General features: G+C 32.2%; 4 protein-coding genes and 1 pseudogene across 4 annotated transcripts; all 5 read left to right on the top strand.

Annotated features, from left to right (window-relative positions):
* Window positions 1-14,615: 14,615 nt before the first annotated feature.
* LOC141700688 (putative Histone-lysine N-methyltransferase ATXR5) lies at window positions 14,616-16,967 on the top strand. Its single transcript, XM_074504395.1, has 6 exons — window positions 14,616-15,057; window positions 15,346-15,420; window positions 15,951-16,165; window positions 16,295-16,395; window positions 16,484-16,705; window positions 16,808-16,967. The coding sequence occupies exons 1-6, from the start codon at window positions 14,616-14,618 to the stop codon at window positions 16,965-16,967; spliced, it is 1,215 nt and encodes a 404-aa protein (XP_074360496.1).
* Window positions 16,968-35,238: 18,271 nt separating this feature from the next.
* LOC141700687 (putative Histone-lysine N-methyltransferase ATXR5) lies at window positions 35,239-37,424 on the top strand. Its single transcript, XM_074504394.1, has 7 exons — window positions 35,239-35,680; window positions 35,969-36,019; window positions 36,312-36,325; window positions 36,422-36,622; window positions 36,752-36,852; window positions 36,941-37,162; window positions 37,265-37,424. Exons 1-7 carry the CDS (start codon window positions 35,239-35,241, stop codon window positions 37,422-37,424), a joined length of 1,191 nt encoding a protein of 396 aa, XP_074360495.1.
* Window positions 37,425-53,950: 16,526 nt separating this feature from the next.
* On the top strand, window positions 53,951-56,136 carry LOC141700686 (putative Histone-lysine N-methyltransferase ATXR5). Its single transcript, XM_074504393.1, has 7 exons — window positions 53,951-54,392; window positions 54,681-54,731; window positions 55,024-55,037; window positions 55,134-55,334; window positions 55,464-55,564; window positions 55,653-55,874; window positions 55,977-56,136. The coding sequence occupies exons 1-7, from the start codon at window positions 53,951-53,953 to the stop codon at window positions 56,134-56,136; spliced, it is 1,191 nt and encodes a 396-aa protein (XP_074360494.1).
* Window positions 56,137-66,293: 10,157 nt separating this feature from the next.
* On the top strand, window positions 66,294-74,752 carry LOC141700685 (putative Histone-lysine N-methyltransferase ATXR5). Its single transcript, XM_074504392.1, has 6 exons — window positions 66,294-66,429; window positions 73,129-73,203; window positions 73,736-73,950; window positions 74,080-74,180; window positions 74,269-74,490; window positions 74,593-74,752. The coding sequence occupies exons 1-6, from the start codon at window positions 66,294-66,296 to the stop codon at window positions 74,750-74,752; spliced, it is 909 nt and encodes a 302-aa protein (XP_074360493.1).
* Window positions 74,753-91,771: 17,019 nt separating this feature from the next.
* Window positions 91,772-94,116, top strand: LOC141700684 (putative Histone-lysine N-methyltransferase ATXR5; annotated as a pseudogene).
* Window positions 94,117-116,151: the final 22,035 nt, after the last annotated feature.

The raw sequence follows: 116,151 nt of genomic DNA, 5'->3' as shown, positions 1-116,151 counted from the left end.
CAGTAGAGCACGTTCAATCTCTTATTTGAATGCGGAGCTTGAATGCGGAGGTACCTCCACGGTTGACGAAATCGTTTGGGTTGTCCCCGTGGGTGTTCCTCCTTCAAGGACGCTGCTTGTTATCCGTGTTCTCGCAATGGTTGTTGTTGTGCTGTCCCACAGACGGCGCCAAATATTATGGATCAAAAACTAAAGTATAATAATTGCTGTATTTATTACTAAGGAACGTGAGCTTCGAGGCTCGATTTGACTGCTCTTGTGTTTCGTGACTCAATCTGCCTTAGTACCTTACTGATTGCCAAAGATCAAATCAAAAAAACGTAGTTCTGATTTTTGGGGTGAGGCCCCTTATATAGATGTTGGGAGTCCTTGAATTAGACTTGGGTTAGGAGACTTGGTGGGCAAGTCTCAGAATTAGAATGGACTTTGGAGTTTTAGAAAGTAGGAAACTGATTCCATATCCTATCAGGTCCCTTGGGGGCTAATTTTCAAGGATTTATATCCTCATTGGGACTCATCTTGACAGCTGATTTATCCCTTATTAATTAATTTCATAATTAATTAATATTCAGGGTTTTGGGCCCTTTCTAATTGGGCTTCGTTATTGGACCGTATCTGGTCTAATTAATTTTAACACCAATTATATTCCTAGGCTATTTTTGGCCCCTATCAAGGGTCTTGGGCCTCCTCTATGTGCTTAACTGTCAAGCCAATGTTAATACAATTAGTGTGATATTAATTACGTAATAGAGTTTATTTTATTCCCTATCAATATACATATTATTTCAGAGACAAAACTGTTACATCGTTGAGTTAGTCTTTACCTTTTGAGATAGATAGCGCATGCTATAAATTTTAAAATTTCATTTTTCTGGTCATAAAATTAAGTGATCAGTTTGAAACCGCTTGGAGTTCGGTGACCAACATGATAAATGATATACTAGCCCTACTTAGTGACTCACTAGATTATTAACCCGATTTGAGAGTGATCTCTAGTATCACGATATTTACGGTTGAATTCTCAATTCTGTATACAAAATTCGGTATTATATATTAACTTTTTTAATTGATGTTCGTGTAAATTTTGATTATAATTCTTAAAAGTTACAATGTCATCAAAGTTGTTCGAATATAATTGAAAGAAAAAACCGAAAGGTTTTCTAAAAAATACAACTTTTAGACAATAGTTTTTTCCAAAAATATGAATAAAATAATTTTCAAAAACATAATTTTTAAAAATTTCATTTTCAAAAATATGATTTATAAGTTTTGCAATGTAAATTTGCAACTTCAATTTTATTTTCTTCAAAGTTATATTTAGATTTGAATTGGATTTCATATATAAAATCAACTTATACAACATAAATCAAATTTATTTAACAAAAAAATATAAAATAAAATGTCGATAAAACTGGATGTTAAAGGCTGAAAATTATATTTTAAAAATAATTATACTTAAAATAAGGTATTTTGGAAAATGTTTAAAAATGACTCCATTTTCTAATTAAATTTTAAAATATTGTTATTGTGGTTACTCCCCTAAAATATTTATAGGCCAAGTAGATTACTAGATTAAGTTGAAAAATCTGACGACGCGTTTGCGTTTATGCCTCGTTTAGATATGCTGGATTTCCGCGTTAAAAACATGTTAGGATAATAAAAAGTGAAAAGTACGAGTGTGCATGTCGGTTTGTGCTCATTTTTTCCGAAATAATGTTTTTGGTTCGGTTAACCGTTTATTGGTTCATGTTTTTTTTAAAAAATTTTCTACCTAATTTTAATATGTTTACAAATTTAATAGTTATTAGCTTGAAAATATTATAGCATAAAAGAAAATATAATTTAAAATTCATTATAATAACACAATTTATATTTACAAAATGAGCTTATAATCAAATTTAAATTTTTAAAAAAACTATAGAAGACTGGTGGTGTTAATGTAAAAGAGGGTAGGGATTAACACTAAAGTGATAAAGTATTAAGAATTCTACACACGAGCTTCTATTTAAAGATCAATTTGTGTTCATCTATTATTTATATTAAATAATAATATTGGAGTTCAACGAACAAATTTAATTATGAATACTCTAATATATATTTATAAAATATTTATTTCAATTATTAATAATCATTTATTACTTCATAATTAATAATTATATTTATATCTACCTCATTATTATATAACATAATTTACTCTTTTATAATTTTATTAATATTTATTAATACTTACATTATTATCTATGTCATATTTATTTCATCTGATCACTAATTTATAACATATTATTATATAATATAATTAAATCATTGTTAATTTCATTAATATTTATTAATACTTACATTATTATCTATGTCATATTTATTTCATCTTATAACTCATTTATAAGAATTTATTATTTGGTATGTATTTAACATGCATATTTATCTATAGCTCATTATCATTATCATATAGTGATTGTGTATATATGCATGTGTACATACATTAATACATACATATTAACATATATACTAATACTATATTATTGAATAGTTTCATTATTATAATAGCTTTTACAAGTATGTTCGTACTCAATTTGCTGCTGCTATTAACTCTATTCGTTCAGATAATGCACCTGAATTTGCAGATGTTACTTGCACTCAATTTTACAAAACTTATCGAATTATTCATCAAAATCTTGTGTAAATCGACCCTAGCAAAATGCCAAGGTTGAGAGAAAGCACATGCAAATTCTAGAGATTGCAAGATGTTTGAAATTTCAATGTGGACTTTCTTTGTCCTACTGGGGAGAGTTTGTGATGACAGCCACTTACCTAATAAACAGACTACCCACACAAGCCTTAAATAACAAAATCCCATATGAAATACTTCACAAAGAGCCTACGTCATTTAACAATTTGAGAGCCTTTGGTTGTTTGATACTTGCGTCTAACCCAAGCCAAACTCATGATAAATTTGAACCGAGATCAGTACCTTGTGTGATAATTGGATACCCTCCTAACCCGAAAGGCTACAAATTACTGAACTTGACAAATATGCAGATGTTTGTTACTCGAGATGCCATATTTCATGAGACTGTGTTTCCCTTAAATCCTACCTCACCCCAAACATATGTTCACCCTGTTCCTTGTATAATGCCACAACTGCCTAAATTGAAAGATACTAGTGATGATGACATATTTATCATTGAGACAGATGAAGCACCAGATATGTCTGACAATGAGGAAACATCTCAGGACTCCCCAGTGTTAAGAAGATCTACGAGAGTCACAAAAACACCTGCTTGGTTGGAAAACTTTGTTCATACAGCACTACCAAATGCCAACATGTCGTATGTTGCTGATCAAGTTGTCAATCCTCAATTCAATTATTTCTTGGCATCTCTATCCAACAACAATGATCCTGTAACATTCAATTAAGCAGTGCAAGAAGCACATTAGGTAGACGCTATGAACAGAGAGTTGTCAGCTCAGGAGGATAATGGAACGTGGGAAGTCACTACACTACCACCAAACAAGAAAGCCATTGGGTGCAAATGGTTGTTCAAAACTAAATTTAATCCAGACGGGACAGTTGAGAGGCATAGAGCTCGATGAACATTCAATTAAGCTTACTACAGTTAGAACATTACTAGATATGGCTGCAATGAACGACTGGATTGCTATTCAGATGGACGTCATAAATGCTTTTCTACACAGTGACCTTCTTGAGACTGTGTATATGAAATGTCCTATACATCAAGCTTCTACACCATAAAAACTGGTGTGCAAGCTTGTAAAATCTTTGTACGGTTTGAAGCAAAGTCCCCTACTCTGGTTCAATAAACTCTCACAAAATCTGATCACGCTAGGTTACTTGCAATCAAAGACTCATTACAGTCTCTTCACAAACAGGAAGGAATTAAAAATCACCCTTGTGCTAGTATATGTAGACAATCTACTCATTTCTGGAAATTCCAATGAGGAAATCAACTCTCTCAAAGCTCTGTTATCAAAGTCATTTCACATGAAGGATCTGGGAAAAAGCTTCATCTTTTGTTGACAAAAAGAAAACCCACATCATACGACTGAAATCATCGACGAAAAGTAAGAAGTACCTCTTTCCAGATGGGGTCGGTGGAGAGATTGGTCCGCATAAGTCACCGTGGACCAGCTCTAACCCTTTGCTAGATGCATAGCTTGACTGAGAGGGAAACGGAGTCCGTGTTTGCTTCGCCATGAGACATCCCTTGCATACTTCAGTAGGTTGAAGCAATCTGGGTAAACCTACAACCATATCATTTTCCTTCATGATGGACATTGCGTTAAAATTGACGTGGCCTAGGCGACAGTGCCATAGCCATGACTCTTCTTCCATCTTTGTATTCTGTGTAAATAAGCAGGCACCTGGTGACTCTTCCAGCATAATTTTATACAGCCGATTCACAGACCTCTTAACTTTCATCAACGCCCTCCCATCTTTCTCATAAACCCACAATAGATCACCATGCATTACCACCTTGTTACCTTCTTCCGACATCTGTCCAAGACTTATAATATTGTTGCACAGGCATGGAATATAGAATACATTAGCAAATATTCTTTCTTCTCCATTTTTACACTTAAAAGTGATTGACCCTTTCCCTTTTATATTCACGGTTGACCCGTCTCCAAACTTTACCTCACCAGTTATTCCTTCATCCAGCGTCGAGAATTTTGTTTTTATCTCCGGTCATATGATTACTAGCTCCATTGTCCAAGTACCATACTTATGACGTTCTCTTCGCTATTGGGTTTGTCTCCAATCTCGGGATTACTTTCTCCTCGTTCAGCAACACCATTTGTGTCTTACTTTCATCTAGCTCAGACAACAATAATGCAGGCTCGTCATCTTTGATTTCCACCAGATTTGCTTCAGACTTTTGATTTCTTTCTCGACGAGGCCTCCTGCAATCTGCAGCATAATGCCCCAGCATATTACAATTGAAACACCTCACAGTGCTTTTGTCTCGACTCATGCCTTTGAAACCACGACCACCTCGCCAATTGTTAGTCCCATCAGTGTTGCCTGTACGTTTTAGCCAGTCCTCCCATGTGAGTAAAAGTTTAGTGTCATTTTTCTCACGCCTGGACCACTCCTCCTCTGTCAACAACAACTTACTCCCTGCTGTCTCATTCTGCCCTTTCAATCTTTCCTCATGAGCTTGAAGCGAACCAACGGTCTCTTCAACTGTCATTTTCTCTAAATCTCCAAACTGCTCGATTGTTGAAGCTATTTGGAGAAATCTGGACGGAACCGCTCGAAGCAATTTCTTAACAATATATGATTCGTGCATTTCCTCTCCTAAAGCTCGAATGGTAGACACCAGACCATTGAGCTTCATATAAAAGTCATCAAGTTGCTCACCATCATTCATCCGTAAAGTCTCGAACTCCGCCTTAAGTGTCTGCACTCTGGCCTTCTTTACACGATCAGCTCCCTGGCACATGACTTTAATGGCTTCCCACCCCTCTTTGGCTGTTTTCTTTTCAGCGATGGATAATAACATGTCTTCAGGTATGCCCTGATAAATCATGGCCAAGGCAATCTTGTCACTCTTCTCATCTTTGGGGTCAGGCGCTTCTATCGCATTCCATACTCCCTGGGCCTGCATAAACACTCTCATTTTTAAAGCCCACGCCGTGTAATTTCCCTTGGCCAACATTGGGTAAGTTAGCCCAAACGATCCACCTTTGTTTTTCCCGTTATCCATCTTACAGTGCTGTCTCGAGAGTACTCTGAATATATGAGCTCTGATACCAAATGTAAAAACAGAACTATATATTTGAACTCTTTAACACAAGTAGATAAATCTGAAGAGCTTAATACGATACTTAGCTTCTTATTCAGCCAAAGAGATTACAAGAAGTACTTAAATAGAAACAAGAGTTGCTGGTTCCTAGAAAATAGCGACTACATTCCTACTCCTCATCTACTACTCCACGATCCTATAAAACATGAAACAAACACCTAACTAAGCCTTAGCTGCAGTCCTGACTTAACAGCTGATTTATTTAAATACAAACTTCAAAATACGAAAACCAAATTTAAATTAAAACCAACAAATAGTTATTGTTATGTTTAATACAAAGTTTTATTGTTATTATTTTGTTTATGCCGGCATACCAGGTGTAACGACTGACAAACTATATATATTGATAAGAAGATACAAATTGATTTACAGATAGACTGGAAAATTGGAAAGAGGATGCATTCTGCTGAATAAGAGCTTTAATCACCTCTGCGATAAATTGAAAAATCACAAATTAAATCGGCAGGACAAGTTGAGTATGTGAGGATGATCCAATACATATATGAATATGATATACAAAAACGAAAAAGTAAGTTTCAAAGAAAAATTAAAAGAATGATCAGAAAGGTAGAACTGTAGGTTTCGAAAGAGGTAAGCGTGATCGCAGTCTCCTAGAGATGAACCTTTCTAGAGAATAACATTCAAATAATGAAACACTAGACTTAGTTTTAGGCATTTGTACGCAGAGTTAGTCAACTAATAAATTTGGTTGACAAGACTATTATGTTCTTGATTTTCTACTACTAACTACTAATAATCCTCTTACTTCTCAGTATAGTACATTTTGTTTAATTATTAATGTGAATCTTAAGTACATGAACTTGAAGATCATAATTCTTTAATAATATTTACCAGCACTATAACAGCAAGCTCAACTATTGTTTCTTCTTAATAATTTCCTGCTGTATTTGTGTTGTTTTTACAAACATTCTCATGATCACCTATATTGCCGATGCTGATTTTCAAGCTTCTGATTTAAACTCTGATTCATAGTTCTTCTTCAGCTGATTCATCTTTAATAAAAAATATTGTGCGTGTCACTTCCTCAGATATCTGCTATCTCTAGACTTCTTTTTATGCTAGGTTTCCAACTGACTCGAAGCTTAGATTATTAGGGAAAATTATACGCAGTAAGGGGGTAGAGGTCATGGATAGGCAACAAGATGCTTTAAAATCTAATGGAGCTTCCACACAATAAGGCAGTTAATGGCAAAAATGGATATATAAGATCATTATCAAATGCACTACCTAATAAGGATAGGTGTTCATCATGATTAAGGAAAGATCTTCTATAGCTACACCTAAAGTGTGTTCAACAAATGCATTTCTTGATGGTGATTTACTTGATGAGGTTTACATGTTTTTTCCTCTAGGTCACGTTAAACCCTTTAATGAATAATTACGCTGATCTTTTACCCAAACTACAGAAACCTTATAAGAATATAAGTAAGAGCTCGGCAATGGTTTTCTGAATAACAAGTAGTAGTTTTATTATCTAGAATTTTACAATCTCTAGCCAGTATTCTGCTTCTAATATTCAGCAAGGGATCTTGTTTTGCTGCTATTGTGATAAAAACAGATGAGGTTAGCCTTGCAAGAACTGATTTGCAGACATTAGTTTGGTATAGAAATACTAGATACAGAGTTCTGCATCAAAATTGGTATGTACCTGTTCCTTTAACAGTCTGCTTGAGATATGTCAATTTAAAATCTTATCAATACCCTAAGCAGGGGGGGCAAGAAAATATTTTCTATTAGTCGTAGCAGATTAAATTGCATGCGCCTTAGATAGTAACACAAGTTCTTTCGAATATATAGATAGATGCAACTAACCATAAGTCATTAGAAACATTTTCTATTCATATATTCTATTTTTTCTAATAGTATCAATTTTCCATGAATATGTTATATGCATCCTCATTGACAATACGCAAGTAACCCGAGGATCAAAAAATTAAAAGTTACAAAGAGCATGTGCACCTTGTAATACGTAGTTAAGACCGTTAAGGAGGATGTATCTGCAACTTCAGCTATATGGTTAAGCTTCCTTTGCAATACTCTTCTTTGTCTGAAACTCCAACCTGATCAGCAAAGCACATAGAAAAACAAGCATACATATCATTATCAAATATTTTACAAGCTATCCCTCTCCAGGATTAAAAGCAATCATAATTATTATTTTATCAGCAAAGCACATAGAAAAGCAAGCATACATAATTATTAAATATTTTACAAACTATCTTTCTCCAAGATTAGTCAAGGTGCGCGTAAACTAGAACTAGTGTCCCTGGGACACCCACCTGCTTACTAAAAAAAATGTTCAAACTAGATTTGCATTTGACCTGGAAACAACAGAACAAAGTTCCTATAGTGTGGACAGGTGGCGCATCATCGTCCCAGGCATCAACAACCATTGCTACCATTGCACCAACAGCATAAATGTACACTATCCACGGATTATAATTCTTTCTAATACAGTGAAAATGGCAAGACTAGTGGCAATTGCAAGTACAAGTGTTGTCTTTGGCTTCTTCTTCGTTGTCTTTTTCCTTCATGTTGGCTTCATCTTCTTTTTCGTACTTAATGTTGCAATTGCATTGTGTGCAATTAGAATCACAAGTACATTTAAATATTATGTGCCTTGATTCGGGATAACAGATGTTAATTTTTTCTTAAGTCGGCCTTGATTAAAATAAATAATATATTAGGTTCTATGGAGTCCAGTGTTTCATTGGAGTCCTTGGAGTCCTTGTGCAACTAAAATGTAGCTTAAATTGTTGCAAAACATATCATTTTTCCAATGATATTTTACAAATATCACAATTTTATTGAAAATCTTGCAGATTGCACATATTTTACAAGTCTAACGTAGCAAAATATATTATTATACAAAACAAGTTTACTTTGCACAAAATAAATGTTCATGTTCCAGAATGTTTTGCAAGATAACAGGTTTTAGATAATATTTTATTTGCACAACATGGACTTTATAAGGTGAACTCCATGCAACTTTACTCTATAAGTGACTCATAATTTAACAATATTCCGTCACTAGTCAACTGTTTTTATATTTTAAAGCATTTTTAATCACATATTAAAAGATAGATGCACTCGTTATATAACTAGTACAATTCTTGTTTGTTAAAATGATTATTATTTTATTATTTTTATTTTAAATATCATATATATTGTAGACATAGATGAAATATAATTATATGAATCCATTATATTAACGAAATTCAAGTAATTATATTTAATTTATTTTATTAAATAAAAAAAAATCATAAAGAAGCTCTCTTTTCTTCTTTTTTTTAAAAAAAAATATTTTAAATATTCCCAATCTCATTGATTAATTTATAAAATTCATACAAGATTGTGTAGTTAAATCGATTAAATTTTGATCACTGGGAGGATAGTAGTTTTAAAATTATCAAAGATTAATTTTTTAATTTCCAATCAAAAATCAACCAGAAATAGATTTATTTTATTTTTATTATATATAATTACAAATTTTAATTTCCAAAATTAAATCAAAGTTGCACAATTTTTTAATTTAAAAAATCATTGAACTTTAATTAAAGAGTTTAGAGTAATTTTACAGTAGGAATCATAATAAAATCACACTTATCAAAAATTATTTTAAAGTAAAATTAAATTTAAAATTATTTTTTTTCCAAATTTTAATTGTTAAACTTTTTAGAATCCCATACAGTCTATCCAAGGTGAATTCCTTGTAATCTTGAGAGTTTCTTAGTAAGATTGACATACATTTCCATTTCTTTGGTACAGATCTGAGGAATTTGAGTTTGAGTCCTTTGTTTAATGGACTCTTCCATGCAACTTTAGAGCATTCAGCAGTTTTTGAAATCTACTGAAAATGTTAGTGAGTGACTCACTTTCTTCACTATGAAAATGCTCATATTGCTGAATTAACAGTTGCATTTTATTTTTCCTTACTTGCTCAGTTCTATCACATATGACCTGAATAGTATCCGAGACCTCTGTAGCAGTTTTGCAGTTTATGATGTTGTCAAACATGTCACCATCAACACCATTAAATAAAATATTCATGACCTTCTTATCCTTATGAACTTGTTTAATATCTGGATCAGACCATTCTGCTCTAGGCTTTGGGATGGATGGCTTATTTACTATAGTAGCTATCATAGGGACATGTGGGCCTTTCTCAATGCAGTCCACATATTCTTAATCTTGAGAGAGTAGATGCAGATGCATCTTCACCTTCTAATGGTGATAGGTGTCTTTATCCAGAAATGGAATTTTTACTCCAACATCCTTTCTGCTCATCTTGTTAGTTGTTGTGATCTTTAAACTCTTTGTTCTTCAAGAGCTTACTCTGATACCAATTGTTATTCCCTAACAATCTAGCAAAGAATTAGAGAAAGGGGGGTTGAATGTAATTCTGGCTACTTTTTCAATTTTAAGAACAGTTTTACTGTGAATATATAAATGTGTTTGATTTGGCTATGGTGCGGAATGAAAGTATGGATGAAATCAAAACACAAAGTAATTAAATACAAGTCTTTCAAAACTTTCTGGTGGATTGAAATTTTCCACCAGAGATATATATTAATATGAGAACTATGTGATGCAATGTTTACACACAGCTGCTTACAAGTTGAACTTACAAAGAACAGAGAAATTCTTTACAGATGTAGCTTTATCTATTTCTCTGGTAATTGCTTAATAACTTGGATACAATTTAACTTGCTACACTTGGTTTATATATCACTAAGATATATGACAAAAAGATAAAAAAATAAGACAAAATGTCCCTAGTCTAATTTCATGCTACTTTATTTCTCCATCCAACATCTTTGAATAACTTCAGTTTAGCATGAAAATAGAAATGCTTCTTTATTCTCTAAAACCTGTAAATAGGCTGCAGAAATGTGCTACTAATCTTATTGTAACATAAGTTACCCTTTCAACGGATGTTAAAGTGATCATCCGATGAAGGTTACAAATTCACTGAATTAAATCTACTAAGTGTTTTGTTCAACATATCATCAAGTGCACTACATATTTCTAACAATCTCCCCCAATTTATGTCTACTGGAATTGTAGCCATAAATTAAGAGAAACTTGATAATAACAAAACACCCTATGAATACAGACAGATTTCTAGTAGATAAAATTAACAAGTGCTGCAATTTTTTGATAAACACAGAGAAGAAGGTTTGTAGAAAATCTCACAGGTCATTTTCAAGGTGCTCCTCTAGATTTAGCAAATTTAGCTTATTTCCTTGATTGTCTGAACTTCTTTCTCAATTTCACATTATTTTCTTCAATCTGGTGTTGGAGTTGCCTGTAGAATTCAAATTCATCCTCATTTGACTGATCCAACTTTTCTTGTATCTCCTTGAGAGTTTCATTGCTAGAATGTTTTAGTTGATCTTCAAATTTGAAGAATCTTCTGATGTATTTTTCATCCTTGAACTCCATTATCCAATATGGCCTCAAATGCACCCTATCTCCAGTAAAAGGAATGGTTAATACTCTTTGTAGTGCATTTGGATTTCTTCTGTTGTTCATTATCTCCTCAATTTTGTTCAGTACCATTTTCTTGGCAACAATGTTAAATCCAAAATTCTTCTTTACTGAGGAGAAAATCTTCACCAAAACAGAATAACCTTCATTGAGAATTCTGTGAAGTGGCCAAGTCATCTCTCTTCCACCCTTGTACCTAAAGACTAATCTTTCTGGAAGATGTTTGTAAGCATCAATAACTCTAACTTTTTCTAGCTCATCCAGATAAAGATTTATGTCTGAGAATTCTTTAATGTCACAAATGAAGAGTTGATCTCCCTTGTTGACAATGGGTTTGGGTTTGGTCACTGACTTGAATTGAAGTTTGACAGACTTGACCATCTTGACTGCTCTTTTCTTTGTCTTTCTTGGTTTGACATAGATTGGAATGTTTAAATCAGGAAGAGGCAGGCTGTCCCAATTATAAGGAAATCTGAGGAGAAAGGAAACACACAAAGTCTATTAACAAAGTTGCATTATAGTGATGTACAGATGCTAGATGAAGCAATTATTTTATTACAGTCCGTAATTCAAGATAAAAAGAATATTCCAGTACGCTTTGTGGTATATATTCAATATGCATATTCATTCTTATATTGGTTAATTGGTTATTTTTTATTTTTAATATCATGGTCGTATCTATATAATCTGGCTTTTTACTTTTCATGTCATTTATACTAGTTGATTTTTACCTACTACTATTGAAGGAAATAATGGAAACTAAACATAGTCTCTAGTCGTTAGTCCACCTTTTGAAGAAATCTATCTATTAATAAAATTAGATGTTGAAGAAATCTATCAAATTGTTGAATTGGGGTTGCCGGAAAGTGCCCGGAATCCGGCTAGATTTTTTTAAACCTGGAAATACAAACTTACGACGGTTGTTCATCACATATTTCGTCGTAAATAGGCCCTAATTCCTAAAATATGACGTTTTTTCTGTCAGAAATTTGTAACTTACGACGCATTTTTCTGTCATAATATTATGTTTTATCTTATTAAAAGTGGGTTCAATAAAGTAATATCCGACATTTTTTCCGTCGTAAGTACATAACTTACGACGTTATTTTTCGTCGTATTGATTATGTGGGCCCCTACTTCCTAACTTGCGACGCGATTTTATCTTGTGACAAAAAAACGAACTTACTACTCGACCAAAAATGACGATTTTTCCTTTATAAATGGCTCAATTATGACGATTTCAGTTCAAAAAAACCGTCGTAAATGGCCAGATTTGTTATAGTGTATCAGGTACAAGCTTTTAGATATTCTTTAAAACTTGGATATTGTGTCATTCTATTGTGTAAAATATGTACATCTTAAATGCCTTTGATGTGGTGTTACATAGTACCAAGTTTTGTGGTTTTCATTTATAGACGCTGGCCACGGTTTAGGTTGGGATACACCAAATATAGAGATGCTGGTTGATTTTTTGAATTATTATCAGAACTGGGATCCTTCCTACACAAGGCAGAGGATATTGCATAGCTGCTACACATGTTTCGTCCCAAACGATGTACCAACTTAAAAATTTGGATTCTTAGTTTTCTTACAACTTGTATTATATGTCCTACGCTAGAGTGTACTGATGATGATAGATGTATTGGTTGAATGATAATTAGTTGAATGTATTTTCTAAATTGTGCAATGGACATATATTTTATGACTCCAAGGTTTTTAATTTTGTTAATGCATCAATTTTCTTGTAACAAAATGGATGTCTAATAATTCAATATACATCATTTTTACTGTGAAAAAGCTTATATAAAAGAATAAAATATACATCACTTTTGTTGTGTTAAAAATGATGTCAAAAAGTACAATATACATTAGTTTCTCTGTGTTGAAATCGAAGTCTAAAAATTGATAGACATCACTGTTTTGAAGGAAATATATGTCTAATGGGCTGAAAGACATCGGTGTATGGCCGATGTCTACAATAGACATCACCGACATCAATATCTGTTGCAAAACAACATAGACATCGCCGAAAATCGATGTCTATGGACATTTTTCTTGTAGTATATTGATTCATAGCAATTTTTATTGATCTTGTACATTATATCATAAAGGGGAGATGATGGGATGAGATTATCATTAAAGATACATCTTATAAAGCACATTCCTATGATGGGGGTAAGTGGTGTAGGAAATGTAACACGTACACTGGAATAGTGGACAATGTGCCACGGAGAAATTCATGTTTAATTGCTACTTGCAATATTATGATCAAACAACATTTCTTTCATGCTACTTTTATTGGCCAATTTTTTTGCTTTTCTTTAACTCACTTACTAGCTCGATTTTACTTTTTTTTAGCGGAATTTGATTTTAGTTTAATGTTTTCTCAATGGATCAATGAAGTATTTCTAAAAAAATTGCATGCAAGTTGTCAATGAAATGAAGGAATTAAGAATTCTAAGACTTTTGAATAAAGAACTTACATATCTTAAAACAATCCAAAAAAATTCAAAAAATACAGTGACCACTTTTTATTTGGGGGATTGAAGTTGGTAAATAAGCTCACTTTCATAATTTTATTCTTTTGATAACTTAATTAAATATTTACCTTTGATTTTTCAATAATAAAATTGTTGACTTTGTTTTATTATTGGTAATCTTGTAATTTAAATGTGAATTGGAGTTTAAATTTTACATCATTTCTCTCTTGAAAAAAAAGACTTTTTGAGAAAAAAACTCGTACCTTCACCTACTAAATTAAATATTATTTACTTGAAAATAGTTAATTTTTTGAAACACGTAAATTTATGATGATATATAGAGGGTGTGCATATTGTGTATTGAGATTGCTAAATTTGATCTTTAAGGAAGAAATAAAAATGATAGAATAAATGATAAATTTGCTTCACACATATCATTTTTTGGAATAACAATTCAATTAAAATAATAATTGACAAAATATATTTAATATTATCAAGTATTACAAAATATTGTAGAACTATTATTAAAACTACAATGATATATGTTGAAAAAAAAAATAATGTATATATTACTGAAATATATATTGATAACGGCTATATTGGTAACGGCTATATTGATAACCGCTAAACCCTAGAAAACTCGCTCCTAGAAAACTCAGCCCCTAGAGCCCCTAGAAAACTCTGCCCTGTATTGTATTTATAAATCCCTTTTCACAAGCCCTCTCCCCATCAACATCTTCAATTACAAAAATCCCCAATTACAAAACACAAGCTCAGACATTTTACAACAGATCTGAAGATGTCTTCATTCAACACACCTATAGCTTCCCAACCCAACTACCCCCCACATTCTCAACCCAACCACCTCCCACAGTTTCCACCTAAGAAGGTCCCGCGTGTGCACAAGTTTAGGTCACTGGCCGATTTATATCAGGCCACAAAACAAGTTAATATACCAGTCCATTCTCGGCCCCATCTTCCCAACATCTCCGGCCCCCCAGTCCACCCAAAAGAGAAATATATAGAAGATCTCCTGAAGGCAACCATAGTTGTTGTGGCTCCACATATTTATTATAATGAGCTCACATGTAAGATATGTGGATTTGGGGACAAAGAGGACCAAATATTGATATGTGATGATTGTGATAATGGGTTTCATATGAAGTGTCTGAGACCGGCTGTTCTTGAAATTCCCCCTGAAAACTGGTATTGTGATGGTTGCCGCAGTAAGCACCCAGAAGGTATCTGTCACTCTACTTCATTACATTGTATGTTTGTGCGCGTCCTAATAAAATTAATATCTAAGTTTTAGTGGCACGGATCTGAAATACAAGTTAGTAATAATTGTTGTGACCTAAGTGTTGATTTGAGATTACAATTGTTACAATTGTTAATAATCCACTGGTTGTAGAACTTGTGTAACTTTAAAAATCAAAGTAAGGTAAATAGGAAAAATGTGGTCCTGAAATTTTTTTTATTTAATTTTACAATTTGGATTTCTTTTTAAATTTGATTTGATTATATTGCAGAATCAACTAGAGATGGATCTAGTAAATCAAGGAAGAGGTATTTTGGGATTATAGCTAACTACATTTCACCTGAAGGTAAGATTTTATTATTTTTAAATCAAGTTATTGATCATTTTTGGAATTGTGTACATATATATATGTTGTTAATCTATTTTTATTGTTATTTAGTAGATGAAGTGTTTTAATTTTAATTTTAATTTTGCTAATTTCCATATTATGTGACATAATTTTGCATTTTATCAATAGCATATTGTTTTATTAGTACTAATATTGTCAAAAGCAAAAACAGACCATAAATCCCCCTAACTTCTTTGTAGCAGGTAGGGGCCTATTTCTCAAAGTTGTGTACATCATTTAAACTAACTAGGTACAACTAAAGATGTGCTAATTTTTCACATATACATTAAAAAAAATTGTTTTTTTACAAATGTAAATAATTGACATATATCTTACTTGAGCTTTATTTAAAATGTATTTAAAAATATAAACATGATTCATAATATTTTTTCTACTTATAGTTGTATTATAAATTACTTAGTTGTATTATGAATTATTGTCATGACCTCATATTTTGATAGCTATCTTATATATTGTTGATATTTTAGTTCCTCAAAAAAGGCGTAAACGTTTGCCAAAAAAATCTACAAAATTTCTTCCGTACGTTCCAGCAAATGATGTTGAGAGTAGGAACAGACAAATGGATTCTCTACGTTTTGCTCTGCAGAGTAAGAACGTAGCATTTAGTGATAAACTGACATACTCACATGACATGGCTCCTAAATCTGCTAATCAATCCAAGTATGAGGGAGATGACATCCAGGTATATACATTTTAAATTTTAATTATAGGAGCACAACTCGTTTCCTTTGTTAAGTAATGTTCTTTTCTTTTCGAATTTATCTTAATTGAATGCACATTGTATTTAATGTTATATTTCTTATTTGGTTAGGAACTATCTACCGAAGATTACATAACAATAAAGAAATGTAAAGCAATGATGAAAGGAGGAAAATGTCCTCCTCTTAAAGTTGTTTTTGATGAAGTGGAAGGGTATAAAACATATTTGATAGATTAATTGGGTTTTGTTATTAATTATACAGATAGAATGTATATTAATTATGCATTTTTGCATTTCCAGGTACAAAGTTGAAGCAGATGGTCCAATCAAAGCCATGACTTTTCTTGCTGAGTATACAGGAGATGTAGATTTTGTCAGGAATCGGAGAGATGATGAGAATTTTGATAGCTTTATGACCCTCCTTACTTACAGAGACTCAGAAGAAGAAGATGGTCTCTTTATTTGCCCGGACAAGCGGGGAAATATAGCTCGCTTCATTAGTGGCATTAACAACCATTCTGCGTAAGTATTTATGTGGTTCATACCCTTTAATTCTATATTTTTCGTTGTCTAAAAAATATGGATACCCATACCAAAATATTGACTAGTGCTGTAAAAATACAGGGAGGGAAGAAAGAAGAAAAACCTCAAATCTGTGAGGTACAATGTTCGTGGTAAATGTCATGTTTATCTTGTCGCTCTTCGTAATATAAAAAAGGGAGAACGACTTTGTTTCGATTATAATGGACAAGATAGTGGATATGATACACAACATTTTATTTAGGAGGCATCCTAGGAATGAACATTTTTTTACCAATGTACTCATTCTTCATATTTGTTATTTTGTTATATATTTTAGTAAGGCTAAATGACTTATAATACATGTAGTTGTTGATATGTAGTTTCAGATTAATGACTTATAATAGCTACAAATTTTAGTTTCCGCAATGAATAGAATAAATTTGTAACAACTAAATTAAGAGATTACATAATATATTTTGAAACCACGGTATTGTATAAGTCACATATAAAGCATTAAGAAAGTGCCACAACCTCTCCAGCATTACACACATGTAACCTACATCCGGGAGCTAATCCACAGTTTCCTTTTTCACAACCATGAAGAAACAACAAGAAATTATTTTTTAGAAAAATTCTAATTTTATTCTCTAACCCCTAAATCTCACATTCTAATCAACTTCTATAAATTTGTTTTCTCCAAACATAGAATTATGTTCCTTCCTCTTGCAAGTTTATATATTTATATATATATATATTGTATTAAATAAGTGATAAATTTGACACTGAATCAAACTTTGTGAGCTCCTTTATAAGTTTGATACCATATTAAGTAAAGAACTCATTTTAAAACTATAAAGTGTTAAAATTAGAAGGCCTAATAAAAATGAATTTATATTACAGTCTAACAATGGTAAGTGTTCATGTAGTTTTCATAGTCCATTGGTGTAGCACCTGCCTATAACTTCCAAGAAAATTACTAATCAAATTTTATTATAATAAAGAGCAACTTCAACAAATTTCTAAAACTTTATATAAAATATATATATATATATATAGTCCTCTAAGATACAAAACTTGTCTCATTCCAAGCAATATCTCGTTTCCTACGTCCTAACTTATTTTTTAATAATCAAATTTACTTATGAATTGGGAGAGAGAGAAATGAAGCTATCAAAAAGTAAAAAGTAAGTGATATGTACTAGTTAGGGAAGATATCACACTACAAGAAACACACAATACAAGAAATATGGCTTTTTTTGACCAGCTTATTTCGACCAACTCAAAATAATGACAAGAAATGACCGTGCAGAAATATCAGCGATCAGTATATATGTATTACCGACCGCTTATTCTGACCACGGTCAAAGATTGTCAAATATTTTTTACTCTTGCTCGTGTGGTGTCTAGATCAAACAAAATTCTGATCAAGTAAATTGAATGTTGTTCGGTCGATAAATGTAAAAGTCAAACCTTGTTGAATAACCGTTAAATTGTTCTACACATCAGCTAACTTCGACCAGTATACCAATCGGGTGTTGGTCGGTTTTTCTCCGGTGAAAAAGATGATCTCTAATTTTCTCTGCAGTTATGAGAAAATGAAATATTTATGTTTTTTGACCGATTATGGTTATATATACATGCATATGATCTATTTACTTATAGTTTATATCATCTTTTGATTTTTTTTTCAAAATTTATAAGTTAATCTTGAGGTATATTACATACACACACATATATATATTGATGATGGTTATAAGTGTGTGTGTTTATGCGCGCATGTCTTTATGTATGAATATGGAGTATATATATGATCTAACATATTTTGTTTGTATTTTTTATAAATGTAGGCATGGATGCGAAAGATCGTTTCTACAGGGAAGTCGTCTGGTAACTCACCGAAGCGAAGGAAAACTTATCGAAGCTTGAACAAAAGATGTAGGAGAAGAAGATCGAAAATCAACTAATTTATGAGATGGACAAGTGTGGGATCACGATGGAGGAATTTGAAGAGCAATTGATGGTGATCGAGTATTTAAAGATGACTTACAACCATATTAGAGAATGTTGAATGTTGTTAGTTTTTTATTTTAATTATGTTAATTTATTCGGTGTAGGTATGAACTGCGATTTAATTTTTTTTGGATTGAAAATGATGAACAGTGGATTTAATTATTGATTTTTTATTTGAAATTAAAAAAATTTCCTGATAGCTTTAAAACTATCGGGCAAATTTTTAAGACATGATATAACCAATACCGACCAACTATTACGACTGATCTACTTAATCATGACCGATTGTGGCTTTTCTTGGGATTTATGCGAACAATGACCATATTCATCATATATCGATCGAACTCATACAATACGGCCGATATCAGCCAATCATTTCTATTTTTTAATCTAACTTATCATCTGACTCTATACCAACCACATTCGTCGGTAATTACACAGACAAATTTACCGACTAAGGCAACAGTCTGTAATATTTATCTATTGCGACCAACTTTAGGACCAAACATGATTGCAATTAGACATATTAAATTTTTCAACCAACCTATTTGATTGATTGGTGTGAGATATAATATTTTAATCACATGAAAGTTCGGAAAGTGACCAATGGGGTTGCTTTGGAGGTTTTTCAGTTATTTTTGCTCATAGTACTTCTTGACGTCATTTTTTGTATAATTTTAAGCTATTTACACACAGACAGACATATATATATTTGTTATATATATATATTTGTGTGTATGTAGATCTTGTATTTTATGAATTATCAAATTTGTTGACGAACCTGAAGATTTGGAATTGTAAGTTTATTTTGTCCATGTAATTGTAAATTTCTTTGTATTTATGTGTAATATATTTATGTGTAGGTGTAATAAATTTGTGTGTGTAATAAACTTATGTATGTTTGTGTAATAAATGTTTACGTGTAATTAGTTGATGAGTATATTTGTATTTGTGTGTATTATAATTGTGTGTGTAATGAATGTGTCTGTGAAATTGGTTGACGATGAGTATATTTGTATGTATAATAAGTTTTTTACGTGTACTAAAATTTTGTACGAGTAATAATCTTATGTTTGTGAATTGATTAGACCAAAAATTATGTATATGTAGATGTCGTCCATGCTTAATTGGGATTGGATTTCTCGATGTTCAGAAAATCGATTTATATCATCAAATGATGAATATAGGAAATGTGTCGATGCATTTATTGAATTTGCTAGTGTACATTGAATTAAGGGAGAAAAAATAAGGCGCCCATGTAATACAGGTGAAAATGGTAATTTTTTCAAGTTTGATGGAGTGAGAAATCATTTCCTTATGGATGGTTTTTTGGAAACTTATAAAGTGTGGGAGGTACATGATGAAAAAAATTAGGAAGTCAAAGGAGGAAGTGTCATTGGACTATGAAAACTGAAAAAACTTTTGATATACATACATTATTATGAGATATTAGTGGGCCAAATAATAAGGATGGAAAAATAAAAGGTAGTAGTATGTTGATGAAGAAACGCTAAACTCAAGTTCTTCTCAAGTCTACAAGGATTTTATTGATGTTGGAGCTCCTATTTATCCCGGTAATATAAAAAAGTATGTGAAGATGACACTTATTAGTAAATTATTACATTTCAAAAATATGGCAAAATGCTGTGAATATGGCAAAATGCTGTGAATTATTGCATTGCTTTTCGATGTTCTTTCTAAGCATAATACATTGCCTCTTACATACTATAGTACAAGGACATTGATGAAGAAGCTAAGTTTGGGGTATGAAAAAATTGATACATTTAAAAATGATTTTATGTTATACTACGGGAATAATGTATCAACACTCGTTGTCGTTTGTGATATTTGTGGCGAAGATTGTTACAAAATTCAAAAGAAGAAAAATAGGTTTAATAAAATGATCTTCTTTACAGGCTCACACTCAGCTTAATAAAAATTATTTTCACAATTGATTTACAAGGTAACTCATATTTGTCAAGTCAATTGAATCTATGAGATAGCATTATATACATTTAACTTCCTAGTTCAAACTCAACCAGTAGAGCACGTTCAATCTCTTATTTGAATGCGGAGCTTGAATGCGGAGGTACCTCCACGGTTGACGAAATCGTTTGGGTTGTCCCCGTGGGTGTTCCTCCTTCAAGGATGCTGCTTGTTATCCGTGTTCTCGCAATGGTTGTTGTTGTGCTGTCCCACAGACGGCGCCAAATATTATGGATCAAAAACTAAAGTATAATAATTGCTGTATTTATTACTAAGAAACGTGAGCTTCGAGGCTCGATTTGACTGCTCTTGTGTTTCGTGACTCAATCTGCCTTAGTACCTTACTGATTGCCAAAGATCAAATCAAAAAAACGTAGTTCTGATTTTTGGGGTGAGGCCCCTTATATAGATGTTGGGAGTCCTTGAATTAGACTTGGGTTAGGAGACTTGGTGGGCAAGTCTCAGAATTAGAATGGACTTTGGAGTTTTAGAAAGTAGGAAACTGATTCCATATCCTATCAGGTCCCTTGGGGGCTAATTTTCAAGGATTTATATCCTCATTGGGACTCATCTTGACAGCTGATTTATCCCTTATTAATTAATTTCATAATTAATTAATATTCAGGGTTTTGGGCCCTTTCTAATTGGGCTTCGTTATTGGACTGTATCTGGTCTAATTAATTTTAACACCAATTATATTCCTAGGCTATTTTTGGCCCCTATCAAGGGTCTTGGGCCTCCTCTAATGTGCTTAACTGTCAAGCCAATGTTAATACAATTAATGTGATATTAATTACGTAATAAGAGTTTATTTTATTCCCTATCAATATACATATTATTTAGACAAAACTGTTACATTGTTGAGTTAGTCTTTACCTTTTGAGATAGATAGCGCATGCGATAAATTTTAAAATTTCATTTTTCTGGTCATAAAATTAAGTGATCAGTTTGAAACCGCTTGGAGTTCGGTGACCAACATGATAAATGATATACTAGCCCTACTTAGTGACTCACTAGATTATTAACCCGATTTGAGAGTGATCTCTAGTATCACGATATTTACGGTTGAATTCTCAATTCTGTATACAAAATTCGGTATTATATATTAACTTTTTTTAATTGATGTTCGTGTAAATTTTGATTATAATTCTTAAAAGTTACAATGTCATTTAAAGTTGTTCGAATATAATTGAAAGAAAAAACCGAAAGGTTTTCTAAAAAATACAACTTTTAGACAATAGTTTTTCCAAAAATATGAATAAAATAATTTTCAAAAACATAATTTTTAAAAATTTCATTTTCAAAAATATGATTTATAAGTTTTGCAATGTAAATTTGCAACTTCAATTTTATTTTCTTCAAAGTTAATTTTAGATTTGAATTGGATTTCAAATATAAAATCAACCTATACAACATAAATCAAATTTATTTAACAAAAAAATATAAAATAAAATGTCGATAAAACTGGATGTTAAAGGCTGAAAATTATATTTTAAAAATAATTATACTTAAAATAAGGTATTTTTGGAAAATGTTTAAAAATGACTCCATTTTCTAATTAAATTTTAAAATATTGTTATTGTGGTTACTCCCCTAAAATATTTATAGGCCAAGTAGATTACTAGATTAAGTTGAAAAATCTGACGACGCGTTTGCGTTTATGCCTGGTTTAGATATGCTGGATTTCCGGGTTAAAAACATGTTAGGATAATAAAAAGTGAAAAGTACGAGTGTGCATGTCGGTTTGTGCTCATTTTTCTGAAATAATATTTTTGGTTCGGTTAACCGTTTATTGGTTCATGTTTTTTTTAAAAAAATTTTCTACCTAATTTTAATATGTTTACAAATTTAATAGTTATTAGCTTGAAAATATTATAGCATAAAAGAAAATATAATTTAAAATTCATTATAATAACACAATTTATATTTACAAAATGAGCTTATAATCAAATTTAAATTTTTAAAAAAACTATAGAAGACTGGTGGTGTTACTGTAAAAGAGGGTAGGGATTGACACTAAAGTGATAAAGTATTAAGAATTCTACACACGAGCTTCTATTTAAAGATCAATTTGTGTTCATCTATTATTTATATTATATAATAATATTGGAGTTCAACGAACAAATTTAATTATGAATACTCTAATATATATTTATAAAATATTTATTTCAATTATTAATAATCATTTATTACTTCATAATTAATAATTATATTTATATCTACCTCATTATTATATAACATAATTTACTCATTTATAATTTTATTAATATTTATTAATACTTACATTATTATCTATGTCATATTTATTTCATCTGATCACTAATTTATAACATATTATTATATAATATAATTAAATCATTGTTAATTTCATTAATATTAATTAATACTTACATTATTATCTATGTCATATTTATTTCATCTTATAACTCATTTATAAGAATTTATTATTTGGTATGTATTTAACATGCATATTTATCTATAGCTCATTATCATTATCATATAGTGATTGTGTATATATGCATGTGTACATACATTAATACATACATATTAACATATATACTAATACTATATTATTGAATAGTTTCATTATTATAATAGCTTTTACAAGTATGTTCGTACTCAATTTGCTGCTCGTTAGATAATGCACCTGAATTTGCAGATGTTACTTGCACTCAATTTTACAAAACTTATGGAATTATTCATCAAAAATCTTGTGTAAATCGACCCTAGCAAAATGCCAAGGTTGAGAGAAAGCACATGCAAATTCTAGAGATTGCAAGATGTTTGAAATTTCAATGTGGACTTTCTTTGTCCTACCGGGGAGAGTTTGTGATGACTGTCACTTACCTAATAAACAGACTACCCACACAAGCCTTAAATAACAAAATCCCATATGAAATACTTCACAAAGAGCCTACGTCATTTAACAATTTGAGAGCCTTTGGTTGTTTGATACTTGCGTCTAACCCAAGCCAAACTCATGATAAATTTGAACCGAGATCAGTAGCTTGTGTGATAATTGGATACCCTCCTAACCCGAAAGGCTACAAATTACTGAACATGACAAATATGCAGATGTTTGTTACTCGAGATGCCATATTTCGCGAGATTGTGTTTCCCTTAAATCCTACCTCACCCCAAACATATGTTCACCATGTTCCTTGTATAATGCCACAACTGCCAAAATTGAAAGATACTAGTGATGATGACATATTTGTCACTGAGACAGATGAAGCACCAGATATGTCTGACAATGAGGAAACATCTCAGGACTCCCCAGTGTTAAGAAGATCTACGAGAGTCACAAAAACACCTGCTTGGTTGGAAAACTTTGTTCATACAGCACTACCAAATGCCAACATATCGTATGTTGCTGATCAAGTTGTCAATCCTCAATTCAATTATTTCTTGGCATCTCTATCCAACAACAATGATCCTGTAACATTCAATTAAGCAGTGCAAGAAGCACATTAGGTAGACGCTATGAACAGAGAGTTGTCAGCTCAGGAGGACAATGGAACGTGGGAAGTCACTACACTACCACCAAACAAGAAAGCCATTGGGTGCAAATGGTTGTTCAAAACTAAATTTAATCCAGACGGGACAGTTGAGAGGCATAGAGCTCGATGAACATTCAATTAAGCTTACTACAGTTAGAACATTACTAGATATGGCTGCAATGAACGACTGGATTGCTATTCAGATGGACGTCACAAATGCTTTTCTACACAGTGACCTTCTTGAGACTGTGTATATGAAATGTCCTATACATCAAGCTTCTACACCATAAAAACTGGTGTGCAAGCTTGTAAAATCTTTGTACGGTTTGAAGCAAAGTCCCCTACTCTGGTTCAATAAACTCTCACAAAATCTGATCACGCTAGGTTACTTGCAATCAAAGACTGATTACAGTCTCTTCACAAATAGGAAGAAATTAAAAATCACCCTTGTGCTAGTATATGTAGATAATCTACTCATTTCTGGAAATTCCAATGAGGAAATCAACTCTCTCAAAGCTCTGTTGTCAAAGTCATTTCACATGAAGGATCTGGGAAAAAGCTTCATCTTTTATTGAAAAAAAGAAAACCCACATCATACGACTGAAATCATCGACTAAAAGTAAGAAGTACATCTTTCCAGATGGGGTCGGTGGAGAGATTGGTCCGCATAAGTCACCGTGGACCAGCTCTAACCCTTTGCTAGATGCATAGCTTGACTGAAAGGGAAACGGAGTCCGTGTTTGCTTCGCCATGAGACATCCCTTGCATACTTCAATAGGTTGAAGCAATCTGGGTAAACCTACAACCATATCATTTTCCTTCATGATGGACATTGCGTTAAAATTGACGTGGCCTAGGCGACAGTGCCATAGCCATGACTCTTCTTCCATCTTTATATTCTGTGTAAATAATTAGGCACCTGGTGACTCTTCCAGCATAATTTTATACAGCCGATTCACAGACCTCTTAACTTTCATCAACGCCCTCCCATCTTTCTCATAAACCCACAATAGATCACCATGCATTACCACCTTGTTACCTTCTTCCGACATCTGTCCAAGACTTATAATATTGTTGCACATGCATGGAATATAGAATACATTAGCAAATATTCTTTCTTCTCCATTTTTACACTTAAAAGTGATTGACCCTTTCCCTTTTATATTCACGGTTGACCCGTCTCCAAACTTTACCTCACCTGTTATTCCTTCATCCAGCGTCGAGAATTTTGTTTTATCTCCGGTCATATGATTACTAGCTCCATTGTCCAAGTACGATATTTGTGACGTTCTCTTCGCTATTGGGTTTGTCTCCAATCTCGGGATTACTTTCTCCGCGTTCAGCAACACCATTTGTGTCTTACTTTCATCTAGCTCAGACAGTAATAATGCAGGCTTGTCATCTTTGATTTCCACCAGATTTGCTTCAGACTTTTGATTTCTTTCTCGACGAGGCCTCCTGCAATCTGCAGCATAATGCCCCAGCATATTACAATTGAAACACCTCACAGTGCTTTTGTCTCGACTCATGCCTTTGAAACCACGACCACCTCGCCAATTGCTAGTCCCATCAGTGTTGCCTGTACGTTTTAGCCAGTCCTCCCGTGTGAGTAAAAGTTTAGTGTCATTTTTCTCACGCCTGGACCACTCCTCCTCTGTCAACAACAACTTACTCCCTGCTGTCTCATTCTGCCCTTTCAATCTTTCCTCATGAGCTTGAAGCGAACCAACGGTCTCTTCAACTGTCATTTTCTCTAAATCTCCAAACTGCTCGATTGTTGAAGCTATTTGGAGAAATCTGGACGGAACCGCTCGAAGCAATTTCTTAACAACATATGATTCGTGCATTTCCTCTCCTAAAGCTCGAATGGTAGACACCAGACCATTGAGCTTCATATAAAAGTCATCAAGTTGCTCACCATCATTCATCCGTAAAGTCTCGAACTCCGCCTTAAGTGTCTGCACTCTGGCCTTCTTTACACGATCAGCTCCCTGGCACATGACTTTAATGGCTTCCCACCCCTCTTTGGCTGTTTTCTTTTCAGCGATGGATAATAACATGTCTTCAGGTATGCCCTGATAAATCATGGCCAAGGCAATCTTGTCACTCTTCTCATCTTTGGGGTCAGGCGCTTCTATCGCATTCCATACTCCCTGGGCCTGCATAAACACTCTCATTTTTAAAGCCCACGCCGTGTAATTTCCCTTGGCCAGCATTGGGTAAGTTAGCCCAAACGATCCACCTTTGTTTTTCCCGTTATCCATCTTACAGTGCTGTCTCGAGAGTACTCTGAATATATGAGCTCTGATACCAAATGTAAAAACAGAACTATATATTTGAACTCTTTAACACAAGTAGATAAATCTGAAGAGCTTAATACGATACTTAGCTTCTTATTCAGCCAAAGAGATTACAAGAAGTACTTAAATAGAAACAAGAGTTGCTGGTTCCTAGAAAATAGCGACTACATTCCTACTCCTCATCTACTACTCCACGATCCTATAAAACAGGAAACAAACACCTAACTAAGCCTTAGCTGCAGTCCTGACTTAACAGCTGATTTATTTAAATACAAACTTCAAAATACGAAAACCAAATTTAAATTAAAACCAACAAATAGTTATTGTTATGTTTAATACAAAGTTTTATTGTTATTATTTTGTTTATGCGGGCATACCTGGTGTAACGACTGACAAACTATATATATTGATAAGAAGATACAAATTGACTTACAGATAGACTGGAAAATTGGAAAGAGGATGCATTCTGCTGAATAAGAGCTTTAATCACCTCTGCGATAAATTGAAAAATCACAAATTAAATCGGCAGGACAAGTTGAGTATGTGAGGATGATCCAATACATATATGAATATGATATACAAAAACGAAAAAGTAAGTTTCAAAGAAAAATTAAAAGAATGATCAGAAAGGTAGAACTGTAGGTTTCGAAAGAGGTAAGCGTGATCGCAGTCTCCTCGAGATGAACCTTTCTAGAGAATAACATTCAAATAATGAAACATTAGACTTAGTTTTAGGCATTTGTACGCAGAGTTAGTCAACTAATAAATTTGGTTGACAAGACTATTATGTTCTTGATTTTCTACTACTAAGTACTAATAATCCTCTTACTTCTCAGTATAGTACATTTTGTTTAATTATTAATGTGAATCTTAAGTACATGAACTTGAAGATATCTGCTATTTCTAGACTTCTTTTTATGCTAGGTTTCCAACTGACTCGAAGCTTAGATTATTAGGGAAAATTATACGCAGTAAGGGGGTAGAGGTCATGGATAGGCAACAAGATGCTTTAAAATCTAATGGAGCTTCCACACAATAAGGCAGTTAATGGCAAAAATGGATATATAAGATCATTATCAAATGCACTACCTAATAAGGATAGGTGTTCATCATGATTAAGGAAAGATCTTCTATAGCTACACCTAAAGTGTGTTCAACAAATGCATTTCTTGATGGTGATTTACTTGATGAGGTTTACATGTTTTTTCCTCTAGGTCACGTTAAACCCTTTAATGAATAATTACGCTGATCTTTTACCCAAACTACAGAAACCTTATAAGAATATAAGTAAGAGCTCGGCAATGGTTTTCTGAATAACAAGTAGTAGTTTTATTATCTAGAATTTTACAATCTCTAGCCAGTATTCTGCTTCTAATATTCAGCAAGGGATCTTGTTTTGCTGCTATTGTGATAAAAACAGATGAGGTTAGCCTTGCAAGAACTGATTTGCAGACATTAGTTTGGTATAGAAATACTAGATACAGAGTTCTGCATCAAAATTGGTATGTACCTGTTCCTTTAACAGTCTGCTTGAGATATGTCAATTTAAAATCTTATCAATACCCTAAGCAGGGGGGGCAAGAAAATATTTTCTATTAGTCGTAACAGATTAAATTGCAAGCGCCTTAGATAGTAACACAAGTTCTTTCTAATATATAGATAGATGCAACTAACCATAAGTCATTAGAAACATTTTCTATTCATATATTCTATTTTTTTCTAATAGTATCAATTTTCCATGAATATGTTATATGCATCCTCATTGACAATACGCAAGTAACCCGAGGATCAAAAAATTAAAAGTTACAAAGAGCATGTGCACCTTGTAATACGTAGTTAAGACCGTTTAAGGAGGATGTATCTGCAACTTCAGCTATATGGTTAAGCTTCCTTTGCAATACTCGTTCTTTGTCTGAAACTCCAACCTGATCAGCAAAGCACATAGAAAAACAAGCATACATATCATTATCAAATATTTTACAAGCTATCCCTCTCGAGGATTAAAAGCAATCATAATTATTATTTTATGAGCAAAGCACATAGAAAAGCAAGCATACATAATTATTAAATATTTTACAAACTATCTCTCTCCAAGATTAGTCAAGGTGCGCGTAAACTAGAACTAGTGTCCCTGGGACACCCACCTGCTTACTAAAAAAATTGTTCAAACTAGATTTGCATTTGACCTGGAAACAACAGAACAAAGTTCCTATAGTGTGGACTGGTGGCGCATCATCGTCCCAGGCATCAACAACCATTGCTACCATTGCACCAACAGCATAAATGTACACTATCCACGGATTATAATTCTTTCTAATACAGTGAAAATGGCAAGACTAGTGGCAATTGCAAGTACAAGTGTTGTCTTTGGCTTCTTCTTCGTTGTCTTTTTCCTTCATGTTGGCTTCATCTTCTTTTTCGTACTTAATGTTGCAATTGCATTGTGTGCAATTAGAATCACAAGTACATTTAAATATTATGTGCCTTGATTCGCGATAACAGATGTTAATTTTTTCTTAAGTCGGCCTTGATTAAAATAAATAATATATTAGGTTCTATGGAGTCCAGTGTTTCATTGGAGTCCGTGGAGTCCTTGTGCAACTAAAATGTAGCTTAAATTGTTGCAAAACATATCATTTTTCCAATGATATTCTACAAATATCACAATTTTATTGAAAATCTTGCAGATTGCACATATTTTACAAGTCTAACGTAGCAAAATATATTATTCTACAAAACATGTTTACTTTGCACAAAATAAATGTTCATGTTCCAGAATATACATATTGTACTTGTAAATATATGAGATTTGCATGATTTTATTGAAGTAATGATATTTGTGAAACATGTTTTGCAAGATAACAGGTTTTAGATAATATTTTATTTGCAGAACATAGATGGACTTTATAAGGTGAACTCCATGCAACTTTACTCTATAAGTGACTCATAATTTAACAATATCCGGTCACTAGTCAACTGTTTTTATATTTTAAAGCATTTTTAATCACATATTAAAAGATAGATGCACTCGTTATACTTTACTACCCTGTAACTAGTACAATTCTTGTTTGTTAAAATGATTATTATTTTATTATTTTTATTTTAAATATCATATATATTGTAGACATAGATGAAATATAATTATATGAATCCATTATATTAACGAAATTCAAGTAATTATATTTAATTTATTTTATTAAATAAAAAAAAATCATAAAGAAGCTCTCTTTTCTTCTTTTTTTTTTTAAAAAAAATATTTTAAATATTCCCAATCTCATTGATTAATTTATAAAATTCATACAAGATTGTGTAGTTAAATCGATTAAATTTTGATCACTGGGAGGATAGTAGTTTTAAAATTATCAAAGATTAATTTTTTAATTTCCAATCAAAAATCAACCAGAAATAGATTTATTTTATTTTTATTATATATAATTACAAATTTTAATTACCAAAATTAAATCAAAGTTGCACAATTTTTTAATTTAAAAAATCATTGAACTTTAATTAAAGAGTTTAGAGTAATTTTACAGTAGGATTCATAATAAAATCACACTTATCAAAAATTATTTTAAAGTAAAATTAAATTTAAAATTATTTTTTTTCCAAATTTTAATTGTTAAACTTTTTAGAATCCCATACAGTCTATCCAAGGTGAATTCCTTGTAATCTTGAGAGTTTCTTACTAAGATTGACATACATTTCCATTTCTTTGGTACAGATCTGAGGAATTTGAGTTTGAGTCCTTTGTTTAATGGACTCTTCCATACAACTTTAGAGCATTCAGCAGTTTTTGAAATCTACTGAAAATGTTAGTGAGTGACTCACTTTCTTCACTATGAAAATGCTCATATTGCTGAATTAACAGTTGCATTTTATTTTTCCTTACTTGCTCAGTTCTATCACATATGACCTGAATAGTATCCGAGACCTCTGTAGCAGTTTTGCAGTTTATGATGTTGTCAAACATGTCACCATCAACACCATTAAACAAAATATTCATGACCTTCTTATCCTTATGAACTTGTTTAATATCTGGATCAGACCATTCTGCTCTAGGCTTTGGGATGGATGGCTTATTTACTATCGTAGCTATCATAGGGACATGTGGGTCTTTCTCAATGCAGTCCACATATTCTTAATCTTGAGAGAGTAGATGCAGATGCATCTTCACCTTCTAATGGTGATGGGTGTCTTTATCCAGAAATGGAATTTTTACTCCAACATCCTTTCTGCTCATCTTGTTAGTTGTTGTGATCTTTAAACTCTTTGTTCTTCAAGAGCTTACTCTGATACCAATTGTTATTCCCTAACAATCTAGCAAAGAATTAGAGAAAGGGGGGTTGAATGTAATTCTGGCTACTTTTTCAATTTTAAGAACAGTTTTACTGTGAATATATAAATGTGTTTGATTTGGCTATGGTGCGGACTGAAAGTATGGATGAAATCAAAACACAAAGTAATTAAATACAAGTCTTTCAAAACTTTCTGGTGGATTGAACTTTTCCACCAGAGATATATATTAATATGAGAACTCTGTGATGCAATGTTTACACACAGCTGCTTACAAGTTGAACTTACAAAGAACAGAGAAATTCTTTACAGATGTAGCTTTATCTATTTCTCTGGTAATTGCTTAATAACTTGGATACAATTCAACTTGCTACACTTGGTTTATATATCACTAGGATATATGACAAAAAGATAAAAAAATAAGACAAAATGTCCCTAGTCTAATTTCATGCTACTTTATTTCTCCATCCAACATCTTTGAATAACTTCAGTTTAACATGATGAAAATGCTTCTTTATTCTCTAAAACCTGTAAATAGGCTGCAGAAATATGCTTCTAATCTTATTGTAACATAAGTTACCCTTTTAACGGATGTTAAAGTGATCATCCGATGAAGGCTACAAATTCACTGAATTAAATCTACTAAGTGTTTTGTTCAACATATCATCAAGTGCACTACATATTTCTAACAATCTCCCCCAATTTATGTCTACTGGAATTGTAGCCATAAATTAAGAGAAACTTGATAATAACAAAACACCCTATGAATACAGACAGATTTCTAGTAGATAAAATTAACAAGTGCTGCAATTTTTTGATAAACACAGAGAGGAAGGTTTGTAGAAAATTTCACAGGTCATTTTCAAGGTGCTCCTCTAGATTTAGCAAATTTAGCTTATTTCCTTGATTGTCTGAACTTCTTTCTCAATTTCACATTATTTTCTTCAATCTGGTGTTGGAGTTGCCTGTAGAATTCAAATTCATCCTCATTTGACTGATCCAACTTTTCTTGTATCTCCTTGAGAGTTTCATTGCTAGAATGTTTTATTTGATCTTCAAATTTGAAGAATCTTCTGATGTATTTTTCATCCTTGAACTCCATTATCCAATATGGCCTCAAATGTACCCTATCTCCAGTAAAAGGAATGGTTAATACTCTTTGTAGTGCATTTGGATTTCTTCTGTTGTTCATTATCTCCTCAATTTTGTTCAGTACCATTTTCTTGGCAACAATGTTAAATCCAAAATTCTTCTTTACTGAGGAGAAAATCTTCACCAAAACAGAATAACCTTCATTGAGAATTCTGTGAAGTGGCCAAGTCATCTCTCTTCCACCCTTGTACCTAAAGACTAATCTTTCTGGAAGATGTTTGTAAGCATCAATAACTCTAACTTTTTCTAGCTCATCCAGATAAAGATTTATGTCTGAGAATTCTTTAATGTCACAAATGAAGAGTTGATCTCCCTTGTTGACAATGGGTTTGGGTTTGGTCACTGACTTGAATTGAAGTTTGACAGACTTGACCATCTTGACTGCTCTTTTCTTTGTCTTTCTTGGTTTGACATAGATTGGAATGTTTAAATCAGGAAGAGGCAGGTTGTCCCAATTATAAGGAAATCTGAGGAGAAAGGAAACACACAAAGTCTATTAACAAAGTTGCATTATGGTGATGTACAGATGCTAGATGAAGCAATTATTTTATTACAGTCCATAATTCAAGATAAAAAGAATATTCCAGTACGCTTTGTGGTATATATTCAATATGCATATTCATTCTTATATTGGTTAATTGGTTATTTTTTATTTTTAATATCATGGTCGTATCTATATAATCTGGCTTGTTACTTTTCATGTCATTTATACTAGTTGATTTTTACCTACTACTATTGAAGGAAATAATGGAAACTAAACATAGTCTCTAGTCGTTAGTCCACCTTTTGAAGAAATCTATCTATTAATAAAATTAGATGTTGAAGAAATCTATCAAATTGTTGAATTGGGGTTGCCGGAAAGTGCCTGGAATCCGGCTAGGTTTTTTTAAACCTGGAAATACAAACTTACGACGGTTGTTCATCACATATTTCGTCGTAAATAGTCCCTAATTCCTAAAATATGACGTTTTTTCTGTCAGAAATTTCTAACTTACGACGCATTTTTCTGTCATAAAATTATGTTTTATCTTATTAAAAGTGGGTTCCATAAAGTAATATCCGACGTTTTTTCCGTCGGAAGTACATAACTTACGACGTTATTTTTCGTCGTATTGATTATGTGGTCCCCTACTTCCTAACTTGCGACGCGATTTTATCTTGTGACGAAAAAACGAACTTACTACTCGACCAAAAATGACGATTTTTTCCTTTATAAATGGCTCAATTATGACGATTTCAGTTCAAAAAAACCGTCGTAAATGGCCAGATTTGTTGTAGTGTATCAGGTACAAGCTTTTAGATATTCTTTAAAACTTTGATACTGTGTCATTCTATTGTGTAAAATATGTACATCTTAAATGCCTTTGATGTGGTGTTACATAGTACCAAGTTTTGTGGTTTTCATTTATAGACGCTGGCCACGGTTTAAGTTGGGATACACCAAATATAGAGATGCTGGTTGATTTTTTGAATTATTATCAGAACTGGGATCCTTCCTACACAAGGCAGAGGATATTGCATAGCTGCTACACATGTTTCGTCCCAAACGACGTACCAGCTTAAAAATTTGGATTCTTAGTTTTCTTACAACTTGTATTATATGTCCTACGCTAGAGTGTACTGATGATGATAGATGTATTGGTTGAATGATAATTAGTTGAATGTATTTTCTAAATTGTGCAATGGACATATATTTTATGACTCCAAGGTTTTTAATTTTGTAAATGCATCAATTTTCTTGTAACAAAATGGTTGTCTAATAATTCAATATACATCATTTTTACTGTGAAAAAGCTTATATAAAAGAATAAAATATACATCACTTTTGTTGTGTTAAAAATGATGTCAAAAAGTACAATATACATTAGTTTCTCTGTGTTGAAATCGAAGTCTAAAAATTGATAGACATCACTGTTTTGAAGGAAATATATGTCTAATGGGCTGAAAGACATCGGTGTATGGCCGATGTCTACAATAGACATCACCGACATCAATATCTGTTGCAAAACAACATAGACATCGCCGAAAATCGACGTCTATGGACATTTTTCTTGTAGTATATTGATTCATAGCAATTTTTATGGATCTTGTACATTATATCATAAAGGGGAGATGATGGGATGAGATTATCATTAAAGATACATCTTATAAAGCACATTCCTATGATGGGGGTAAGTGGTGTAGGAAATGTAACAGGTACATTGGAATAGTGGACAATGTGCCACGGAGAAATTCATGTTAAATTGCTACTTGCAATATTATGATCAAACAACATTTCTTTCATGCTACTTTTATAGGCCAATTTTTTTGCTTTTCTTTAACTCACCTACTAGCTCGATTTTACTTTTTTTTAGCCGAATTTGATTTTAGTTTAATGTTTTCTCAATGGATCAATGAAGTATTTCTAAAAAAATTGCATGCAAGTTGTCAATGAAATGAAGGAATTAAGAATTCTAAGACTTTTGAATAAAGAACTTACATATCTTAAAATAATCCAAAAAAATTCAAAAAACACAGTGACCACTTTTTATTTGGGGGATTGAAGTTGGTAAATAAGCTCACTTTCATAATTTTATTCTTTTGATAACTTAATTAAATATTTACCTTTGATTTTTCAATAATGAAATTGTTGACTTTGTTTTATTATTGGTAATATTGTAATTTAAATGTGAATTGGAGTTTAAATTTTACATCATTTCTCTCTTGGAAAAAAAGACTTTTTGAGAAAAAAAACTCGTACCTTCACCTACTAAATTAAATATTATTTACTTGAAAATAGTTAATTTTTTGAAACAGGTAAATTTATGATGATATATAGAGGGTGTGCATATTGTGTATTGAGATTGCTAAATTTGATCTTTAAGGAAGAAATAAAAATGATAGAATAAATGATAAATTTGCTTCACACATATCATTTTTTGGAATAACAATTCAATTAAAATAATAATTGACAAAATATATTTAATATTATCAAGTATTACAAAATATTGTAGAATTATTATTAAAACTACAATGATATATGTTGAAAAAAAAATAATGTATATATTACTGAAATATATATTGATAACAGCTATATTGGTAACGGCTATATTGATAACCTCTAAACCCTAGAAAACTCCCCTCCTAGAAAACTCCGCTCCTAGAAAACTCAGCCCCTAGAGCCCCTAGAAAACTCTGCCCTGTATTGTATCTATAAATCCCTTTTCACAAGCCCTCTCCCGATCAACATCTTCAATTACAAAAATCCCCAATTACAAAACACAAGCTCAGACATTTTACAACAGATCTGAAGATGTCTTCATTCAACACACCTATAGCTTCCCAACCCAACTACCCCCCACATTCTCAACCCAACCACCTCCCACAGTTTCCACCTAAGAAGGTCCCGCGTGTGCACAAGTTTAGGTCACTGGCCGATTTATATCAGGCCACAAAACAAGTTAATATACCAGTCGATTCTCGGCCCCATCTTCCCAACATCTCCCGCCCCCCAGTCCACCCAAAAGAGAAATATATAGAAGATCTCCTGAAGGCAACCATAGTTGTTGTGGCTCCACATATTTATTACAATGAGCTCACATGTAAGATATGTGGATTTGGGGACAAAGAGGACCAAATATTGATATGTGATGATTGTGATAATGGGTTTCATATGAAGTGTCTGAGACCGGCTGTTCTTGAAATTCCCCCTGAAAACTGGTATTGTGATGGTTGCCGCAGTAAGCACCCAGAAGGTATCTGTCACTCTACTTCATTACATTGTATGTTTGTGCGCGTCCTAATAAAATTAATATCTAAGTTTTAGTGGCACGGATCTGAAATACAAGTTAGTAATAATTGTTGTGACCTAAGTGTTGATTTGAGATTACAATTGTTACAATTGTTAATAATCCACTGGTTGTAGAACTTGTGTAACTTTAAAAATCAAAGTAAGGTAAATAGGAAAAATGTGGTCCTGAAATTTTTTTTATTTAATTTTACAATTTGGATTTCTTTTTAAATTTGATTTGATTATATTGCAGAATCAAGGAAGAGGTATTTTGGGATTATAGCAAAATACATTTCACCCGAAGGTAAGATTTTATTATTTTTAAATCAAGTTATTGATCATTTTTGGAATTGTGTACATATATATATGTTGTTAATCTATTTTTATTGTTATTTAGTACATGAAGTGTTTTAATTTTAATTTTAATTTTGCTAATTTCCATATTATGTGACATAATTTTGTATTTTATCAATAGCATATTGTTTTATTAGTACTAATATTGTCAAAAGCAAAAACAGACCATAAATCCCCCTAACTTCTTTGCAGCAGGTAGGGGCCTATCTCTCAAAGTTGTGTACATCATTTAAACTAACTAGGTACAACTAAAGATGTGCTAATTTACTTAGTTGTATTATGCATTATTGTCATGACCTCATATTTTGATAGCTATCTTATATATTGTTGATATTTTACTTCCTCAAAAAAGGCTAAACGTTTGCCAAAAAAATCTACAAAATTTCTTCCGTACGTTCCAGCAAATGATGTTGAGAGTAGGAACAGACAAATGGATTCTCTACGTTTTGCTCTGCAGAGTAAGAACGTAGCATTTAGTGATAAACTGACATACTCACATGACATGGCTCCTAAATCTGCTAATCAATCCAAGTATGAGGCAGATGACATCCAGGTATATACATTTTAAATTTTAATTATAGGAGCACAACTCGTTTCCTTTGTTAAGTAATGTTCTTTTCTTTTCGAATTTATCTTAATTGAATGCACATTGTATTTAATGTTATATTTCTTATTTGGTTAGGAACTATCTACCGAAGATTACATAACAATAAAGAAATGTAAAGCAATGATGAAAGGAGGAAAATGTCCTCCTCTTAAAGTTGTTTTTGATGAAGTGGAAGGGTATAAAACATATTTGATAGATTAATTGGGTTTTGTTATTAATTATACAGATAGAATGTATATTAATTATGCATTTTTGCATTTCCAGGTACAAAGTTGAAGCAGATGGTCCAATCAAAGCCATGACTTTTCTTGCTGAGTATACAGGAGATGTAGATTTTGTCAGGAATCGGAGAGATGATGAGAATTTTGATAGCTTTATGACCCTCCTTACTTACAGAGACTCAGAAGAAGAAGATGGTCTCTTTATTTGCCCGGACAAGCGGGGAAATATAGCTGGCTTCATCAGTGGCATTAACAACCATTCTGCGTAAGTATTTATGTGGTTCATACCCTTTAATTCTATATTTTTCGTTGTCTAAAAAATATGGATACCCATACCAAAATATTGACTAGTGCTGTAAAAATACAGGGAGGGAAGAAAGAAGAAAAACCTCAAATCTGTGAGGTACAATGTTCGTGGTAAATGTCATGTTTATCTTATCGCTCTTCGTAATATAAAAAAGGGAGAACGACTTTGTTTCGATTATAATGGACAAGATAATGGATATGATACACAACATTTTATTTAGGAGGCATCCTAGGAATGAACATTTTTTTACCAATGTACTCATTCTTCATATTTGTTATTTTGTTATATATTTTAGTAAGGCTAAATGACTTATAATACATGTAGTTGTTGATATGTAGTTTCAGATTAATGACTTATAATAGCTACAAATTTTAGTTTCCGCAATAAATAGAATAAATTTATAACAACTAAATTAAGAGATTACATAATATATTTTGAAACCACGGTATTGTATAAGTCACATATAAAGCATTAAGAAAGTGCCACAACCTCTCCAGCATTACACACATGTAACCTACATCCGGGAGCTAATCCACAGTTTCCTTTTTCACAACCATGAAGAAAGAACAAGAAATTATTTTTTAGAAAAATTCTAATTTTATTCTTTAACCCCTAAATCTCACATTCTAATCAACTTCTATAAATTTGTTTTCTCCAAACATAGAATTATGTTCCTTCCTCTTGCAAGTTTATATATTTATATATATATTCTTGTTACAAATTTTTGAAGATCAGTTTTATGCACAGGGGCAAGTTTACTCACAAAAGTACTTAACATATTTCATATTGTATTAAATAAGTGATAAATTTGACACTGAATCAAACTTTGTGAGCTCCTTTATAAGTTTGATACCATATTAAGTAAAGAACTCATTTTAAAACTATAAAGTGTTAAAATTAGAAGGCCTAATAAAAATGAATTTATATTACAGTCTAACAATGATAAGTTTTCATGTAGTTTTCATAGTCCATTGGTGTAGCACCTGCCTATAACTTCCAAGAAAATTACTAATCAAATTTTATTATAATAAAGAGCAACTTCAACAAATTTCTAAAACTTTATATAGAATATATATATATATATATATAGTCCTCTAAGATACAAAACTTGTCTCATTCCAAGCAATATCTCGTTTCCTACGTCCTAACTTATTTTTTAATAATCAAATTTACTTATGAATTGGGAGAGAGAGAAATGAAGCTATCAAAAAGTAAAAAGTAAGTGATATGTACTAGTTAGGGAAGATATCACACTACAAGAAACACACAATACAAGAAATATGGCTTTTTTTGACCAGCTTATTTCGACCAACTCAAAATAATGACAAGAAATGATCGTGCAGAAATATCGGCGATCAGTATATGTGTATTACCGACCGCTTATTCTGACCACGGTCAAAGATTGTCAAATATTTTTTACTCTTGCTCGTGTGGTGTCTAGATCAAACAAAATTCTGATCAAGTAAATTGAATGTTGTTCGGTCGATAAATGTAAAAGTCAAACCTTGTTGAATAACCGTTAAATTGATCTACACATCAGCTAACTTCGACCAGTATACCAATCGGGTGTTGGTCGGTTTTTCTCGGGTGAAAAAGATGATCTCTAATTTTCTCTGCATTTATGAGAAAATGAAATATTTATGTTTTTTGACCGATTATGGTTATATATTCATGCATATGATCTATTTACTTATAGTTTATATCATCTTTTGATTTTTTTTTCAAAATTGATAAGTTAATCTTGAGGTATATTACATACACACACATATATATATATTGATGATGGTTATAAGCGTGTGTGTTCATGCGCGCATGTCTTTATGTATGAATATGGAGTATATATATGATCTAACATATTTTGTTTGTATTTTTTATAAATGTAGGCATGGATGCGAAAGATCGTTTCTACAGGAAAGTCGTCTGGTAACTCACTGAAGCGAAGGAAAACTTATCGAAGCTTGAACAAAAGATGTAGGAGAAGAAGATCGAAAATTAACTAATTTATGAGATGGAGAAGTGTGGGATCACGATGGAGGAATTTGAAGAGCAATTGAAGGTGATCGAGTATTTTAAGATGACTTACAGCCATATTAGAGAATGTTGAATGTTGTTTGTTTTTTGTTTTAATTATGGTAATTTATTCGGTGTAGGTATGAACTGCGATTTAAATTTTTTTGGATTGTAAATGATGAACAGTGGATTTAATTATTGATTTTTTATTTGAAATTAAAAAAATTTCCTGATAGCTTTAAAACTATCGGGCAAATTTTTAAGACATGATATAACCAATACCGACCAACTATTACGACTGATCTACTTAATCATGACCGATTGTGGCTTTTCTTGGGATTTATGCGAACAATGACCATATTCATTATATATCGATCGAACTCATACAATACGGCCGATATCAGCCAGTCATTTCTATTTTTTAATCTAACTTATCATCTGACTCTATACCAACCACATTCGTCGGTAATTACACAGACAAATTTACCGAATGAGGCAACAGTCGGTAATATTTATCTATTGCGACCAACTTTAGGACCAAACATGATTGCAATTAGACATATTAAATTTTTCAACCAACCTATTTGATTGATTGGTGTGAGATATAATATTTTAATCACATGAAAGTTCGGAAAGTGACCAATGGGGTTGCTTTGGAGGTTTTTCAGTTATTTTTGCTCATAGTACTTCTTGACGTCATTTTTTGTATAATTTTAAGCTATTTACACACACACAGACATATATATATATATGTTATATATATATATATATTTGTGTGTATGTAGATCTTGTATTTTATGAATTATCAAATTTGTTGACGAACCTGAAGATTTGGAATTGTAAGTTTATTTTGTCCATGTAATTGTAAATTTCTTTGTATTTATGTGTAATATATTTATGTGTAGGTGTAATAAATTTGTGTGTGTAATAAACTTATGTATGTTTGTGTAATAAATGTTTACGTGTAATTAGTTGATGAGTATATTTGTATTTGTGTGTATTATAATTATGTGTGTAATGAATGTGTCTGTGAAATTGGTAGACGATGAGTATATTTGTATGTATAATAAATTTTTTACGTGTACTAAAATTTTGTACGAGTAATAATCTTATGTTTGTGAATTGATTAGACCAAAAAATATGTATATGTAGATGTCGTCCATGCTTAATTGGGATTGGATTTCTCGATGTTCAGAAAATCGATTTATATCATCAAATGATGAATATAGGAAATGTGTCGATGCATTTATTGAATTTGTTAGTGTACATTGAATTAAGGGAGAAAAAATAAGGCGCCCATGTAATACATGTGAAAATGGTAATTTTTTCAAGTTTGATGGAGTGAGAAATCATTTCCTTATGGATGGTTTTTTGGAAACTTATAAAGTGTGGGAGGTACATGATGAAAAAAATTAGGACCGAATACGAGCTTGTTCGCGAACATAAATGGGTCGAGTCGAACAGAAAAAATTCAGACCAACCGCTATTTGACTGTAAAAATAACTTATCAAATAATTTTTTTCGAAACTTTGGTTATATAACTAAAATATATATATCTTGACATCCATATGGTTGGATAGATTAAAGATATTTTTAAAAAAATTAAAACACCAATTCATGACTAAAAACTAGTTAGCGGTGGTAGTCAAACTAATGCTTGATTGTTAAAATAACAAACCGAATAAAGTTATCTTGATCTGAAACTTTGGTTATATTACTAAAATATATTTATTTTGACATCCATATGGTTGGATCGATGATAAATTTTTTAAAATAAGTTGAGACACCAATATAGTAGTGAATACTAGTTAGTAGTACTAGTCAAACTAATACTTGACACGGAGAATATATCATGCTGTCTAAAGAATTACCTCGTTTAGATATGCTGGATTTCCGGGTTAAAAACATGTTAGGATAATAAAAAGTGAAAAGTACGAGTGTGCATGTCGGTTTGTGCTCATTTTTCCGAAATAATGTTTTTGGTTCGGTTAACCGTTTATTGGTTCATGTTTTTTTAAAAAAAATTTTCTACCTAATTTTAATATGTTTACAAATTTAATAGTTATTAGCTTGAAAATATTATAGCATAAAAGAAAATATAATTTAAAATTCATTATAATAACACAATTTATATTTACAAAATGAGCTTATAATCAAATTTAAATTTTTAAAAAAACTATAGAAGACTGGTGGTGTTACTGTAAAAGAGGGTAGGGATTGACACTAAAGTGATAAAGTATTAAGAATTCTACACACGAGCTTCTATTTAAAGATCAATTTGTGTTCATCTATTATTTATATTAAATAATAATATTGGAGTTCAACGAACAAATTTAATTATGAATACTCTAATATATATTTATAAAATATTTATTTCAATTATTAATAATCATTTATTACTTCATAATTAATAATTATATTTATATCTACCTCATTATTATATAACATAATTTACTCATTTATAATTTTATTAATATTTATTAATACTTACATTATTATCTATGTCATATTTATTTCATCTGATCACTAATTTATAACATATTATTATATAATATAATTAAATCATTGTTAATTTCATTAATATTTATTAATACTTACATTATTATCTATGTCATATTTATTTCATCTTATAACTCATTTATAAGAATTTATTATTTGGTATGTATTTAACATGCATATTTATCTATAGCTCATTATCATTATCATATAGTGATTGTGTATATATGCATGTGTACATACATTAATACATACATATTAACATATATACTAATACTATATTATTGAATAGTTTTATTATTATAATAGCTTTTACAAGTATGTTCGTACTCAATTTGCTGCTGCTATTAACTCTATTCGTTCAGATAATGCACCTGAATTTGCAGATGTTACTTGCACTCAATTTTACAAAATTTATGGAATTATTCATCAAAAATCTTGTGTAAATCGACCCTAGCAAAATGCCAAGGTTGAGAGAAAGCACATGCAAATTCTAGAGATTGCAAGATGTTTGAAATTTCAATGTGGACTTTCTTTGTCCTACTGGGGAGAGTTTGTGATGACTGCCACTTACCTAATAAACAGACTACCCACACAAGCCTTAAATAACAAAATCCCATATGAAATACTTCACAAAGAGCCTACGTCATTTAACAATTTGAGAGCCTTTGGTTGTTTGATACTTGCGTCTAACCCAAGCCAAACTCATGATAAATTTGAACCGAGATCAGTACCTTGTGTGATAATTGGATACCCTCCTAACCCGAAAGGCTACAAATTACTGAACTTGACAAATATGCAGATGTTTGTTACTCGAGATGCCATATTTCACGAGACTGTGTTTCCCTTAAATCCTACCTCACCCCAAACATATGTTCACCCTGTTCCTTGTATAATGCCACAACTGCCTAAATTGAAAGATACTAGTGATGATGACATATTTGTCACTGAGACAGATGAAGCACCAGATATGTGACAATGAGGAAACATCTCAGGACTCCCCAGTGTTAAGAAGATCTACGAGAGTCACAAAAACACCTGCTTGGTTGGAAAACTTTGTTCATACAGCACTACCAAATGCCAACATATCGTATGTTGCTGATCAAGTTGTCAATCCTCAATTTAATTATTTCTTGGCATCTCTATCCAACAACAATGATCCTGTAACATTCAATTAAGCAGTGCAAGAAGCACATTAGGTAGACGCTATGAACAGAGAGTTGTCAGCTCAGGAGGACAATGGAATGTGGGAAGTCACTACACTACCACCAAACAAGAAAGCCATTGGGTGCAAATGGTTGTTCAAAACTAAATTTAATCCAGACGGGACAGTTGAGAGGCATAGAGCTCGATGAACATTCAATTAAGCTTACTATAGTTAGAACATTACTAGATATGGCTGCAATGAACGACTGGATTGCTATTCAGATGGACGTCACAAATGCTTTTCTACACGGTGACCTTCTTGAGACTGTGTATATGAAATGTCCTATACATCAAGCTTCTACACCATAAAAACTGGTGTGCAAGCTTGTAAAATCTTTGTACGGTTTGAAGCAAAGTCCCCTACTCTGGTTCAATAAACTCTCACAAAATCTGATCACGCTAGGTTACTTGCAATCAAAGACTGATTACAGTCTCTTCACAAACAGGAAGGAATTAAAAATCACCCTTGTGCTAGTATATGTAGACAATCTACTCATTTCTGGAAATTCCAATGAGGAAATCAACTCTCTCAAAGATCTGTTGTCAAAGTCATTTCACATGAAGGATCTGGGAAAAAGCTTCATCTTTTGTTGACAAAAAGAAAACCCACATCATACGACTGAAATCATTGACTAAAAGTAAGAAGTACCTCTTTCCAGATGGGGTCGGTGGAGAGATTGGTCCGCATAAGTCACCGTGGACCAGCTCTAACCATTTGCTAGATGCATAGCTTGACTGAGAGGGAAACGGAGTCCGTGTTTGCTTCGCCATGAGACATCCCTTGCATACTTCAGTAGGTTGAAGCAATCTGGGTAAACCTACAACCATATCATTTTCCTTCATGATGGACATTGCGTTAAAATTGACGTGGCCTAGGCGACAGTGCCATAGCCATGACTCTTCTTCCATCTTTGTATTCTGTATAAATAAGCAGGCACCTGGTGACTCTTCCAGCATAATTTTATACAGCCGATTCACAGACCTCTTAACTTTCATCAACGCCCTCCCATCTTTCTCATAAACCCACAATAGATCACCATGCATTACCACCTTGTTACCTTCTTCCGACATCTGTCCAAGACTTATAATATTGTTGCACAGGCATGGAATATAGAATACATTAGCAAATATTCTTTCTTCTCCATTTTTACACTTAAAAGTGATTGACCCTTTCCCTTTTATATTCACGGTTGACCCGTCTCCAAACTTTACCTCACCTGTTATTCCTTCATCCAGCGTCGAGAATTTTGTTTTATCTCCGGTCATATGATTACTAGCTCCATTGTCCAAGTACCATACTTGTGACGTTCTCTTCGCTATTGGGTTTGTCTCCAATCTCGGGATTACTTTCTCTTCGTTCAGCAACACCATTTGTGTCTTACTTTCATCTAGCTCAGACGGCAATAATGCAGGCTCGTCATCTTTGATTTCCACCAGATTTGCTTCAGACTTTTGATTTCTTTCTCGACGAGGCCTCCTGCAATCTGCAGCATAATGCCCCAGCATATTACAATTGAAACACCTCACAGTGCTTTTGTCTCGACTGATGCCTTTGAAACCACGACCACCTCGCCAATTGTTAGTCCCATCAGTGTTGCCTGTACGTTTTAGCCAGTCCTCCCATGTGAGTAAAAGTTTAGTGTCATTTTTCTCACGCCTGGACCACTCCTCCTCTGTCAACAACAACTTACTCCCTGCTGTCTCATTCTGCCCTTTCAATCTTTCCTCATGAGCTTGAAGCGAACCAACGGTCTCTTCAACTGTCATTTTCTCTAAATCTCCAAACTGCTCGATTGTTGAAGCTATTTGGAGAAATCTGGACGGAACCGCTCGAAGCAATTTCTTAACAACATATGATTCGTGCATTTCCTCTCCTAAAGCTCGAATGGTAGACACCAGACCATTGAGCTTCATATAAAAGTCATCAAGTTGCTCACCATCATTCATCCGTAAAGTCTCGAACTCCGCCTTAAGTGTCTGCACTCTGGCCTTCTTTACACGATCAGCTCCCTGGCACATGACTTTAATGGCTTCCCACCCCTCTTTGGCTATTTTCTTTTCAGCGATGGATAATAACATGTCTTCAGGTATGCCCTGATAAATCATGGCCAAGACAATCTTGTCACTCTTCTCATCTTTGGGGTCAGGCGCTTCTATCGCATTCCATACTCCCTGGGCCTGCATAAACACTCTCATTTTTAAAGCCCACGCCGTGTAATTTCCCTTGGCCAACATTGGGTAAGTTAGCCCAAACGATCCACCTTTGTTTTTCCCGTTATCCATCTTACAGTGCTGTCTCGAGAGTACTCTGAATATATGAGCTCTGATACCAAATGTAAAAATAGAACTATATATTTGAACTCTTTAACACAAGTAGATAAATCTGAAGAGCTTAATACGATACTTAGCTTCTTATTCAGCCAAAGAGATTACAAGAAGTACTTAAATAGAAACAAGAGTTGCTGGTTCCTAGAAAATAGCGACTACATTCCTACTCCTCATCTACTACTCCACGATCCTATAAAACAGGAAACAAACACCTAACTAAGCCTTAGACTGGAAAATTGGAAAGAGGATGCATTCTGCTGAATAAGAGCTTTAATCACCTCTGCGATAAATTGAAAAATCACAAATTAAATCGGCAGGACAAGTTGAGTATGTGAGGATGATCCAATACATATATGAATATGATATACAAAAACGAAAAAGTAAGTTTCAAAGAAAAATTAAAAGAATGATCAGAAAGGTAGAACTGAAGGTTTCGAAAGAGGTAAGCGTGATCGCAGTCTCCTGGAGATGAACCTTTCTAGAGAATAACATTCAAATAATGAAACATTAGACTTAGTTTTAGGCATTTGTACGCAGAGTTAGTCAACTAATAAATTTGGTTGACAAGACTATTATGTTCTTGATTTTCTACTACTAACTACTAATAATCCTCTTACTTCTCAGTATAGTACATTTTGTTTAATTATTAATGTGAATCTTAAGTACATGAACTTGAAGATCATAATTCTTTAATAATATTTACCAGCACTATAACAGCAAGCTCAACTATTGTTTCTTCTTAATAATTTCCTGCTGTATTTGTGTTGTTTTTACAAACATTCTCATGATCACCTATATTGCCGATGCTGATTTTCAAGCTTCTGATTAAACTCTGATTCATAGTTCTTCTTCAGCTGATTCATCTTTAATAAAAAATATTGTGCGTGTCACTTCCTCAGATATCTGCTATCTCTAGACTTCTTTTTATGCTAGGTTTCCAACTGACTCGAAGCTTAGATTATAAGGGAAAATTATACGCAGTAAGGGGGTAGAGGTCATGGATAGGCAACAAGATGCTTTAAAATCTAATGGAGCTTCCACACAATAAGGCAGTTAATGGCAAAAATGGATATATAAGATCATTATCAAATGCACTACCTAATAAGGATAGGTGTTCATCATGATTAAGGAAAGATCTTCTATAGCTACACCTAAAGTGTGTTCAACAAATGCATTTCTTGATGGTGATTTACTTGATGAGGTTTACATGTTTTTTCCTCTAGGTCACGTTAAACCCTTTAATGAATAATTAAGCTGATCTTTACCCAAACTACAGAAACCTTATAAGAATATAAGTAAGAGCTCGGCAATGGTTTTCTGAATAACAAGTAGTAGTTTTATTATCTAGAATTTTACAATCTCTAGCTAGTATTCTGCTTCTAATATTCAGCAAGGGATCTTGTTTTGCTGCTATTGTGATAAAAACAGATGAGGTTAGCCTTGCAAGAACTGATTTGCAGACATTAGTTTGGTATAGAAATACTAGATACAGAGTTCTGCATCAAAATTGGTATGTACCTGTTCCTTTAACAGTCTGCTTGAGATATGTCAATTTAAAATCTTATCAATACCCTAAGCAGGGGGGGCAAGAAAATATTTTCTATTAGTAGTAACAGATTAAATTGCAAGCGCCTTAGATAGTAACACAAGTTCTTTCTAATATATAGATAGATGCAACTAACCATAAGTCATTAGAAACATTTTCTATTCATATATTCTATTTTTTCTAATAGTATCAATTTTCCATGAATATGTTATATGCATCCTCATTGACATACGCAAGTAACCCGAGGATCAAAAAATTAAAAGTTACAAAGAGCATGTGCACCTTCTAATAGGTAGTTAAGACCGTTTAAGGAGGATGTATCTGCAACTTCACCTATATGGTTAAGCTTCCTTTGCAATACTCGTTCTTTGTCTGAAACTCCAACCTGATCAGCAAAGCACATAGAAAAACAAGCATACATATCATTATCAAATATTTACAAGCTATCCCTCTCCAGGATTAAAAGCAATCATAATTATTATTTTATGAGCAAAGCACATAGAAAAGCAAGCATACATAATTATTAAATATTTACAAACTATCTCTCTCCAAGATTAGTCAAGGTGCGCGTAAACTAGAACTAGTGTCCTGGGACACCCACGCTGCTTACTAAAAAAATTGTTCAAACTAGATTTGCATTTGACCCTGGAAACAACAGAACAAAGTTCCTATAGTGTGGACAGGTGGCGCATCATCGTCCCAGGCATCAACAACCATTGCTACCATTGCACCAACAGCATAAATGTACACTATCCACGGATTATAATTCTTTCTAATACAGTGAAAATGGCAAGACTAGTGGCAATTGCAAGTACAAGTGTTGTCTTTGGCTTCTTCTTCGTTGTCTTTTTCCTTCATGTTGGCTTCATCTTCTTTTTCGTACTTAATGTTGCAATTGCATTGTGTGCAATTAGAATCACAAGTACATTTAAATATTATGTGCCTTGATTCGGGATAACAGATGTTAATTTTTTCTTAAGTCGGCCTTGATTAAAATAAATAATATATTAGGTTCTATGGAGTCCAGTGTTTCATTGGAGTCCGTGGAGTCCTTGTGCAACTAAATGTAGCTTAAATTGTTGCAAAACATAATCATTTTTCCAATGATATTCTACAAATATCACAATTTATGGAAAATCTTGCAGATTGCACATATTTTACAAGTCTAAACGTAGCAAAATATATTATTCTACAAAACATGTTTACTTTGCACAAAATAAATGTTCATGTTCCAGCATATACATATTGTACTTGTAACATATATGAGATTTGCATGATTTTATTGAGTAATGATATTTGTGAAACATGTTTTGCAAGATAACAGGTTTTAGATAATATTTTATTTGCAGAACATAGATGGACCCATGCAACTTTACTATAAGTGACTCATAATTTAACAATATTCCGTCACTAGTCAACTGTTTTTATATTTTAAAGCATTTTTAATCACATATTAAAAGATAGATGCACTCGTTATACTTTACTACCCTATAACTAGTACAATTCTTGTTTGTTAAAATGATTATTTTATTATTTTTATTTTAAATATCATATATATTGTAGACATAGATGAAATATAATTATATGAATCCATTATATTAACGAAATTCAAGTAATTATATATAATTTATTTTATTAAATAAAAAAAAATCATAAAGAAGCTCTCTTTTCTTCTTTTTTTTTTAAAAAAAATATTTTAAATATTCCCAATCTCATTGATTAATTTATAAAATTCATACAAGATTGTGTAGTTAAATCGATTAATTTTGATCACTGGGAGGATAGTAGTTTTAAAATTATCAAAGATTAATTTTTAATTTCCAATCAAAAATCAACCAGAATAGATTTATTTTATTTTATTATATATAATTACAAATTTTAATTACCAAAATTAAATCAAAGTTGCACATTTTTTAATTTAAAAAATCATTGAACTTTAATTAAAGAGTTTAGAGTAATTTTACAGTAGGAATCATAATAAAATCACATTTATCAAAAATTATTTAAAGTAAAATTAAATTTAAAATTATTTTTTTCCAAATTTTAATGGTTAAACTTTTTAGAATCCCATTACAGTCTATCCAAGGTGGAATTCCTTGTAATCTTGAGAGTTTCTTACTAAGATTGACCATACATTCCATTTCTTGGTACAGATCTGAGGAATTTGAGTTTGAGTCCTTTGTTAATGGACTCTTCCATACAACTTTAGAGCATTCAGCAGTTAGTTGAAATCTACTGAAAATGTTAGTGAGTGACTCACTTTCTTTCACTATGAAAATGCTCATATTGCTGATTAACAGTTGCATTTTATTTTCCTTACTTGCTCAGTTCTATCACAGATGACCTGATAGTATCGAGACCTCCTGTAGCAGTTTTGCAGTTTATGATGTTGTCAAACATGTCACCATCAACACCATTAAACAAATATTCATGACCTTCTTATCCTTATGAACTTGTTTAATATCTGGATCAGACCATTCTGCTCTAGGCTTTGGGATGGATGGCTTATTTACTATCGTAGCTATCATAGGGACATGTGGGTCTTTCTCAATGCAGTCCACATATTCTTAATCTTGAGAGAGTAGATGCAGATGCATCTTCACCTTCTAATGGTGATGGGTGTCTTTATCCAGAAATGGAATTTTTACTCCAACATCCTTTCTGCTCATCTTGTTAGTTGTTGTGATCTTTAAACTCTTTGTTCTTCAAGAGCTTACTCTGATACCAATTGTTATTCCCTACAATCTAGCAAAGAATTAGAGAAAGGGGGGTTGAATGTAATTCTGGCTACTTTTTCAATTTTAAGAACAGTTTTACTGTGAATATATAAATGTGTTTGATTTGGCTATGGTGCGGACTGAAAGTATGGATGAAATCAAACACAAAGTAATTAAATACAAGTCTTTTCAAAACTTTCTGGTGGATTGAACTTTTCCACCAGAGATATATATTAATATGAGAACTCTGTGATGCAATGTTTACACACAGCTGCTTACAAGTTGAACTTACAAAGAACAGAGAAATTCTTTACAGATGTAGCTTTATCTATTTCTCTGGTAATTGCTTAATAACTGGATACAATTCAACTTGCTACACTTGGTTTATATATCACTAGGATATATGACAAAAAGATAAAAAAATAAGACAAAATGTCCCTAGTCTAATTTCATGCTACTTTATTTCTCCATCCAACATCTTTGAATACTTCAGTTTAACATGATGAAATGCTTCTTTATTCTCTAAAACCTGTAAATAGGCTGCAGAAATATGCTTCTAATCTTATTGTAACATAAGTTACCCTTTTAAACGGATGTTAAAGTGATCATCCGATGAAGGCTACAAATTCACTGAATTAAATCTACTAAGTGTTTTGTTCAACATATCATCAAGTGCACTACATATTTCTAACAATCTCCCCCAATTTATGTCTACTGGAATTGTAGCCATAAATTAAGAGAAACTTGATAATAACAAAACACCCTATGAATACAGACAGATTTCTAGTAGATAAAATTAACAAGTGCTGCAATTTTTTGATAAACACAGAGAGGAAGGTTTGTAGAAAATTTCACAGGTCATTTCAAGGTGCTCCTCTAGATTTAGCAAATTTAGCTTATTTCCTTGATTGTCTGAACTTCTTTCTCAATTTCACATTATTTTCTTCAATCTGGTGGTGGAGTTGCCTGTAGAATTCAAATTCATCCTCATTTGACTGATCCAACTTTTCTTGTATCTCCTTGAGAGTTTCATTGCTAGAATGTTTTATTTGATCTTCAAATTTGAAGAATCTTCTGATGTATTTTTCATCCTTGAACTCCATTATCCAATATGGCCTCAAATGTACCCTATCTCCAGTAAAAGGAATGGTTAATACTCTTTGTAGTGCATTTGGATTCTTCTGTTGTTCATTATCTCCTCAATTTTGTTCAGTAACCATTTTCTTGGCAACAATGTTAAATCCAAAATTCTTCTTTACTGAGGAGAAAATCTTCACCAAAACAGAATAACCTTCATTGAGAATTCTGTGAAGTGGCCAAGTCATCTCTCTTCCACCCTTGTACCTAAAGACTAATCTTTCTGGAAGATGTTTGTAAGCATCAATAACTCTAACTTTTTCTAGCTCATCCAGATAAAGATTTATGTCTGAGAATTCTTTAATGTCACAAATGAAGAGTTGATCTCCCTTGTTGACAATGGGTTTGGGTTTGGTCACTGACTTGAATTGAAGTTTGACAGACTTGACCATCTTGACTGCTCTTTTCTTTGTCTTTCTTGGTTTGACATAGATTGGAATGTTTAAATCAGGAAGAGGCAGGTTGTCCCAATTATAAGGAAATCTGAGGAGAAAGGAAACACACAAAGTCTATTAACAAAGTTGCATTATGGTGATGTACAGATGCTAGATGAAGCAATTATTTATTACAGTCCATAATTCAAGATAAAAAGAATATTCCAGTACGCTTTGTGGTATATATTCAATATGCATATTCATTCTTATATTGGTTAATTGGTTATTTTTATTTTTAATATCATGGTCGTATCTATATATCTGGCTTGTTACTTTTCATGTCATTTATACTAGTTGATTTTTACCTACTACTATTGAAGGAAATAATGGAAACTAAACATAGTCTCTAGTCGTTAGTCCACCTTTTGAAGAAATCTATCTATTAATAAAATTAGATGTTGAAGAAATCTATCAAATTGTTGAATTGGGGTTGCCGGAAAGTGCCTGGAATCCGGCTAGGTTTTTTTAAAACCTGGAAATACAAACTTACGACGGTTGTTCATCACATATTTCGTCGTAAATAGTCCCTAATTCCTAAAATATGACGTTTTTTTCTGTCAGAAATTTCTAACTTACGACGCATTTTTCTGTCATAAAATTATGTTTTATCTTATTAAAAGTGGGTTCCATAAAGTAATATCCGACGTTTTTTCCGTCGGAAGTACATAACTTACGACGTTATTTTTCGTCGTATTGATTATGTGGTCCCCTACTTCCTAACTTGCGACGCGATTTTATCTTGTGACGAAAAAACGAACTTACTACTCGACCAAAAATGACGATTTTTTTCCTTTATAAATGGCTCAATTATGACGATTTCAGTTCAAAAAAACCGTCGTAAATGGCCAGATTTGTTGTAGTGTATCAGGTACAAGCTTTTAGATATTCTTTAAAACTTTGATACTGTGTCATTCTATTGTGTAAAATATGTACATCTTAAATGCCTTTGATGTGGTGTTACATAGTACCAAGTTTTGTGGTTTTCATTTATAGACGCTGGCCACGGTTTAAGTTGGGATACACCAAATATAGAGATGCTGGTTGATTTTTTGAATTATTATCAGAACTGGGATCCTTCCTACACAAGGCAGAGGATATTGCATAGCTGCTACACATGTTTCGTCCCAAACGACGTACCAGCTTAAAAATTTGGATTCTTAGTTTTCTTACAACTTGTATTATATGTCCTACGCTAGAGTGTACTGATGATGATAGATGTATTGGTTGAATGATAATTAGTTGAATGTATTTTCTAAATTGTGCAATGGACATATATTTTATGACTCCAAGGTTTTTAATTTTGTAAATGCATCAATTTTCTTGTAACAAAATGGTTGTCTAATAATTCAATATACATCATTTTTACTGTGAAAAAGCTTATATAAAAGAATAAAATATACATCACTTTTGTTGTGTTAAAAATGATGTCAAAAAGTACAATATACATTAGTTTCTCTGTGTTGAAATCGAAGTCTAAAAATTGATAGACATCACTGTTTTGAAGGAAATATATGTCTAATGGGCTGAAAGACATCGGTGTATGGCCGATGTCTACAATAGACATCACCGACATCAATATCTGTTGCAAAACAACATAGACATCGCCGAAAATCGACGTCTATGGACATTTTTCTTGTAGTATATTGATTCATAGCAATTTTTATGGATCTTGTACATTATATCATAAAGGGAGATGATGGGATGAGATTATCATTAAAGATACATCTTATAAAGCACATTCCTATGATGGGGGTAAGTGGTGTAGGAAATGTAACAGGTACATTGGAATAGTGGACAATGTGCCACGGAGAAATTCATGTTAAATTGCTACTTGCAATATTATGATCAAACAACATTTCTTTCATGCTACTTTTATAGGCCAATTTTTTTGCTTTTCTTTAACTCACCTACTAGCTCGATTTTACTTTTTTTTAGCCGAATTTGATTTTAGTTTAATGTTTTCTCAATGGATCAATGAAGTATTTCTAAAAAAATTGCATGCAAGTTGTCAATGAAATGAAGGAATTAAGAATTCTAAGACTTTTGAATAAAGAACTTACATATCTTAAAATAATCCAAAAAAATTCAAAAAACACAGTGACCACTTTTTATTTGGGGGATTGAAGTTGGTAAATAAGCTCACTTTCATAATTTTATTCTTTTGATAACTTAATTAAATATTTACCTTTGATTTTTCAATAATGAAATTGTTGACTTTGTTTTATTATTGGTAATATTGTAATTTAAATGTGAATTGGAGTTTAAATTTTACATCATTTCTCTCTTGAAAAAAAGACTTTTTGAGAAAAAAAACTCGTACCTTCACCTACTAAATTAAATATTATTTACTTGAAAATAGTTAATTTTTTGAAACAGGTAAATTTATGATGATATATAGAGGGTGTGCATATTGTGTATTGAGATTGCTAAATTTGATCTTTAAGGAAGAAATAAAAATGATAGAATAAATGATAAATTTGCTTCACACATATCATTTTTTGGAATAACAATTCAATTAAAATAATAATTGACAAAATATATTTAATATTATCAAGTATTACAAAATATTGTAGAATTATTATTAAAACTACAATGATATATGTTGAAAAAAAAATAATGTATATATTACTGAAATATATATTGATAACAGCTATATTGGTAACGGCTATATTGATAACCTCTAAACCCTAGAAAACTCCCCTCCTAGAAAACTCCGCTCCTAGAAAACTCAGCCCCTAGAGCCCCTAGAAAACTCTGCCCTGTATTGTATCTATAAATCCCTTTTCACAAGCCCTCTCCCGATCAACATCTTCAATTACAAAAATCCCCAATTACAAAACACAAGCTCAGACATTTTACAACAGATCTGAAGATGTCTTCATTCAACACACCTATAGCTTCCCAACCCAACTACCCCCCACATTCTCAACCCAACCACCTCCCACAGTTTCCACCTAAGAAGGTCCCGCGTGTGCACAAGTTTAGGTCACTGGCCGATTTATATCAGGCCACAAAACAAGTTAATATACCAGTCGATTCTCGGCCCCATCTTCCCAACATCTCCCGCCCCCCAGTCCACCCAAAAGAGAAATATATAGAAGATCTCCTGAAGGCAACCATAGTTGTTGTGGCTCCACATATTTATTACAATGAGCTCACATGTAAGATATGTGGATTTGGGGACAAAGAGGACCAAATATTGATATGTGATGATTGTGATAATGGGTTTCATATGAAGTGTCTGAGACCGGCTGTTCTTGAAATTCCCCCTGAAAACTGGTATTGTGATGGTTGCCGCAGTAAGCACCCAGAAGGTATCTGTCACTCTACTTCATTACATTGTATGTTTGTGCGCGTCCTAATAAAATTAATATCTAAGTTTTAGTGGCACGGATCTGAAATACAAGTTAGTAATAATTGTTGTGACCTAAGTGTTGATTTGAGATTACAATTGTTACAATTGTTAATAATCCACTGGTTGTAGAACTTGTGTAACTTTAAAAATCAAAGTAAGGTAAATAGGAAAAATGTGGTCCTGAAATTTTTTTTATTTAATTTTACAATTTGGATTTCTTTTTAAATTTGATTTGATTATATTGCAGAATCAAGGAAGAGGTATTTTGGGATTATAGCAAAATACATTTCACCCGAAGGTAAGATTTTATTATTTTTAAATCAAGTTATTGATCATTTTTGGAATTGTGTACATATATATATGTTGTTAATCTATTTTTATTGTTATTTAGTACATGAAGTGTTTTAATTTTAATTTTAATTTTGCTAATTTCCATATTATGTGACATAATTTTGTATTTTATCAATAGCATATTGTTTTATTAGTACTAATATTGTCAAAAGCAAAAACAGACCATAAATCCCCCTAACTTCTTTGCAGCAGGTAGGGGCCTATCTCTCAAAGTTGTGTACATCATTTAAACTAACTAGGTACAACTAAAGATGTGCTAATTTACTTAGTTGTATTATGCATTATTGTCATGACCTCATATTTTGATAGCTATCTTATATATTGTTGATATTTTACTTCCTCAAAAAAGGCTAAACGTTTGCCAAAAAAATCTACAAAATTTCTTCCGTACGTTCCAGCAAATGATGTTGAGAGTAGGAACAGACAAATGGATTCTCTACGTTTTGCTCTGCAGAGTAAGAACGTAGCATTTAGTGATAAACTGACATACTCACATGACATGGCTCCTAAATCTGCTAATCAATCCAAGTATGAGGCAGATGACATCCAGGTATATACATTTTAAATTTTAATTATAGGAGCACAACTCGTTTCCTTTGTTAAGTAATGTTCTTTTCTTTTCGAATTTATCTTAATTGAATGCACATTGTATTTAATGTTATATTTCTTATTTGGTTAGGAACTATCTACCGAAGATTACATAACAATAAAGAAATGTAAAGCAATGATGAAAGGAGGAAAATGTCCTCCTCTTAAAGTTGTTTTTGATGAAGTGGAAGGGTATAAAACATATTTGATAGATTAATTGGGTTTTGTTATTAATTATACAGATAGAATGTATATTAATTATGCATTTTTGCATTTCCAGGTACAAAGTTGAAGCAGATGGTCCAATCAAAGCCATGACTTTTCTTGCTGAGTATACAGGAGATGTAGATTTTGTCAGGAATCGGAGAGATGATGAGAATTTTGATAGCTTTATGACCCTCCTTACTTACAGAGACTCAGAAGAAGAAGATGGTCTCTTTATTTGCCCGGACAAGCGGGGAAATATAGCTGGCTTCATCAGTGGCATTAACAACCATTCTGCGTAAGTATTTATGTGGTTCATACCCTTTAATTCTATATTTTTCGTTGTCTAAAAAATATGGATACCCATACCAAAATATTGACTAGTGCTGTAAAAATACAGGGAGGGAAGAAAGAAGAAAAACCTCAAATCTGTGAGGTACAATGTTCGTGGTAAATGTCATGTTTATCTTATCGCTCTTCGTAATATAAAAAAGGGAGAACGACTTTGTTTCGATTATAATGGACAAGATAATGGATATGATACACAACATTTTATTTAGGAGGCATCCTAGGAATGAACATTTTTTTACCAATGTACTCATTCTTCATATTTGTTATTTTGTTATATATTTTAGTAAGGCTAAATGACTTATAATACATGTAGTTGTTGATATGTAGTTTCAGATTAATGACTTATAATAGCTACAAATTTTAGTTTCCGCAATAAATAGAATAAATTTATAACAACTAAATTAAGAGATTACATAATATATTTTGAAACCACGGTATTGTATAAGTCACATATAAAGCATTAAGAAAGTGCCACAACCTCTCCAGCATTACACACATGTAACCTACATCCGGGAGCTAATCCACAGTTTCCTTTTTCACAACCATGAAGAAAGAACAAGAAATTATTTTTTAGAAAAATTCTAATTTTATTCTTTAACCCCTAAATCTCACATTCTAATCAACTTCTATAAATTTGTTTTCTCCAAACATAGAATTATGTTCCTTCCTCTTGCAAGTTTATATATTTATATATATATTCTTGTTACAAATTTTTGAAGATCAGTTTTATGCACAGGGGCAAGTTTACTCACAAAAGTACTTAACATATTTCATATTGTATTAAATAAGTGATAAATTTGACACTGAATCAAACTTTGTGAGCTCCTTTATAAGTTTGATACCATATTAAGTAAAGAACTCATTTTAAAACTATAAAGTGTTAAAATTAGAAGGCCTAATAAAAATGAATTTATATTACAGTCTAACAATGATAAGTTTTCATGTAGTTTTCATAGTCCATTGGTGTAGCACCTGCCTATAACTTCCAAGAAAATTACTAATCAAATTTTATTATAATAAAGAGCAACTTCAACAAATTTCTAAAACTTTATATAGAATATATATATATATATATATAGTCCTCTAAGATACAAAACTTGTCTCATTCCAAGCAATATCTCGTTTCCTACGTCCTAACTTATTTTTTAATAATCAAATTTACTTATGAATTGGGAGAGAGAGAAATGAAGCTATCAAAAAGTAAAAAGTAAGTGATATGTACTAGTTAGGGAAGATATCACACTACAAGAAACACACAATACAAGAAATATGGCTTTTTTTGACCAGCTTATTTCGACCAACTCAAAATAATGACAAGAAATGATCGTGCAGAAATATCGGCGATCAGTATATGTGTATTACCGACCGCTTATTCTGACCACGGTCAAAGATTGTCAAATATTTTTTACTCTTGCTCGTGTGGTGTCTAGATCAAACAAAATTCTGATCAAGTAAATTGAATGTTGTTCGGTCGATAAATGTAAAAGTCAAACCTTGTTGAATAACCGTTAAATTGATCTACACATCAGCTAACTTCGACCAGTATACCAATCGGGTGTTGGTCGGTTTTTCTCGGGTGAAAAAGATGATCTCTAATTTTCTCTGCATTTATGAGAAAATGAAATATTTATGTTTTTTGACCGATTATGGTTATATATTCATGCATATGATCTATTTACTTATAGTTTATATCATCTTTTGATTTTTTTTTTCAAAATTGATAAGTTAATCTTGAGGTATATTACATACACACACATATATATATATTGATGATGGTTATAAGCGTGTGTGTTCATGCGCGCATGTCTTTATGTATGAATATGGAGTATATATATGATCTAACATATTTTGTTTGTATTTTTTATAAATGTAGGCATGGATGCGAAAGATCGTTTCTACAGGAAAGTCGTCTGGTAACTCACTGAAGCGAAGGAAAACTTATCGAAGCTTGAACAAAAGATGTAGGAGAAGAAGATCGAAAATTAACTAATTTATGAGATGGAGAAGTGTGGGATCACGATGGAGGAATTTGAAGAGCAATTGAAGGTGATCGAGTATTTTAAGATGACTTACAGCCATATTAGAGAATGTTGAATGTTGTTTGTTTTTTGTTTTAATTATGGTAATTTATTCGGTGTAGGTATGAACTGCGATTTAAATTTTTTTGGATTGTAAATGATGAACAGTGGATTTAATTATTGATTTTTTATTTGAAATTAAAAAAATTTCCTGATAGCTTTAAAACTATCGGGCAAATTTTTAAGACATGATATAACCAATACCGACCAACTATTACGACTGATCTACTTAATCATGACCGATTGTGGCTTTTCTTGGGATTTATGCGAACAATGACCATATTCATTATATATCGATCGAACTCATACAATACGGCCGATATCAGCCAGTCATTTCTATTTTTTAATCTAACTTATCATCTGACTCTATACCAACCACATTCGTCGGTAATTACACAGACAAATTTACCGAATGAGGCAACAGTCGGTAATATTTATCTATTGCGACCAACTTTAGGACCAAACATGATTGCAATTAGACATATTAAATTTTTCAACCAACCTATTTGATTGATTGGTGTGAGATATAATATTTTAATCACATGAAAGTTCGGAAAGTGACCAATGGGGTTGCTTTGGAGGTTTTTCAGTTATTTTTGCTCATAGTACTTCTTGACGTCATTTTTTGTATAATTTTAAGCTATTTACACACACACAGACATATATATATATATGTTATATATATATATATATTTGTGTGTATGTAGATCTTGTATTTTATGAATTATCAAATTTGTTGACGAACCTGAAGATTTGGAATTGTAAGTTTATTTTGTCCATGTAATTGTAAATTTCTTTGTATTTATGTGTAATATATTTATGTGTAGGTGTAATAAATTTGTGTGTGTAATAAACTTATGTATGTTTGTGTAATAAATGTTTACGTGTAATTAGTTGATGAGTATATTTGTATTTGTGTGTATTATAATTATGTGTGTAATGAATGTGTCTGTGAAATTGGTAGACGATGAGTATATTTGTATGTATAATAAATTTTTTACGTGTACTAAAATTTTGTACGAGTAATAATCTTATGTTTGTGAATTGATTAGACCAAAAAATATGTATATGTAGATGTCGTCCATGCTTAATTGGGATTGGATTTCTCGATGTTCAGAAAATCGATTTATATCATCAAATGATGAATATAGGAAATGTGTCGATGCATTTATTGAATTTGTTAGTGTACATTGAATTAAGGGAGAAAAAATAAGGCGCCCATGTAATACATGTGAAAATGGTAATTTTTTCAAGTTTGATGGAGTGAGAAATCATTTCCTTATGGATGGTTTTTTGGAAACTTATAAAGTGTGGGAGGTACATGATGAAAAAAATTAGGACCGAATACGAGCTTGTTCGCGAACATAAATGGGTCGAGTCGAACAGAAAAAATTCAGACCAACCGCTATTTGACTGTAAAAATAACTTATCAAATAATTTTTTTCGAAACTTTGGTTATATAACTAAAATATATATATCTTGACATCCATATGGTTGGATAGATTAAAGATATTTTTAAAAAAATTAAAACACCAATTCATGACTAAAAACTAGTTAGCGGTGGTAGTCAAACTAATGCTTGATTGTTAAAATAACAAACCGAATAAAGTTATCTTGATCTGAAACTTTGGTTATATTACTAAAATATATTTATTTTGACATCCATATGGTTGGATCGATGATAAATTTTTTAAAATAAGTTGAGACACCAATATAGTAGTGAATACTAGTTAGTAGTACTAGTCAAACTAATACTTGACACGGAGAATATATCATGCTGTCTAAAGAATTACCTCGTTTAGATATGCTGGATTTCCGGGTTAAAAACATGTTAGGATAATAAAAAGTGAAAAGTACGAGTGTGCATGTCGGTTTGTGCTCATTTTTCCGAAATAATGTTTTTGGTTCGGTTAACCGTTTATTGGTTCATGTTTTTTTAAAAAAAATTTTCTACCTAATTTTAATATGTTTACAAATTTAATAGTTATTAGCTTGAAAATATTATAGCATAAAAGAAAATATAATTTAAAATTCATTATAATAACACAATTTATATTTACAAAATGAGCTTATAATCAAATTTAAATTTTTAAAAAAACTATAGAAGACTGGTGGTGTTACTGTAAAAGAGGGTAGGGATTGACACTAAAGTGATAAAGTATTAAGAATTCTACACACGAGCTTCTATTTAAAGATCAATTTGTGTTCATCTATTATTTATATTAAATAATAATATTGGAGTTCAACGAACAAATTTAATTATGAATACTCTAATATATATTTATAAAATATTTATTTCAATTATTAATAATCATTTATTACTTCATAATTAATAATTATATTTATATCTACCTCATTATTATATAACATAATTTACTCATTTATAATTTTATTAATATTTATTAATACTTACATTATTATCTATGTCATATTTATTTCATCTGATCACTAATTTATAACATATTATTATATAATATAATTAAATCATTGTTAATTTCATTAATATTTATTAATACTTACATTATTATCTATGTCATATTTATTTCATCTTATAACTCATTTATAAGAATTTATTATTTGGTATGTATTTAACATGCATATTTATCTATAGCTCATTATCATTATCATATAGTGATTGTGTATATATGCATGTGTACATACATTAATACATACATATTAACATATATACTAATACTATATTATTGAATAGTTTTATTATTATAATAGCTTTTACAAGTATGTTCGTACTCAATTTGCTGCTGCTATTAACTCTATTCGTTCAGATAATGCACCTGAATTTGCAGATGTTACTTGCACTCAATTTTACAAAATTTATGGAATTATTCATCAAAAATCTTGTGTAAATCGACCCTAGCAAAATGCCAAGGTTGAGAGAAAGCACATGCAAATTCTAGAGATTGCAAGATGTTTGAAATTTCAATGTGGACTTTCTTTGTCCTACTGGGGAGAGTTTGTGATGACTGCCACTTACCTAATAAACAGACTACCCACACAAGCCTTAAATAACAAAATCCCATATGAAATACTTCACAAAGAGCCTACGTCATTTAACAATTTGAGAGCCTTTGGTTGTTTGATACTTGCGTCTAACCCAAGCCAAACTCATGATAAATTTGAACCGAGATCAGTACCTTGTGTGATAATTGGATACCCTCCTAACCCGAAAGGCTACAAATTACTGAACTTGACAAATATGCAGATGTTTGTTACTCGAGATGCCATATTTCACGAGACTGTGTTTCCCTTAAATCCTACCTCACCCCAAACATATGTTCACCCTGTTCCTTGTATAATGCCACAACTGCCTAAATTGAAAGATACTAGTGATGATGACATATTTGTCACTGAGACAGATGAAGCACCAGATATGTGACAATGAGGAAACATCTCAGGACTCCCCAGTGTTAAGAAGATCTACGAGAGTCACAAAAACACCTGCTTGGTTGGAAAACTTTGTTCATACAGCACTACCAAATGCCAACATATCGTATGTTGCTGATCAAGTTGTCAATCCTCAATTTAATTATTTCTTGGCATCTCTATCCAACAACAATGATCCTGTAACATTCAATTAAGCAGTGCAAGAAGCACATTAGGTAGACGCTATGAACAGAGAGTTGTCAGCTCAGGAGGACAATGGAATGTGGGAAGTCACTACACTACCACCAAACAAGAAAGCCATTGGGTGCAAATGGTTGTTCAAAACTAAATTTAATCCAGACGGGACAGTTGAGAGGCATAGAGCTCGATGAACATTCAATTAAGCTTACTATAGTTAGAACATTACTAGATATGGCTGCAATGAACGACTGGATTGCTATTCAGATGGACGTCACAAATGCTTTTCTACACGGTGACCTTCTTGAGACTGTGTATATGAAATGTCCTATACATCAAGCTTCTACACCATAAAAACTGGTGTGCAAGCTTGTAAAATCTTTGTACGGTTTGAAGCAAAGTCCCCTACTCTGGTTCAATAAACTCTCACAAAATCTGATCACGCTAGGTTACTTGCAATCAAAGACTGATTACAGTCTCTTCACAAACAGGAAGGAATTAAAAATCACCCTTGTGCTAGTATATGTAGACAATCTACTCATTTCTGGAAATTCCAATGAGGAAATCAACTCTCTCAAAGATCTGTTGTCAAAGTCATTTCACATGAAGGATCTGGGAAAAAGCTTCATCTTTTGTTGACAAAAAGAAAACCCACATCATACGACTGAAATCATTGACTAAAAGTAAGAAGTACCTCTTTCCAGATGGGGTCGGTGGAGAGATTGGTCCGCATAAGTCACCGTGGACCAGCTCTAACCATTTGCTAGATGCATAGCTTGACTGAGAGGGAAACGGAGTCCGTGTTTGCTTCGCCATGAGACATCCCTTGCATACTTCAGTAGGTTGAAGCAATCTGGGTAAACCTACAACCATATCATTTTCCTTCATGATGGACATTGCGTTAAAATTGACGTGGCCTAGGCGACAGTGCCATAGCCATGACTCTTCTTCCATCTTTGTATTCTGTATAAATAAGCAGGCACCTGGTGACTCTTCCAGCATAATTTTATACAGCCGATTCACAGACCTCTTAACTTTCATCAACGCCCTCCCATCTTTCTCATAAACCCACAATAGATCACCATGCATTACCACCTTGTTACCTTCTTCCGACATCTGTCCAAGACTTATAATATTGTTGCACAGGCATGGAATATAGAATACATTAGCAAATATTCTTTCTTCTCCATTTTTACACTTAAAAGTGATTGACCCTTTCCCTTTTATATTCACGGTTGACCCGTCTCCAAACTTTACCTCACCTGTTATTCCTTCATCCAGCGTCGAGAATTTTGTTTTATCTCCGGTCATATGATTACTAGCTCCATTGTCCAAGTACCATACTTGTGACGTTCTCTTCGCTATTGGGTTTGTCTCCAATCTCGGGATTACTTTCTCTTCGTTCAGCAACACCATTTGTGTCTTACTTTCATCTAGCTCAGACGGCAATAATGCAGGCTCGTCATCTTTGATTTCCACCAGATTTGCTTCAGACTTTTGATTTCTTTCTCGACGAGGCCTCCTGCAATCTGCAGCATAATGCCCCAGCATATTACAATTGAAACACCTCACAGTGCTTTTGTCTCGACTGATGCCTTTGAAACCACGACCACCTCGCCAATTGTTAGTCCCATCAGTGTTGCCTGTACGTTTTAGCCAGTCCTCCCATGTGAGTAAAAGTTTAGTGTCATTTTTCTCACGCCTGGACCACTCCTCCTCTGTCAACAACAACTTACTCCCTGCTGTCTCATTCTGCCCTTTCAATCTTTCCTCATGAGCTTGAAGCGAACCAACGGTCTCTTCAACTGTCATTTTCTCTAAATCTCCAAACTGCTCGATTGTTGAAGCTATTTGGAGAAATCTGGACGGAACCGCTCGAAGCAATTTCTTAACAACATATGATTCGTGCATTTCCTCTCCTAAAGCTCGAATGGTAGACACCAGACCATTGAGCTTCATATAAAAGTCATCAAGTTGCTCACCATCATTCATCCGTAAAGTCTCGAACTCCGCCTTAAGTGTCTGCACTCTGGCCTTCTTTACACGATCAGCTCCCTGGCACATGACTTTAATGGCTTCCCACCCCTCTTTGGCTATTTTCTTTTCAGCGATGGATAATAACATGTCTTCAGGTATGCCCTGATAAATCATGGCCAAGACAATCTTGTCACTCTTCTCATCTTTGGGGTCAGGCGCTTCTATCGCATTCCATACTCCCTGGGCCTGCATAAACACTCTCATTTTTAAAGCCCACGCCGTGTAATTTCCCTTGGCCAACATTGGGTAAGTTAGCCCAAACGATCCACCTTTGTTTTTCCCGTTATCCATCTTACAGTGCTGTCTCGAGAGTACTCTGAATATATGAGCTCTGATACCAAATGTAAAAATAGAACTATATATTTGAACTCTTTAACACAAGTAGATAAATCTGAAGAGCTTAATACGATACTTAGCTTCTTATTCAGCCAAAGAGATTACAAGAAGTACTTAAATAGAAACAAGAGTTGCTGGTTCCTAGAAAATAGCGACTACATTCCTACTCCTCATCTACTACTCCACGATCCTATAAAACAGGAAACAAACACCTAACTAAGCCTTAGACTGGAAAATTGGAAAGAGGATGCATTCTGCTGAATAAGAGCTTTAATCACCTCTGCGATAAATTGAAAAATCACAAATTAAATCGGCAGGACAAGTTGAGTATGTGAGGATGATCCAATACATATATGAATATGATATACAAAAACGAAAAAGTAAGTTTCAAAGAAAAATTAAAAGAATGATCAGAAAGGTAGAACTGAAGGTTTCGAAAGAGGTAAGCGTGATCGCAGTCTCCTGGAGATGAACCTTTCTAGAGAATAACATTCAAATAATGAAACATTAGACTTAGTTTTAGGCATTTGTACGCAGAGTTAGTCAACTAATAAATTTGGTTGACAAGACTATTATGTTCTTGATTTTCTACTACTAACTACTAATAATCCTCTTACTTCTCAGTATAGTACATTTTGTTTAATTATTAATGTGAATCTTAAGTACATGAACTTGAAGATCATAATTCTTTAATAATATTTACCAGCACTATAACAGCAAGCTCAACTATTGTTTCTTCTTAATAATTTCCTGCTGTATTTGTGTTGTTTTTACAAACATTCTCATGATCACCTATATTGCCGATGCTGATTTTCAAGCTTCTGATTTAAACTCTGATTCATAGTTCTTCTTCAGCTGATTCATCTTTAATAAAAAATATTGTGCGTGTCACTTCCTCAGATATCTGCTATCTCTAGACTTCTTTTTATGCTAGGTTTCCAACTGACTCGAAGCTTAGATTATAAGGGAAAATTATACGCAGTAAGGGGGTAGAGGTCATGGATAGGCAACAAGATGCTTTAAAATCTAATGGAGCTTCCACACAATAAGGCAGTTAATGGCAAAAATGGATATATAAGATCATTATCAAATGCACTACCTAATAAGGATAGGTGTTCATCATGATTAAGGAAAGATCTTCTATAGCTACACCTAAAGTGTGTTCAACAAATGCATTTCTTGATGGTGATTTACTTGATGAGGTTTACATGTTTTTTCCTCTAGGTCACGTTAAACCCTTTAATGAATAATTAAGCTGATCTTTTACCCAAACTACAGAAACCTTATAAGAATATAAGTAAGAGCTCGGCAATGGTTTTCTGAATAACAAGTAGTAGTTTTATTATCTAGAATTTTACAATCTCTAGCTAGTATTCTGCTTCTAATATTCAGCAAGGGATCTTGTTTTGCTGCTATTGTGATAAAAACAGATGAGGTTAGCCTTGCAAGAACTGATTTGCAGACATTAGTTTGGTATAGAAATACTAGATACAGAGTTCTGCATCAAAATTGGTATGTACCTGTTCCTTTAACAGTCTGCTTGAGATATGTCAATTTAAAATCTTATCAATACCCTAAGCAGGGGGGGCAAGAAAATATTTTCTATTAGTAGTAACAGATTAAATTGCAAGCGCCTTAGATAGTAACACAAGTTCTTTCTAATATATAGATAGATGCAACTAACCATAAGTCATTAGAAACATTTTCTATTCATATATTCTATTTTTTTCTAATAGTATCAATTTTCCATGAATATGTTATATGCATCCTCATTGACAATACGCAAGTAACCCGAGGATCAAAAAATTAAAAGTTACAAAGAGCATGTGCACCTTCTAATAGGTAGTTAAGACCGTTTAAGGAGGATGTATCTGCAACTTCACCTATATGGTTAAGCTTCCTTTGCAATACTCGTTCTTTGTCTGAAACTCCAACCTGATCAGCAAAGCACATAGAAAAACAAGCATACATATCATTATCAAATATTTTACAAGCTATCCCTCTCCAGGATTAAAAGCATTTTAATTATTATTTTATCAGCAAAGCACATAGAAAAGCAAGCATACATAATTATTAAATATTTTACAAACTATCTCTCTCCAAGATTAGTCAAGATGCCCGTAAACTAGAACTAGTGTCCCTGGGACACCCACGTGCTTACTAAAAAAAATGTTCAAACTAGATTTGCATTTGACCTGGAAACAACAGAACAAAGTTCCTATAGTGTGGACAGGTGGCGCATCATCGTCCCAGGCATCAACAACCATTGCTACCATTGCACCAACAGCATAAATGTACACTATCCACGGATTATAATTCTTTCTAATACAGTGAAAATGGCAAGACTAGTGGCAATTGCAAGTACAAGTGTTGTCTTTGGCTTCTTCTTCGTTGTCTTTTTCCTTCATGTTGGCTTCATCTTCTTTTTCGTACTTAATGTTGCAATTGCATTGTGTGCAATTAGAATCACAAGTACATTTAAATATTATGTGCCTTGATTCGGGATAACAGATGTTAATTTTTTCTTAAGTCGGCCTTGATTAAAATAAATAATATATTAGGTTCTATGGAGTCCAGTGTTTCATTGGAGTCCGTGGAGTCCTTGTGCAACTAAAATGTAGGTTAAATTGTTGCAAAACATATCATTTTTCCAATGATATTATAAAAATATCACAATTTTATTGAAAATCTTGCAGATTCCACATATTTTACAAGTCTAACGTAGCAAAATATATTATTCTACAAAACATGTTTACTTTGCACAAAATAAATGTTCATGTTCCAGAATATACATATTGTACTTGTAAATATATGAGATTTGTATGATTTTATTGAAGTAATGATATTTGTGAAACATGTTTTGCAAGATAACAGGTTTTAGATAATATTTTATTTGCAGAACATAGATGGACCCATGCAACTTTACTATAAGTGACTCATAATTTAACAATATTCCGTCACTAGTCAACTGTTTTTATATTTTAAAGCATTTTTAATCACATATTAAAAGATAGATGCACTCGTTATACTTTACTACCCTATAACTAGTACAATTCTTGTTTGTTAAAATGATTATTATTTTATTATTTTTATTTTAAATATCATATATATTGTAGACATAGATGAAATATAATTATATGAATCCATTATATTAACGAAATTCAAGTAATTATATATAATTTATTTTATTAAATAAAAAAAAATCATAAAGAAGCTCTCTTTTCTTCTTTTTTTTTTAAAAAAAATATTTTAAATATTCCCAATCTCATTGATTAATTTATAAAATTCATACAAGATTGTGTAGTTAAATCGATTAAATTTTGATCACTGGGAGGATAGTAGTTTTAAAATTATCAAAGATTAATTTTTTAATTTCCAATCAAAAATCAACCAGAAATAGATTTATTTTATTTTTATTATATATAATTACAAATTTTAATTACCAAAATTAAATCAAAGTTGCACATTTTTTTAATTTAAAAAATCATTGAACTTTAATTAAAGAGTTTAGAGTAATTTTACAGTAGGAATCATAATAAAATCACATTTATCAAAAATTATTTTAAAGTAAAATTAAATTTAAAATTATTTTTTTTCCAAATTTTAATTGTTAAACTTTTTAGAATCCCATACAGTCTATCCAAGGTGAATTCCTTGTAATCTTGAGAGTTTCTTAGTAAGATTGACATACATTTCCATTTCTTTGGTACAGATCTGAGGAATTTGAGTTTGAGTCCTTTGTTTAATGGACTCTTCCATGCAACTTTAGAGTATTCAGCAGTTTTTGAAATCTACTGAAAATGTTAGTGAGTGACTCACTTTCTTCACTATGAAAATGCTCATATTGCTGAATTAACAGTTGCATTTTATTTTTCCTTACTTGCTTAGTTCTATCACATATGACCTGAATAGTATCCGAGACCTCTGTAGCAGTTTTGTAGTTTATGATGTTGTCAAACATGTCACCATCAACACCATTAAACAAAATATTCATGACCTTCTTATCCTTATGAACTTGTTTAATATCTGGATCAGACCATTCTGCTCTAGGCTTTGGGATGGATGGCTTATTTACTATAGTAGCTATCATAGGGACATGTGGGCCTTTCTCAATGCAGTCCACATATTCTTAATCTTGAGAGAGTAGATGCATATGCATCTTCACCTTCTAATGGTGATAGGTGTCTTTATCCAGAAATGGAATTTTTACTCCAACATCCTTTCTGCTCATCTTGTTAGTTGTTGTGATCTTTAAACTCTTTGTTCTTCAAGAGCTTACTCTGATACCAATTGTTATTCCCTAACAATCTAGCAAAGAATTAGAGAAAGGGGGGTTGAATGTAATTCTGGCTACTTTTTCAATTTTAAGAACAGTTTTACTGTGAATATATAAATGTGTTTGATTTGGCTATGGTGCGGAATGAAAATATGGATGAAATCAAAACACAAAGTAATTAAATACAAGTCTTTCAAAACTTTCTGGTGGATTGAACTTTTCCACCAGAGATATATATTAATATCATGGTCGTATCTATATAATCTGGCTTGTTACTTTTCATGTCATTTATACTAGTTTATTTTTACCTACTACTATTGAAGGAAATAATGGAAAGTAAACATAGTCTCTAGTCGTTAGTCCACCTTTTGAAGAAATCTATCTATTAATAAAATTAGATGTTGAAGAAATCTATCAAATTGTTGAATTGGGGTTGCCGGAAAGTGCCCAAAATCCGGTTAGATTTTTTTAAACCTGGAAATACAAACTTACGACGGTTGTTCATCACATATTTCGTCGTAAATAGGCCCTAATTCCTAAAATATGACGTTTTTTCTGTCAGAAATTTCTAACTTATGACGCATTTTTCTATCATAAAATTATGTTTTATCTTATTAAAAGTGGGTTCCATAAAGTAATATCCGACATTTTTTCCGTCGTAAGTACATAACTTACGACGTTATTTTTCGTCGTATTGATTATGTGGGCCCCTACTTCCTAACTTGCGACGCGATTTTATCTTGTGACGAAAAAACGAACTTACTACTCGACCAAAAATGACGATTTTTTCCTTTATAAATGGCTCAATTATGACGATTTCAGTTCAAAAAAACCGTCGTAAATGGCCAGATTTGTTGTAGTATATCAGGTACAAGCTTTTAGATATTCTTTAAAACTTGGATATTGTGTCATTCTATTGTGTAAAATATGTACATCTTAAATGCCTTTGATGTGGTGTTACATAGTACCAAGTTTTGTGGTTTTCATTTATAGACGCTGGCCACGGTTTAAGTTGGGATACACCAAATATAGAGATGCTGGTTGATTTTTTGAATTATTATCAGAACTGGGATCCTTCCTACACAAGGCAGAGGACATTGCATAGCTGCTACACATGTTTCGTCCCAAACGACGTACCAGCTTAAAAATTTGGATTCTTAGTTTTCTTACAACTTGTATCATATGTCCTACGCTAGAGTGTACTGATGATGATAGATGTATTGGTTGATTGATAATTAGTTGAATGTATTTTCTAAATTGTGCAATGGATATATATTTTATGACTCCAAGGTTTTTAATTTTGTTAATGCATCAATTTTCTTATAACAAAATGGATGTCTAATAATTCAATATACATCATTTTTACTGTAAAAAAGCTTATATAAAAGAATAAAATATACATCACTTTTGTTGTGTTAAAAATGATGTCAAAAAGTACAATATATATTAGTTTCTCTGTGTTGAAATCGAAGTCTAAAAATTGATAGACATCACTGTTTTGAAGGAAATATATGTCTAATGGGTTGAAAGACATCGGTGTATGACCGATGTCTACAATAGACATGACCGACATCAATATCTGTTGCAAAACAACATAGACATCGCCGAAAATCGATGTCTATGGACATTTTTCTTGTAGTATATTGATTCATAGCAATTTTTATGGATCTTGTACATTATATCATAAAGGGGAGATGATGGGATGAGATTATCATTAAAGATACATATTATAAAGCACATTCCTATGATGGGGGTAAGTGGTGTAGGAAATGTAACAGGTACACCGGAATAGTGGACAATGTGCCACGGAGAAATTCATTTTTAATTGCTACTTGCAATATTATGATCAAACAACATTTCTTTCATGCTACTTTTATAGGCCAATTTTTTTGCTTTTCTTTAACTCACTTACTAGCTCGATTTTACTTTTTTTAGCGGAATTTGATTTTAGTTTAATGTTTTCTCAATGGATCAATGAAGTATTTCTAAAAAAATTGCATGCAAGTTGTCAATGAAATGAAGGAATTAAGAATTCTAAGACTTTTGAATAAAGAACTTACATATCTTAAAACAATCCAAAAAAATTCAAAAAATACAGTGACCACTTTTTATTTGGGGGATTGAAGTTGGTAAATAAGCTCACTTTCATAATTTTATTCTTTTGATAACTTAATTAAATATTTACCTTTGATTTTTCAATAATGAAATTGTTGACTTTGTTTTATTATTGGTAATCTTGTAATTTAAATGTGAATTGGAGTTTAAATTTTACATCATTTCTCTCTTGGAAAAAAAGACTTTTTGAGAAAAAAAACTCGTACCTTCACCTACTAAATTAAATATTATTTACTTGAAAATAGTTAATTTTTTGAAACAGGTAAATTTATGATGATATATAGAGGGTGTGCATATTGTGTATTGATATTGCTAAATTTGATCTTTAAGGAAGAAATAAAAATGATAGAATAAATGATAAATTTGCTTCACACATATCATTTTTTGGAATAACAATTCAATTAAAATAATAATTGACAAAATATATTTAATATTATCAAGTATTACAAAATATTGTAGAATTATTATTAAAACTACAATGATATATGTTGAAAAAAAAAATAATGTATATATTACTGAAATATATATTGATAACGGCTATATTGGTAAGGGCTATATTGATAACCGCTAAACCCTAGAAAACTCTAGAAAACTCAGCTCCTAGAAAACTCAGCCCCTAGAGCCCCTAGAAAACTCTGCCCTTTATTGTATCTATAAATCCCTTTTCACAAGCCCTCTCCCGATCAACATCTTCAATTACAAAAATCCCCAATTACAAAATACAAGCTCAGACATTTTACAACAGATCTGAAGATGTCTTCATTCAACACACCTATAGCTTCCCAACCCAACTACCCCCCACATTCTCAACCCAACCACCTCCCACAGTTTCCACCTAAGAAGGTCCCGCGTGTGCACAAGTTTAGGTCACTGGCCGATTTATATCAGGCCACAAAACAAGTTAATATACCAGTCGATTCTCGGCCCCATCTTCCCAACATCTCCGGCCCCCCAGTCCACCCAAAAGAGAAATATATAGAAGATCTCCTGAAGGCAACCATAGTTGTTGTGGCTCCACATATTTATTCCAATTTGCATGGTTCGAGTCTTCTCTAAGCATGACTCTGGTAAAGAAAGTAGTTTTATATCTTTGGAAATCACTAAGTTTTTTATATTTGAGATTATATAAAAGCTCAGCATTCTTATCTCTAAGGTGAGAAGGGTCACCAATGAAGTGGTGTGTTATAAATAGAATGAGTTGTGTTATTGCTCCTTGGATGGGGTTTCCTTGTTCATCTAAAATGGGTTTTCCCTCTTTATCTTCGATAATGTAATTTAGGATTTCAAGATGATTTTCAGGGGTAAGGTGATAGTCCCACCAACCTTTTAATTGGCCAGAGAACCCTGCTATGAGTAATTCAGCTATAGCTTCGTCTGGGGTTCCTATTTGGGTTGTATAAGCATTGGATGCCATGGTCATTTGTTGTAAATAATTTAGAATGTTATATTCAGACATTCCAACTATATTCCATTCATAAACAGAGGATGCATTGAATTTAGACTGGGTTAAAATTCCAGGTCTATTTTCAACTCCAATGTCTGGGGCCGTGAATTTTGGAATCATTCGTCGGAGATCATGAACTTGGGGTATTTCATTTATGAAAGCATCTTCATCTGAGTCATGATGTATGACATTAAGTTGTTTAGATGAAACACTGTCAGCAGCTATTTGGGTTGTGGAAGAGGAGGCTTCAAGTCTGCTAAGATGGTCTTTGATGGCTTTAACAAATTCTGGTCTATTTGTTTGAATTTGTTGTTGGCTTTTTCTAGAAACTTGGTATGGCTTAAAGATGGGTTCTTGGTTATTAATACTTTTGGGGAAATCTATTATTTTTGAATTCGGTCTTCTATTTGGTTTAGTTGACTTCCTATGCTATTTAGGTGGGTGTTTGTGTAATTAACAGCAAGGATTGTATTCCAGTATTTTTTAGTATGTCATCATCTGGTCTCTTGATGGGGTGTGCCTCAATTTTTTCACTATGAACTGTTAGTGTGACATTTCTAAAAGGTGGGTGGTGTGATTCTATAGTTCCGCTACTTGTTTCCCATTGTTTCTGTTTTTGGCTCATGCTTCGATATATATATATATATATATTTATATTAATGATATAACCAAAATTTCAGATTAAAATAATTTTATTTGTTTAGTCATTTTAAAAGTTAAGCATCATTTTGACTAGTACAACTATCTAGCATAAATTTTAAGTTTAAAACAAATAAAGAAATTTAAAATTCTTATAACGCATAATTTATTTTTTTAAAAACTAAATTTTTTTATTTGGATAACTTTTATTCTCTCCCATATTCATAATTTTAAAATATTCACTAACATTTAAATAAACTTTTTCTTTAAAAATTAAAATTCAGAAAATTCCTAAATGCAACTGAATTCCATTGAAATATAACTTCAAAAAAAGGCGGGAAATTTCCCTCACATTTTGTTTTGAATATTTTAAAAGTATGGGTAAATTTTAAAAGTAAGCACCCAGAAGGTATCTGTCACTCTACTTCATTACATTGTATGTTTGTGCGCGTCCTAATAAAATTAATATCTAAGTTTTAGTTGCACGGATCTGAAATACAAGTTAGTAATAATTGTTGTGACCTAAGTGTTGATTTGAGATTACAATTGTTACAATTGTTAATAATCCTCTGGTTGTAGAACTTGTGTAACTTTAAAAATCAAAGTAAGGTAAATAGGAAAAATTTGGTCATGAAATTTTTTTTATTTAATTTTACAATTTGGATTTCTTTTTAAATTTGATTTGATTATATTGCAGAATCAACCAGAGATGGATCTAGTAAATCAAGGAAGAGGTATTTTGGGATTATAGCTAAATACATTTCACCCGAAGGTAAGATTTTATTATTTTTAAATCAAGTTATTGATCATTTTTGGAATTGTGTACATATATATATATGTTGTTAATCTATTTTTATTGTTATTTAGTACATGAAGTGTTTTAATTTTAATTTTAATTTTGCTAATTTCCATATTATGTGACATAATTTTGCATTTTATCAATAGCATATTGTTTTATTAGTACTAATATTGTCAAAAGCAAAAACAGACCATAAATCCCCCTAACTTCTTTGTAGCAGGTAGGGGCCTATTTCTCAAAGTTGTGTACATCATTTAAACTAACTAGGTACAACTAAAGATGTGCTAATTTTTCACATATACATTAAAAAAAATTGTTTTTTTACAAATGTAAATAATTGACATTTATCTTACTTGAGCTTTATTTAAAATGTATTTAAAAATATAAACATGATTCATAATATTTTTTCTACTTATAGTTGTATTATAAATTACTTAGTTGTATTATGAATTATTGTCATGACCTCATATTTTGATAGCTATCTTATATATTGTTGATATTTTAGTTCCTCAAAAAAGGCGTAAACGTTTGCCAAAAAAATCTACAAAATTTCTTCCGTACGTTCCAGCAAATGATGTTGAGAGTAGGAACAGACAAATGGATTCTCTACGTTTTGCTCTGCAGAGTAAGAACGTAGCATTTAGTGATAAACTGACATACTCACATGACATGGCTCCTAAATCTGCTAATCAATCCAAGTATGAGGCAGATGACATCCAGGTATATACATTTTAAATTTTAATTATAGGAGCACAACTCGTTTCCTTTGTTAAGTAATGTTATTTTCTTTTCGAATTTATCTTAATTGAATGCACATTGTATTTAATGTTATATTTCTTATTTGGTTAGGAACTATCTACCGAAGATTACATAACAATAAAGAAATGTAAAGTAATGATGAAAGGAGGAAAATGTCCTCCTCTTAAAGTTGTTTTTGATGAAGTGGAAGGGTATAAAACATATTTGATAGATTAATTGGGTTTTGTTATTAATTATACAGATAGAATGTATATTAATTATGCATTTTTGCATTTCCAGGTACAAAGTTGAAGCAGATGGTCCAATCAAAGCCATGACTTTTCTTGCTGAGTATACAGGAGATGTAGATTTTGTCAGGAATCAGAGAGATGATGAGAATTTTGATAGCTTTATGACCCTCCTTACTTACAGAGACTCAGAAGAAGAAGATGGTCTCTTTATTTGCCCGGACAAGCGGGGAAATATAGCTCGCTTCATCAGTGGCATTAACAACCATTCTGCGTAAGTATTTATGTGGTTCATACCCTTTAATTCTATATTTTTCGTTGTCTAAAAAATATGGATACCCATACCAAAATATTGACTAGTGCTGTAAAAATACAGGGAGGGAAGAAAGAAGAAAAACCTCAAATCTGTGAGGTACAATGTTCGTGGTAAATGTCATGTTTATCTTGTCGCTCTTCGTAATATAAAAAAGGGAGAACGACTTTGTTTCGATTATAATGGACAAGATAATGGATATGATACACAACATTTTATTTAGGAGGCATCCTAGGAATGAACATTTTTTTACCAATGTACTCATTCTTCATATTTGTTATTTTGTTATATATTTTAGTAAGGCTAAATGACTTATAATACATGTAGTTGTTGATATGTAGTTTCAGATTAATGACTTATAATAGCTACAAATTTTAGTTTCCGCAATGAATAGAATAAATTTGTAACAACTAAATTAAGAGATTACATAATATATTTTGAAACCACGGTATTGTATAAGTCACATATAAAGCATTAAAAAAGTGCCACAACCTCTCCAGCATTACACACATGTAACCTACATCCGGGAGCTAATCCACAGTTTCCTTTTTCACAACCATGAAGAAACAACAAGAAATTATTTTTTAGAAAAATTCTAATTTTATTCTCTAACCCCTAAATCTCACATTCTAATCAACTGCTATAAATTTGTTTTCTCCAAACATAGAATTATGTTCCTTCCTCTTGCAAGTTTATATATTTATATATATATTCTTGTTCATTTGACACATAAAATCACAAATTTTTGAAGATCAGTTTTATGCACAGGGGCAAGTTTACTCACAAAAGTACTTAACATGTTTCATATTGTATTAAATAAGTGATAAATTTGACACTGAATCAAACTTTGTGAGCTCCTTTATAAGTTTGATACCATATTAAGTAAAGAACTCATTTTAAAACTATAAAGTGTTAAAATTAGAAGGCCTAATAAAAATGAATTTATATTACAGTCTAACAATGGTAAGTGTTCATGTAGTTTTCATAGTCCATTGGTGTAGCACCTGCCTATAACTTCCAAGAAAATTACTAATCAAATTTTATTATAATAAAGAGCAACTCCAACAAATTTCTAAAACTTTATATAATATATATATATATATATATATATATATATATATATAGTCCTCTAAGATACAAAACTTGTCTCATTCCAAGCAATATCTCGTTTCCTACGTCCTAACTTATTTTTTAATAATCAAATTTACTTATGAATTGGGAGAGAGAGAAATGAAGCTATCAAAAAGTAAAAAGTAAGTGATATGTACTAGTTAGGGAAGATATCACACTACAAGAAACACACAATACAAGAAATATGGCTTTTTTTGACCAGCTTATTTCGACCAACTCAAAATAATGACAAGAAATGACCGTGCAGAAATATTGGGGATCAGTATATGTGTATTACCGACCGCTTATTCTGACCACGGTCAAAGATTGTCAAATATTTTTTACTCTTGCTCGTGTGGTGTCTAGATCAAACACAATTCTGATCAAGTAAATTGAATATTGTTCGGTCGATAAATGTAAAAGTCAAACCTTGTTGAATAACCGTTAAATTGATCTACACATCAGCTAACTTCGACCAGTATACCAATCGGGTGTTGGTCGGTTTTTCTCCGGTGAAAAAGATGATCTCTAATTTTCCCTGCAGTTATGAGAAAATGAAATATTTATGTTTTTTGACCGATTATGGTTATATATACATGCATATGATCTATTTACTTATAGTTTATATCATCTTTTGATTTTTTTTTCAAAATTTATAAGTTAATCTTGAGGTATATTACATACACACACATATATATATATTGATGATGGTTATAAGTGTGTGTGTTTATGCGCACATGTCTTTATGTATGAATATGGAGTATATATATGATCTAACATATTTTGTTTGTATTTTTATAAATGTAGGCATGGATGCGAAAGATCGTTTCTATAGGGAAGTCGTCTGGTAACTCACCGAAGCGAAGGAAAACTTATCGAAGCTTGAACAAAAGATGTAGGAGAAGAAGATCGAAAATCAACTAATTTATGAGATGGACAAGTGTGGGATCACGATGGAGGAATTTGAAGAGCAATTGAAGGTGATCGAGTATTTAAAGATGACTTACAGCCATATTAGAGAATGTTGAATGTTGTTTGTTTTTTGTTTTAATTATGTTAATTTATTCGGTGTAGGTATGAACTGCGATTTAAATTTTTTTGGATTGTAAATGATGAACAGTGGATTTAATTATTGATTTTTTATTTGAAATTAAAAAAATTTCCTGATAGCTTTAAAACTATCGGGCAAATTTTTAAGACATGATATAACCAATACCGACCAACTATTACGACTGATCTACTTAATCATGACCGATTGTGGCTTTTCTTGGGATTTATGCGAACAATGACCATATTCATCATATATCGATCGAACTCATACAATACGGCCGATATCAGCCAGTCATTTCTATTTTTTAATCTAACTTATCATCTGACTCTATACCAACCACATTCGTCGGTAATTACACAGACAAATTTACCGACTGAGGCAACAGTCGGTAATATTTATCTATTGCGACCAACTTTAGGACCAAACATGATTGCAATTAGACATATTAAATTTTTCAACCAACCTATTTGATTGATTGGTGTGAGATATAATATTTTAATCACATGAAAGTTCGGAAAGTGACCAATGGGGTTGCTTTGGAGGTTTTTCAGTTATTTTTGCTCATAGTACTTCTTGACGTCATTTTTTGTATAATTTTAAGCTATTTACACACACACAGACATATATATATTTGTTATATATATATATTTGTGTGTATGTAGATCTTGTATTTTATGAATTATCAAATTTGTTGACGAACCTGAAGATTTGGAATTGTAAGTTTATTTTGTCCATGTAATTGTAAATTTCTTTGTATTTATGTGTAATATATTTATGTGTAGGTGTAATAAATTTGTGTGTGTAATAAACTTATGTATGTTTGTGTAATAAATGTTTACGTGTAATTAGTTGATGAGTATATTTGTATTTGGGTGTATTATAATTGTGTATGTAATGAATGTGTCTGTGAAATTGGTTGACGATGAGTATATTTGTATGTATAATAAATTTTTTACGTGTACTTAAATTTTGTACGAGTAATAATCTTATGTTTGTGAATTGATTAGACCAAAAAATATGTATATGTAGATGTCGTCCATGCTTAATTGGGATTGGATTTCTCGATGTTCAGAAAATCGATTTATATCATCAAATGATGAATATAGGAAATGTGTCGATGCATTTATTGAATTTGCTAGGGTACATTGAATTAAGGGAGAAAAAATAAGGCGCCCATGTAATACATGTGAAAATGGTAATTTTTTCAAGTTTGATGGAGTGAGAAATCATTTCCTTATGGATGGTTTTTTGGAAACTTATAAAGTGTGGGAGGTACATGATGAAAAAAATTAGGAAGTCAAAGGAGGAAGCGTCATTGGACTATGAAAACTGAAAAAACTTTTGATATACATACATTATTATGAGATATTAGTGGGCCAAATAATAAGGATGGAAAAATAAAAGGTAGTAGTATGTTGATGAAGAAACGCTAAACTCAAGTTCTTCTCAAGTCTACAAGGATTTTATTGATGTTGGAGCTCCTATTTATCCCGGTAATATAAAAAAGTATGTGAAGATGACACTTATTAGTAAATTATTACATTTCAAAAATATGGCAAAATGCTGTGAATATGGCAAAATGCTGTGAATTATTGCATTGCTTTTCGATGTTCTTTCTAAGCATAATACATTGCCTCTTACATACTATAGTACAAGGACATTGATGAAGAAGCTAAGTTTGGGGTATGAAAAAATTGATACATTTAAAAATGATTTTATGTTATACTACGGGAATAATGTATCAACACTCGTTTGTGATATTTGTGGCGAAGATTGTTACAAAATTCAAAAGAAGAAAAATAGGTTTAATAAAATGATCTTCTTTACAGGCTCACACTCAGCTTAATAAAAATTATTTTCACAATTGATTTACAAGGCAACTCATATTTGTCAAGTCAATTGAATCTATCAGATAGCATTATATACATTTAACTTCCTAGTTCAAACTCAACCAGTAGAGCACGTTCAATCTCTTATTTGAATACGGAGCTTGAATGCGGAGGTACCTCCACGGTTGACGAAATCGTTTGGGTTGTCCCCGTGGGTGTTCCTCCTTCAAGGACGCTGCTTGTTATCCGTGTTCTCGCAATGGTTGTTGTTGTGCTATCCCACAGACGGCGCCAAATATTATGGATCAAAAACTAAAGTATAATAATTGCTGTATTTAGTACTAAGGAACGTGAGCTTCGAGGATCGATTTGACTGCTCTTGTGTTTCGTGACTCAATCTGCCTTAGTACCTTACCGATTGCCAAAGATCAAATCAAAAAAACGTAGTTCTGATTTTTGGGGTGAGGCCCCTTATATAGATGTTGGGAGTCCTTGAATTAGACTTGGGTTAGGAGACTTGGTGGGCAAGTCTCAGAATTAGAATGGACTTTGGAGTTTTAGAAAGTAGGAAACTGATTCCATATCCTATCAGGTCCATTGGGGGCTAATTTTCAAGGATTTATATCCTCATTGGGACTCATCTTGACAGCTGATTTATCCCTTATTAATTAATTTCATAATTAATTAATATTCAGGGTTTTGGGCCCTTTCTAATTGGGCTTCGTTATTGGACCGTATCTGGTCTAATTAATTTTAACACCAATTATATTCCTAGGCTATTTTTGGCCCCTATCAAGGGTCTTGGGCCTCCTCTAATGTGCTTAACTGTCAAGCCAATGTTAATACAATTAATGTGATATTAATTACGTAATAAGAGTTTATTTTATTCCCTATCAATATACATATTATTTCAGAGACAAAACTGTTACATCGTTGAGTTAGTCTTTACCTTTTGAGATAGATAGCGCATGCGATAAATTTTAAAATTTCATTTTTCTGGTCATAAAATTAAGTGATCAGTTTGAAACCGCTTGGAGTTCGGTGACCAACATGATAAATGATATACTAGCCCTACTTAGTGACTCACTAGATTATTAACCCGATTTGAGAGTGATCTCTAGTATCACGATATTTACGGTTGAATTCTCAATTCTGTATACAAAATTCGGTATTATATATTAACTTTTTTTAATTGATGTTCGTGTAAATTTTGATTATAATTCTTAAAAGTTACAATGTCATTCAAAGTTGTTCGAATATAATTGAAAGAAAAAACCGAAAGGTTTTCTAAAAAATACAACTTTTAGACAATAGTTTTTCCAAAAATATGAATAAAATAATTTTCAAAAACATAATTTTTAAAAATTTCATTTTCAAAAATATGATTTATAAGTTTTGCAATGTAAATTTGCAACTTCAATTTTATTTTCTTCAAAGTTAATTTTAGATTTGAATTGGATTTCAAATATAAAATCAACTTATACAACATAAATCAAATTTATTTAACAAAAAAATATAAAATAAAATGTCGATAAAACTGGATGTTAAAGGCTGAAAATTATATTTTAAAAATAATTATACTTAAAATAAGGTATTTTTGGAAAATGTTTAAAAATGACTCCATTTTCTAATTAAATTTTAAAATATTGTTATTGTGGTTACTCCCCTAAAATATTTATAGGCCAAGTAGATTACTAGATTAAGTTGAAAAATCTGACGACGCGTTTGCGTTTATGCCTCGTTTAGATATGCTGGATTTCCGGGTTAAAAACATGTTAGGATAATAAAAAGTGAAAAGTACGAGTGTGCATGTCGGTTTGTGCTCATTTTTCCGAAATAATGTTTTTGGTTCGGTTAACCGTTTATTGGTTCATGTTTTTTTTTAAAAAAATTTCTACCTAATTTTAATATGTTTACAAATTTAATAGTTATTAGCTTGAAAATATTATAGCATAAAAGAAAACATAATTTAAAATTCATTATAATAACACAATTTATATTTACAAAATGAGCTTATAATCAAATTTAAATTTTTAAAAAAACTATAGAAGACTGGTGGTGTTACTGTAAAAGAGGGTAGGGATTGACACTAAAGTGATAAAGTATTAAGAATTCTACACACGAGCTTCTATTTAAAGATCAATTTGTGTTCATCTATTATTTATATTAAATAATAATATTGGAGTTCAACGAACAAATTTAATTATGAATACTCTAATATATATTTATAAAATATTTATTTCAATTATTAATAATCATTTATTACTTCATAATTAATAATTATATTTATATCTACCTCATTATTATATAACATAATTTACTCATTTATAATTTTATTAATATTTATTAATACTTACATTATTATCTATGTCATATTTATTTCATCTGATCACTAATTTATAACATATTATTATATAATATAATTAAATCATTGTTAATTTCATTAATATTTATTAATACTTACATTATTATCTATGTCATATTTATTTCATCATATAACTCATTTATAAGAATTTATTATTTGGTATGTATTTAATATGCATATTTATCTATAGCTCATTATCATTATCATATAGTGATTGTGTATATATGCATGTGTACATACATTAATACATACATATTAACATATATACTAATACTATATTATTGAATAGTTTCATTATTATAATAGCTTTTACAAGTATGTTCGTACTCAATTTGCTGCTGCTATTAACTCTATTCGTTCAGATAATGCACCTGAATTTGCAGATGTTACTTGCACTCAATTTTACAAAACTTATGGAATTATTCATCAAAAATCTTGTGTAAATCCACCCTAACAAAATGCCAAGGTTGAGAGAAAGCACATGCAAATTCTAGAGATTGCAAGATGTTTGAAATTTCAATGTGGACTTTCTTTGTCCTACTGGGGAGAGTTTGTGATGACTGCCACTTACCTAATCAACAGACTACCCACACAAGCCTTAAATAACAAAATCCCATATGAAATACTTCACAAAGAGCCTACCTCATTTAACAATTTGAGAGCCTTTGGTTGTTTGATACTTGCGTCTAACCCAAGCCAAACTCATGATAAATTTGAACCGAGATCAGTACCTTGTGTGATAATTGGATACCCTCCTAACCCGAAAGGCTACAAATTACTGAACTTGACAAATATGCAGATGTTTGTTACTCGAGATGCCATATTTCACGAGACTGTGTTTCCCTTAAATCCTACCTCACCCCAAACATATGTTCACCCTGTTCCTTGTATAATGCCACAACTGCCTAAATTGAAAGATACTAGTGATGATGACATATTTGTCACTGAGACAGATGAAGCACCAGATATGTGACAATGAGGAAACATCTCAGGACTCCCCAGTGTTAAGAAGATCTACGAGAGTCACAAAAACACCTGCTTGGTTGGAAAACTTTGTTCATACAGCACTACCAAATGCCAACATATCGTATGTTGCTGATCAAGTTGTCAATCCTCAATTTAATTATTTCTTGGCATCTCTATCCAACAACAATGATCCTGTAACATTCAATTAAGCAGTGCAAGAAGCACATTAGGTAGACGCTATGAACAGAGAGTTGTCAGCTCAGGAGGACAATGGAATGTGGGAAGTCACTACACTACCACCAAACAAGAAAGCCATTGGGTGCAAATGGTTGTTCAAAACTAAATTTAATCCAGACGGGACAGTTGAGAGGCATAGAGCTCGATGAACATTCAATTAAGCTTACTATAGTTAGAACATTACTAGATATGGCTGCAATGAACGACTGGATTGCTATTCAGATGGACGTCACAAATGCTTTTCTACACGGTGACCTTCTTGAGACTGTGTATATGAAATGTCCTATACATCAAGCTTCTACACCATAAAAACTGGTGTGCAAGCTTGTAAAATCTTTGTACGGTTTGAAGCAAAGTCCCCTACTCTGGTTCAATAAACTCTCACAAAATCTGATCACGCTAGGTTACTTGCAATCAAAGACTGATTACAGTCTCTTCACAAACAGGAAGGAATTAAAAATCACCCTTGTGCTAGTATATGTAGACAATCTACTCATTTCTGGAAATTCCAATGAGGAAATCAACTCTCTCAAAGCTCAGTTGTCAAAGTCATTTCACATGAAGGATCTGGGAAAAAGCTTCATCTTTTGTTGACAAAAAGAAAACCCACATCATACGACTGAAATCATTGACTAAAAGTAAGAAGTACCTCTTTCCAGATGGGGTCGGTGGAGAGATTGGTCCGCATAAGTCACCGTGGACCAGCTCTAACCCTTTGCTAGATGCATAGCTTGACTGAGAGGGAAACGGAGTCCGTGTTTGCTTCGCCATGAGACATCCCTTGCATACTTCAGTAGGTTGAAGCAATCTGGGTAAACCTACAACCATATCATTTTCCTTCATGATGGACATTGCGTTAAAATTGACGTGGCCTAGGCCACAGTGCCATAGCCATGACTCTTCTTCCATCTTTGTATTCTGTGTAAATAAGCAGGCACCTGGTGACTCTTCCAGCATAATTTTATACAGCCGATTCACAGACCTCTTAACTTTCATCAATGCCCTCCCATCTTTCTCATAAACCCACAATAGATCACCATGCATTACCACCTTGTTACCTTCTTCCGACATCTGTCCAAGACTTATAATATTGTTGCACAGGCATGGAATATAGAATACATTAGCAAATATTCTTTCTTCTCCATTTTTACACTTAAAAGTGATTGACCCTTTCCCTTTTATATTCACGATTGACTCGTCTCCAAACTTTACCTCACCTGTTATTCCTTCATCCAGCGTCGAGAATTTTGTTTTATCTCCGGTCATATGATTACTAGCTCCATTGTCCAAGTACCATACTTGTGACGTTCTCTTCGCTATTGGGTTTGTCTCCAATCTCGGGATTACTTTCTCCTCGTTCAGCAACACCATTTGTGTCTTACTTTCATCTAGCTCAGACAGCAATAATGCAGGCTCGTCATCTTTGATTTCCACCAGATTTGCTTCAGACTTTTGATTTCTTTCTCGACGAGGCCTCCTGCAATCTGCAGCATAATGCCCCAGCATATTACAATTGAAACACCTCACAGTGCTTTTGTCTCGACTCATGCCTTTGAAACCACGACCACCTCGCCAATTGTTAGTCCCATCAGTGTTGCCTGTACGTTTTAGCCAGTCCTCCCATGTGAGTAAAAGTTTAGTGTCATTTTTCTCACGCCTGGACCACTCCTCCTCTGTCAACAACAACTTACTCCCTGCTGTCTCATTCTGCCCTTTCAATCTTTCCTCATGAGCTTGAAGCGAACCAACGGTCTCTTCAACTGTCATTTTCTCTAAATCTCCAAACTGCTCGATTGTTGAAGCTATTTGGAGAAATCTGGACGGAACCGCTCGAAGCAATTTCTTAACAACATATGATTCGTGCATTTCCTCTCCTAAAGCTCGAATGGTAGACACCAGACCATTGAGCTTCATATAAAAGTCATCAAGTTGCTCACCATCATTCATCCGTAAAGTCTCGAACTCCGCCTTAAGTGTCTGCACTCTGCCCTTCTTTACACGATCAGCTCCCTGGCACATGACTTTAATGGCTTCCCACCCCTCTTTGGCTGTTTTCTTTTCAGGGATGGATAATAACATGTCTTCAGGTATGCCCTGATAAATCATGGCCAAGGCAATCTTGTCACTCTTCTCATCTTTGGGGTCAGGCGCTTCTATCGCATTCCATACTCCCTGGGCCTGCATAAACACTCTCATTTTTAAAGCCCACGCCGTGTAATTTCCCTTGGCCAACATTGGGTAAGTTAGCCCAAACGATCCACCTTTGTTTTTCCCGTTATCCATCTTACAGTGCTGTCTCGAGAGTACTCTGAATATATGAGCTCTGATACCAAATGTAAAAACAGAACTATATATTTGAACTCTTTAACACAAGTAGATAAATCTGAAGAGCTTAATACGATACTTAGCTTCTTATTCAGCCAAAGAGATTACAAGAAGTACTTAAATAGAAACAAGAGTTGCTGGTTCCTAGAAAATAGCGACTACATTCCTACTCCTCATCTACTACTCCACGATCCTATTAAACAGGAAACAAACACCTAACTAAGCCTTAGCTGCAGTCCTGACTTAACAGCTGATTTATTTAAATACAAACTTCAAAATACGAAAACCAAATTTAAATTAAAACCAACAAATAGTTATTGTTATGTTTAATACAAAGTTTTATTGTTATTATTTTGTTTATGCCGGCATACCAGGTGTAACGACTGACAAACTATATATATTGATAAGAAGATACAAATTGACTTACAAATAGACTGGAAAATTGGAAAGAGGATGCATTCTGCTGAATAAGAGCTTTAATCACCTCTGCGATAAATTGAAAAATCACAAATTAAATCGGCAGGACAAGTTGAGTATGTGAGGATGATCCAATACATATATGAATATGATATACAAAAACGAAAAAGTAAGTTTCAAAGAAAAATTAAAAGAATGATCAGAAAGGTAGAACTGTAGGTTTCGAAAGAGGTAAGCGTGATCGCAGTCTCCTGGAGATGAACCTTTCTAGAGAATAACATTCAAATAATGAAACATTAGACTTAGTTTTAGGCATTTGTACGCAGAGTTAGTCAACTAATAAATTTGGTTGACAAGACTATTATGTTCTTGATTTTCTACTACTAACTACTAATAATCCTCTTACTTCTCAGTATAGTACATTTTGTTTAATTATTAATGTGAATCTTAAGTACATGAACTTGAAGATCATAATTCTTTAATAATATTTACCAGCACTATAACAGCAAGCTCAACTATTGTTTCTTCTTAATAATTTCCTGCTGTATTTGTGTTGTTTTTACCAACATTCTCATGATCACCTATATTGCCGATGCTGATTTTCAAGCTTCTGATTTAAACTCTGATTCATAGTTCTTCTTCAGCTGATTCATCTTTAATAAAAAATATTGTGCGTGTCACTTCCTCAGATATCTGCTATCTCTAGACTTCTTTTTATGCTAGGTTTCCAACTGACTCGAAGCTTAGATTATTAGGGAAAATTATACGCAGTAAGGGGGTAGAGGTCATGGATAGGCAACAAGATGCTTTAAAATCTAATGGAGCTTCCACACAATAAGGCAGTTAATGGCAAAAATGGATATATAAGATCATTATCAAATGCACTACCTAATAAGGATAGGTGTTCATCATGATTAAGGAAAGATCTTCTATAGCTACACCTAAAGTGTGTTCAACAAATGCATTTCTTGATGGTGATTTACTTGATGAGGTTTACATGTTTTTTCCTCTAGGTCACGTTAAACCCTTTAATGAATAATTACGCTGATCTTTTACCCAAACTACAGAAACCTTATAAGAATATAAGTAAGAGCTCGGCAATGGTTTTCTGAATAACAAGTAGTAGTTTTATTATCTAGAATTTTACAATCTCTAGCCAGTATTCTGCTTCTAATATTCAGCAAGGGATCTTGTTTTGCTGCTATTGTGATAAAAACAGATGAGGTTAGCCTTGCAAGAACTGATTTGCAGACATTAGTTTGGTATAGAAATACTAGATACAGAGTTCTGCATCAAAATTGGTATGTACCTGTTCCTTTAACAGTCTGCTTGAGATATGTCAATTTAAAATCTTATCAATACCCTAAGCAGGGGGGGCAAGAAAATATTTTCTATTAGTCGTAACAGATTAAATTGCAAGCGCCTTAGATAGTAACACAAGTTCTTTCTAATATATAGATAGATGCAACTAACCATAAGTCATTTGAAACATTTTCTATTCATATATTCTATTTTTTTCTAATAGTATCAATTTTCCATGAATATGTTATATGCATCCTCATTGACAATACGCAAGTAACCCGAGGATCAAAAAATTAAAAGTTACAAAGAGCATGTGCACCTTCTAATACGTAGTTAAGACCGTTTAAGGAGGATGTATCTGCAACTTCAGCTATATGGTTAAGCTTCCTTTGCAATACTCTTCTTTGTCTGAAACTCCAACCTGATCAGCAAAGCACATAGAAAAACAAGCATACATATCATTATCAAATATTTTACAAGCTATCCCTCTCCACGATTAAAAGCAATCATAATTATTATTTTATCAGCAAAGCACATAGAAAAGCAAGCATACATAATTATTAAATATTTTACAAACTATCTCTCTCCAAGATTAGTCAAGGTGCGCGTAAACTAGAACTAGTGTCCCTGGGACACCCACCTGCTTACTAAAAAAAATGTTCAAACTAGATTTGCATTTGACCTGGAAACAACAGAACAAAGTTCCTATAGTGTGGACAGGTGGCGCATCATCGTCCCAGGCATCAACAACCATTGCTACCATTGCACCAACAGCATAAATGTACACTATCCACGGATTATAATTCTTTCTAATACAGTGAAAATGGCAAGACTAGTGGCAATTGCAAGTACAAGTGTTGTCTTTGGCTTCTTCTTCGTTGTCTTTTTCCTTCATGTTGGCTTCATCTTCTTTTTCGTACTTAATGTTGCAATTGCATTGTGTGCAATTAGAATCACAAGTACATTTAAATATTATGTGCCTTGATTGGGGATAACAGATGTTAATTTTTTCTTAAGTCGGCCTTGATTAAAATAAATAATATATTAGGTTCTATGGAGTCCAGTGTTTCATTGGAGTCCGTGGAGTCCTTGTGCAACTAAAATGTAGCTTAAATTGTTGCAAAACATATCATTTTTCCAATGATATTCTACAAATATCACAATTTTATTGAAAATCTTGCAGATTACACATATTTTACAAGTCTAACGTAGCAAAATATATTATTTTACAAAACATGTTTACTTTGCATAAAATAAATGTTCATGTTCCAGAATATACATATTGTACTTGTAAATATATGAGATTTGCATGATTTTATTGAAGTAATGATATTTGTGAAACATGTTTTGCAAGATAACAGGTTTTAGATAATATTTTATTTGCAGAACATAGATGGACTTTATAAGGTGAACTCCATGCAACTTTACTCTATAAGTGACTCATAATTTAACAATATTCCGTCACTAGTCAACTGTTTTTATATTTTAAAGCATTTTTAATCACATATTAAAAGATAGATGCACTCGTTATACTTTACTACCCTATAACTAGTACAATTCTTGTTTGTTAAAATGATTATTATTTTATTATTTTTATTTTAAATATCATATATATTGTAGACATAGATGAAATATAATTATATGAATCCATTATATTAACGAAATTCAAGTAATTATATTTAATTTATTTTATTAAATAAAAAAAAATCATAAAGAAGCTCTCTTTTCTTCTTTTTTTTTTTTAAAAAAATATTTTAAATATTCCCAATCTCATTGATTAATTTATAAAATTCATACAAGATTGTGTAGTTAAATCGATTAAATTTTGATCACTGGGAGGATAGTAGTTTTAAAATTATCAAAGATTAATTTTTTAATTTCCAATCAAAAATCAACCAGAAATAGATTTATTTTATTTTTATTATATATAATTACAAATTTTAATTACCAAAATTAAATCAAAGTTGCACAATTTTTTAATTTAAAAAATCATTGAACTTTAATTAAAGAGTTTAGAGTAATTTTACAGTAGGAATCATAATAAAATCACACTTATCAAAAATTATTTTAAAGTAAAATTAAATTTAAAATTATTTTTTTTTCAAATTTTAATTGTTAAACTTTTTAGAATCCCATACAGTCTATCCAAGGTGAATTCCTTGTAATCTTGAGAGTTTCTTAGTAAGATTGACATACATTTCCATTTCTTTGGTACAGATCTGAGGAATTTGAGTTTGAGTCCTTTGTTTAATGGACTCTTCCATGCAACTTTAGAGCATTCAGCAGTTTTTGAAATCTACTGAAAATGTTAGTGAGTGACTCACTTTCTTCACTATGAAAATGCTCATATTGCTAAATTAACAGTTGTATTTTATTTTTCCTTACTTGCTCAGTTCTATCACATATGACCTGAATAGTATCCGAGACCTCTGTAGCAGTTTTGTAGTTTATGATGTTGTCAAACATGTCACCATCAACACCATTAAACAAAATATTCATGACTTTCTTATCCTTATGAACTTGTTTAATATCTGGATCAGACCATTCTGCTCTAGGCTTTGGGATGGATGGCTTATTTACTATAGTAGCTATCATAGGGACATGTGGGCCTTTCTCAATGCAGTCCACATATTCTTAATCTTGAGAGAGTAGATGCAGATGCATCTTCACCTTCTAATGGTGATAGGTGTCTTTATCCAGAAATGGAATTTTTACTCCAACATCCTTTCTGCTCATCTTGTTAGTTGTTGTGATCTTTAAACTCTTTGTTCTTCAAGAGCTTACTCTGATACCAATTGTTATTCCCTAACAATCTAGCAAAGAATTAGAGAAAGGGGGGTTGAATGTAATTCTGGCTACTTTTTCAATTTTAAGAACAGTTTTACTGTGAATATATAAATGTGTTTGATTTGGCTATGGTGCGGAATGAAAGTATGGATGAAATCAAAACACAAAGTAATTAAATACAAGTCTTTCAAAACTTTCTGGTGGATTGAACTTTTCCACCAGAGATATATATTAATATCATGGTCGTATCTATATAATCTGGCTTGTTACTTTTCATGTCATTTATACTAGTTGATTTTTACCTACTACTATTGAAGGAAATAATGGAAAGTAAACATAGTCTCTAGTCGTTAGTCCACCTTTTGAAGAAATCTATCTATTAATAAAATTAGATGTTGAAGAAATCTATCAAATTGTTGAATTGGGGTTGCCGGAAAGTGCCCGAAATCCGGCTAGATTTTTTTAAACCTGGAAAAACAAACTTACGACGGTTGTTCATCACATATTTCGTCGTAAATAGGCCCTAATTCCTAAAATATGACGTTTTTTCTGTCAGAAATTTCTAACTTATGACGCATTTTTCTGTCATAAAATTATGTTTTATCTTATTAAAAGTGGGTTCCATAAAGTAATATCCGACATTTTTTCCGTCGTAAGTACATAACTTACGACATTATTTTTCGTCGTATTGATTATGTGGGCCCCTACTTCCTAACTTGCGACGCGATTTTATCTTGTGACGAAAAAACGAACTTACTACTCGACCAAAAACGATGATTTTTTCCTTTATAAATGGCTCAATTATGACGATTTCAGTTCCAAAAAACCGTCGTAAATGGCCAGATTTGTTGTAGTATATCAGGTACAAGCTTTTAGATATTCTTTAAAACTTGGATATTGTGTCATTCTATTGTGTAAAATATGTACATCTTAAATGCCTTTGATGTGGTGTTACATAGTACCAAGTTTTGTGGTTTTCATTTATAGACGCTGGCCACGGTTTTAAGTTGGGATACACCAAATATAGAGATGCTGGTTGATTTTTTGAATTATTATCAGAACTGGGATCCTTCCTACACAAGGCAGAGGACATTGCATAGCTGCTACACATGTTTCGTCCCAAACGACGTACCAGCTTAAAAATTTGGATTCTTAGTTTTCTTACAACTTGTATCATATGTCCTACGCTAGAGTGTACTGATGATGATAGATGTATTGGTTGAATGATAATTAGTTGAATGTAATTTCTAAATTGTGCAATGGACATATATTTTATGACTCCAAGGTTTTTAATTTTGTTAATGCATCAATTTTCTTATAACAAAATGGATGTCTAATAATTCAATATACATCATTTTTACTGTGAAAAAGCTTATATAAAAGAATAAAATATACATCACTTTTGTTGTGTTAAAAATGATGTCAAAAAGTACAATATACATTAGTTTCTCTGTGTTGAAATCGAAGTCTAAAAATTGATAGACATCACTGTTTTGAAGGAAATATATGTCTAATGGGCTGAAAGACATCGGTGTATGGCCGATGTCTACAATAGACATCACCGACATCAATATCTGTTGCAAAACAACATAGATATCGCCGAAAATCGATGTCTATGGACATTTTTCTTGTAGTATATTGATTCATAGCAATTTTTATGGATCTTGTACATTATATCATAAAGGGGAGATGATGGGATGAGATTATCATTAAAGATACATCTTATAAAGCACATTCCTATGATGGGGGTAAGTGGTGTACGAAATGTAACAGGTACACTGGAATAGTGGACAATGTGCCACGGAGAAATTCATGTTTAATTGCTACTTGCAATATTATGATCAAACAACATTTCTTTCATGCTACTTTTATAGGCCAATTTTTTTGCTTTTCTTTAACTCACTTACTAGCTCGATTTTACTTTTTTTTAGCGGAATTTGATTTTAGTTTAATGTTTTCTCAATGGATCAATGAAGTATTTCTAAAAAAATTGCATGCAAGTTGTCAATAAAATGAAGGAATTAAGAATTCTAAGACTTTTGAATAAAGAACTTACATATCTTAAAACAATCCAAAAAAATTCAAAAAATACAGTGACCACTTTTTATTTGGGGGATTGAATTTGGTAAATAAGCTCACTTTCATAATTTTATTCTTTTGATAACTTAATTAAATATTTACCTTTGATTTTTCAATAATGAAATTGTTGACTTTGTTTTATTATTGGTAATCTTGTAATTTAAATCTGAATTGGAGTTTAAATTTTACATCATTTCTCTCTTGAAAAAAAAGACTTTTTGAGAAAAAAAACTCGTACCTTAACCTACTAAATTAAATATTATTTACTTGAAAATAGTTAATTTTTTGAAACACGTAAATTTATGATGATATATAGAGGGTGTGCATATTGTGTATTGAGATTGCTAAATTTGATCTTTAAGGAAGAAATAAAAATGATAGAATAAATGATAAATTTGCTTCACACATATCATTTTTTGGAATAACAATTCAATTAAAATAATAATTGACAAAATATATTTAATATTATCAAGTATTACAAAATATTGTAGAATTATTATTAAAACTACAATGATATATGTTGAAAAAAAAATAATGTATATATTACTGAAATATATATTGATAACGGCTATATTGGTAACGGCTATATTGATAACGGCTAAACCCTAGAAAACTCCGCTCCTAGAAAACTCAGCCCCTAGAGCCCCTAGAAAACTCTGCCCTGTATTGTATCTATAAATCCCTTTTCACAAGCCCTCTCCCGATCAACATCTTCAATTACAAAAATCCCCAATTACAAAACACAAGCTCAGACATTTTACAACAGATCTGAAGATGTCTTCATTCAACACACCTATAGCTTCCCAACCCAACTACCCCCCACATTCTCAACCCAACCACCTCCCACAGTTTCCACCTAAGAAGGTCCCGCGTGTGCACAAGTTTAGGTCACTGGCCAATTTATATCAGGCCACAAAACAAGTTAATATACCAGTCGATTCTCGGCCCCATCTTCCCAACATCTCCCGCCCCCCAGTCCACCCAAAAGAGAAATATATAGAAGATCTCCTGAAGGCAACCATAGTTGTTGTGGCTCCACATATTTATTATAATGAGCTCACATGTAAGATATGTGGATTTGGGGACAAAGAGGACCAAATATTGATATGTGATGATTGTGATAATGGGTTTCATATGAAGTGTCTGAGACCGGCTGTTCTTGAAATTCCCCCTGAAAACTGGTATTGTGATGGTTGCCGCAGTAAGCACCCAGAAGGTATCTGTCACTCTACTTCATTACATTGTATGTTTGTGCGCGTCCTAATAAAATTAATATCTAAGTTTTAGTGGCACCGATCTGAAATACAAGTTAGTAATAATTGTTGTGACCTAAGTGTTGATTTGAGATTACAATAGTTACAATTGTTAATAATCCACTGGTTGTAGAACTTGTGTAACATTAAAAATCAAAGTAAGGTAAATAGGAAAAATGTGGTCCTGAAATTTTTTTTATTTAATTTTACAATTTGGATTTCTTTTTAAATTTGATTTGATTATATTGCAGAATCAACCAGAGATGGATCTAGTAAATCAAGGAAGAGGTATTTTGGGATTATAGCTAAATACATTTCACCCGAAGGTAAGATTTTATTATTTTTAAATCAAGTTATTGATCATTTTTGGAATTGTGTACATATATATATATATGTTGTTAATCTATTTTTATTGTTATTTAGTACATGAAGTGTTTTAATTTTAATTTTAATTTTGCTAATTTCCATATTATGTGACATAATTTTGCATTTTATCAATAGCATATTGTTTTATTAGTACTAATATTGTCAAAAGCAAAAACAGACCATAAATCCCCCTAACTTCTTTGTAGCAGGTAGGGGCCTATTTCTCAAAGTTGTGTACATCATTTAAACTAACTAGGTACAACTAAAGATGTGCTAATTTTTCACATATACATTAAAAAAAATTGTTTTTTTACAAATGTAAATAATTGACATTTATCTTACTTGAGCTTTATTTAAAAATATAAACATGATTCATAATATTTTTTCTACTTATAGTTGTATTATAAATTACTTAGTTGTATTATGAATTATTGTCATGACCTCATATTTTGATAGCTATCTTATATATTGTTGATATTTTAGTTCCTCAAAAAAGGCGTAAACGTTTGCCAAAAAAATCTACAAAATTTCTTCCGTACGTTCCAGCAAATGATGTTGAGAGTAGGAACAGACAAATGGATTCTCTACGTTTTGCTCTGCAGAGTAAGAACGTAGCATTTAGTGATAAACTGACATACTCACATGACATGGCTCCTAAATCTGCTAATCAATCCAAGTATGAGGCAGATGACATCCAGGTATATACATTTTAAATTTTAATTATAGGAGCACAACTAGTTTCCTTTGTTAAGTAATGTTCTTTTCTTTTCGAATTTATCTTAATTGAATGCACATTGTATTTAATGTTATATTTCTTATTTGGTTAGGAACTATCTACCGAAGATTACATAACAATAAAGAAATGTAAAGCAATGATGAAAGGAGGAAAATGTCCTCCTCTTAAAGTTGTTTTTGATGAAGTGGAAGGGTATAAAACATATTTGATAGATTAATTGGGTTTTGTTATTAATTATACAGATAGAATGTATATTAATTATGCATTTTTGCATTTCCAGGTACAAAGTTGAAGCAGATGGTCCAATCAAAGCCATGACTTTTCTTGCTGAGTATACAGGAGATGTAGATTTTGTCAGGAATCGGAGAGATGATGAGAATTTTGATAGCTTTATGACCCTCCTTACTTACAGAGACTCAGAAGAAGAAGATGGTCTCTTTATTTGCCCGGACAAGCGGGGAAATATAGCTCGCTTCATCAGTGGCATTAACAACCATTTTGCGTAAGTATTTATGTGGTTCATACCCTTTAATTCTATATTTTTCGTTGTCTAAAAAATATGGATACCCATACCAAAATATTGACTAGTGCTGTAAAAATACACGGAGGGAAGAAAGAAGAAAAACCTCAAATCTGTGAGGTACAATGTTCGTGGTAAATGTCATGTTTATCTTGTCGCTCTTCGTAATATAAAAAAGGGAGAACGACTTTGTTTCGATTATAATGGACAAGATAATGGATATGATACACAACATTTTATTTAGGAGGCATCCTAGGAATGAACATTTTTTTACCAATGTACTCATTCTTCATATTTGTTAATTTGTTATATATTTTAGTAAGGCTAAATGACTTATAATACATGTAGTTGTTGATATGTAGTTTCAGATTAATGACTTATAATAGCTACAAATTTTAGTTTCCGCAATGAATAGAATAAATTTGTAACAACTAAATTAAGAGATTACATAATATATTTTGAAACCACGGTATTGTATAAGTCACATATAAAGCATTAAGAAAGTGCCACAACCTCTCCAGCATTACACACATGTAACCTACATCCGGGAGCTAATCCACAGTTTCCTTTTTCACAACCATGAAGAAACAACAAGAAATTATTTTTTAGAAAAATTCTAATTTTATTCTCTAACCCCTAAATCTCACATTCTAATCAACTTCTATAAATTTGTTTTCTCCAAACATAGAATTATGTTCCTTCCTCTTGCAAGTTTATATATTTATATATATATTCTTGTTCATTTGACACATAAAATCACAAATTTTTGAAGATCAGTTTTATGCACAGGGGCAAGTTTACTCACAAAAGTACTTAACATGTTTCATATTGTATTAAATAAGTGATAAATTTAACACTGAATCAAACTTTGTGAGCTCCTTTATAAGTTTGATACCATATTAAGTAAAGAACTCATTTTAAAACTATAAAGTGTTAAAATTAGAAGGCCTAATAAAAATGAATTTATATTACAGTCTAACAATGGTAAGTGTTCATGTAGTTTTCATAGTCCATTGGTGTAGCACCTGCCTATAACTTCCAAGAAAATTACTAATCAAATTTTATTATAATAAAGAGCAACTTCAACAAATTTCTAAAACTTTATATAAAATATATATATATATATATATATATAGTCCTCTAAGATACAAAACTTGTCTCATTCCAAGCAATATCTCGTTTCCTACGTCCTAACTTATTTTTTAATAATCAAATTTACTTATGAATTGGGAGAGAGAGAAATGAAGCTATCAAAAAGTAAAAAGTAAGTGATATGTACTAGTTAGGGAAGATATCACACTACAAGAAACACACAATACAAGAAATATGGCTTTTTTTGACCAGCTTATTTCGACCAACTCAAAATAATGACAAGAAATGACCGTGCAGAAATATCGGCGATCAGTATATGTGTATTACCGACCGCTTATTCTGACAATGGTCAAAGATTGTCAAATATTTTTTACTCTTGCTCGTGTGGTGTCTAGATCAAACAAAATTCTGATCAAGTAAATTGAATGTTGTTCGGTCAATAAATGTAAAAGTCAAACCTTGTTGAATAACCGTTAAATTGATCTACACATCAGCTAACTTCGACCAGTATACCAATCGGGTGTTGGTCGGTTTTTCTCCGGTGAAAAAGATGATCTCTAATTTTCTCTGCAGTTATGAGAAAATGAAATATTTATGTTTTTTGACCGATTATGGTTATATATACATGCATATGATCTATTTACTTATAGTTTATATCATCTTTTGATTTTTTTTTCAAAATTTATAAGTTAATCTTGAGGTATATTACATACACACACATATATATATTGATGATGGTTATAAGTGTGTGTGTTTATGCGCGCATGTCTTTATGTATGAATATGGAGTATATATATGATCTAACATATTTTGTTTGTATTTTTTATAAATGTAGGCATGGATGCGAAAGATCGTTTCTACAGGGAAGTCGTCTGGTAACTCACCGAAGCGAAGGAAAACTTATCGAAGCTTGAACAAAAGATGTAGGAGAAGAAGATCGAAAATCAACTAATTTATGAGATGGACAAGTGTGGGATCACGATGGAGGAATTTGAAGAGCAATTGAAGGTGATCGAGTATTTAAAGATGACTTACAGCCATATTAGAGAATGTTGAATGTTGTTTGTTTTTTGTTTTAATTATGTTAATTTATTCGGTGTAGGTATGAACTGCGATTTAAATTTTTTTGGATTGTAAATGATGAACAGTGGATTTAATTATTGATTTTTTATTTGAAATTAAAAAAATTTCCTGATAGCTTTAAAACTATCGGGCAAATTTTTAAGACATGATATAACCAATACCGACCAACTATTACGACTGATCTACTTAATCATGACCGATTGTGGCTTTTCTTGGGATTTATGCGAACAATGACCATATTCATCATATATCGATCGAACTCATACAATACGGCCGATATCAGCCAGTCATTTCTATTTTTTAATCTAACTTATCATATCTGACTCTATACCAACCACATTCGTCGGTAATTACACAGACAAATTTACCGACTGAGGCAACAGTCGGTAATATTTATCTATTGCGACCAACTTTAGGACCAAACATGATTGCAATTAGACATATTAAATTTTTCAACCAACCTATTTGATTGATTGGTGTGAGATATAATATTTTAATCACATGAAAGTTCGGAAAGTGACCAATGGGGTTGCTTTGGAGGTTTTTCAGTTATTTTTGCTCATAGTACTTCTTGACGTCATTTTTTGTATAATTTTAAGCTATTTACACACACACAGACATATATATATTTGTTATATATATATATATTTGTGTGTATGTAGATCTTGTATTTTATGAATTATCAAATTTGTTGACGAACCTGAAGATTTGGAATTGTAAGTTTATTTTGTCCATGTAATTGTAAATTTCTTTGTATTTATGTGTAATATATTTATGTGTAGGTGTAATAAATTTGTGTGTGTAATAAACTTATGTATGTTTGTGTAATAAATGTTTACGTGTAATTAGTTGATGAGTATATTTGTATTTGGGTGTATTATAATTGTGTGTGTAATGAATGTGTCTGTGAAATTGGTTGACGATGAGTATATTTGTATGTATAATAAATTTTTTACGTGTACTTAAATTTTGTACGAGTAATAATCTTATGTTTGTGAATTGATTAGACCAAAAAATATGTATATGTAGATGTCGTCCATGCTTAATTGGGATTGGATTTCTCGATGTTCAGAAAATCGATTTATATCATCAAATGATGAATATAGGAAATGTGTCGATGCATTTATTGAATTTGCTAGGGTACATTGAATTAAGGGAGAAAAAATAAGGCGCCCATGTAATACATGTGAAAATGGTAATTTTTTCAAGTTTGATGGAGTGAGAAATCATTTCCTTATGGATGGTTTTTTGGAAACTTATAAAGTGTGGGAGGTACATGATGAAAAAAATTAGGAAGTCAAAGGAGGAAGCGTCATTGGACTATGAAAACTGAAAAAACTTTTGATATACATACATTATTATGAGATATTAGTGGGCCAAATAATAAGGATGGAAAAATAAAAGGTAGTAGTATGTTGATGAAGAAACACTAAACTCAAGTTCTTCTCAAATCTACAAGGATTTTATTGATGTTGGAGCTCCTATTTATCCCGGTAATATAAAAAAGTATGTGAAGATGACACTTATTAGTAAATTATTACATTTCAAAAATATGGCAAAATGCTGTGAATATGGCAAAATGCTGTGAATTATTGCATTGCTTTTCAATGTTCTTTCTAAGCATAATACATTGCCTCTTACATACTATAGTACAAGGACATTGATGAAGAAGCTATGTTTGGGGTATGAAAAAATTGATACATTTAAAAATGATTTTATGTTATACTACGGGAATAATGTATCAACACTCGTTTGTGATATTTGTGGCGAAGATTGTTACAAAATTCAAAAGAAGAAAAATAGGTTTAATAAAATGATCTTCTTTACAGGCTCACACTCAGCTTAATAAAAATTATTTTCACAATTGATTTATAAGGCAACTCATATTTGTCAAGTCAATTGAATCTATGAGATAGCATTATATACATTTAACTTCCTAGTTCCAACTCAACCAGTAGAGCACATTCAATCTCTTATTTGAATGCGGAGCTTGAATGCGGAGGTACCTCCACGGTTGACGAAATCGTTTGGGTTGTCCCCGTGGGTGTTCCTCCTTCAAGGACGCTGCTTGTTATCCGTGTTCTCGCAATGGTCGTTGTTGTGCTGTCCCACAGACGGCGCCAAATATTATGGATCAAAAACTAAAGTATAATAATTGCTGTATTTATTACTAAGGAACGTGAGCTTCGAGGCTCGATTTGACTGCTCTTGTGTTTCGTGACTCAATCTGCCTTAGTACCTTACTGATTGCCAAAGATCAAATCAAAAAAACGTAGTTCTGATTTTTGGGGTGAGGCCCCTTATATAGATGTTGGGAGTCCTTGAATTAGACTTGGGTTAGGAGACTTGGTGGGCAAGTCTCAGAATTAGAATGAACTTTGGAGTTTTAGAAAGTAGGAAACTGATTCCATATCCTATCAGGTCCCTTGGGGGCTAATTTTCAAGGATTTATATCCTCATTGGGACTCATCTTGACAGCTGATTTATCCCTTATTAATTAATTTCATAATTAATTAATATTCAGGGTTTTGGGCCCTTTCTAATTGGGCTTCGTTATTGGACCGTATCTGGTCTAATTAATTTTAACACCAATTATATTCCTAGGCTATTTTTGGCCCCTATCAAGGGTCTTGGGCCTTCTCTAATGTGCTTAACTGTCAAGCCAATGTTAATACAATTAATGTGATATTAATTACGTAATAAGAGTTTATTTTATTCCCTATCAATATACATATTATTTCAGAGACAAAACTGTTACATCGTTGAGTTAGTCTTTACCTTTTGAGATAGATAGCGCATGCGATAAATTTTAAAATTTCATTTTTCTGGTCATAAAATTAAGTGATCAGTTTGAAACCGCTTGGAGTTCGGTGACCAACATGATAAATGATATACTAGCCCTACTTAGTGACTCACTAGATTATTAACCCGATTTGAGAGTGATCTCTAGTATCACGATATTTACGGTTGAATTCTCAATTCTGTATACAAAATTCGGTATTATATATTAACTTTTTTTAATTGATGTTTGTGTAAATTTTGATTATAATTCTTAAAAGTTACAATGTCATTCAAAGTTGTTCGAATATAATTGAAAGAAAAAACCGAAAGGTTTTCTAAAAAATACAACTTTTAGACAATAGTTTTTCCAAAAATATGAATAAAATAATTTTCAAAAACATAATTTTTAAAAATTTCATTTTCAAAAATATGATTTATAAGTTTTGCAATGTAAATTTGCAACTTCAATTTTATTTTCTTCAAAGTTAATTTTAGATTTGAATTGGATTTCAAATATAAAATCAACTTATACAACATAAATCAAATTTATTTAACAAAAAAATATAAAATAAAATGTCGATAAAACTGGATGTTAAAGGCTGAAAATTATATTTTAAAAATAATTATACTTAAAATAAGGTATATTTGGAAAATGTTTAAAAATGACTCCATTTTCTAATTAAATTTTAAAATATTGTTATTGTGGTTACTCCCCTAAAATATTTATAGGCCAAGTAGATTACTAGATTAAGTTGAAAAATATGACGACGCGTTTGCGTTTATGCCTCGTTTAGATATGCTGGATTTCCGGGTTAAAAACATGTTAGGATAATAAAAAGTGAAAAGTACGAGTGTGCATGTCGGTTTGTGCTCATTTTTCCGAAATTATGTTTTTGGTTCGGTTAACCGTTTATTGGTTCATGTTTTTTTTATAAAAATTTTCTACCTAATTTTAATATGTTTACAAATTTAATAGTTATTAGCTTGAAAATATTATAGCATAAAAGAAAATATAATTTAAAATTCATTATAATAACACAATTTATATTTACAAAATGAGCTTATAATCAAATTTAAATTTTTAAAAAAACTATAGAAGACTGGTGGTGTTACTATAAAAGAGGGTAGGGATTGACACTAAAGTGATAAAGTATTAAGAATTCTACACACGAGCTTCTATTTAAAGATCAATTTGTGTTCATCTATTATTTATATTAAATAATAATATTGGAGTTCAACGAACAAATTTAATTATGAATACTCTAATATATATTTATAAAATATTTATTTCAATTATTAATAATCATTTATTACTTCATAATTAATAATTATATTTATATCTACCTCATTATTATATAACATAATTTACTCATTTATAATTTTATTAATATTTATTAATACTTACATTATTATCTATGTCATATTTATTTCATCTGATCACTAATTTATAACATATTATTATATAATATAATTAAATCATTGTTAATTTCATTAATATTTATTAATACTTACATTATTATCTATGTCATATTTATTTCATCTTATAACTCATTTATAAGAATTTATTATTTGGTATGTATTTAACATGCATATTTATCTATAGCTCATTATCATTATCATATAGTGATTGTGTATATATGCATGTGTACATACATTAATACATACATATTAACATATATACTAATACTATATTATTGAATAGTTTCATTATTATAATAGCTTTTACAAGTATGTTTGTACTCAATTTGCTGCTGCTATTAACTCTATTCGTTCAGATAATGCACCTTAATTTGCAGATGTTACTTGCACTCAATTTTACAAAACTTATGGAATTATTCATCAAAAATCTTGTGTAAATCGACCCTAGCAAAATGCCAAGGTTGAGAGAAAGCACATGCAAATTCTAGAGATTGCAAGATGTTTGAAATTTCAATGTGGACTTTCTTTGTCCTACTGGGGAGAGTTTGTGATGACTGCCACTTACCTAATAAACAGACTACCCACACAAGCCTTAAATAACAAAATGCCATATGAAATACTTCACAAAGAGCCTACGTCATTTAACAATTTGAGAGCCTTTGGTTGTTTGATACTTGCGTCTAACCCAAGCCAAACTCATGATAAATTTGAACCGAGATCAGTACCTTGTGTGATAATTGGATACCCTCCTAACCCGAAAGGCTACAAATTACTGAACTTGACAAATATGCAGATGTTTGTTACTCGAGATGCCATATTTCACGAGACTGTGTTTCCCTTAAATCCTACCTCACCCCAAACATATGTTCACCCTGTTCCTTGTATAATGCCACAACTGCCTAAATTGAAAGACACTAGTGATGATGACATATTTGTCACTGAGACAGATGAAGCACCAGATATGTCTGACAATGAGGAAACATCTCAGGACTGCCCAGTGTTAAGAAGATATACGAGAGTCACAAAAACACCTGCTTGGTTGGAAAACTTTGTTCATACAGCACTACCAAATGCCAACATATCGTATGTTGCTGATCAAGTTGTCAATCCTCAATTTAATTATTTCTTGGCATCTCTATCCAACAACAATGATCCTGTAACATTCAATTAAGCAGTGCAAGAAGCACATTAGGTAGACGCTATGAACAGAGAGTTGTCAGCTCAGGAGGACAATGGAACGTGGGAAGTCACTACACTACCACCAAACAAGAAAGCCATTGGGTGCAAATGGTTGTTCAAAACTAAATTTAATCCAGACGGGACAGTTGAGAGGCATAGAGCTCGATGAACATTCAATTAAGCTTACTACAGTTAGAACATTACTAGATATGGCTGCAATGAACGACTGGATTGCTATTCAGATGGACGTCACAAATGCTTTTCTACACGGTGACCTTCTTGAGACTGTGTATATGAAATGTCCTATACATCAAGCTTCTACACCATAAAAACTGGTGTGCAAGCTTGTAAAATCTTTGTACGGTTTGAAGCAAAGTCCCCTACTCTGGTTCAATAAACTCTCACAAAATCTGATCACGCTAGGTTACTTGCAATCAAAGACTGATTACAGTCTCTTCACAAACAGGAAGGAATTAAAAATCACCCTTGTGCTAGTATATGTAGACAATCTACTCATTTCTGGAAATTCCAATGAGGAAATCAACTCTCTCAAAGCTCTGTTGTCAAAGTCATTTCATATGAAGGATCTGGGAAAAAGCTTCATCTTTTGTTGACAAAAAGAAAACCCACATCATACGACTGAAATCATTGACTAAAAATAAGAAGTACCTCTTTCCAAATGGGGTCGGTGGAGAGATTGGTCCACATAAGTCACCGTGGACCAGCTCTAACCCTTTGCTAGATGCATAGCTTGACTGAGAGGGAAACGGAGTCCGTGTTTGCTTCGCCATGAGACATCCCTTGCATACTTCAGTAGGTTGAAGCAATCTGGGTAAACCTACAACCATATCATTTTCCTTCATGATGGACATTGCGTTAAAATTGACGTGGCCTAGGCGACAGTGCCATAGCCATGACTCTTCTTCCATCTTTGTATTCTGTGTAAATAAGCAGGCACCTGGTGACTCTTCCAGCATAATTTTATACAGCCGATTCACAGACCTCTTAACTTTCATCAACGCCCTCCCATCTTTCTCATAAACCCACAATAGATCACCATGCATTACCACCTTGTTACCTTCTTCCGACATCTGTCCAAGACTTATAATATTGTTGCACAGGCATGGAATATAGAATACATTAGCAAATATTCTTTCTTCTCCATTTTTACACTTAAAAGTGATTGACCCTTTCCCTTTTATATTCACCGTTGACCCGTCTCCAAACTTTACCTCACCTGTTATTCCTTCATCCAGCGTCGAGAATTTTGTTTTATCTCCGGTCATATGATTACTAGCTCCATTGTCCAAGTACCATACTTGTGACGTTCTCTTCGCTATTGGGTTTGTCTCCAATCTCGGGATTACTTTCTCCTCGTTCAGCAACACCATTTGTGTCTTACTTTCATCTAGCTCAGACAGCAATAATGCAGGCTCGTCATCTTTGATTTCCACCAGATTTGCTTCAGACTTTTGATTTCTTTCTCGACGAGGCCTCCTGCAATCTGCAGCATAATGCCCCAGCATATTACAATTGAAACACCTCACAGTGCTTTTGTCTCGACTCATGCCTTTGAAACCACGACCACCTCGCCAATTGTTAATCCCATCAGTGTTGCCTGTACGTTTTAGCCAGTCCTCCCATGTGAGTAAAAGTTTAGTGTCATTTTTCTCACGCCTGGACCACTCCTCCTCTGTCAACAACAACTTACTCCCTGTTGTCTCATTCTGCCCTTTCAATCTTTCCTCATGAGCTTGAAGCGAACCAACGGTCTCTTCAACTGTCATTTTCTCTAAATCTCCAAACTGCTCGATTGTTGAAGCTATTTGGAGAAATCTGGACGGAACCGCTCGAAGCAATTTCTTAACAATATATGATTCGTGCATTTCCTCTCCTAAAGCTCGAATGGTAGACACCAGACCATTGAGCTTCATATAAAAGTCATCAAGTTGCTCACCATCATTCATGCGTAAAGTCTCGAACTCCGCCTTAAATGTCTGCACTCTGGCCTTCTTTACACGATCAACTCCCTGGCACATGACTTTAATGGCTTCCCACCCCTCTTTGGCTGTTTTCTTTTCAGGGATGGATAATAACATGTCTTCAGGTATGCCCTGATAAATCATGGCCAAGGCAATCTTGTCACTCTTCTCATCTTTGGGGTCAGGCGCTTCTATCGCATTCCATACTCTCTGGGCCTGCATAAACACTCTCATTTTTAAAGCCCACGCCGTGTAATTTCCCTTGGCCAACATTGGGTAAGTTAGCCCAAACGATCCACCTTTGTTTTTCCCGTTATCCATCTTACAGTGCTGTCTCGAGAGTACTCTGAATATATGAGCTCTGATACCAAATGTAAAAACAGAACTATATATTTGAACTCTTTAACACAAGTAGATAAATCTGAAGAGCTTAATACGATACTTAGCTTCTTATTCAGCCAAAGAGATTACAAGAAGTACTTAAATAGAAACAAGAGTTGCTGGTTCCTAGAAAATAGCGACTACATTCCTACTCCTCATCTACTACTCCACGATCCTATAAAACAGGAAACAAACACCTAACTAAGCCTTAGCTGCAGTCCTGACTTAACAGCTGATTTATTTAAATACAAACTTCAAAATATGAAAACCAAATTTAAATTAAAACCAACAAATAGTTATTGTTATGTTTAATACAAAGTTTTATTGTTATTATTTTGTTTATGCGGGCATACCAGGTGTAACGACTAACAAACTATATATATTGATAAGAAGATACAAATTGACTTACAGATAGACTGGAAAATTGGAAAGAGGATGCATTCTGCTGAATAAGAGCTTTAATCACCTCTGCGATAAATTGAAAAATCACAAATTAAATCGGCAGGACAAGTTGAGTATGTGAGGATGATCCAATACATATATGAATATGATATACAAAAACGAAAAAGTAAGTTTCAAAGAAAAATTAAAAGAATGATCAGAAAGGTAGAACTGTAGGTTTCGAAAGAGGTAAGCGTGATCGCAGTCTCCTGGAGATGAACCTTTCTAGAGAATAACATTCAAATAATGAAACATTAGACTTAGTTTTAGGCATTTGTACGCAGAGTTAGTCAACTAATAAATTTGGTTGACAAGACTATTATGTTCTTGATTTTCTACTACTAACTACTAATAATCCTCTTACTTCTCAGTATAGTACATTTTGTTTAATTATTAATGTGAATCTTAAGTACATGAACTTGAAGATCATAATTCTTTAATAATATTTACCAGCACTATAACAGCAAGCTCAACTATTGTTTTTTCTTAATAATTTCCTGCTGTATTTGTGTTGTTTTTACAAACATTCTCATGATCACCTATATTGCCGATGCTGATTTTCAAGCTTCTGATTTAAACTCTGATTCATAGTTCTTCTTCAGCTGATTCAAGGACGCTGCTTGTTATCCGTGTTCTCGCAATGGTTGTTGTTGTGCTGTCCCACAGACGGCGCCAAATATTATGGATCAAAAACTAAAGTATAATAATTGCTGTATTTAGTACTAAGGAACGTGAGCTTCGAGGCTCGATTTGACTGCTCTTGTGTTTCGTGACTCAATCTGCCTTAGTACCTTACTGATTGCCAAAGATCAAATCAAAAAAACGTAGTTCTGATTTTTGGGGTGAGGCCCCTTATATAGATGTTGGGAGTCCTTGAATTAGACTTGGGTTAGGAGACTTGGTGGGCAAGTCTCAGAATTAGAATGGACTTTGGAGTTTTAGAAAGTAGGAAACTGATTCCATATCCTATCAGGTCCATTGGGGGCTAATTTTCAAGGATTTATATCCTCATTGGGACTCATCTTGACAGCTGATTTATCCCTTATTAATTAATTTCATAATTAATTAATATTCAGGGTTCTGGGCCCTTTCTAATTGGGCTTCGTTATTGGACCGTATCTGGTCTAATTAATTTTAACACCAATTATATTCCTAGGCTATTTTTGGCCCCTATCAAGGGTCTTGGGCCTCCTCTAATGTGCTTAACTGTCAAGCCAATGTTAATACAATTAATGTGATATTAATTACGTAATAAGAGTTTATTTTATTCCCTATCAATATACATATTATTTCAGAGACAAAACTGTTACATCGTTGAGTTAGTCTTTACCTTTTGAGATAGATAGCGCATGCGATAAATTTTAAAATTTCATTTTTCTGGTCATAAAATTAAGTGATCAGTTTGAAACCGCTTGGAGTTCGGTGACCAACATGATAAATGATATACTAGCCCTACTTAGTGACTCACTAGATTATTAACCCGATTTGAGAGTGATCTCTAGTATCACGATATTTACGGTTGAATTCTCAATTCTGTATACAAAATTTGGAATTATATATTAACTTTTTTTAATTGATGTTCGTGTAAATTTTGATTATAATTCTTAAAAGTTACAATGTCATTCAAAGTTGTTCGAATATAATTGAAAGAAAAAACCGAAAGGTTTTCTAAAAAATACAACTTTTAGACAATAGTTTTTCCAAAAATATGAATAAAATAATTTTCAAAAACATAATTTTTAAAAATTTCATTTTCAAAAATATGATTTATAAGTTTTGCAATGTAAATTTGCAACTTCAATTTTATTTTCTTCAAAGTTAATTTTAGATTTGAATTGGATTTCAAATATAAAATCAACTTATACAACATAAATCAAATTTATTTAACAAAAAAATATAAAATAAAATGTCGATAAAACTGGATGTTAAAGGCTGAAAATTATATTTTAAAAATAATTATACTTAAAATAAGGTATTTTTGGAAAATGTTTAAAAATGACTCCATTTTCTAATTAAATTTTAAAATATTGTTATTGTGGTTACTCCCCTAAAATATTTATAGGCCAAGTAGATTACTAGATTAAGTTGAAAAATCTGACGACGCGTTTGCGTTTATGCCTCGTTTAGATATGCTGGATTTCCGGGTTAAAAACATGTTAGGATAATAAAAAGTGAAAAGTACGAGTGTGCATGTCGGTTTGTGCTCATTTTTCCGAAATAATGTTTTTGGTTCGGTTAACCGTTTATTGGTTCATGTTTTTTTTTAAAAAAATTTCTACCTAATTTTAATATGTTTACAAATTTAATAGTTATTAGCTTGAAAATATTATAGCATAAAAGAAAACATAATTTAAAATTCATTATAATAACACAATTTATATTTACAAAATGAGCTTATAATCAAATTTAAATTTTTAAAAAAACTATAGAAGACTGGTGGTGTTACTGTAAAAGAGGGTAGGGATTGACACTAAAGTGATAAAGTATTAAGAATTCTACACACGAGCTTCTATTTAAAGATCAATTTGTGTTCATCTATTATTTATATTAAATAATAATATTGGAGTTCAACGAACAAATTTAATTATGAATACTCTAATATATATTTATAAAATATTTATTTCAATTATTAATAATCATTTATTACTTCATAATTAATAATTATATTTATATCTACCTCATTATTATATAACATAATTTACTCATTTATAATTTTATTAATATTTATTAATACTTACATTATTATCTATGTCATATTTATTTCATCTGATCACTAATTTATAACATATTATTATATAATATAATTAAATCATTGTTAATTTCATTAATATTTATTAATACTTACATTATTATCTATGTCATATTTATTTCATCATATAACTCATTTATAAGAATTTATTATTTGGTATGTATTTAATATGCATATTTATCTATAGCTCATTATCATTATCATATAGTGATTGTGTATATATGCATGTGTACATACATTAATACATACATATTAACATATATACTAATACTATATTATTGAATAGTTTCATTATTATAATAGCTTTTACAAGTATGTTTGTACTCAATTTGCTGCTGCTATTAACTCTATTCGTTCAGATAATGCACCTGAATTTGCAGATGTTACTTGCACTCAATTTTACAAAACTTATGGAATTATTCATCAAAAATCTTGTGTAAATCCACCCTAGCAAAATGCCAAGGTTGAGAGAAAGCACATGCAAATTCTAGAGATTGCAAGATGTTTGAAATTTCAATGTGGACTTTCTTTGTCCTACTGGGGAGAGTTTGTGATGACTGCAACTTACCTAATAAACAGACTACCCACACAAGCCTTAAATAACAAAATCCCATATGAAATACTTCACAAAGAGCCTACGTCATTTAACAATTTGAGAGCCTTTGGTTGTTTGATACTTGCGTCTAACCCAAGCCAAACTCATGATAAATTTGAACCGAGATCAGTACCTTGTGTGATAATTGGATACCCTCCTAACCCGAAAGGCTACAAATTACTGAACTTGACAAATATGCAGATGTTTGTTACTCGAGATGCCATATTTCACGAGACTGTGTTTCCCTTAAATCCTACCTCACCCCAAACATATGTTCACCCTGTTCCTTGTATAATGCCACAACTGCCTAAATTGAAAGATACTAGTGATGATGACATATTTGTCACTGAGACAGATGAAGCACCAGATATGTGACAATGAGGAAACATCTCAGGACTCCCCAGTGTTAAGAAGATCTACGAGAGTCACAAAAACACCTGCTTGGTTGGAAAACTTTGTTCATACAGCACTACCAAATGCCAACATATCGTATGTTGCTGATCAAGTTGTCAATCCTCAATTTAATTATTTCTTGGCATCTCTATCCAACAACAATGATCCTGTAACATTCAATTAAGCAGTGCAAGAAGCACATTAGGTAGACGCTATGAACAGAGAGTTGTCAGCTCAGGAGGACAATGGAATGTGGGAAGTCACTACACTACCACCAAACAAGAAAGCCATTGGGTGCAAATGGTTGTTCAAAACTAAATTTAATCCAGACGGGACAGTTGAGAGGCATAGAGCTCGATGAACATTCAATTAAGCTTACTATAGTTAGAACATTACTAGATATGGCTGCAATGAACGACTGGATTGCTATTCAGATGGACGTCACAAATGCTTTTCTACACGGTGACCTTCTTGAGACTGTGTATATGAAATGTCCTATACATCAAGCTTCTACACCATAAAAACTGGTGTGCAAGCTTGTAAAATCTTTGTACGGTTTGAAGCAAAGTCCCCTACTCTGGTTCAATAAACTCTCACAAAATCTGATCACGCTAGGTTACTTGCAATCAAAGACTGATTACAGTCTCTTCACAAACAGGAAGGAATTAAAAATCACCCTTGTGCTAGTATATGTAGACAATCTACTCATTTCTGGAAATTCCAATGAGGAAATCAACTCTCTCAAAGCTCTGTTGTCAAAGTCATTTCATATGAAGGATCTGGGAAAAAGCTTCATCTTTTGTTGACAAAAAGAAAACCCACATCATACGACTGAAATCATTGACTAAAAGTAAGAAGTACCTCTTTCCAGATGGGGTCGGTGGAGAGATTGGTCCGCATAAGTCACCGTGGACCAGCTCTAACCCTTTGCTAGATGCATAGCTTGACTGAGAGGGAAACGGAGTCCGTATTTGCTTCGCCATGAGACATCCCTTGCATACTTCAGTAGGTTGAAGCAATCTGGGTAAACCTACAACCATATCATTTTCCTTCATGATGGACATTGCGTTAAAATTGACGTGGCCTAGGCGACAGTACCATAGCCATGACTCTTCTTCCATCTTTGTATTCTGTGTAAATAAGCAGGCACCTGGTGACTCTTCCAGCATAATTTTATACAGCCGATTCACAGACCTCTTAACTTTCATCAATGCCCTCCCATCTTTCTCATAAACCCACAATAGATCACCATGCATTACCACCTTGTTACCTTCTTCCGACATCTGTCCAAAACTTATAATATTGTTGCACAGGCATGGAATATAGAATACATTAGCAAATATTCTTTCTTCTCCATTTTTACACTTAAAAGTGATTGACCCTTTCCCTTTTATATTCACGGTTGACCCGTCTCCAAACTTTACCTCACCTGTTATTCCTTCATCCAGCGTCGAGAATTTTGTTTTATCTCCGGTCATATGATTACTAGCTCCATTGTCCAAGTACCATACTTGTGACGTTCTCTTCGCTATTGGGTTTGTCTCCAATCTCGGGATTAATTTCTCCTCGTTCAGCAACACCATTTGTGTCTTACTTTCATCTAGCTCAGACAGCAATAATGCAGGCTCGTCATCTTTGATTTCCACCAGATTTGCTTCAGACTTTTGATTTCTTTCTCGACGAGGCCTCCTGCAATCTGCAGCATAATGCCCCAGCATATTACAATTGAAACACCTCACAGTGCTTTTGTCTCGACTCATGCCTTTGAAACCACGACCACCTCGCCAATTGTTAGTCCCATCAGTGTTGCCTGTACGTTTTAGCCAGTCCTCCCATGTGAGTAAAAGTTTAGTGTCATTTTTCTCACGCCTGGACCACTCCTCCTTTGTCAACAACAACTTACTCCCTGCTGTCTCATTCTGCCCTTTCAATCTTTCCTCATGAGCTTGAAGCGAACCAACGGTCTCTTCAACTGTCATTTTCTCTAAATCTCCAAACTGCTCGATTGTTGAAGCTATTTGGAGAAATCTGGACGGAACCGCTCGAAGCATTTTCTTAACAACATATGATTCGTGCATTTCCTCTCCTAAAGCTCGAATGGTAGACACCAGACCATTGAGCTTCATATAAAAGTCATCAAGTTGCTCACCATCATTCATCCGTAAAGTCTCGAACTCCGCCTTAAGTGTCTGCACTCTGGCCTTCTTTACACGATCAGCTCCCTGGCACATGACTTTAATGGCTTCCCACCCCTCTTTGGCTGTTTTCTTTTCAGGGATGGATAATAACATGTCTTCAGGTATGCCCTGATAAATCATGGCCAAGGCAATCTTGTCACTCTTCTCATCTTTGGGGTCAGGCGCTTCTATCGCATTCCATACTCCCTGGGCCTGCATAAACACTCTCATTTTTAAAGCCCACGCCGTGTAATTTCCCTTGGCCAACATTGGGTAAGTTAGCCCAAACGATCCACCTTTGTTTTTTCCCGTTATCCATCTTACAGTGCTGTCTCGAGAGTACTCTGAATATATGAGCTCTGATACCAAATGTAAAAACAGAACTATATATTTGAACTCTTTAACACAAGTAGATAAATCTGAAGAGCTTAATACGATACTTAGCTTCTTATTCAGCCAAAGAGATTAAAAGAAGTACTTAAATAGAAACAAGAGTTGCTGGTTCCTAGAAAATAGCGACTACATTCCTACTCTTCATCTACTACTCCACGATCCTATTAAACACGAAACAAACACCTAACTAAGCCTTAGCTGCAGTCCTGACTTAACAGCTGATTTATTTAAATACAAACTTCAAATACGAAAACCAAATTTAAATTAAAACCAACAAATAGTTATTGTTATGTTTAATACAAAGTTTTATTGTTATTATTTTGTTTATGCCGGCATACCAGGTGTAACGACTGACAAACTATATATATTGATAAGAAGATACAAATTGACTTACAAATAGACTGGAAAATTGGAAAGAGGATGCATTCTGCTGAATAAGAGCTTTAATCACCTCTGCGATAAATTGAAAAAATCACAAATTAAATCGGCAGGACAAGTTGAGTATGTGAGGATGATCCAATACATATATGAATATGATATACAAAAACGAAAAAGTAAGTTTCAAAGAAAAATTAAAAGAATGATCAGAAAGGTAGAACTGTAGGTTTCGAAAGAGGTAAGCGTGATCGCAGTCCTCCTGGAGATGAACCTTTCTAGAGAATAACATTCAAATAATGAAACATTAGACTTAGTTTTAGGCATTTGTACGCAGAGTTAGTCAACTAATAAATTTGGTTGACAAGACTATTATGTTCTTGATTTTCTACTACTAACTACTAATAATCCTCTTACTTCTCAGTATAGTACATTTTGTTTAATTATTAATGTGAATCTTAAGTACATGAACTTGAAGATCATAATTCTTTAATAATATTTACCAGCACTATAACAGCAAGCTCAACTATTGTTTCTTCTTAATAATTTCCTGCTGTATTTGTGTTGTTTTTACCAACATTCTCATGATCACCTATATTGCCGATGCTGATTTTCAAGCTTCTGATTTAAACTCTGATTCATAGTTCTTCTTCAGCTGATTCATCTTTAATAAAAAATATTGTGCGTGTCACTTCCTCAGATATCTGCTATCTCTAGACTTCTTTTTATGCTAGGTTTCCAACTGACTCCAAGCTTAGATTATTAGGGAAAATTATACGCAGTAAGGGGGTAGAGGTCATGGATAGGCAACAAGATGCTTAAAATCTAATGGAGCTTCCACACAATAAGGCAGTTAATGGCAAAAATGGATATATAAGATCATTATCAAATGCACTACCTAATAAGGATAGGTGTTCATCATGATTAAGGAAAGATCTTCTATAGCTACACCTAAAGTGTGTTCAACAAATGCATTTCTTGATGGTGATTTACTTGATGAGGTTACATGTTTTTTCCTCTAGGTCACGTTAAACCCTTTAATGAATAATTACGCTGATCTTTTACCCAAACTACAGAAACCTTATAAGAATATAAGTAAGAGCTCGGCAATGGTTTTCTGAATAACAAGTAGTAGTTTTATTATCTAGAATTTTACAATCTCTAGCCAGTATTCTGCTTCTAATATTCAGCAAGGGATCTTGTTTTGCTGCTATTGTGATAAAAACAGATGAGGTTAGCCTTGCAAGAACTGATTTGCAGACATTAGTTTGGTATAGAAATACTAGATACAGAGTTCTGCATCAAAATTGGTATGTACGTGTTCCTTTAACAGTCTGCTTGAGATATGTCAATTTAAAATCTATCAATACCCTAAGCAGGGGGGGCAAGAAAATATTTTCTATTAGTAGTAACAGATTAAATTGCAAGCGCCTTAGATAGTAACACAAGTTCTTTCTAATATATAGATAGATGCAACTAACCATAAGTTAAGACCGTTTAAGGAGGATGTATCTGCAACTTCAGCTATATGGTTAAGCTTCCTTTGCAATACTCTTCTTTGTCTGAAACTCCAACCTGATCAGCAAAGCACATAGAAAAACAAGCATACATATCATTATCAAATATTTTACAAGCTATCCCTCTCCAGGATTAAAAGCAATCATAATTATTATTTTATCAGCAAAGCACATAGAAAAGCAAGCATACATAATTATTAATATTTTACAAACTATCTCTCTCCAAGATTAGTCAAGGTGCGCGTAAACTAGAACTAGTGTCCCTGGGACACCCACCTGCTTACTAAAAAAAATGTTCAAACTAGATTTGCATTTGACCTGGAAACAACAGAACAAAGTTCCTATAGTGTGGACAGGTGGCGCATCATCGTCCCAGGCATCAACAACCATTGCTACCATTGCACCAACAGCATAAATGTACACTATCCACGGATTATAATTCTTTCTAATACAGTGAAAAATGGCAAGACTAGTGGCAATTGCAAGTACAAGTGTTGTCTTTGGCTTCTTCTTCGTTGTCTTTTCCTTCATGTTGGCTTCATCTTCTTTTTCGTACTTAATGTTGCAATTGCATTGTGTGCAATTAGAATCACAAGTACATTTAAATATTATGTGCCTTGATTGGGGATAACAGATGTTAATTTTTTCTTAAGTCGGCCTTGATTAAAATAAATAATATATTAGGTTCTATGGAGTCCAGTGTTCATTGGAGTCCGTGAGTCCTTGTGCAACTAAAATGTAGCTTAAATTGTTGCAAAAACATATCATTTTCCAATGATATTCTACAAATATCACAATTTTATTGAAAATCTTGCACATTACACATATTTTACAAGTCTAACGTAGCAAATATATTATTTTACAAAACATGTTTACTTTGCATAAAATAAATGTTCATGTTCCAGAATATACTATTGTACTTGTAAATATATGAGATTTGCATGATTTTATTTGAAGTAATGATATTTGTGAAAACATGTTTTGCAAGATAACAGGTGTTTAGATAATATTTTATTTTGCAGAACATAGATGGACTTTATAAGGTGAACTCCATGCAACTTTACTCTATAAGTGACTCATAATTTAACAATATTCCGTCACTAGTCAACTGTTTTTATATTTTAAGCATTTTAATCACATATTAAAGATAGATGCACTCGTTATACTTTACTACCCTATCACTAGTACAATTCTGGTTTGTTAAAATTGAGTATATATTTTATTATTTTTATTTAAATATCATATATATTGTAGACATAGATGAATATATTTATGAATCCATTATATTAACGAAATTCAAGTAAGTTATTTAATTTATTTTATTAAATAAAAAAAAATCATAAAGAAGCTCTCTTTTCCTTCTTTTTTTTTACAAAAAAATATTTAAATATTCCCAATCTCATTGATTAATTCATAAAATTCATACAAGATTGTGTAGTTAAATCGATTAAATTTGGATCACTGGGAGGATAGTAGTTTTAAAATTATTAAAGATTAAGTTTTTAATTTCCAATCAAAAATCAACCAAAATAGATTTATTTTTATTTTATTATATATAATTACAAATTTTAATTACCAAAATTAAATCAAAGTTGCACAATTTTTTAATTTAAAAAAATCATTGAACTTTAATTAAAGAGTTTAGAGTAATTTATAGTAGGAATCATAATAAAATCAACACTTAATCAAAAATTATTTAAAGTAAAATTAAATTTAAATTATTTTTTTTCCAAATTTTAATTGTTACAACCTTTTTAGAATCCCATCCGTCTATCCAAGGTGAGATTCCTTGTAATCTTGAAGAGTTTCTTAGTAAGATTGACATACATTTCCATTTCTTTGGTACAGATCTGAGGAATTTGAGTTTGAGTCCTTTGTTTAAATGGACTTCTTCCATGCAACTTTAGAGCATTCAGCAGGTTTTGCAAAATCTACTGAAAATGTTAGTGATTGACTCACTTTCTTACTATGAAAATGCTCATATTGCTTGAATTAACCGTTGCATTTATTTTTCCTTACTTGCTCAGTTCTATCACATATGACCTGAATAGTATCCCAGACCTTTGTAGCAGTTTTGCAGTTTATGATGTTGTCCAAACATGTCACCATCAAACACCATTAAACAAAATATTCATGACCTTCGTATCCTATGAACTTGTTTATATCTGGATCAGACCAGTCTGCTCTAGGCTTTGGGTATGGATGGCTTATTTACTATAGTAGCTATCATAGGACATGTGGGCCTTTCTCAATGCAGTCCACATATTCTTAATCTTGAGAGAGTAGATGCAGAGTGCATCTTCACCTTCTTAATGGTGATAGGTGTCTTATCCAGAAATGGAATTTTTACTACTCCAACATCTTTCTGCTCATGTTGTTAGTTGTTGTGATCTTTAAACTCTTTGTTCTTCAAGAGCTTACGCTGATACCAATTGTTATTCCCTACAATCTAGCAAAGAATTAGAGAAAGGAGGGTTGAATGTAATTCTGGCTACTTTTTCATTTTAAGAACAGTTTTACTGTGAATATATAAATGTGTTTGATTTGGCTATGGTGCGGAATGAAAGTATGGATGAAATCAAAACACAAATTAATTAAATACAAGTCTTTCAAAACTTTCTGGTGGATTGAACTTTTCCACCAGAGATATATATAATATGAGAACTCTGTGATGCAATGTTACACACAGCTGCTTACAAGTTGAACTTACAAAGAACAGAGAAATTTTTACAGATGTAGCTTTATCTATTTCTCTGGTAATTGCTTAATAACTTGGATACAATTCAACTTGCTACACTTGGTTTATATATCACTAAGATATATGACAAAAAGATAAAAAAATAAGACAAAATGTCCCTAGTCTAATTTCATGCTACTTTATTTCTCCATCCAACATCTTTGAATAACTTCGGTTTAGCATGAAAATGGAAATGCTTCTTTATTCTCTAAAACCTGTAAATAGGCTGCAGAAATGTGCTACTAATCTTATTGTAACATAAGCTACCCTTTCAACGGATGTTAAAGTGATCATCCGATGAAGGCTACAAATTCACTGAATTAAATCTACTAAGTGTTTTGTTCAACATATCATCAAGTGCACAACATATTTCTAACAATCTCCCCCAATTTATGTCTACTGGAATTGTAGCCATAAATTAAGAGAAACTTGATAATAACAAAACACCCTATGAATACAGACATATTTCTAGTAGATAAAATTAACAAGTGCTGTAATTTTTTGATAAACACAGAGAGGAAGGTTTTGTAGAAAATCTCACAGGTTATTTTCAAGGTGCTCCTCTAGATTTAGCAAATTTAGCTTATTTCCTTGATTGTCTGAACTTCTTTCTCAATTTCACATTATTTTCTTCAATCTGGTGTTGGAGTTGCCTGTAGAATTCAAATTCATCCTCATTTGACTGATCCAACATTTCTTGTATCTCCTTGAGAGTTTCATTGCTAGAATGTTTTAGTTGATCTTCAAATTTGAAGATCTTCTGATGTATTTTTCATCCTTGAACTCCATTATCCAATTTGGCTTCAAATGCACCCTATCTCCAGTAAAAGGAATGGTTAATACTCTTTGTAGTACATTTGGATTTCTTCTGTTGTTCATTATCTCCTCAATTTTGTTCAGTACCATTTTCTTGGCAACAATGTTAAATCCAAAATTCTTCTTTACTGAGGAGAAAATCTTCACCAAACAGAATAACCTTCATTGA

The sequence above is a fragment of the Apium graveolens genome, unplaced genomic scaffold, assembly GCF_009905375.1.
Source record: "Apium graveolens cultivar Ventura unplaced genomic scaffold, ASM990537v1 ctg2755, whole genome shotgun sequence".
In the NCBI taxonomy this organism is placed as follows: Eukaryota; Viridiplantae; Streptophyta; class Magnoliopsida; order Apiales; family Apiaceae; genus Apium; species Apium graveolens.
The sequence above is the reverse complement of the archived record's forward strand: the minus strand, read 5'-3'. Positions and strand labels throughout refer to the sequence as shown.

Bases quoted from the DNA above. Each gene is read 5' to 3' on its own strand.
- LOC141700688 (XM_074504395.1), top strand. From the start codon at position 14,616: ATGTCTTCATTCAACACACCTATAGCTTCCCAACCCAACTACCCCCCA. The intron at 15,421-15,950 runs GTAAGATTTTAT...TTGATATTTTAG, and splicing joins TAACTACATTTCACCTGAAG to TTCCTCAAAAAAGGCGTAAA. The intron at 16,396-16,483 runs GTATAAAACATA...TTGCATTTCCAG, and splicing joins GTTTTTGATGAAGTGGAAGG to GTACAAAGTTGAAGCAGATG.
- LOC141700687 (XM_074504394.1), top strand. From the start codon at position 35,239: ATGTCTTCATTCAACACACCTATAGCTTCCCAACCCAACTACCCCCCA. The intron at 35,681-35,968 runs GTATCTGTCACT...ATTATATTGCAG, and splicing joins CCGCAGTAAGCACCCAGAAG to AATCAAGGAAGAGGTATTTT. The intron at 36,853-36,940 runs GTATAAAACATA...TTGCATTTCCAG, and splicing joins GTTTTTGATGAAGTGGAAGG to GTACAAAGTTGAAGCAGATG.
- LOC141700686 (XM_074504393.1), top strand. From the start codon at position 53,951: ATGTCTTCATTCAACACACCTATAGCTTCCCAACCCAACTACCCCCCA. The intron at 55,335-55,463 runs GTATATACATTT...TTATTTGGTTAG, and splicing joins ATGAGGCAGATGACATCCAG to GAACTATCTACCGAAGATTA. The intron at 55,565-55,652 runs GTATAAAACATA...TTGCATTTCCAG, and splicing joins GTTTTTGATGAAGTGGAAGG to GTACAAAGTTGAAGCAGATG.
- LOC141700685 (XM_074504392.1), top strand. From the start codon at position 66,294: ATGGCAAGACTAGTGGCAATTGCAAGTACAAGTGTTGTCTTTGGCTTC. The intron at 73,204-73,735 runs GTAAGATTTTAT...TTGATATTTTAG, and splicing joins TAAATACATTTCACCCGAAG to TTCCTCAAAAAAGGCGTAAA. The intron at 73,951-74,079 runs GTATATACATTT...TTATTTGGTTAG, and splicing joins ATGAGGCAGATGACATCCAG to GAACTATCTACCGAAGATTA.